Below are 134,196 nucleotides of genomic sequence, written 5' to 3' on the forward strand. Positions count from 1 at the left end.
TCGTCATATGAGTGAAATATTCTTAAGCACGACGTTAAACCCAATTTCACCTCACCTACAGTTTCAATATCATGATGCTTATGCTGCGTATCGTTTATGTATTTACAAATACATAAGAACATGTTAGCGCAGAACACCATACTTTTACCCTTACCCAGGTAAAATTTATATTTAAAAACAATTATGTCCACACACATCACTGATGATTTTTCTTGGTCATAGAATCTTTTTAAGTCGTTTCATGGACTGTAAAGTTATGTTAAATGATTCTCCAGATGCGCGTTTGTAACACACGTTTAACAATTTACTCTCCTTGCTTCCTAATATAATCAATTAATATTTACATAAATTGTATATTGTAATGTCAGAATATTAAACTGTTAACTGTATTTTCTACAAGAATATAAACCATGCCATGTCCTCCTTTGGTAAACCCGTACATTACTGTTCTGATAGGTTCATACAAAGGAGTTTTTTCCATCTTCCAGTGTATAATTATGAAGAGAAATACCCACATAATAATGAATAAGGAAAACTTAAATCCAAACAATATATTCATGTTTTGAAATAATCTTTTGTATCTACGTTAGATTCATGCAAAACAGGTGCTCGTGTTGTCCACATTAAGAGTGTTTATCTATTTGAACATTATTAAAATGATAAAATCAGTCATTTCATGTTCTGTCAAAAGAGCGTCAAATACTGACGGACGTGCCGAGATTTGTTATACTTTGCACGGAAATGTCAGGTTAGATTATATACCGTAATGCATCAGTGTCGTCTTCTCCGACGTTGCAAACTGCATTAAACAAGCCATGACGTCAACTAAAATTGTGTATATTTTTCTTCATTACATTTAAAGAAATGTCTAGTACTCTGTTAATAATCGTGCAAAATTAGTCGAAATGCATCTACACACAGAAGAGAATAAGAACTAATTTACATACTAGATGCGGCCATCCATTTGGTTATCACGTGATTTCACATGCCGTATAATTTCAACATTTCTTGCAGTTTGTGATACTACTAAAACGTATCTGATTACAATGTTGATCTGTGTATTGGCATAGTTTGGCTCATCTTGAACGAAGGATACCTCTCACATCCACAGCAAGTTCTCTCCACGTGGTCTTAGCGACAATGGCCTTGTGTAAAGCGTAGTGGGATTATGCTCCCTCGACTTTATCCGTGTGTGACCTCTCTGTCGCCGTTTGACGTCGTAGAGGAAAATCAATTTTCGCCATTTATGGCAAGCCATTTTTATGTTGAACCTATAACGTTATACATTAGCTCTCATATCCGTTTTTATACACCTGTCTCGTTCAGATATCAGAATGTAGTTTGTTCGCTCACACTTTTCTTAAAGATGCCGAATACAGTAAATCGTCGCATAGTGCTTTTATCGGTGTATGATAAGAAGCGGTGAAATTTATTGCGTTTTTTGACGCATAACATAATTTCTGGCAAATGTGTCTATTTTTCAAACCTAAGTATTTGCACTTGAATTAATACTATCGGATAGGAATTTTAATATTTCTATGTCATTTTATAGCCGTAGGTAGATCCAGGGTCGCGCGAGCGCACTTCTCACAACAACGTTCACTTTTCAGGCCTTATGGAAATGTGCGTCAGAACAAAAACCTCGGCATCGAGGGAGTTAAGGTTCGCCAAGTATCCTTCCAAGTAAGGTCGACCAAAGGTTAAGGTTACTGTCAGGTTTACCTTAGTCATTAAGTTCAACCTTGGTAAAAGTTGTTTTGTACAACGGCACCCAAGTCAACTCACCCCGACCCGTTCGAGTCAGTTGCGGGTACGTAAGTCCCAAAACATTTCAAGTAAATTTAAGTATACCAGGTGTTTTAATCGTAGTATTTTTGTCATTTTAATGTATGGTTAATTCTCGGTATAAACGCCAATGGCTGAAGGGATGGTGTAAATCCAGCTAGGGTCCATGCAGGTAGCAAAGGTACTGTAAGTCCCCATGGTCCCTAGTATGGTGATTTACCCTCAGTTGTTGGCGATCTATAGCCCAATTTTACATTGTATTGTCCACAAATAATTTTCTACTTTTAAAGATATATGTTAGCTAGTTTTAACTCAATCTGTGATAATCTAGTGGTTTTACTGTCCTTCGTTGACAGGGTTTTATATATTATATGTATGTATTACAAATTTAGAACTAGTTTTAGTCACGATATGGCTGAAATATTGCCGATGTGACTCTAAATCTTAACTCACTCACTCACTCACTCGAGTCAGTTGCAACTGATCATTGCCTTAAGTGGTCATAAAAAGGCTGAACAACCACAAGGGGAGCACTCCATCTCACAGTACCTGCACAGTCTGTTGACGTCATTGGTGGAAACACGAGTTTCAACTTGTGCGCCTTAAAACATCTGGTTCCACAATAACCAGAGATTCTCAACATCAACGTGTGTTAGCCCTGCCCGACATTGGTCTATTAGAATGTTTGGTGAAGTTAAATCCTTCTTATGGCTGACATTAAATTTTCGATATTAACATAATGTATTGAACATAAGTGTTTACCTGTTTCGTACTTCACTCCAAAAGTCGGTTATAGCTTATAGAGAGATATATCGCTAGGGCCAGTAAGCACAGCACCGAATTCCGCTTTCGAAGATTAACAGCAATCAGGGCAGGAATTTCCTCGCATTCACATATAATATTTGGGACAATATTAAAAATAGCAATAGTCCGCTTATATGGCGCTCATATCCAGGCACATTGCCTGCTGAAGGCGCTACGTACATTACATGTGGATTCTCAAAATTTTGTTTGAGTCTCAGAACAGAAAACATTATTTCAAAAAACGACGTTTCAACTTTTTGCACCACCATTTCGACACCACAGCCTCTTGGACAAAACTCTTTGACATCGCCCTTGGTACAACTTGGTCTAATCTACTTGCGGATCTGTTTCTTTACATATATGCCGAAATCAATCAGTGTGTTTCATGTTCAGATCTATGAATAAATCATCAGAGTGACAAACTGATCTGCAGAAGTCTGTATGACAAAGGGATGACGACTGTGATAAGGGCGAGCAAGCTATTTCTACCAAGATTTGCATTGTCAAATGACTCTTGCTCAAGAGTTGTTGAGCAGGCATAAAGTTACAACATTAAACGTCGCTTTAAAGTTGTAAAACGTCTTTGGGAAACCATATGGAGTACATATACTCATACCATATGGAGTACATATACTCATACCATATGGAGTACATATACTCATACCATATGGAGTACATATACTCATACAAATTAATAACGTGACACTTGTACAAACTGCATCACGCAATGGAAGTAGTGTGTCCATTATTTGAAAACAGATGTGTATCACATTGCTGTCGTCCATCGCGATATAAATAAAGACGACGAAAAGTGGTTTGTTGTATTGGGAAAGTAATGCACGGAGTCCCATAAAACCCCAGCGCCATCATCCCACTGTTTAAACTGCAGGCCTGTGACGGCAACACAACGTCTCTTCGTGGACGGTTGAAACTATTTGAACACGCTAGGAGGACGTCGCCACCATTGGTCAAAGAGTGTTTGCCCAGGGTCTGGGATTGATTCATCTGCTGTTCATCCTCCCCAACTCATCCCAACTCATCCCAAGTGTTCTCGATCGGGTTCAAGTCAACGGGACGGTCCATGACATTAACAGTAAGATTCCATTGAACGATAATCAATCGAGAGATCGACCGTTTGCACAAATGCTCCTTAAACCAATACGTTGTCGCCTCCAAATCGGTCAACTCACGTACAAAACACTGTGTAAAGTTTCTTCTCTGAGACTGTGTATTGTCTGGTGACTACAGCTCAGGGGTCGTGCAACAGCAGCAACGGATTGTCCAGCATTAAGTGAGTGGGTATGGTTTTACGCCGCTTTTAGCAATATTCCAGCAATATCACAGCGGGGAACACCTGACATGGGCTTCACACATTGTACCCATGTGGGGAATCAACCCCGGGTCTTCAGCGTGACGAGCGAACGCTCTTACCACTAGGCTACCCAACTGCCCCTCCAGCATTGAGCCTACCCATGGTTAACGTTGCTAATCTGAGATTCGCGGCAAAACTCGATTTTTTTATCATGTTTTATTCTTGCTTAGCAACGTATGAGTGCTTGCATTCCATTGCACGTGCGATTGCTTGGTGTGCACGGGATTATTGTGTTTCTAGCTTTATGACGAAACACCAACATAATATTCAAACAAGTCAATGCGGTGTGTATTTTGTATACGTTAGCACCCTCCTCAAGGGTGATATGGATTTCAACGCTCGAGCCGTTAGGCGAGAGCGTTGAATCCATATCACCCGCAGATGGGGGGTGCTAACCTACTTATACCACGTGGGCGCCGAATGGACTCGTACATCGCTTGTTGCACGTGCGTTTCCTGCACCGACCAGGTCGTTATCCACATATCAACCTCTGCACTTGCAGATAGAAGGTTGATACACAGAAAATCAACCTGCCAGAACAATGGACATAACATACCCTAGTGGTATAAGGCAGAATAAAGGAAAACGAACTATCCCCTCGCAGTTAATACCAAATAATGTGAATGTCAAGTTTCTAATGTTGGTCTGTATTTCGTATGTTCCCGTATGTCTTTTTAGGTGAACACCGAACTTGACTTTGCAAGTATTTGTGATGAGTACCACAGCTGGGGCATGATACCTTAAACACATACACCAAGCACCACGTAGGATCGGAAAGCGAGGCACTGGAGGCACAACAAAACTGCAATTCTGACCAAAAAAATCCATTACCCTTATACACACTTGCCCCAACGGATAGAAAGATAATTCCCATTGCCTCTCTCTATAAATGTCTTGAGAATATGTTAATTTTCTCCATCCTTGTAATACCGATAACAATAATACTGTTTGTGATCTCAGAAAAGCAAATGTTCAGAAGAAATGACGTTGTACATAGTGTTCTTCCTTCATTGAGTACCGCCTCCGTGGTGTAGTGGTTAGAACGTCCGCCCGGAGTGCGGAAGGTCGCGGGTTCGATCCCCGACCGCGTCATGCCAAAAGACGTTAAAATATGGTACTTGTTGGTCCCTGCCTGGCGCTCGGCTTTAATGGGCACAACAAGGACTGGTCGGCTCGGAGTCAGTATAACGTGTCTGAGTGGGGTATTCATGCTCCACTGCGGCATGGTATCTCAGTGGGCTAGCACTATAAAACCAGCTTCAGTCTGGGCTAGTACAAGCAGCTGCACATACACATACACACGCATGCACGTCGTCATATGAGCGAAATATTCTCAAGCACGACGTTAAACCCAATTCCACCACCACCACCACCTTCATTAAGTATAGCTGTTCAGTTCACACAACCTTCCAAACGAAATACGATATTAAGTTTGAAAGCAACTGACTTAAAGAAAAGATAAGCAGAACGTATATGAAAAACGTAAGTTATTGATGGCAAAAGAATTTTGACGACTTTTCACGTTGTTTGGTGCAACTATTTCTTTGGAAGTATTCTGGGTCTGATAACAAAACGGTTTTGCTTCACACACAGAGCAATTTATTGCTCTCGTTAACCTTTTCCAACAGAAGGAATCAACATCGGTCGATATCTACATGGTGCAATCACTTGCTGTTGACTCAAGTCAGTAACAGCGCCTTCCCCATCACACATATAATTAATTATGTTGTTTCAAATGAATATTATATCGAATTCACTTGTTATGTCTTCCCAATATAATACCGATTGAGCTATCGACTTAAGCGTTTTCCGTTGTAATATTGTGGACATTGTGTGGAGTGTGGCATTTCTAAAATCTAAAAGTACGATGGGCGGCTGAATGGACCTGAGCATCACATCGGCATATGTCCACATACCACTCACCCACCCTCACCTGTCTCTACAACGTCATATGTCCACACACCTTTCACCTAAATTCACCTATCTCTACACTGTCGTATCTCCACACACCACTCACCCACCCTCACCTATCTCTACACAGTCATATGTCCACACACCACTCACCCTCTTTCACATGTCTCTACACAGTCATATGTCCACACACCACTCACCCACCCTCACCTGTCTCTACACCGTCATATGTCCACACATCACTCACCCACCCTCAACGATTTCTACACTGTCATATGCCCACACACCACTCACCCACCCTCACCTGTCTCTACAAGTCATATGTCCACACACCACTCACCCACCCTCACCTGTCTCTACACAGTCATATGCCCACACACCACTCACCCACCCTCACCTGTCTCTACACAGTCATATGTCCCCACTCACCCACCCTCAACGGTCTCTATACTGTCATATGCCCACACACCACTCACCCACCCTCACCTGTCTCTACACGGTCATATGTCCACACACCACTCACTCAACCCTCACCTGTCTCTACACTGTCATATGTCCACACACCACTCACCCACCCTCACCTGTCTCTACACAGTCATATGTCCACACACCACTCACCCACCCTCACCTGTCTCTACACAGTCATATGTCCACACACCACTCACCCACCCTCACCTGTCTCTACACAGTCATATGTCCACACACCACTCACCCACCCTCACCTGTCTCTACACAGTCATATGTCCACACACCACTCACCCACCCTCACCTGTCTCTACACAGTCATATGTCCACACACCACTCACCCACCCTCACCTGTCTCTACACAGTCATATGTCCACACCACCACTCATGTCCCCACCTCACCTGTCTCTACACAGTCATATGTCCACACACCACTCACCCACCCTCACCTGTCTCTACACAGTCATATGTCCACACACCACTCACCCACCCTCACCTGTCTCTACACAGTCATATGTCCACACACCACTCACCCACCCTCACCTGTCTCTACACAGTCATATGTCCACACACCACTCACCCACCCTCACCTGTCTCTACACAGTCATATGTCCACACACCACTCACCCACCCTCACCTGTCTCTACACCGTCATATGTCCACACACCACTCACCCACCCTCACCTGTCTCTACACAGTCATATGTCCCACACCACCTCACCCACCCTCACCTGTCACTCACTCACCCACCCTCACCTGTCATATGTCCACACACCACTCCACCCACCCTCACCTGTCTCTACACAGTCATATGTCCACACACCACTCACCCACCCTCACCTGTGTCTCTACACAGTCATATGTCCACACCACCACTCACCCACCCTCACCTGTCTCTACACAGTCATATGTCCACACACCACTCACCCACCCTCACCTGTCTCTACACAGTCATATGTCCCACACACACCACTCACCCACCCTCACCTGTCTCTACACAGTCATATGTCCACACACCACTCACCCACCCTCACCTGTCTCTACACAGTCATATGTCCACACACCACTCACCCACCCTCACCTGTCTCTACACAGTCATATGTCCACACACCACTCACCCACCCTCACCTGTCTCTACACAGTCATATGTCCACACCACTCACCCACCCTCACCTGTCTCTACACAGTCATATGTCCACACACCCTCACCTGTCTATACACAGCTCACCCTCCACCTGTCTCTACACAGTCATATGTCCACACATCACTCACCCACTTTTACCTCTCACTCTGTCACACTACACAGTCATGTGTCCACACACCACTCACCCACACTCACCCTCACCTGTCTCTACACCGTCATATGTCCACACACCACTCACCCACCCTCACCTGTCTATACAGTCATATGTCCACGCACGACTCATCCCCCTCACCTGTCTATACACAGTCATATGTCCAAACACCACTCACACACCCTCACCTGTCTCTATACTGTCATATGGCCACACAGCACCCACCCTCACCCTCACCTGTCTCTACACAGTCATATGTCCACACACCACCTCACCTCCACATATCACTCTCTACACCTGTCTCTACACAGTCATGTGTCATATCATATATGTCCACATATCACTCACCCACCACTCACCTGTCTCTCTCTACACAGTCATATGTCCACACCACTCACACACCCTCACCTGTCTCTACACAGTCATATGTCCACACACCGCTCACTGACCCTCACCTGTCTCTACACTGTCATATGTCCACACACCTATCACCGACCCTCACCTGTCTCTACACCGTCATATGTCCACATACCACTCACCCACCCTCACCTGTCTATACACAGTCATGTGTCCACACACCACTCACCCACACTCACCTGTCTCTACACAGTCAAATGTCCACACACCATTCACCCACCCTCACCTGTTTCTACACAGTCAAATGTCCACACACCACTCACCTTTCTCTACACAGTAATATCTCCACACACCACTCACCTAAACTCACCTTTCTCTACACAGTCATATCTCCATGCACCACTCACCCACCCTCACCTGTCTCTACACAGTCATATGTCCATACACCACTCACCTCTCTCTACACAGTCATATGTCCACACACCACTCACCCACCCTCACCTGTCTCTACACAGTCATATGTCCACACACCACTCACCCACCCTCACCTGTCTCTACACAGTCATATCTCCATACACCACTCACCTCTCTCTACACAGTCATATGTCCACACACCACTCACCAACCCACACCTTTCTCTACACAGTCATATCTCCACACACGACTCACTTGTCTCTACACAGTCATATATATGTCCATTCACCAGTCACGTAAATGTACCTGTCTCTACACAGTCATACCTCCATACACCACTCACCCACCCTCACCTGTCTCTACACAGTCATATCTTCATACACCACTCACCTAAACTCACCTTTCTCTACACAGTCATATGTCCACACATCGCTCACCAAAGAGATGTAAAGATGTAAGTTATAATTCATGACCTATCAGCCGACTGGCCAGAAAACGTCAGCAATCTAATGACGTCAAGGACAGTCAGCAGTCAGGTCATAGGTAGGATACAACCTTTCTCAGAATCTCAGCCTTTCACTTCCTCGTTTGTCCAACAGATCCGTTAGAAATTGCCTAAATAGTCCGAATCAGACGTCTGTACTCCACAAAACATTGAACTGAACTGAGTGTGGTTTTACGCCGCTTTTAGCACTATTCCAGCAATATCACAGCGAATGGGCACACATGTGGGGAATCGAACTCGGGTCTTCGGCGTGACGAGCGGACGCTTTGACCATTAGGCTACCCCACCGCCCCTTATGACAGAATCAGTCAGAATATGATGATCTAAATCACATTGAATACGGAATGAAGAATCCTCACTTTTCCATATATACATGTATGGCCAATAATTAGATGAGTCGTTATTCCAATAAAATAGGGCGGTGGGGTAGCGAAGTGGTTAAAGCGTTGGCTCGTCACGCGGAAGACCCGGGTTCGATTCCCACATGGGCACAATATGTGAAGCCCATTTCTGGTGTCCCTCGCCGTGATATTGCTGGAATATTGCTAAAAGCGGCGTAAAACCATAATCACTCACTCACTCACTCCAATAAATTAATCCCTTGCGGATGAAAATATGAAAAAGTTATCACTTGTGATGTGAAAATCAACACAGTAATATGCTTGACTGTAATACTTTCAGTACAATTGATACAGAATGGAGGATCTACGCTGTATGAGTAAATTCTGACACGGTCAAATGACGATAGGTCATCGGCGTATTATGACCTGCTGAAATCTGGATTGACAACCCAAGTGTGTGTAGCCGATTGTTGGTTCGATTTCATATGACATGTTTACACTACGTGGTTGTCCCACTTGTTTTTCATTAGATATCTGATGTAACATCGGATCCTTTGTTTACTGATGAGGTCAGTCGATGTCATTGACCCAGATGTCTTGAGTCCAGCTTTTGGCTGGAGTATTCTCTGGGTCACCAACAAATGAAGATGCCATTTTGGCCAGCAACAAGGTGAATATTTGATTCAAAAATTTCGATTAACCGTGTATTTTCACATGAAACATTTAAATAGCCATATGACAAGAGTGAGTGAGTTCTCTTTTTACACCGCTTTTAGCAATATTCCAGCAATAACACGGAAGGGGACACCAGAAATGGGCTTCACGCTTTGTACCCATTGTACTCGATTATTACAGACCGCCGCCGAAATATTGCTAAATGCGGCGGTTTTTTTCATTTCAAACTTCAACCAATAAATCATGAGTTTTGGCTTCAATATCTTTTTACTAGGTCTTGTTGAATGGTCAGCATAGAAATAAATATCATTGTACCAAGATAATATCAATTAGTGTCATCTGCCAAAATTGATCCGTCTGTGGTTTCATGTACGTCTAAAAATATGATACTTTCTGATGATAGTATGTATCATCTGACATATTAGCAGCATCAATTTCATTATATACTCATCAAATTAAATTATAGATAAGATAATCCGATAGGTATTGCTCCCCTACTCCTATTATTCATACCGTTAATATTATATACCTTCATTGATGCATCCAGTGCGCCACCTATCGGTTATACCCGAGTTCAGGTGCCTGTCTGTTTAATACATACCGTCGGCGCAGTCGCAACTGTAGAGGAGACGTCCTGCAAACTTCAGTTGTTTTGGTATTGATCAGTTTCCTTTCTGAGGCAGCTCACAAACCCAGAATGTGGTTACTTCTGGTCGTATTATACGAATGTCTATGCCTGTCAAGAGAAAACATCTGCACCAAGATAAGTAGATTTCCTCAACTCAACAACAATTACACGGTTGACGGTCAGCCTGTAGAAACCATTGCTGTGGGAGGACTGTTGGGTTGTGTGCAGGAATGTCTGCTGAAGGCGACGTGTGAAGCCTTCACTTACAACAAGAAAACAAGGGACTGTCACATGTATGATCAGTTTGAGTTTTCGTCACCAAACAACATCAACGGCAATGATGTTCTCACCTCCATCATCAGCGACTGGAACTTCACACAGGTAGGTTCCTTCGCACATGTAGATGACATTGTTCAGAGACTGGTGAGTAAATATGAAGATAAGATGTTCACGTCAAGGATGAAACAGGTACATCCCACACAACAGAGGAAATTCAAAATGTATCATATGCTAACTGTATACCATTATGAGTGAGTGAGTGAGTTTAGTTTTATGCCGCACCGATCCCGTTAGTCGCCACCTACGACAAGCATGGGTTACTGAAGATCAATTCTAACCGGACCTTCATGGGTCGTTTACCATTATGACATAGCAACGCTGTGGTGAGGTAATTCGTAAATATATGAAAATGTCAGTTTTGACAGAGAACTACTCTAGAACATTATGATGTGAAGAAAGGCGTATTTGAAAGCAAGCATATGTGGTGCTGGTGAACTAAATTTCTGTCAGTCATTTGTACAAAGCGATGGAACGTTGGTTTACCAATGTATCAACACATTTAGATAGTAGTGTAACGATATAACAACATGTTACAGTCCTTTGTTTTCGTATCGGAATCAGACTTCTGGGTCACGTGTGAAAACACGTGGATGATAACAGAAGCCATGTAGGAACTTGTTAATGCAGAGTTACTAGTACTTCATGGTGGGCTATGAATAGCACTTGCGTATACTCTTGCATAGTATTCCCAGAAATTATTGAGAAAGTTGTTTCGGCAAATATCTAATACATGACTGTATATAAACTATAGAAGTTAAAATACTTAAATGAATATGTTGAGATATAATTCTCTTACAGTCTAATGTCTTTTCAGTACTTTGTGAGACCTCCTTGCCCTGCAATACACAAATGAATGCGCCTAGGTACACTACCGATCAAAGTTTGTAGGAAATCGTGTGACAGCGTATCCCAATATTCGTCCGCTTCTGACTTCATATCCTCAATATTTTTTTGTCTTTCTTGATTTATTCTGTCCTTCATTAGTCCCCACACATTCTCAGTAGGGTTAAGATCTGGGCTGTAGCTGGGCCAGTCCACAACTTGAACATTTTCGTCAGACAACCACTGTACACGTTTTGTGTAGCCCGCAGTGTTTTGAGTCGTTATCATGATGGAAAATCCAGCTATCTTCATTCAGTGTTCGGGCCGTTTGAGGGAAGTGACCACTTAAGATGTCAACCATATCGTTCCATCGTCATATCTCCAGTGAAAGTACACAACTGCGTCACTCAACGTAATGATATCCCACCCCACATGTGAAATGTCGGACTATTTTTTGGGCGTTGGTAGATAGGTTTCACGGTATCTTTTGTCCAAATTTTGACACATTTCGGAAAAAGCCAGACAGAACATTGATCGGAAAAGAAAACATTATCCCAATCTTGATTTTCGTGAGCCCTACACACGTTTAAACGTCTTTCTCTTTGTGCATCTGTCATCAATGGTGAGGGAATTCTGCACTTTTTCACCCAGTTAAGTCTTTGTAATTCTTGTCTAATGGTTTCATTACATACCTGAAGACTTCCACTATTAATCATCTCATTTCTAAAATTCTCAACGCATTTTAATTTTCCCCTGCTCACAATCTGACCAAGTTGCCGGCAATCCGTAGAACTGAGCTTTCTTGGCCTCCCTGTCCCTGTCTAGTGCTCAGTCCCAACTCCTGACTGAATATTCTTCAAAGTTCTGTATACTGTAGACAGAGGAATGCCATGTCTACCAGCTAACCATATTGCATTAGTCACATCCCTTCAAAATCAACTAGAACCAGCTTTCTTTTCTCGTCTGCTGTCAAATCTGTCATGTAAACAGAGCAGCCGTCTGTTACACCAGGGAGATAAATCTTGATGTAGTAAGGTTCATTCTTAAGCCGACAAGAGTTGCCTCCAATATTGAGTACCTTGCTGCATTATGTAACAGCTATTTCAAAATTATATTATCCTTATTAGGGAAAAAAGGTTTTCTCATTAATGTTTGGGAAAACTGTACAATTGTTAGAATCGCGGTACAACTTTTCGACATACATAACAGCACAACTGTTAGATTCATTTATGCAGTCCTACAGCTTCATTACTGCGCCCCAACACACACACACACACACACACACACACACACACACACACACACACACACACACACACACACACACACACACACACACACACACACACACACACACACACACACACACACACACACACACACCAACACATGAAGCCCATCACCCCTAACTCCAAAGCCCAGGAGAAAACCTGGGTGAGTGAGTAAGTGAGTTCAGTTTAACGCCGCACCCAGCAATATTCCAACTATTTGGCGGCGGTCTGTAAATAATCGAGCCTGGGCAAGACAATCCAGTGATCAACAGCATGAGCATCGATGTACGCAATTGGGATACGATGACATGTGTCAAGCAAGTCAGCGGGCCTGACCACCTAATCCAGTTAGTCGCCTTTTACGAAAATCAATTCTAACTCGGATCTTCATAAGTCTGTCTGTCTGCCTGGATTACATCGAACCAACATTGTCGTGTATAGTGTGATGGGGAAGAATATGTAGATCGATGACATATCTTCAGGGTCAATCCTTCTGTTTGAGCGTCAACACGTGTCAATCAGCCTTCTTACATCGCAACATATACTACACATCAAAAGTTGAGACTCACTTAAACCACTCACTATATGTGGTTATATCGAAGATGGATTTGTCCACTAACTTAGGGGAACCAACTGCAAACCTTATGCAGATGAATTGCACGAGGATCATGCATCAAATTGCTGAAAAGCATGTGCAAATATCGTGCATGTGAACAGCTGCGTTTTGGTGTAAAGTTTTGTTAAGAATTCGCCAATTTTCACTGAGTTTCATCATTTATTGAACTCATGACAATGATGTTTTCAACATTACGAATTTGTTTTTACAATACATCAGTAAACAGTACCTCTAAACAGTATGGAATATTTTGCAAATCTAGTTCAGAACAGTTGACTGTGGATACATTGACACTAGTGTGTCTAACTTTTGATGGGTTGTATATGTTACATTTGGGATTATACTTCCTCAGTAAAGTACCGACTCAAGAGACTTTCTTTCCTTTCGTGTGGGTTTTAATCCCGAATGGGACTCAAGCTAACAAAAGTACTAGAGTCGGTACTTTATTGAGAAAGTGTAATCCCAAGTATAGCATCTGTTACATTTGACTACTTTCTGAATGGCATTGTGTATTCATTTCTTGACAATCACTGGATTTACTGATCCAGATGTGATTTGTTTACAAACATAATCGTACAGTTTTAATGCTGCTGAAACAAATACATACCTATGATGTAGTCACAATTGTACAATCGACTCTGCTTGGAAAATGTTTTGTCACTTCTATCAGGCTGTGCAATACCCCATACAATCTGAAGGTAAATTGTATACGATCTGATCTTCAGCTACTTTGTATTCCAGAATGTGCCCCGGCTTACGAGGCCGACCTTAAACAAAGAGGACAACGTTCGAAGGAAATCAGCCCCCGTCCCAGGTTTGTGGCGCGGTAGGACTAGTCATGTCCTCTTTCCATACTAAGATCAACATTCATTTCGATCAGATACTCTAACGTGTAAGATAAGATAACATTATGTTACTAATGTTTTTAATTTTTATAACAAGGGACGTCTTAGAAATAATCAAGACATTGTACGCACGTTTTCTATACTCAAGTACGTGTACCGTCACTATTTGATATGCAGTGATATGGAGTGAGTGAGTGAGTTAGCGTGGATTTATGCCGTTTTTAGCAATGTTCCAGCAATATCCCGGCGGGGGGATGCCAGTGATGGGTGTCACACATTGTACCAATCTGGGGAATAGAATTGGGGTCTTCGGCGTGACGAGCGAACGCTTTAACCACTAGGCTACGCCACCGCCCCAGTCCCATCCGAACGTGTGCCTGAGTTTTTGCATTGTGTCATGTTGGTTACTTCAGTTGTTCAACAAGGTTGGTTGGTTGGTTGTTTAACGCCAGACTCAGCAATATTACCTCGATATGGCGGCGGTCTGTAAATGCTCGAGTCTGTACCAGACAATCCAGTGATCAACAGCATGATCATTGGGATACGATGACATGTGTCAACCAAGTCGGCGAGCCTAATCATGGTCAACACAAGGCAATCAACCTCTCAGCGTAACAAAAGTCTGGCTGCCCTGCATAATGTGTGTAGTTGTTCCCCCTGAAAGGCCTGAAATACCACACCCACAATATGTAAACATCACTACCTCAATTGTTGGATCATACAGCTTGGCATACGTCACAAGAAAAAAAGGCCACATAAAAGGCCAGTATTTTAACCAAGAAAGAAATCTGCCTTCATTTCATCTTTATTATGTAATTATCCTTGACTCTAAATCCCGAAGCCATTATAAAGCTCCATACAAAGACACTATTTATATATTGCTGGTCCAGTAAATGTACCACCAAATCACTGCTTCAAAGAGTAACCATCATCCAATACTATCAAGGAAAGCCTTTCTCTATATTCACAGAAAGTATTTGAGACCACCGGAATTAATGTCGTGTGGATTCTCCAAGCTTGAATTTGGATTTGTACAGTCTCAGAAACGAACCGTGTTCCATTCTGTCAAAACAATTGATTTTTGAACATGGTACATCATTCTCTCACATGACAAAGCGAAGGAAAAAAACCTTCTTTCCTTCATTCATGGGGCAGTTGTAAATAACAAAGACATGCTTATGTATTTCAGCATAATTTGTAGAAACCAAAGCAAATGCCATCTAAGTATAAATTTTTTTTATGGGAAATGCTGGATTTCCTCTTTGATAACATAAGTGTAAGATGTGGGGTAGAACTTTTATACATGAGACATGCATGTTGTCCTTCGTCCTTGTGGATCGGTTTCGCCATCCATATGAATAAGAATTCCTGCACCGTTTGGCAATATGAAAACAAGGTAAGTTGGCCGGGAAGTTTAACTTAAACTTCAGCATGTTGATGATCTAATATCGGTCACTAACCATCCAATAACCTATTGCCTTCACTAATTTATCCACCTGAGCTTGAAATTATGGAGACAAGTGAGACCGCTTCACGTGTTTCATGTCTTGATCGATGCAGAAATAATCAGTGTGACAACAAACTCTCCACGTCTGTATTACCAACAAACTCTCCACGTCTGTATTACCAACAAACTCTCCACGTCTGTATTACCAACAAACTCCCCACGTCTGTATTACCAACAAACTCCCACGTCTGTATTACCAACAAACTCTCCACGTCTGTATTACCAACAAACTCTCCACGTCTGTATTACCAACAAACTCTCCCACGTATTACCAACAAACTCCCCACGTCTGTATTACCAACAAACTCTCCACGTCTGTATTACCAACAAACTCTCCACGTCTGTATTACCAACAAACTCTCCACGTCTGTATTACCAACAAACTCCCCACGTCTGTATTACCAACAAACTCTCCACGTCTGTATTACCAACAAACTCTCCACGTCTGTATTACCAACAAACTCTCCACGTCTGTATTACCAACAAACTCTCCACGTCTGTATTACCAACAAACTCTCCACGTCTGTATTACCAACAAACTCTCCCACGTCTGTATTACCAACAAACTCTCCACGTCTGTATTACCAACAAACTCTCCACGTCTGTATTACCAACTCAACAAACTCTCCAACAAACTCTGTATTACCAACAAACTCTCCACGTCTGTATTACCAACAAACTCTCCACGTCTGTATTACCAACAAACTCTCCCACGTCTGTATTACCAACAAACTCCCACGTCTGTATTACCAACAAACTCTCCCACGTCTGTATTACCAACAAACTCTCCACGTCTGTATTACCAACAAACTCCACGTCTGTATTACCAACAAAACACCAACAAACTCCCCACGTCTGTATTACCAACAAACTCTCCGTCTGTATTACCAACAAACTCTCCACGTCTGTATTACCAACAAACTCCCCACGTCTGTATTACCAACAAACTCTCCACGTCTGTACCAACAAACTCCCCACGTCTGTATTACCAACAAACTCTCCACGTCTGTATTACCAACAAACTCCCCCCACGTCTGTATTACCAACAAACTCAAACTCTGTATTACCAACAAACTCTCCACGTCTGTATTACCAACAAACTCTCACGTCTGTATTACCAACAAACTCTCCACGTCTGTATTACCAACAAACTCCCACGTCTGTATTACCAACAAACTCTACCCACGTCTGTATTACCAACAAACTCCCCACGTCTGTATTACCAACAAACTCTCCACGTCTGTATTACCAACAAACTCCCCACGTCTGTATTACCAACAAACTCTCCACGTCTGTATTACAACAAACTCTCCACGTCCCACGTCTGTATTACCAACCAACAAACTCTCCACGTCTGTATTACCAACAAACTCTCCACGTCTGTATTACCAACAAACTCTCCACGTCTGTATTACCAACAAACTCCTCCACGTCTGTATTACCAACAAACTCCCCACGTCTGTATTACCAACAAACTCCCCACGTCTGTATTATTACCAACAAACTCCTCTCCACGTCTGTATTACCAACAAACTCCCACGTCTGTATTACCAACAAACTCTCCACGTCTGTATTACCAACAAACTCCCCACGTCTGTATTACCAACAAACTCTCCACGTCTGTATTACCAACAAACTCTCCACGTCTGTATTACCAACAAACTCCCCACGTCTGTATTCCCAAACTAATTGTTTCAACTCTTCAGTAGTCAACTTCCGTTTCATGTCGAGGTAAATCCCAGCAGCCCCAGCCTTAGGTGTTTACATTTCACAACTTTTGAGGTACAATCGAGGACGCTCTTTTTCCAGCATTTTACAGCCTGTTTCGTATATTCATCTGGTGTACAATCAATTATTTACGTTTTGTAATGAGAGGACTCTCAAGGAGCTCCATACGACTTTTGCTCGATTAAGGTAACAACACTCAAGGCTTCGGTAAAGCTTTCAAATTTGTGTTTGTAGATATGTGAAGGAAATATGTGACAATACGTTCCCGATTTTCTTCAACTGAACAATTGACTTGACTTTGCATGTGTTTATGACGGGTGGCATTGGTAGTGCATGATACGCTCACTTTTCGTCGAGACCTGGAATCATCACTATTTGGTAGTGATTCATAAACACATGCTCTGTCATCACATCTCATCGTGCCCATCACTGGATTGTCTGGTCCAGACGCAATTATTTTCAGACCGCCGTCATACCGCTATCATATTGCAGCACGAGGTATTAAAGAATCAAACAAATAAACACATGCTCATAATATAGTCGGATTCGAAGTACCGACTCTGCTTTTGCCAGAGACTTCTTGTGGATGTGGCCGTTTGAAACGTTCTCTAGAGGCCGAGTTTTATCCCTCCTGGCACCAAGCGATTAAACTGTTAACCAGCCTATATCAACTTTAGGAAGTCTGTACACGTGGGCGGAGAACCACAAATACACACTGCCAAATGACGCGAGAAGACGTTTGGTGGTCTAGAGTGATCGAAATTCGAATAATTTTTGTAGTTACACATAATTATCATTCCACAAACAGACGAAAGTATGTCAATCGTTCACTTAAATAGAAAGTCAGAACAAGTCAAAATAGGAGACAAATGATTTTGTCGCTGATGCTCAAATTTGAAAATGCTTTCATGGCACTTGCGTCAACAGCTTGTGACTATAACGAAATTCATCCCTGAATTGTAGCAAGGATAATAACTGGTGCAATATAATAACTGGAGCAATATAATAACTAGTGCAATATAATAACTGGTGCAATATAGTAACTAGTGCAATAGAATAACTGGTGCAATAGAATAACTGGTGCAATTTAATAACTGGTGCAATATAATAACTGGTGCAATATAATAACTGGTGCAATATAATAACTGGTGCAATTTAATAACTGGTGCAATATAACAACTGATGCAATAAAATAACCGGTGCAATATAATAACTGGTGCAATATTATAACTGGAGCAATATAATAACTGGAGCAATATAATAACTTGAGCAATATAAGAACTGGTGCAATATAAGAACTGGTGCAGTATAATAACTGGAGCAATATAAGAACTGGTGCAATATAATAACTGGTGCAATATAAGAACTGGTGCAGTATAATAACTGGAGCAATATAAGAACTGGTGCAATATAATAACTGGAGCAATATAAGAACTGGTGCAATATAATAACTGGTGCAATATAATAACTGGTGCAATATGATAACTGGTGCAATATAATAACTGGTGCAATATAATAACTGGTGCAATATAATAACTGGTGCAATATAATAACTGGTGCAATATAATAACTGCTGCAATATAATAACTGCTGCAATATAATAACTGGTGCAATATAATAACTGGTGCAATATAATAACTGGTGCAATATAATAACTGGTGCAATATAATAATGCAATATAATAACTGGTGCAATATAATAACTGGTGCAATATAATAACTGGTGCAATATAATAATAACTGGTGCAATATAATAACTGGTGCAATATAATAACTGCTGCAATATAATAACTGGTGCAATATAATAACTGGTGCAATATAATAACTGGTGCTGGTGCAATATAATAACTGGTGCAATATAATAACTGGTGCAATATAATAACTGGTGCAATATAATAACTGGTGCAATATAATAACTGGTGCAATATAATAACTGGTGCAATATAATAACTGCTGCAATATAATAACTGGTGCAATATAATAACTGGTGCAATATAATAACTGGTGCAATATAATAACTGGTGCAATATAATAACTGGTGCAATATAATAACTGGTGCAATATAATAACCGGTGCAATATAATAACCGGTGCAATATAATAACTGCTGCAATATGATAACTGCTGCAATATAATAACCGGTGCAATATAGTAACTGGTGCAATATTATAACTGGTGCAATTTAATAACCGGTGCAATATAGTAACTGGTGCAATATAGTAACTGGTGCAATATAATAACTGCAGCAACATAATAACTGTAGTAATATAATAACTGTAGTAATATAATAACTGGAGCAATATAATAACTGGAGCAATACAATAACTGGGGCAATACAATAACTGCTGCAATATAATAACTGGTGCAATATAATAACTGCAGCAACATAATAACTGTAGTAATATAATAACTGGAGCAATATAATAACTGGTGCAATATAATAACTGCAGCAACATAATAACTGTAGTAATATAATAACTGGAGCAATATAATAACCGGTGCAATATAATAACTGGTGCAATATAATAACTGGTGCAATATAATAACTGGTGCAATATAATAACTGGAGCAATATAATAACTGGAACAATACAATAACTGGGGCAATACAATAACTGCTGCAATATAATAACTGGTGCAATATAATAACTGCAGCAACATAATAACTGTAGTAATATAATAACTGGAGCAATATAATAACTGGTGCAATATAATAACTGCAGCAACATAATAACTGTAGTAATATAATTACTGGAGCAATGTAATAACTGGTGCAATATAATAACTGGTGCAATATAATAACTGGAGCAATATAATAGCTTGTGCAATATAATAAATGATGTCACTTTGTGCGGTTGTTTATGGAGCTGTGTAATCCACTTGTAACAACATGTGAGCAGGTTTGGGGGACAAGTCGAAAGGTCAACAACTTCCTTTTCACTTTTGGTCCGCTTAATGACATACTCAACAGAGACATGTAGGTGTGATGCCAAATCAGACTAACGGTGGATGGCCTTGCAGTGTTGTACTATACACAAAGTAAGTATACAGGGTTACCATGGTACCTGCCTCGAACGCTATTGTAATAACTACAAATGATGTATCTGTCAGACTACAAACCCAGCTCTGATAACACGTGATGTGGTCTAAAAGCATTCCTTCAGTGGAAACCATATTGCTAGACTCTCTCTTCGATCATAAATATTTACAAAGGTTAGACAGTCATATGATAGATAGATGGACATAAGTTCATCACACCTCTATATACACTAACGGCAAAAACATATGTGTAACAAAACACTGTTTAAAAATACTCCTCCATTTTACATTCTGGTGATGGATACGAATGTTGGATCGCTAAACATTGTACAGTTAGCTAATCAGTTCTTGTTGCCCAAATCCTGCAAAAACTTACAAATCTAAAAATCAATACATGATCATTAAATTTTCAACAATTAATCTTAGCTCAAAATGTCTGCCCATTCCCATGACTCCACAGTAAATGTTATCGCATTATGTCTCCTAGCAATATTTGCATGTGCCATTACTAAAAATATGCCAAAACACTGTGTACATATGACAGAATCTTTATCTTGTAAAACATTATACGTTTGCAAAGCGATGAATAATCTTCCAAGTAATAAACTGAAGAAAACAGATATTTAACTTGATAATGACCGTACTACTGTCGTGAAGTCTGTAATGCTCGAGTGAGTGAGTGACTTGGGTTGTACACTGCTTTTAGCAATATTCCAGGAATATCACGGCGGGGTACACCAGAAAATGGCCTTCACGCATGGTGCCCATGTGGGGAATCGAATCCGGGAGTTCGACGTGACGAGCGAACGCTTTTACCACTAGGCTACCCCATCGTCCACTGTATTGCTCTATGTTCTGGACCCTTCTACACCTGTCATATGTGTATTGCTGTATGTTCTGGACCCTTCTAGACCTGTCATATGTGTATTGCTCTATGTTCTGGACCCTTCTAGACCTGTCATATGTGTATTGCTGTATGTTCTGGACCCTTCTACACCTGTCATATGTGTATTGGGCCCTTCTATGTTCTGGACCCTTCTAGACCTGTCATATGTGTATTGCTGTATGTTCTGACCCTTCTAGACCTGTCATATGTATTGTTCTATGTTCTGGACCCTTCTAGACCTGTCATATGTGTATTGCTCTATGTTCTGGACCCTTCTAGACCTGTCATATGTGTATTGCTGTATGTTCTGGACCCTTCTAGACCTGTCATATGTGTATTGCTGTATGTTCTGGACCCTTCTAGACCTGTCATATGTGTATTGCTGTATGTTCTGGACCCTTCTAGACCTGTCATATGTGTATTGCTGTATGTTCTGGACCTTCTAGACCTGTCATATGTGTATTGCTGTATGTTCTGGACCCTTCTAGACCTGTCATATGTGTATTGCTGTATGTTCTGGGCCCTTCTAGACCTGTCATATGTGTATTGCTGTATGTTCTGGACCCTAGACCTGTCTATGTGTACTATGTTCTGGACCCTTCACCTGTCATGTGTATTGCTCTATGTTCTGGACCCTTCTAGACCTGTCATATGTATTGTATTGCTCTATGCCCTTCTGGACCTGTCATATGTGTATTGCTCTATGTTCTGGACCTTCTACACCTGTCATATGTGTATTGCTCTTATGTTCTGGGACCCTTCTCTGACCTGTCATATGTGTATTGCTGTATGTTCTGGACCCTTCTAGACCTGTCATATGTGTATTGCTGTATGTTCTGGACCCTTCTAGACCTGTCATATGTGTCTATGTTGTATGTTCTGGGCCTGTATGTTCTAGACCTGTCATATGTGTATTGCTGTATGTTCTGGACCCTTCTAGACCTGTCATATGTGTATTGCTTTATGTTCTGGACCCTTCTAGACCTGTCATATGTGTATTGCTCTATGTTCTGGACCCTTCTAGACCTGTCATATGTGTATTGCTCTATGTTCTGGACCCTTCTAGACCTGTCATATGTGTATTGCTGTATGTTCTGGACCCTTCTAGACCTGCCATATGTGTTTTTTTTTTTTGTACGGATGTCTTCGACTGGGCAGCTTCATCTGTTTGCAAACAATTGGTATCATCACATTTTGACAGTTATATGACGTGCACCTGACGTTTTGAAAGAAAGCAGAACGAGGTTGCCCCGACAAACGTGAAAACAAGCCTGGTGTGTTTTAGGTCAACACTGAAAGCCATATTTTACTTGTACACCACAAGTCATATTTTCGTTCTTCAGCGATAGTCATATTTTGCGTCATATTTAAGTTCCACCACAGTCATATTTTAGTTCTACACCACAGTCATATTTAAGTTCCACACCACAGTCATATTTTAGTTCTACTCCGCAGTCATATTTAAGTTCCACACCACAGTCATATTTAAGTTCTACTCCGCAAGTCATATTTTAGTTCTACTCCGCAAGTCATATTTAAGTTCTACACCACAGTCATACTTAAGTTCCACACCACAGTCATATTTTAGTTCTACTCCGCAAGTCATATTTTAGTTCTACTCCGCAAGTCATATTTAAGTTCCACACCACAGTCATATTTTAGTTCTACTCCGCAAGTAATATTTTAGTTCTACTCCGCAGTCATATTTAAGTTCCACACTACAGTCATATTTTAGTTCTACTCCGCAAGTCATATTTTAGTTCTACTCCGCAAGTCATATTTAAGTTCCACACCACAGTCATATTTTAGTTCTACTCCGCAGTCATTTTTAAGTTCTACTCCGCAAGTTATATTTTAGTTCTACTCCGCAAGTCATATTTAAGTTCCACATCACAGTCATATTTAAGTTCTACACCACAGTCATATTAATATATTTCTACACCGCAGGTCAAAATTATGACAGGACAGTACCAACCACTAATACGACAGCCAAATGCCCTGTAAATCACACAAGGTAGAGTGAGGATAGGTGTTGATTCCCAAATTGAAACTAAAAGCTTGTAACAGACCTCGGTGTGAAACCAACAAACAACAAAGCTATGTGATAAATTACCAGCCCCCTAATAAGTCAGGCTGAAGATAAAGTCCAACTAAATAAGTACAATCACTATTACAGTGGCAGAACAATGTAGAGTGGCAGTACAAATTCAAAGGCATATAATAAAATAAGCCGTGATTATAGCAATTAACACTAAGATGGTAACATTCACCTCGCTGCAATAATGGACAAGTCTCAAAAGAAGATCTAAGGTGAGTATCCAGGTAATGACCTCCACGCAATTGCTGTCCTCCTGTAACGTAATGTAATGTGAGATCAGAGGCAAAAATAGTTCCAAGTATACGAAAACGACGTCCGGAGATTCTCCAAACCCTGGCTTCAGAATACAAAGGGCCCAGGGTTGTAGTCCCCTGTAGTACTTTCCGGAATGACAACATAGCACACGACTGTTCTCACCCCCCTTTGAACATTCTGGCACAATGATATCCACTGCCACCTCAGAGTCTTCAAAACAGATAAATCAAAATTTATCAATTAAGTGAGTGAGTGAGTGAGTTAAAATTTTAAGTCACATCGGCAGTATTTCAGACATGTCGTGACTATATCAAGTTAAATATTTATAATAATTATAGTTAAATTATAAAATCATGTTAACGAAGGACAGTAAAACAATTAGTTTATCGCAGATATGAATTTAAAAATTAGTAATATATTTTATACCAGTTTAAGTATACAAGACGATACAATATGAAAATAGGCTATAGATTGCCAACATCTGAAAGTAGATCACCATACTAGGGACCATAGGGACAGTACATTTGCTTCCTGCATGGACCCTAGCTGGATTTACATCATCCCTTCAGCCGTTACCAAGTTTATACAATATAGCCAAAAATTAAAAAAAACATATATGCTACGATTATAAATAGGGCTGCGCAATATAACCGGTTTACCGGTATTTACCGGTTCAGACATGAAAACGATACGTATTGCGATACGCTGATCGAAAACCAGTATTTTGACTTGCATTCGGAAAACTTCGTAACACTCGGAAATCTTCGGATATGTCCTTGTTTCATTTGTGCCAAATATTATTCACATTTTTATTTTATCATGATTAATAGTTGTTATTAAAGCTTAATCAAGCCTAGTGATTTTGCTCTATAAATCAAGAATTAACTTGATTATAAGTAGTTTTTTGTTTAAAAATACTTCATGCAATATATTGCAATACACATCGCAATACATGCTTTCGCATCGCAATATATCGCAATATGAAAATTCTCTGCAACACCCACCCCTAATTATAAATAGTAGTAGGTTTAAATTAACTTGAATGTTTTGCGATTTGCGTACCCTCTCAGGAGGACAATAGTTTTACAATACTTCAATCCCCCTTTGAGGGTACAGCCACTAACAATCTGAGGTACTAATCTAAACTGCCAATCATAAAATGACATATATCCACAAAACATATCAATCAAAGTTTTTGAGTTAGCTTTTAAAAATTCAATAATAAAATGACAATTAACATTACTAAAAAGATCTTCAACGTTTTCACATCGAAATATTTTTCCCTTGTGATGGTACAATTATCAAAAAGATCGTTAACCGTATTTACACTGAACTATTTATCCCTTGTGATGGAAATATCAACACAGTCAAGCTCTACATGCTTGACCGTGATTCTGTCATCACAAAAGATACAAAACGGAGGACCGTCACCTTTCAGCAATTATTCATGAGTGTATCTAGAATGGCCAATGCGACATCGTCGCATGATGACCTCAAATCTGGACTGTAATTTGTTGATACCTACCTGAATGTCCCACTTGTTTTATCATGAATGTAACTTCTGATAACAGTTTTATAGTCACTGTGAGGTATAAGAAGTGGTGTCACAGATTTGTTGAGGGCTGCTCTAGCAACAGCGTCAGCCACTGTGTTCCCTGGCAATAATAACTTCACAGAATGTTTATGCAAGGCATAACAAACATTAAACTGTATACAATGATAATTCGATAAGAGCAATAATGATTGCAAAGTAATCCCTACCCACACAATTAACTTTCAGTCAGGAAATAGTTGTATTGTCCCGGCTCTGTGGAAGGAAGATTTTTACTGGATAACTTTGTATTCTGTAGGTCAAGACTGTTCCATACCAGGGGTGTCAAATAATGGAAACCTCATCCCCCCGACGAGACCCTTCTACAACGGAACGTTAAACGTCACCATTTCCGGCAAGGCATGTCAGAGGTGGGACGATCATACTTTTCATGAACATGTTAAAGGCACTAGTTCTTACCATTTTCACACTGGTGAGAGTATGGAGGATGTTTGCCAACTACTGCCGCATTGTTCTACCCGACCCTTATGACACACCGTGGTGTTACACAGCACTTCCCACCAGCGCTGGGAGAAATGCAATGTGAGCGAATGCATATAGGCGAAATCACCGAGTATTCTCTGACGCACCGGAAGTTGTGTCCGACGCCTGAATGGTGGCCGAGATAGTTCAACCACACGACGCAGCTGACAGAGTGAGACCGAGAATAAGACCCAGTTGTGCATATTTGCCCTGTGAACTGACGCACACATGTTCAGTTCGTAGAATAACTAGCAGAGAGATAATGCAATTTCACAACCTCCTCGGTAATGTCACGTGTTTCAACGAGACTGTTGTGCCTTGTCTCTATAAACCTTGTGCTTCGGAGATTTGGTTTCTTTTTTGAAAATATATTTCATGAAGTTTACATATACAATGCATTTAGAAGTGTTTTGCCTTTGCTTGTGACGGTTGCCACCGTCGTGGCAGGGTTATCTTCTTGGAACAACTGGAATCATTACTTTTTGACAGTTATTCATAAACTTATCCTCGTGATTCAGTTGTATTCGTACCGTGAATATCAACCGTGAACGCATGGCAATATGTAAAGGGTTTATTCTACTTATCTGTGTTTTCCTACAATGCTGACCTGCTTCCGAAGATTTGTACAACACTCCTTCACATATCCCAAACACAACAGTAAAGGTAAAGAATTTTGAACTTGCTGGTATGATCAGTTTATGATTCAGATTAGTTTATGTGGTATCCTTTGACAGCAGAAACACCATAGATAGCTCACATGTACCCAATCAACATGCATTGTTTGCCAAAGGTCTTTTTCTATCGTCAGTTGGACCGAACATATTCTTATGAGGTAATCGATTAAAAATAATGAATTGTAATACATTACCCAAATACATAAAGAATCATACCGGATACACATTAAATGTCATTACATTTACAGTGACAGTAACAGAATGATGGCCAAGGATAATTTTTAGAAAAAAACAACATGATTGCTGTGACTGATATACAGTGGAAACCTGATAATTAAAATTTCAAGGGACTCGCCAAAATTGTTTACTTATCAGGTATTTTACTTATCCTAACTTATAAAAACCTGCACATGACAACCATATGCATGTATATGTATGCATATGTAACAATGGACCACTTATCAGGGCTGGCCTCCGGTTGTCAGTGTATTGTCAACTGCGTGCTGCCAGCGAGCTGTAAGTAGGATGTTTGTTTAGCTGGTGACTGACACGTGCCCCTCATGTCGGATTATGTGGTGATCACTAATTTAGTTATCCAGTCTCTTTTGTTAAGTAACTTACTTCCAGGGACCGTGAGAAGACGATTAGTCAAGCGGTATTGTTTACTTATCCGAGTTAAGTTAACCGGACTCTAATAGTGTATGTGAAATCGGATTCGAAAACTGGAACCAAATTCTGGTTTTATCAGTGTTGGGAAGAATCACGTGACTCCCCTGGGATGCCTTGGGGATGATGTGACAGAGGTCCAACGAACTGTACGAAAGGAGTTCAATGTCGAGAATATACTTGTGGAGTTGAGGAAAACATTATCATGATTACAACCCCTAAAATTAGTAAATAATAATCATATAAAATCATATAACTTACAACCTGTCTATCAATACACATAGTCATTATATATTTGAAACGTAGACGCCTGACAACAACCAGTCTTGACTAAATAGGTCGATATCACCGGGTGTAAATGGCAAAATAGTAATTACAGGAACATGTTACTGGAAATCAGTGACCTGTCGCGGAAGGTGTAAGCAGGTACTGCACTTCCTGTAGCCCGGCATTCACACAACTTGCAGAAATATGTTCGCTGCCCCACAACAGGGCCCCTGCTCCGAGTAGTTGGAAATCCGTGGTGACACCACCCGTTGTACTCTTATTCCCCGAGACACAGAGTTTGGCTTAAGGTTAAAACAATATGGCATTAAGAACTGGTTTGATGTAGGTATTTCACTAATAGACGCCATAAAGTCAGCTTAAAGGTTGCCTCTCCAGTTAACAATGTTACACGCTGGAATACCTCAGGGATCAGTTCTTTGGCCGTAATTATTTGTGTTATAATTTTATACGTTTTTATACCCGTGAAGATCCGTCTTAGACTTTGTCTTCAGTAACCCATGCTTATTAAAAGAGGCGACTAAAGGGAACGGATGGTCAGGCTCGCTGACCTGGTTGACACATCGTCATTGTATCCCAATGGCGTAGAACGATGCTCATGATGTTGATGACTGGATCTTCATGGGTCCCAAAGCATTATTGAAATGTGGTGCACACATGCAATTAATTCTCTCTCGCACCCTCTCTGTCACACACACGCACGCACGCATGCACACACACATTCTACCTGTCGATTTTACCATGATCTATACTTATCCCAAAACACACGATACGATTGTTTTAGTCAAATAACGACATAGATTAATTGTGAGGAAGATGGCTCAGCTTTGTCTTAATTTATATGTGTGCTCTATCGTACAATGGACTTCAGTAGTAAACAACACCTAAAACGAAACAACTAGCATCATATTATAAAATGTTACGAAAATATCCAGATAAAGGAGACCAAATGTGACATGTTGGAATTGGTTACGTGAAAAATCTTTTCCAGAAATTCATGTTTTGTAACCTAACAATGTTAATTCGAAAGCAGCTTATTGAGAACGTGTTAGCAACAGAGAAACATCTAGAAGAAACATAATGCTTGGTCGCAGGCAAGGTACACGTCATACAGCATTCCGCGATTACACTGTACTGTGTCAGTGTTTCTCTCTCATTCCGAGTGTGTGTAGAGTGGACGGGTGGGGGTAGCCTATTGGTGTATCCCCAAGTGATATTGCTGAAATATTGCTAAAAGCGGCGTAAAACAATACACACTCATTCATGTTTGTGACAAGTTTTCTAACACATTAAAACGCATTAAGGGAATGTAACACTTAAATGGCAAAGGGAGTAGCACAAATATTATATCGACAACAGTTGAAAAGCATGTAATTTCTAGACAATTAATCATAAACTCGTATGTACCCACAGACGTAACACAACTATATTAGGAAAGAATGAATGAATGTTTAGAATAATATCATATAGACGCAGGCTCATTTACCCACTTGAATGCAATGTACGTTGTTTAGTTCCACTTTTCAAGCTTCACTAGTGCCTCTTATCCAGTTCCTTTACACCGTTGGAACCTGTGGAATGGGTGTGGTGGACTATTCATTGTAACACGTTTTCATTGTTTTATCAATTTCATAAAGCTGACCCACGAAGATCCGTGTTAGAATTGATCTTCAGCACCCCTTGCTTGTCGTAAGAGGCGACTAACGGGATCTGGTGGTCAGGATCGCTGACTTGGTTGACACGTGTCATCGTATAGCATTTGCGTAGATCGATGCTCATGATGATCACTGGATTGTCTTGTCGAGAATCGATAATTTACAGACCGCCGTCATATAGCTGGATATTGCTGAGTGAGGCGTTAAACAACAAACAAAGCATACAGGAAGTAAACAGGATTAATTATGTGTGCCGCCATGTGCCAAACGGTTTCCCGGGACACGTTCAGCAATTTAAAGGCAGAACGATAGACAGATGGAACTCCTAGGCCACACGTCCTTCGCATTAATACAACGCCCGACCTCACACTGAGATACTGACAATGACCTTTTTAAGGAACCACAATATCCAAGTACTGCCATGAACGTCACTCCACGTCTAAACCGTTTGGAACATTTGAACACTTCTTAATCTGTTTGGTTTCAAGTGGCGATGATGCCCCAATCCACAAAGCGGTCGTAGCGCTAAGATGATCATAACTCCCCATACTTTAACACAGACTGTCGTAGCGCTAAGATGATCATAACCCCCATACTTTAACACAGACTGTCGTAGCGCTAAGATGATCATAACCCCATACTTTAACACAGACTGTCGTAGCGCTAAGATGATCATAACCCCATACTTTAACACAGACTGTCGTAGCGCTAAGATGATCATAACCCCATACTTTAACACAGACTGTCGTAGCGCTAAGATGATCATAACCCCATACTTTAACACAGACTGTCGTAGCGCTAAGATGATCATAACCCCCATACTTTAACACAGACTGTCGTAGCGCTAAGATGATCATAACTCCCCCATACTTTAACACAGACTGTCGTAGCGCTAAGATGATCATAACTCCCCATACTTTAACACAGACTGTCGTAGCGCTAAGATGATCATAACCCCATACTTTAACACAGACTGTCGTAGCGCTAAGATGATCATAACCCCATACTTTAACACAGACTGTCGTAGCGCTAAGATGATCATAACTCCCATACTTTAACACAGACTGTCGTAGCGCTAAGATGATCATAACCCCATACTTTAACACAGACTGTCGTAGCGCTAAGATGATCATAACTCCCATACTTTAACACAGACTGTCGTAGCGCTAAGATGATCATAACCCCATACTTTAACACAGACTGTCGTAGCGCTAAGATGATCATAAACCCCATACTTTAACACAGACTGTCGTAGCGCTAAGATGATCATAACTCCCATACTTTAACACAGACTGTCGTAGCGCTAAGATGATCATAACCCCATACTTTAACACAGACTGTCGTAGCGCTAAGATGATCATAACCCCATACTTTAACACAGACTGTCGTAGCGCTAAGATGATCATAACTCCCATACTTTAACACAGACTGTCGTAGCGCTAAGATGATCATAACTCCCCATACTTTAACACAGACTGTCGTAGCGCTAAGATGATCATAACCCCATACTTTAACACAGACTGTCGTAGCGCTAAGATGATCATAACTCCCATACTTTAACACGGACTGTCGTAGCGCTAAGATGATCATAAATCCCATACTTTAACACAGACTGTCGTAGCGCTAAGATGATCATAAATCCCCATACTTTAACACAGACTGTCGTAGCGCTAAGATGATCATAACCCCATACTTTAACACACAGACTGTCGTAGCGCTAAGATGATCATAAACCCCATACTTTAACACAGACTGTCGTAGCGCTAAGATGATCATAAACCCCATACTTTAACACAGACTGTCGTAGCGCTAAGATGATCATAACCCCATACTTTAACACAGACTGTCGTAGCGCTAAGATGATCATAACTCCCATACTTTAACACAGACTGTCGTAGCGCTAAGATGATCATAACTCCCATACTTTAACACAGACTGTCGTAGCGCTAAGATGATCATAACTCCCCATACTTTAACACAGACTGTCGTAGCGCTAAGATGATCATAAATCCCATGCTTTAACACAGACTGTCGTAGCGCTAAGATGATCATAACTCCCATACTTTAACACAGACTGTCGTAGCGCTAAGATGATCATAACTCCCATACTTTAACACAGACTGTCGTAGCGCTAAGATGATCATAAAATCCCATACTTTAACACAGACTGTCGTAGCGCTAAGATGATCATAACTCCCATACTTTAACACAGACTGTCGTAGCGCTAAGATGATCATAACTCCCATACTTTAACACAGACTGTCGTAGCGCTAAGATGATCATAAACCCCATACTTTAACACAGACTGTCGTAGCGCTAAGATGATCATAACTCCCATACTTTAACACAGACTGTCGTAGCGCTAAGATGATCATAACTCCCATACTTTAACACAGACTGTCGTAGCGCTAAGATGATCATAACTCCCATACTTTAACACAGACTGTCGTAGCGCTAAGATGATCATAACTCCCATACTTTAACACAGACTGTCGTAGCGCTAAGATGATCATAATCCCATACTTTAACACAGACTGTCGTAGCGCTAAGATGATCATAACCCCCATACTTTAACACAGACTGTCGTAGCGCTAAGATGATCATAACTCCCATACTTTAACACAGACTGTCGTAGCGCTAAGATGATCATAACCCCCATACTTTAACACAGACTGTCGTAGCGCTAAGATGATCATAACTCCCCATACTTTAACACAGACTGTCGTAGCGCTAAGATGATCATAATCCCCATACTTTAACACAGACTGTCGTAGCGCTAAGATGATCATAACCCCCATACTTTAACACAGACTGTCGTAGCGCTAAGATGATCATAACTCCCATACTTTAACACAGACTGTCGTAGCGCTAAGATGATCATAACTCCCATACTTTAACACAGACTGTCGTAGCGCTAAGATGATCATAACTCCCATACTTTAACACAGACTGTCGTAGCGCTAAGATGATCATAACCCCATACTTTAACACAGACTGTCGTAGCGCTAAGATGATCATAAAGCCCATACTTTAACACAGACTGTCGTAGCGCTAAGATGATCATAACCCCATACTTTAACACAGACTGTCGTAGCGCTAAGATGATCATAACTCCCATACTTTAACACAGACTGTCGTAGCGCTAAGATGATCATAACCCCATACTTTAACACAGACTGTCGTAGCGCTAAGATGATCATAACTCCCATACTTTAACACAGACTGTCGTAGCGCTAAGATGATCATAACCCCCATACTTTAACACAGACTGTCGTAGCGCTAAGATGATCATAAACCCCATACTTTAACACAGACTGTCGTAGCGCTAAGATGATCATAACTCCCATACTTTAACACAGACTGTCGTAGCGCTAAGATGATCATAACTCCCATACTTTAACACAGACTGTCGTAGCGCTAAGATGATCATAACCCCATACTTTAACACAGACTGTCGTAGCGCTAAGATGATCATAACCCCCATACTTTAACACAGACTGTCGTAGCGCTAAGATGATCATAACCCCATACTTTAACACAGACTGTCGTAGCGCTAAGATGATCATAAACCCCATACTTTAACACAGACTGTCGTAGCGCTAAGATGATCATAAACCCCATACTTTAACACAGACTGTCGTAGCGCTAAGATGATCATAACCCCATACTTTAACACAGACTGTCGTAGCGCTAAGATGATCATAACTCCCATACTTTAACACAGACTGTCGTAGCGCTAAGATGATCATAACCCCCATACTTTAACACAGACTGTCGTAGCGCTAAGATGATCATAACTCCCATACTTTAACACAGACTGTCGTAGCGCTAAGATGATCATAACCCCATACTTTAACACAGACTGTCGTAGCGCTAAGATGATCATAACCCCATACTTTAACACAGACTGTCGTAGCGCTAAGATGATCATAACTCCCCATACTTTAACACAGACTGTCGTAGCGCTAAGATGATCATAACTCCCCATACTTTAACACAGACTGTCGTAGCGCTAAGATGATCATAAATCCCATACTTTAACACAGACTGTCGTAGCGCTAAGATGATCATAACTCCCATACTTTAACACAGACTGTCGTAGCGCTAAGATGATCATAACTCCCATACTTTAACACAGACTGTCGTAGCGCTAAGATGATCATAACTCCATACTTTAACACAGACTGTCGTAGCGCTAAGATGATCTATATCATCCCTACTACTTTAACACAGACTGTCGTAGCGCTAAGATGATCATAACCCCATACTTTAACACAGACTGTCGTAGCGCTAAGATGATCATAACTCCCATACTTTAACACAGACTGTCGTAGCGCTAAGATGATCATAACTCCCATACTTTAACACAGACTGTCGTAGCGCTAAGATGATCATAAATCCCTATGCTTTAACACAGACTGTCGTAGCGCTAAGATGATCATAACCCCATACTTTAACACAGACTGTCGTAGCGCTAAGATGATCATAACCCCATACTTTAACACAGACTGTCGTAGCGCTAAGATGATCATAACTCCCATACTTTAACACAGACTGTCGTAGCGCTAAGATGATCATAACTCCCATACTTTAACACAGACTGTCGTAGCGCTAAGATGATCATAATCCCATACTTTAACACAGACTGTCGTAGCGCTAAGATGATCATAACTCCCATACTTTAACACAGACTGTCGTAGCGCTAAGATGATCATAAATCCCATACTTTAACACAGACTGTCGTAGCGCTAAGATGATCATAAACCCCATACTTTAACACAGACTGTCGTAGCGCTAAGATGATCATAACTCCCATACTTTAACACAGACTGTCGTAGCGCTAAGATGATCATAACCCCATACTTTAACACAGACTGTCGTAGCGCTAAGATGATCATAACCCCATACTTTAACACAGACTGTCGTAGCGCTAAGATGATCATAACTCCCATACTTTAACACAGACTGTCGTAGCGCTAAGATGATCATAAATCCCCATACTTTAACACAGACTGTCGTAGCGCTAAGATGATCATAACTCCCATACTTTAACACAGACTGTCGTAGCGCTAAGATGATCATAAACCCCATACTTTAACACAGACTGTCGTAGCGCTAAGATGATCATAACTCCCATACTTTAACACAGACTGTCGTAGCGCTAAGATGATCCATAATCCCATACTTTAACACAGACTGTCGTAGCGCTAAGATGATCATAAACCCCATACTTTAACACAGACTGTCGTAGCGCTAAGATGATCATAAATCCCCATACTTTAACACAGACTGTCGTAGCGCTAAGATGATCCTAAATCCCATACTGTAACACAGACTGTCGTAGCGCTAAGATGATCCTAACTCCCATACTGTAACACAGACTGTCGTAGCGCTAAGATTATCCTAAATCCCCATACTGTAACACAGACTGTCGTAGCGCTAAGATGATCCTAAATCCCATACTGTAACACAGACTGTCGTAGCGCTAAGATGATCCTAAATCCCATACTGTAACACAGACTGTCGTAGCGCTAAGATGATCATAACTCCCATACTGTAACACAGACTGTCGTAGCGCTAAGATTATCCTAAACCCCATACTGTAACACAGACTGTCGTAGCGCTAAGATTATCCTAAATCCCATACTGTAACACAGACTGTCGTAGCGCTAAGATGATCATAACCCCATACTTTAACACAGACTGTCGTAGCGCTAAGATGATCATAAATCCCATACTTTAACACAGACTGTCGTAGCGCTAAGATGATCCTAAACCCCATACTGTAACACAGACTGTCGTAGCGCTAAGATGATCCTAAATCCCATACTGTAACACAGACTGTCGTAGCGCTAAGATGATCCTAAATCCCATACTGTAACACAGACTGTCGTAGCGCTAAGATGATCCTAAATCCCATACTGTAACACAGACTGTCGTAGCGCTAAGATGATCATAAATCCCATACTGTAACACAGACTGTCGTAGCGCTAAGATGATCATAAATCCCATACTTTAACACAGACTGTCGTAGCGCTAAGATGATCATAACTCCCATACTTTAACACAGACTGTCGTAGCGCTAAGATGATCATAACTCCCATACTTTAACACAGACTGTCGTAGCGCTAAGATGATCATAACTCCCATACTTTAACACAGACTGTCGTAGCGCTAAGATGATCATAAATCCCATACTTTAACACAGACTGTCGTAGCGCTAAGATGATCATAACCCCCATACTTTAACACAGACTGTCGTAGCGCTAAGATGATCCTAAATCCCATACTTTAACACAGACTGTCGTAGCGCTAAGATGATCCTAAATCCCATACTGTAACACAGACTGTCGTAGCGCTAAGATGATCCTAAATCCCATACTTTAACACAGACTGTCGTAGCGCTAAGATTATCCTAAATCCCCTACTTTAACACAGACTGTCGTAGCGCTAAGATGATCATAACTCCCATACTGTAACACAGACTGTCGTAGCGCTAAGATGATCCTAAATCCCATACTGTAACACAGACTGTCGTAGCGCTAAGATGATCCTAAATCCCATACTGTAACACAGACTGTCGTAGCGCTAAGATGATCCTAAATCCCATACTGTAACACAGACTGTCGTAGCGCTAAGATGATCCTAAATCCCATACTGTAACACAGACTGTCGTAGCGCTAAGATGATCATAATCCCATACTGTAACACAGACTGTCGTAGCGCTAAGATGATCATAACCCCATACTTTAACACAGACTGTCGTAGCGCTAAGATGATCCTAAATCCCATACTGTAACACAGACTGTCGTAGCGCTAAGATGATCATAACTCCCATACTGTAACACAGACTGTCGTAGCGCTAAGATGATCCTAAATCCCATACTGTAACACAGACTGTCGTAGCGCTAAGATGATCATAACCCCATACTTTAACACAGACTGTCGTAGCGCTAAGATGATCATAAATCCCATACTGTAACACAGACTGTCGTAGCGCTAAGATGATCCTAAATCCCATACTGTAACACAGACTGTCGTAGCGCTAAGATTATCTAAATCCCATACTTTAACACAGACTGTCGTAGCGCTAAGATGATCATAAATCCCATACTGTAACACAGACTGTCGTAGCGCTAAGATGATCATAACTCCCATACTTTAACACAGACTGTCGTAGCGCTAAGATGATCATAACTCCCATACTTTAACACAGACTGTCGTAGCGCTAAGATGATCATAACTCCCATACTTTAACACAGACTGTCGTAGCGCTAAGATGATCATAAACCCCATACTTTAACACAGACTGTCGTAGCGCTAAGATGATCATAACCCCATACTTTAACACAGACTGTCGTAGCGCTAAGATGATCATAACTCCCATACTGTAACACAGACTGTCGTAGCGCTAAGATGATCCTAAATCCCATACTTTAACACAGACTGTCGTAGCGCTAAGATGATCCTAAATCCCATACTTTAACACAGACTGTCGTAGCGCTAAGATGATCCTAAATCCCATACTGTAACACAGACTGTCGTAGCGCTAAGATGATCATAACCCCCATACTTTAACACAGACTGTCGTAGCGCTAAGATGATCATAACTCCCATACTTTAACACAGACTGTCGTAGCGCTAAGATGATCATAACTCCCATACTTTAACACAGACTGTCGTAGCGCTAAGATGATCATAACTCCCATGCTTTAACACAGACTGTCGTAGCGCTAAGATGATCATAAATCCCATGCTTTAACACAGACTGTCGTAGCGCTAAGATGATCATAACCCCATACTTTAACACAGACTGTCGTAGCGCTAAGATGATCATAACTCCCATACTTTAACACAGACTGTCGTAGCGCTAAGATGATCATAACTCCCATACTTTAAACACAGACTGTCGTAGCGCTAAGATGATCATAAACCCCATACTTTAACACAGACTGTCGTAGCGCTAAGATGATCATAACTCCCATACTTTAACACAGACTGTCGTAGCGCTAAGATGATCCATAACCCCATACTTTAACACAGACTGTCGTAGCGCTAAGATGATCATAAATCCCATACTTTAACACAGACTGTCGTAGCGCTAAGATGATCATAAACCCCATACTTTAACACAGACTGTCGTAGCGCTAAGATGATCATAAACCCCATACTTTAACACAGACTGTCGTAGCGCTAAGATGATCATAACTCCCATACTTTAACACAGACTGTCGTAGCGCTAAGATGATCATAAATCCCATACTTTAACACAGACTGTCGTAGCGCTAAGATGATCATAACCCCATACTTTAACACAGACTGTCGTAGCGCTAAGATGATCATAAAACCCCATACTTTTAACACAGACTGTCGTAGCGCTAAGATGATCATAACTCCCATACTTTAACACAGACTGTCGTAGCGCTAAGATGATCATAACTCCCATACTTTAACACAGACTGTCGTAGCGCTAAGATGATCATAACCCCATACTTTAACACAGACTGTCGTAGCGCTAAGATGATCATAACCCCCATACTTTAACACAGACTGTCGTAGCGCTAAGATGATCATAACTCCCATACTTTAACACAGACTGTCGTAGCGCTAAGATGATCATAACTCCCATACTTTAACACAGACTGTCGTAGCGCTAAGATGATCATAACTCCCATACTTTAACACAGACTGTCGTAGCGCTAAGATGATCATAACTCCCCATACTTTAACACAGACTGTCGTAGCGCTAAGATGATCATAAACCCCATACTGTAACACAGACTGTCGTAGCGCTAAGATGATCATAACTCCCATACTTTAACACAGACTGTCGTAGCGCTAAGATGATCCTAACTCCCATACTGTAACACAGACTGTCGTAGCGCTAAGATGATCATAAATCCCATACTGTAACACAGACTGTCGTAGCGCTAAGATGATCATAACTCCCATGCTGTAACACAGACTGTCGTAGCGCTAAGATGATCATAACTCCCATACTTTAACACAGACTGTCGTAGCGCTAAGATGATCATAACTCCCCATACTTTAACACAGACTGTCGTAGCGCTAAGATGATCATAACTCCCATACTTTAACACAGACTGTCGTAGCGCTAAGATGATCATAACTCCCATACTTTAACACAGACTGTCGTAGCGCTAAGATGATCATAACTCCCATACTTTAACACAGACTGTCGTAGCGCTAAGATGATCATAACTCCCATACTTTAACACAGACTGTCGTAGCGCTAAGATGATCATAACTCCCATACTTTAACACAGACTGTCGTAGCGCTAAGATGATCATAACTCCCATACTTTAACACAGACTGTCGTAGCGCTAAGATGATCATAACTCCCATACTTTAACACAGACTGTCGTAGCGCTAAGATGATCATAACTCCCATACTTTAACACAGACTGTCGTAGCGCTAAGATGATCATAACTCCCATACTTTAACACAGACTGTCGTAGCGCTAAGATGATCATAACTCCCATACTTTAACACAGACTGTCGTAGCGCTAAGATGATCATAACTCCCCCATACTTTAACACAGACTGTCGTAGCGCTAAGATGATCATAACTCCCATACTTTTAACACAGACTGTCGTAGCGCTAAGATGATCATAACTCCCATACTTTAACACAGACTGTCGTAGCGCTAAGATGATCATAACTCCCATACTTTAACACAGACTGTCGTAGCGCTAAGATGATCATAACTCCCATACTTTAACACAGACTGTCGTAGCGCTAAGATGATCATAACTCCCATACTTTAACACAGACTGTCGTAGCGCGCTAAGATGATCATAACTCCCATACTTTAACACAGACTGTCGTAGCGCTAAGATGATCATAACTCCCATACTTTAACACAGACTGTCGTAGCGCTAAGATGATCATAACTCCCATACTTTAACACAGACTGTCGTAGCGTTATGATCGCTTTGAGGACTGGGGCCGTGGACTGCAATGGAGATCATACAAGGTACTGAGAACACATAACCTTTCCTTGTTTCATGTATGCCATGGTAAATGAATGGCAATGACTTGTGCCAAATTTGAACAATTTATTATGTTAGTCAGGTGATTATTTATTTGTTTTTTTAAATGTAAACCACTTTTGAGGTTTTTTTTATGTTTTGTTGTTGTTGCTGTAAATGTATGATCACTTCCATCAGATTGGTATGACAACACTAAGTGATATGTGATAGATTGTTATGACAACACTAAGTGATATGTGATAGATTGTTATGACAACACTAAGTGATATGTGATAGATTGTTATGACAACACTAAGTGATATGTGATAGATTGTTATGACAACCCTAAGTGATATGTGATAGATTGTTATGACAACCCTAAGCGATATGTGATAGATTGTTATGACAACACTAAGTGATATGTGATAGATTGTTATGACAACCCTAAGCGATATGTGATAGATTGTTATGACAACACTAAGTGATATGTGATAGATTGTTATGACAACACTAAGTGATATGTGATAGATTGTTATGACAACACTAAGCGATATGTGATAGATTGTTATGATTTACTCAGCAAGGACATGCAAGTGTATCCATTAATGTCTTCTGAGAAACAGACAACATACATTGTATCTGACAGGATGCTTTTAAGCTTGTAACAGTAGAAGCAGTGTAGGTACTAGTATTTTTTGCATGCGTACGTTTTTCTAAATTGGTATAAAACGTCGGAAACCTCCATCGCTCTCACTTTCTCAGCACCTTGACGTGCCCGTAAACTGTTCAATTAGCTTAAACAAACTCACTCACTCTAATGGGCTTTCACCCACGGGTGTGTCAGAAAGAAAAATACAACGAAACTGTCAAAGGCAATCAACGATGCTACTCCACCCCATCAAGAATAATGGCTTATGATTGAAGTTCTTGAGTTACGTGCGCTTAGTAAGTATCAGCTTATGTATGCATGTTACATAGTTTGGTAGACTTGTTTTTTTATGCCTCTTTACATGATACATTAGTTATATATACTGTAAGCCATTAAAAACGCAATTGGTATTTGTTGTCCTGAAACTTACAAAAGTTCTATTGAAGATTTTCTCCTGCGATACAGAGGATGTAGGGATAAAAGGCTGTTATTCTGGCCCATTTCGAGTTCGAGTCCCGGAGCATTCCTCTCACATGAACTTTGATACTTAAAACTGAACCTTTGACATTTCTCGTAAACACAACCACATTCATGAAACATGTTGTGCACATGCATTACCTGCACCCAGGCCCTGTAAAAGCACAAGGAATTGTGGAACTCAATCACTTTGAGAAAATGCCACACTTGACACAAGACGAAAGGAATCAGGTTATCGGTATGGTCAGCCAAGGTCCTTCAGATGTGATGATTGCCAGGCACTTTAATGTGCATCCATCCACTGTAAGTCGACTCAGACAACGTTTTCGGGCTACCGGAAGTGTTGCTAATCGTCCACGACCTGGTGCACCACCTATGATAACAGCTCGACAAAACCGCAATATCCGAGTTTCAAACTTGCGAAATCGGTTCCAAACAGCTGATGATTAGGCAAGGAGGACAATTGGGACAAGTCAACGTCATTTCAGCGCCCAAAAGGTGCAAGGACGCCTTGCTGCCTTCAACATCCGGTGTCGTCACCCGTACCGCGGACCAACCTTATTGCATCGCCACAGACTTGCCAGACAGCGATGGGCAGCAAATGGGGCCAATCTTGGCAACAGGACATGGCCAGATGTCATTTTTTCAGATGAATCCAGGTTTAACTTATCCTTTTCAGATGGACGTCCACAGATTTATCGACGTAAAGGAGAAAGACTTGCGCCAAACTGTGTCCTTGAACATGATCGTTTTGGAGGGGGTGGTGTCATGATCAGACCACAGACCATCAGAGGCTGCAGACCATCCAACAGCTGTTCCTGAGAAATGTGTGTCTTTCAATGCCCCAAAGACTGCGAGCATGTCTTGCAGCGCATGGTGGACACACACGATATTGACTGCAAGTGACCCCTCCTTTGTGTGATGTCGTTGTTGCGTCACTGATGTTGTTGACTGGACATTTTCAGATGAAATTATTCACAGATGTTCACTTAAAACATATCTGCCAGTTAGGTTGATATATGTTGAAATTAGTGTGAGTAAAGAAAGTATGAATGTCAAATTGCATTTTTAATGGCTTTCAGTATATTACGGCGTGTCTGCTTAATGTTGTGCGACTTGTAGTAGGAATTAGGACAAGTCCTACGTCTTTCAACTCAGCGGCGTCTTGATGTATGCAGCTGTGTTGCATGCTACGAGTTGTTACTACAAGTCGCGCCGTGAGAACGCACCTTTAACGTTGGAAGAAAGACCGAAGCGATACAGGTCTAACCCTTGTGAAACCGCCTGATGTGGGGCTGACAAACCTTGAAACATAGTCTGGAGGATTCGAACCCACAGTCAAAAGCTTCTGGTGAGCACAGTAATGTGCCACAAGTCTTCTCGGAAGCCAGTAAGAGTAGTGTCAAGTATATAATATTTTGTTGTGTTTCCTGTTGTTGCTAACATGATGTTATCCATTCATACCAGACAATGAGGCCAGATTACGACTAACCCTAACAGACCATACATTCTGGTTCACCTAGATCATTAAGAAACTTGAAATCAACAGTTATCTCCTGTGGTTCAAGTGACCAGTCTTCCCCACACACCACATTCAAAAGCCAAACGAGAGCAATGTAAACACACACACACACACACACACACACACACACACACACACACACACACACACACACACACACACACACACACACACACACACACACACACACACACACACACACACACACACACACACACACACACACATCCTATATGATTGCTAGCACGTTTTGTTGATGCATGAATTGTGTTACATGTAATATAAATTACATCAATTTTTCCGTCCTAACACTTTCCACAGACACCAGCACCGCAAAAGTTCCATGCAGCAAATGATGTCCCCAAGCGGCACAAGATGTATCAAGAATTGGAAAACGAGCTTTCAATCATCTCAAGCTTTAGGATGTGTGAAGTGAGTATCGTTATTGGGCTCTATGTAACAAATGATATTGTCAATACTATCACAAACAATAACAATGTAATATATATAAACGCTTTATTTCAGAAGCAATATCTGAACCAAAGGTATCTTGGTTTCTTTAAACCTCAATGCAATTGGTTGTGAATTTGGAAACTAATCGAAACAGCTTATAAAAGTACTCAGATTTGTTGGTTATGTGCTCGATGTAATTTCATGAACCAACAATCATTCATCTATAGCCAATCACTTTCATTTTTGTTATCTTATCAGTCACAGGATCATAAAGGATGCCGTGAGGTCTCAACGACAACAGCTTACAAGTGAGTCATCAGTGGGTCAGTCCTGGACACGTGCTTGGCTACTGCTGAGCTAGTATTGCTGAGCTGGTATTGTTGAGCTGGTATTGTTGAGCTGGTATTGCTGAGCTGGTATTGCTGAACTGGTATTGCTGAGCTAGTATTGCTGAGCTAGTATTGCTGAGCTAGTATTGCTGAGCTGGTATTGCTAAGCTAGTATTGCTGAGCTAGTATTGCCGAGCGAGGAGAAATGACACTAGACAAATAGTGAGAAAAAATGAAGTTCACCCTATGTTGGCTTGCTGCCTGGGTACTGCTAAAGTTAGCATATTGACCACAACTACTTGCATTCAGTTACGTTGCATTTGTCCCAGCGTTGGGCAATATCTGTTGTGTAACACCACGGTATGTCAACTGTGTCAGTAAGAACAATGCGGCAGTAGTTGGCAACTTCTTCCATAGATTCTCCAGTTGCGAAATGGCCAGGGACATTGCCATTGACATCATGCTTGTGGGGTGTGTTTGAAATCCACTTCTGACATTCTCTGCCTGAAAGGGTGACATTCAACGTGCCATTGTAGAAGCGTCTTCTCTTGATAACAGTCCCGCCTGGAAGCAGCTGTTCTGTGGCCCGTATGAAACAATCTTGCCCTGAGTAAAAGTGAGACATAGTGATGCATAATATATACATACTCTCTTGACGTTCTGGATTAACTAACATGCTGCCCTAGCCATGGTTTGACGTACTTCTGTGCATGCCTTTGATGACATCTATAACCACTGCGAATGTGACCCGTATTCTGTGAAGGAAACTTTTCATTCCATATTGACTCTATAAGAATTCCTTATCGCCAAACTACATTCATTATCTTTTGACCATCTGGCTTGGGATACTGATGGGGTATTATCCGTTTGCCTGCCCTGTAATTGGCTATATGCAGATTAGGACTAATAGCCCAGTTCTTGTACAATTGTAGTCTGTTCGAGTAAGTGGAGTTCACTCACCACCACGTTCACTCCTTGACCACACTGAACACAGTGCATAATGATTAGTGAACTCAGTCATTGTAAGTAATCAAAGTTGACATGAGGCATGGGGGTTATAAAGCAACAATTTAGTTTACAAGTCATGCTACAATGGCAAAGGCACGTGTTCAATTTGTTCCCAATTCCTGTGGTGGGCAGAGTTTAGCATTCAATGGTTATGAGTTTTGAATGAAATTAAGAAGAAACAAACGGTCCAGTGGAGATGCTGTAAGAAAGATTGTGTATTAGTTGATGTTACGTGCAGAATCAGTAAAATTAAAAATGGCACCATTCTTGTCAAATGTTTAATTTTCGTGTATTTATTGTATTTGCGGGTGTGATATGCAATAAACAAAATGTGATAAACTTTACTGTTTCTCCTTATTTGCTGCATGCATTTCTACTATAGCCTTCATGCCCATTGTTGTAAGGATTAGTACGGTCCACTGACTTTCATACCTAAACAATACCTGCAGACAAAAAGATAACATCCCATATTGATATACCAGGTAAAATGTTTTTCTAGTTGACAGCAGTGTCAGAATTTAACTTCCTTGTCTAAAGAATAACAACATGTATTCATCTGTATTCCCGAAGCCAATGAAGATCCATTATTGATGGAAAATGGCTGAGTGTAGCGTTAAACAAGAAACAATCAAATGTTTTCTTCACTCACAAAAACAACAAAACACACACACACACACACACATACACTCTATCGTACACACACGCTTGCGCGCGCGCAACATCGGTGTGCTGTGAGTATCCCTTTTATCTTGGACGATGTAAATTCGACACAATCTGTGTGGTAGAATCTAGCATCGTTCCTGATTATATGCCGTGTAATGAAAGTGGTAAACGTAAGCACTTTATGACTTTCACCCGACAAACATTTACAACCGGTGATATACTGTCAAACTCTCTTACTGATATTTGAAAACATACCTGGCGTCAGTGCTTGATTCACGCGGCCTTCCGTGTAGCTCTGCATAGAGACAAGCGAATAGAAGAAAAAAATATATTTTGAAATGTGCACTATATAATCAACCAGATTAACGCTTGAGAATTTAATTGAGTGAGTGAGTTCATATCTAAATTCACATCGGCAATTGTTCAGCCATAAACATTGTTCGTGATTAAAACAAGTAAAATATGAATAATAACTAAAGATACATTATAAAAAAACAGTCAGCGAAGGACAGTGAAGACAATTAGAATATCATAGATATAAATTTAAAAACTAGTAATTAAATCTAAAAAAAATAACTATAGATGACGAGACAATAATAGAAAAACAGGCTTTAGATTATCAACAACTGATGGCAGATCACCATGCAAAGGGCCATGGGGGATGACAGTAGATTTGCTTCCTGCATGGACCCTAGCTGGCTTTTCAGATGTTAGCAGTTGTGGACGAATCTAGCCATACATTAAAAAAAAACAAATATAGTACGATTTAAAAACCCTTGATACATATAAAAATCCCTCACTTTCCATTACAAATCCCAATATTAAATGGGAATGAGAATGCTTGATCATGTTGTTTTGTCATCACAAGGGATACAAAACGAAGGATCCTGACATATTTTCAAATATTCATGTGTGTATCTGTTGTGACCAATACGGCATAGTCTTAGCGTGACAACCCAAGAACCAATATAGGGTTTTAGTGCATTTAATGTATTGATACCTGCTTGAGTGTCCCATTTCTTTTGCATTAGATCCCGGATGGTCTGTAGTCACTGTAAGGTATCAGAAATGGTGTCACAGATTTGATGAGTGCTGCTTTAGCAGCAGACTCAGCCATTGTCTTACCCGAAATTCCAACATGGCGAGGTAACCAGCAGAAGACGCTGTCATATTGGCCGGTAGGAAAATTATTTTGTTATTTAAGAATTTCGATTAAAAGTGGATGTTCATTTGACATTTCTTTAAGTGGCATATGAAATGTTTTAATTGCTTGCAGGCAATAAAGAGAGGTTGAAAATATTACGTATTATTTATATTTAAACTGGTTTTTTTTTAATATAAGAGCAGATAGAATAGCGTTTGTTTCTGCTGTAAAGATGGAGCTGTTATTTGGCAATGTGGATCCAATAACAGTGGCACTAGCAACTGCGCCACCTTGCAGTTATAACTCATAAACTCAAGTATCGTAAGTTTTCTTAATTTACGATATTGTTGGTTATTTTCAGATTTCTTAAGTTTTGTTAATGTGAAATACACCTGTGAGTTCACCAGCTGCCAAGGAGGAGAAGAAAGTAGGCGGAAAGGAGATATGTTTTCAAGGTTGATGTTAGCGGCAGAAATGACTGGCTTAATTCGTATTCCAAGAGGTTTATTAAGTATAGACGTTTCATTATATAGATCCCTATAAAGGGGATTAAATACACAGTTGTAAGCCGTATTTGTAGTTTCGTATAGTTTCGTAATATATCACAAATAGTGTTTAATGCGGCGGTATATAAGAGAAGGCTCATCTGCTTCAACGTAAAGACTGTCAATATGGGAAGTTTGAAAAGATCCAAGACAAAGTCTTAAACCTTGGTCAAGAATCAAGGAGTTTAAGGTTCCATTAGCGCGCCCCAGTACAAATGCTGGAGCCATAATCGAGTTTTAAACGGATGAGTACATTTTGAGCAGGGTCTCTTTTACTCGAGGTAGAAACAACTAATCTTGCCAATCACGTTGCTGTCAAAAGGGACAGAAAATTCAATGATATAAATACATTCACTAGCTTTATCGAAAAGAATAAGATGAGGTTTGTTGGCAGGAATTCATCTGAGGCTGTATATCACAAAGACATTTAATAGCATCCTGTTCCACGACACCCTCGACATGTTCAGGGTCGTAGCATGGAATGGCCTTAGAGTCAAAGCCACATGCATGGCGAAGACAACAATAGAAGAAACGAGCCATGCCATTATGTCTTTTAAGATATGCTGTTTGTGCCAAGAATGGGCATCCACTGACAAGGTGTTGGACAGTCATTAAATATTTTCTTAGAAAATTTAGGCTATTGCATGTGGGAAGTGAATAGTCCTGAGCAGCAAGGAGTGCACCACTCACCCACCCTCACCTGTTTCTACACTGTCATACTGTTCACCGACTTCTCACCTGTCCCACACTGTCCACACTCACCTGTCCCTCACATCTTGAACAGTCATATGTCCCTCACCTCCACCTCCTACAGAGTCTACACATGTCCACACCACTAACACACCTCACTCTGTCTCTACACAGTCATATGTCCACACTGTCTCACTCCCACCCTCACCTGTCTCTTCTACACTGTCATATGTCCACACACCACTCACCCACCCTCTCACTCTGTCTCACGGTCTCTCACCTGTCTACACAGTCATATGTCCCACCACTCACCCATTCTCACCTGTCTCTACACAGTCATATGTGTGTCACTCACCACCCTCACCTGTGTCTACACAGTCATATGTCCACACACCACTAACTCACCCTCACCTGTGTCTACACAGTCATATGTCCACACACCACTCACCCACCCTCACCTGTCTCTACACAGTCATATGTCCATCCACCCTCTTACCCACCTCACCTCACTCTCCTGTCTCCACACTGTCACCCTCACCTGTCTACACAGTCATGTGTCTCACTCACCCACTCTCACCTGTGTCTACACAGTCATATGTCCACTCACCACTCCGTCCAATATGTCTCCACCTGTGTGTCTCTACACAGTCATATGTCCACATTGTCACTCACTCCACCCTCACCTGTCTCTACACAGTCATATGTCCATCCACCACTCACCCACCCTCACCTGTGTCTCTACACAGTCATATGTCCACACAGTCATCACCTGTCTCACCTGTCTCTACACAGTCTCCACTCACCAACACCTCACCTGTCACCTCTACACAGTCATATGTCCACACCACCACCCTCACCTGTCTCTACACAGTCATATGTCCATCCCACTCTCCCACTCTGTCTCTACACAGTCATATGTTCACACACCACTCACCCACCCTCACCTGTCTCTACACAGTCATGTGTCCACACACCACTCACCCACCCTCACCTGTCTCTACACAGTCATATGTCACACACACCACTCACACACCCTCACCTGTCTCTACACAGTCAGTCATGTGTCCACACACCACTCACCCACCCTCACCTGTCTCTACACAGTCATATGTCCACACCACTCACCCACCCTCACCTGTCTCTACACAGTCATATGTCCACACACCACTCACACCCTCACCCTGTCTCTACATACAGTCATGTGTCCATACCACACCACTTCACTCCACCTCAGCTGTCTCTACACAGTCATATGTCCACACACCACTCACCCACCCTCACCTGTCTCTACACAGTCATATGTCCACACCACTCACCCACCCTCACCTGTCTCTACACAGTCATGTGTCCACACCACTCACTCACCCACCCTCACCTGTCTCTACACAGTCATGTGTCCACACCACTCATCCACCCTCACCTGTCTCTACACCTGTCTCTACACAGTCATATGTCCACACCACTCACCCACCCTCACCTGTCTCTACACAGTCATATGTCCACACACCACTCACCCACCCTCACCTGTCTCTACACAGTCATGTGTCCACACCACTCACCCACCCTCACCTGTCTCTACACAGTCATGTGTCCATATATCACTCATCCACCCTCACCTGTCTCTACACAGTCATATGTCCACACCACTCATCCACCCTCACCTGTCTCTACACAGTCATGTGTCCATACACCACTCACCCACCCTCACCTGTCTCTACACAGTCATATGTCACACCACCACACCCACCCTCACCTGTCTCTACACAGTCATATGTCCACACACCACTCACCCACCCTCACCTGTCTCTACACAGTCATATGTCCACACCACTCCATTCCTCACTGTCTCTCACAGTCCTCCACCACACCACCTACACAGTCTCACCTGTCTCACCTACACCCTCACCTGTCTCCACAGTCATATGTCCACACCACTCACCCCACCCTCACCTGTCTCTACACAGTCATATGTCCACACCACTCACCCTCCACCCTCACCTGTCTCTACACAGTCATGTGTCCACACCACTCACCTCCCACCTGCCTACACCATATGTCCACACCACTCACCCACCCTCACCTGTCTCTACACAGTCATGTGTCCACACCACTCACCCCCCCTCACCTGTCTCTACACAGTCATATGTCCACACCACTCACCCACCCTCACCTGTCTCTACACAGTCATGTGTCCACACCACTCACCCACCCTCACCTGTCTCTACACAGTCATGTGTCCACACCACCACTCACCCACCTTCACCTGTCTCTACACAGTACATATGTCCACACCCTCCACCTCACCCACCCTCACCTGTCTCTACACAGTCATATGTCCACACCACTCACCTCTCACCTGTCCACATGTCATATGTCCACACTATCCACTCACCCACCATATGTCATGTCCTCTACACAGTCATGTGTCCATCCACTCACCCCACCTTTCACCTGTCTCCACACTGTCACTCCTCACTATGTCCACCACCACCTGTCCTACTTCTCACCTGTCTCTCTCCATGTCCACACCTCACTCACTCCACACCTCCTCACCTGTCCTACAGGTCATGTGTCCACCAGTCATGTCCCATCCACCTCGCTCACCTGTCATGTCACATGTCCATCCACAGTCATCATCTCCACACCACCACCCTCACCTGTCCACAGCTCATCCATGTCCCACCCACCTGTCTCACCTGTACACAGTCATGTGTCCACACCCACTCATCCATTCCTCACCTGTCCTCCCTCCATCCATATCTCTACCCACACAGTCATATGTCCACACCATTCCTCACCACTCCTCACCTGTCTCTACACAGTCATGTGTCCACCTACCACTTCACCACTCACCTGTCTCTACACTGTGTGTCCACCACCTACCACCTCACCCTGTTCTCATATGTCATGTGTCCACACTCACTCACTCCACCTCCCTCAGTCAGCATGTCCATACCACTCACCTGTCCACACCTGTTCCCATGTGTCCATACACCACTGTCCACCTCACCTGTCTCTGCCATTAGTCATATGTCCACACCCACTCACAGTCCATCCTTCCTCACAGTCCATGTCCACATGTCCCACTCCACTCACCTGTCTCTCCACAGTCGTCATGTCCATATCCACTCTGTCCCGTCTACACTGTCGTGTGTACCCACCCACCTCACTCCATCTCACATTGTCCCTACACAGTCCATGTCCACCACCACTGTGTGTCCACCTCACCTGTCACTACACAGTCATGTGTGTCCACCCACCTCACCTGTCCCCACACAGCTCTGTCCACACACTCAGTCACCCGGTCCATACACCATTGTCCCGGTCCCTCCACCTGTCTTCTCTACACAGTCATGTCCACTACCACTCACCTCTCACCTGTCCCATGTCCACGCCTGTCACCCACACCCCCACTGTCTCTACTCAGTCATGTGTCCACACCACTCACCCACCCCTCACCTGTCTCTACACAGTCATATGTCCACACCACTCACCTGTCAACCTGTCTCACAGTCTGTCCACTGTGTCACTCCATCCCTCACCTGTCTACACAGTCCACACCACTCACTCAGCCCACCGGTCATGTGTCCTGTCTCTACACAGTCACAGTCATGTGGCCCACGCCACTCACCCCCTCCACCGGTCCACTCACCATGTCCACCTCACTCACCTCTACACAGTCATGTCCACACATACACACCCTCCACCTGTGTCTACACAGTCAAGTGTCCACACACCACTCACCAACCCTCACCTGTCTCTCCACAGTCATGCGTCCACACCACTCACCCACCCTCACCTGTCTCTACACAGTCATATGTCCACCCATCCACCTCACCTGTCCTACACAGTCATGTGTCCATATACCACTCCCTCACCCTGTCTCTACACAGGCATGTGTCCATTGTCACTCTCACCTGTCTCCACCACCTACACGCCTGTCTCTACACAGACATGTCCGTGTGTGTCATATCACTGTCTCCACCCTCCGGTCCTCCACAGTCTATGTCCACTGTCGTGTGTCCATATGTCCTCACACCACTCATCCACTCACCCTCACCTGTCGTCATCCACGGTCGTGTGTCTCCATATGTCACCACCATGTCTGTCCACGGTCATGCGTCCGTGTCCATACCACACCCATCCACCCTCACCTGTCTCTCCACTTCTGTCGGTCATGTGTGTCATGTGTCCATATCCCACCATGTGTCCATACACCTTCACTACCCACACTCAGTCTGGTCTATACACAGACATATCTCCACTGTCGCATCCGTCCATTCTCCTCCTCCACCAGTGTCTCTACACAGTCATATGTCCATGTCCACGGTCACCACTGTCCGTGTCAACCCTCGCCTATCATCCCAGATCAGTCACATGTCCATTGGTCGTATTCCACTCACCCACCTCACCTGTCTCTACACAGTCATATGTCCATACACCACTCACCCACCCACACCTGTACCTGTCTCTACACAGTCATGTGTCCACACCACACCCACCCTCACCTGTCTCTACACAGTCATGTGTCCACACCACTCACCTCACACCTCACCTGTCTCTACACAGTCCATACCACTCACCTGTCCACATACACAGTCTCCACCTGTCTCTCTACACAGTCATATGTCCATACACCACTCACCCACCCTCACCTGTCTCTACACAGTCATGTGTCTCACACCACTCACTCCCACCCTCACCTGTCTCTACACAGTCATATGTCCACGCCACTCCATCCCACCCTCACCTGTCTCTACACAGTCATATGTCCTCACCTGTCTCCATATCACCCTCACCTGTCCCTACACAGTCATGTGTCCACACTCACCACTCACCCTCCCTCACCTGTCCCTACACAGTCACAGTCATATGTCACACCACTCACCACTCACCCCTCCCTCTCCACACACCTGTCACCTACACAGTCATATGTCCACACACCACTAACTCACCCTCACCTGTCTCTGCACAGTCATGTGTCCACACCAATCACCCACCCTCACCTATCCCAGATCAGTCATATTTCTCTACGCCGGTCACCCACTCTCACCTGTCTGTAACACAGTCATATGTCCACACCACCCACTCTCACTATCCCAGATGAGTCACATGTCCACCCCCTACCCCCAACCCCTCTAACCCTCACCCACCCTCACCTGTCTCTACACAGTCATGTGTTCACACCACACACCCACCCTCACCTGTCTCTACACAGTCATGTGTCCACACCACTCACCTCACCTCACCTGTCTCTACACAGTCATATGTCCACATACCACTCACCTGTCTCTACACAGTCATATGTCCATACACCACTCACCCACCCTCACCTGTCTCTACACAGTCATGTGTTCACACCACTCACCCACCCTCACCTGTCTCTACACAGACATGTGTCCACGCCACTCATCCACCCTCACCTGTCTCTCCACAGTCATATGTCCATATATCACTCATCCACCCTCACCTGTCTACAAAGTCATGTGTCCACACCAATCACCCACCCTCACCTATCCCAGATCAGTCATATTTCTCTACGCCGGTCACCCACTCTCACCTGTCTGTAAAGAGTCATATGTCCACATACCACTCACCCACTCTCACTATCCCAGATGAGTCACATGTCCACCCCCACCCCAACCCCCTCTAACCTGTCTCTACACAGTGATATGTCTACACCACTCACCCACCGTACTATGTTGAAATAGCAGATTGTTCCGTACACAGCTGCTAGCCATGCTTCACATGCGTGTGTTTTATACATAATGTGTGATAATGGTTGTATGAGTGCAAACATGAATCTAAGAGTTGCTCTGTCATATGCCTCGAGAAGTGGTACCTCGAGTCTAACATATATACAAGTCCATATGTATGTGTGATGGTTTTACTTGCGCCTATGCGTGTCTAACATGTCTGTATGCTTAATATTTGCACAGTGCATCTGTATGTCTGATGGCTGTACTGTGAATTATTTGTGCCGGAAAATATTCTGAGGTAATGAAACACTGGTTACTGTGCTTGAAGAAAACAACCTACAAGGCTCGTGGCGGTTTTATTGTCAGAAAATGCAGTCAGCAATATTAAAGCTAATCCCGTGCAGTCAAAAATATCAATCATGAACGTTCAATCATCCAAGTCACATCGCCTGACCATCCATTCTATTTGTTCGGTGTTGACCATAGTACCAGGGGTATGTCGACGGTGTAACGATAGATATGGCGAGGCCGCAATACACTAATTTATTTCATTAGTTCATATTCTCTTCCTTCCGACAGGTGAATGTTGTATAGAGACGTACATAGAAGACAAAAGATGGTTTTGAATCCTTACAGTAAGCGTTTACAACCAACAAACACATGGCAGCTGATATTTTGATATTATGGTCGAACAAGCAAATATATTGCAGCTGATATTTTGATACACTAATCCGTGATGGATAGGGCTAATTTTCAATCCCCATATTCAGAGGTGAAACAGATGGACGCAGAGGGACACAAAAGGGACATTTCTCCACCAACACTTTGAAACGGAGCTAATGAACATTATATGAAATATGTTCATCATTCTTGTTTATCATTATATGTATTGCTGGAGGACTGATACTAGACAAATGTTAGTTGTTCAACTGTCTACAGATAAAGTGAATAGCCTGATCAGTAATTATGTTGTTTTTTTTTACTGGTAATTCCTTTCGTTAACCATATTTAACTGATTTCAATGCTTGACAAGATACATGTAACCTGATTCGCCCAATTCTTATCACCACGGGTCTCCACTTCCCCAGACAAATACTCATAACAACCCCATAAATCACTATTACCAGTCACAAGAAGCTTACACCAGTATATAATCATACTACACTGCCTCTAAAATGAACGTTCTTTTTGATAGCTGAGACGCACCGCTTTGTTAACTGTCCTTATCGGCTTAAGTGATAGGCAAGAGGTGCACCCAGGCAGGGCAACAAAATATCATCTGCTGAAACATTGAAGGAAGGAATGTAGGTAGGTAGGAATGAAGATAGGTAGGAAGGTAGGTACGTTGGTAGGTAGGTGGGTGGTTTAGGTAGGTAGGTAGGTATGTAAGTAGGTGTGTGGGTAGCAGGGTGGGCAGCAGGGTGGATAGGTGGATGAGTGGGTGGGTATGTAAGTGGGTAGGTAGGTGGGTGGGTGGGTAGGTACATGTAGAGTGAGTGAGTGAGTTCAAATTTAAAGTCACATCGGCAATATTTCAGCCATATCGTGACTAAAACTAGTTCTAAATTTATAATACATACATATAATATATAAAACCCTGTCAACGAAAGACAGTAAAACCACTAGATTATCACAAAATGAGTTAAAACTAGCTAGCATATAACTTTGGAAGTAGGTAGGTGGGTGGGTAGGTAGGTGGGTGGGTAGGTAGGTAGGAGGCCTCTGGGTAGGTAGGTAGGTGGGTAGGTAGGTAGGTGGGTGGGTAGGTAGGTAGGTAGGTAGGTAGGTAGCTGGGTAGGTAGGTAGGTAGGTCGGTGGGTAGGTAGGTAGATGGGTAGGTAGGTACGTAGGTAGGTAGGTCGGTGTGTAGGTAAGTAGGTAGGTAGGTAGGCCTCTGGGTAGGTAGGTAGGAGGCCTCTGGGTAGGTAGGTAGGTAGGTAGGTCTGGTGGGTAGGTAGGTGGGTGGGTAGGTAGGTGGGTGGGTAGGTAAAAGGGTGGGTGTAGGTGGGTGGGTAGGTAGGTAGGTAGGTGGGTGGGTAGGTGGGTGGAGTAGGTGGGTGCAGGTAGGTAGGTGGGTGGGTAGGTAGGTAGGTAGGTAGGTGGGTGGGTGGGTAGGTGGGGTAGGTAAGGTAGGTGAGGTAGGTAGGTGAGTGGGTAGGTAGGTAGGTGGTTGGGTAGGTGGGTAGGTAGGTCGGTGTAGGTAAAAGGTAGGTTGGTAGGTGGGTGGAAGGTAGGTAGGTAGGTCAGTGGAGTGAGTAGGTAGGTCGGTGGGTAGGTAGGTAGGTAGGGGTAGGTAGGTCGGTGGGTGGGTGGAGTAGGATAGTAGGTAGGTGGGTAGGTAGGAAATGGTGGGTAGGTAGGTAGGTGGAGTAGGTGGGTGGAAGGGTAGTGTAGGTAGGTAGGTAGGTATGTGGAGGTCGGGTAGGTAGGTAGGTAGCCAGGTAGGTAGGTAGGTAGGTAGGAGGTAGGTAGGTAGGTGGATGGGTAGGGTAGGTGGGTAGGTAGGTAGGTCGGTGGGTAGGTGGAGTAGGTAGGTAGGTAGGTGGGTAGTAGGTGGAGGTAGGTGTAGGTGGTGTGGAGGTGGGTGGGTAAGGTAGGTAGGTAGGTAGGTAGGTAGGTAGTTGGGTAGGTGGATGGGTAGGTAGGTAGGTAGGTATGTCGGTAGGTAGGTAGGTGGGTAATTCACGGTATGGAGGTAGGTAGGTGGGTTTCAGGTAGGTAGGTCGCGTCTTTATGGTAGTATGGTACGGACGGTTGCGCGACTAGACCCAGAGCCACGATGATCAACTCTCGTTGTTTCTGTGCTTCGGGAAGCGCGTAATACTGAGATGCGTGGTGTGTTCGAGTCGTTTGCCGGTGAGCACGTAGTATTCTCGCATGGCGTCGTGGACGTTCACGAACGTCGTCACGGCATGTTTTTTCACGCGCGAGTTGGGCGTTGATGGTACGCGTTTTGGCCAAACTCGGCTTGCGTGGCCTGCAGTTTCTCCACGGCTATAACGTGACGTTTACGTATGTGCTGCCTAGGTATGTCGATCGCTCCGTTTTTCCATCGGTTGTCGACATGTTTTATAACATAATGTGAGAGTGTTTACTTCTATAATTGACGGGCGGGTACCGCTGCCATAATGTGAGTGTTTACTTCTAATTGACGGGCGGGTACCGCTGCCCGGGGTGGTGGTGGTGATGTCTTCGCGTTGAATTTGTACAGCAATACGGAGATGACGGTGGTGATGGATGCTGCCGTCGTTATGGTGTAACAAATCCATTGACGAGTTTTTTTTCTGCTTTTTAGCTAACTGACCTTTGCGACCGGCGGCTATTTTTGGGATCCTTTTTTCTTCTGGTTACGGTATCAATCACTTTTTCCGTTGTCTGCTGTCTTTGCTCGGGGACAGCAGCATCCTTCTTCTCCTCCTCCTCCGACAACATCTTGTACACTGTTATCATTATTTTCTTCTTTAAATTGGCAATGCTTTGCCGATATGATCGCCGTGGTCAACGGAGCTAAAAACATGCCGTACCTGTGGTACAGCATGCAGCTGACAGCGCTCAAAGCGTGTTCGATGAACGGATCTTTCTTGAGATCTTCCCACAGGTAAAGTCGATGTTCCGACGGAATGGGAAGGATGTAGGAGGCTATGCCAGCGTAGATCTGCGTTAGGACCGACCCTATGGGGTTCGTCATTTCTGCGCCGAGTCTGGCTTCGTATCTCGCGTACAGCTTGTCGATTTCTTCGGCCGACATTTTGTGAATTTTATCGGGAAGGTGGTCACCCCACCAGAATATTGTTTGTCTTTCTCGCTTGTCGTTTTTATTATTGTCGTCATCAAACATTGGTTTCGTCGCACTCTATCTTAGAATGTGACAAGCAATGTTTAAGTCTAATAAAATGAAATCTGATGTACGCGAAACACATCGAGATGAAAGCCAAGTTGCACACGACGAGCGTTTCGAACATCACTTTTTTGCTGAAGCTATGCTTGGAGTTTGCTAGAATTTTGCTGAAGCTATGATTGAATTTGCTAGAATTTTGCTAGAATTTTGCTGAAGCTATGCTTGAATTTGCTAGAATTTTGCTTGAATTTTGTCAGAAGTTTGCAATAATTTCGCTAGAATTGTGCTGAAGCTATGTTTGAATTTGCTAGAATTTTGCTACAATTTTGCTGAAGCTATGCTTGAATTTGCTAGAATTTTGCTTTAATTTTGTCAGAAGTTTGCTAGAATTTTGTTAGAATTTTGCTAGAAGTTCGCTAGAAGTTTGCTGAAGTTATACTTGAATTTGCAGACTTTGTATGCCACCGGTTGGTCGGTTTTCAGCAGGAGGTTTCGTTTCGGCGAGCTGTTTCTTCAGTCGTTCTCGTTCTTGTTTGGTCTTGTTTGGATCACGTCGTTTTCTCGCAAGCAGTCCTCGAACAAATCCCTGTCCTTGCAGTGAAACAGGGCGACCCATCGCATCTGTTCCCGCAAATCTTTCAGCACCGAGTTGAATTTCTGAGTCAGCACCCAAACACTTAGCTTCGTGTGTCGGCCCGAGAAGTCCAGATACGACAGCGTGTCTCGTTTTTTAACCATCTCCTTGTTGGCGCTGCAGTCGTCCAGGATGAAGAGCGTCGATTCTCCTTTCAACTTGTTGTGATAAAAGCACAACCAGTCCTGCAGACGAGTTCCAGGATCGATTTTGTGAACGTTCGGGTCCGTCATCACCCACGCTCTCTCTGTGTACGTCTTGTTCACCCGTAATGTGGGGCAGAGAATGACGATGTGGTCGAACACGTCATGATAGTATCCTTCCAACATGTTCAGCACGAATGCCGTCTTGCCGCACCCTGTCTGACAGCACACGGTGGCGGAGAGGGAATCGCGAGGTAAATCAATAAATGGCTTGCACGAATCTTCCATTGTCTATATTTAGTTGCGCGTCCATAATCACGTACAAATATAATTTTAATTTACCGCCCGGACTTTGAGCTTCCTTGGTGATTTGGATGGTGATCCTCCCGCTGCCGTTGTTGATGCAACATCCGCTGCCGTGTAGTCTGTCATTGTCCGTGGATCGCATGTCCAGCCACAGCGCGTAATGTTTATCCAGGTATTTATGGAGCGTCACATAGGGTAAAAACCCAGGTCTTTGACGACGTCGTTGACTTCAGCCGAGTGTCGCTTGATGGTCGATAGTTTTTTTTTTATCTCGTCCCACTGCTGGTAAGCTCGCATGCCTTGACTGAACAGCTGGTTGGGAACGCCCTCGATGGTCACTTCCACTTTCCTGATCTCGGGATTCCAAGTGAGTTCGCTGTCTCTTCAGGTTCAGGTTGATGTTCCACAACATGTTGCTCTTGTCCTTGACGATCGTCCGGTGTCACAGCACGCGGTCGTACAGGATGGACAGCTTTCCCAAGTACTGGTTGCGAATCTGCTGGGCTAGTTGCGCGGTCGTGACCATGTCGAACTCTAGCGAGATGTTGTCGAAGACATAGCTGGCCTCACTGTTGTCCCGCATTAAGATAACTTTGCCGTAGTCGTTGAACATGAGTTCGTCTTCCAACCTGTAGCCCAGTGTGGCCTAGTAAAACGGTATATGCCCCTCGAGCAACTCGAAGTCGAGCGGTATGCAAAACCGAATCCCGTATGCCTCGGCGGCGGCTTTTTCTCCTTTCGTTATATTGTCAAGCTGATCTGACGTGAAAACCTTCCCCACACGTAGATCGCTCCATACGTCGTTATTCCGTCTAATTCCTTGATACGACATGTCATCGCGTTCGTTTGAGGTTCTCCAGAGGTCCCCGTAACAGAAAAACACATCGCTGTCATCAATGCTCAGCACCTCGTTCCCGCTGATTTTGATGGTGGTTTTCTTGATGATGGCGCGACCCAGGTTGTTTACGATCGTGCGTTTGTCATTCGTGGACTCCAATGTGATGTGAAAAGCCAGTTGAGTCGTGCCGGGGACGATGACATCGTTCGCGCCTAGGTTGGGGAATCGAACCAGCAGTGTTTGGTTTTGATCGATCGTGCTCGGATTGTTGGTGATGGTCACCGACTGACGCATGGCTTTGACACCGAGCGTCTCTCTCGATTTTTGGAGAGAATCTAACTTTCGTCCGTAATACGACATTTCTTCTATTGAAACTATGTATATTTTTAGTTTAATATAAAATTTTAAAAAAATGGTGGACGATATTCCCATGGACGATTTAGACGTACACCAGATGAATGACGACGATGATGTAGCAGACACCTCGTTCATGGGGGACACCGTGGGCAACAAGCTTTTACCAATATTACGATGCTTTAAAACGCGATAAAAAATACGTCGAACCATTGGGTCGCGCCTATCCGAAGTTCAAAATCGACAACGAAGGGACGCTGTGATTGAAAGCTCATCCAGAGGTCGATGTCATGAACAAACACATGAGAAAACATCTCGCCCTGTTGATGCTAGGCAGTCGCTGTGGTGGTAGTCAACTGATACGCGACGAACTAAACCTGCGAGATTACGTTGGCGCACGACCAAAACATCTTCCACCGAAGGTCGTTCACGATCTGCAAAACGTAAGGACCGAACTCGGTTGTGGTGGTGGTGCAGAAGTGCACCAGCGCGCCAAAGAGGCGTCGGACGAAATCGAAAACATATTGGTCACGTACTCGAACGAACCCTTGCCCGGTTTCGAATTTCCTCTTAGGGAACTTCGGGGTCTAGACGAAGCCTTGAAGAACGTGCGCGGAGAACTCTTGAACAACATGGGTAAACTGAACGAAATCGATGAGCACATCGCTCGCAAGAAAAGAAAACTCTGGATTGTCGTCGATGACGAAGCCACGAAAAACATCATCGAGAAAAGATTGCACGACCTGGAAGACGAGAGACGGAGCAGATTGGAAGCTGCTTCCTCCAACTGGGAAGCCCTCCGATCGCAAATCAGCCGTGTGCGCGAAACCATCGACCGAGTCTTGAATGAGGACACCACGTTGGCCGACAGGATCCGAATTCTGCTCCGGGAACAAGGGATCACCATCGCCAGCGTTCTCACGGCTTTGGGCTTCATCGTATCGACCCTGGTCGTGTCGCTGATGGGCAGCGGAGGCACACCACCACCAACCAAAGAAGGTGGCAACGTCAGAGACTGGATAAAAAAACAGTTGAAATCGCAAAGCCGCCGAAGCGCTGCCTGTTATCTTGGGCAGCATCGTGTCCTGGTTGCTAGGGCACACCACCACTAACCAAAGAAGGTGGCAACGTCAGATACTGGATAAAAAAACAGTTGAAATCGCAAAGCCGCCGCAGCGCTGCCTGTTATCTTGGGCGGCCTCGTGTCCTGGTTGCTAGGCTTCTTGTCCCAAACCGTCACGATCGCAAATCAGCCGCGTGCGCGAAACCATCGACCGAGTCTTGAATGAGGACAAAACCGTAACGTGGCTCGGTCAAAACCTGAGGGCGTTAGTCTTCGCCGTGGCGTGTCTGGTGTACGTCGCGGCTAAGGAATTTTTAACCAAATGAGACACAGTCCCGAACACAATCCCGCCGACCACCAGAGCCGTTTTGTCGCTGATTGTTTGCCTGCACATGCAGAGGCAGCTGCTGCTGCTGCTGCTGTCGTGGTGGTGGTTCTACTTCCGGTGCCGGTGCAACGATTCCCACTCGGTTCATCCTCAGTCGCATGTCACTCGGAGCCATGTACAGTTCCGCGCCGAACACGTAGTCGACTTTCGAGCGGGCGTATTCCTGTGCCTTTTCATAGCATACGATGGCACTGGGCAGATCAACCGGTCTGGCGATGGCATCCTTGATGTTGACCACGAACTGTTTCTGCACGTCGTAAGCTGTCCCTTTGCCCACGATGCCAGAACACGTTTGCGACCGCGTGCCCAACACGGCCCACACGTAGGTTCGAATCGAATCATTCAATCTGACGACACTGTACGAGTAAACCCTTTCGAAGTGTCCAGCATGTACATTTTCCAATCGTCCGCGGGTCCCTGCTCAAACCTCCAAACGTGGTAATCCGTGCTGTCGTCGAAAGCCATGTAGTCGTCGTTCCACTCGTTCGTCGTGACGTAATGATACGACTTGTAACCCCAATCTTTCACCAGCAGTTTGCTAACTTTCACGAGAGACATGGTTCGGACCCGGCAAACGCCAATCGACCGTCTTTGGATCTAGTTCGAATTCACCGCAAACGCGTTCGTACGCACGTCGATTTTACGGATTGTTTATCGCATTCGATGCCGCGTCCCGCGGAATCAGGTCGCTGATTTCTTTCAGGATACGTCTGATCTGGTAGGAAACGTGAAAATCGTTCGTCAATGACAACCGAAACCAATTAACATACGGCTACTGCAGCTTGTGCTCGCTCAACGATGAAATATTCAAACCCGTGGGAGCGGAACTCAGAATGAACGTCTCGAATGGCATGGTCGTGCTGGTCAACAACAGAGAAAACACTTTGAGACTCAGCCAGCCGTTGACTAAAACGCTCGGGTTTACGTTCAATGTAATACTACCGAAAACCACCATGACTGGTATGAAATTACCCGAACTCGTTCTGTACCTGTGAACTGTGCGTTCACCTCGATCAGCTGAGCATGACCAACAACGTTCAAGACGAACGACATTTGATGCTGCTGAGAGCCGTGCCGGTGAAAACGGAAAAGTACAATGACGAAAGAACCGAATCGTTTTCGTCGCGGCAGTGCAAGAAATTAAGGCAAGGCACCATCACGGAATTAAAAATATCGGTTTTAGACATTAAACATAATCCAGTTAATGTAGGATACCTGATCCTGACGCTGCACCTACGCAAAAGACAATGACCATAGCTTCGGGTCCGGGAATGACCTTGCGGCTGGGAAAATGTCATACCATCGCTCTCTCCGACCTCGGAGACATGCGCGGATTCGACGAGTCCAGAATCGAGGGCAACCTGTACGCATTGCAACTGAAAAACAACATTTACAAACGCGTCGAAGTGCCCGCCGACAAAGGCAGCAAAGGATCCGGCAACCGCATCAGTGCCCTAAGCGATTTTGTCAACACCGAAGGAGCAGTCAACGACCTCGTCCGCAATGAAGAAGACGAGTGGACAATATCCAGGGCCTTCGACGGCAAGCTGTTCGATCTGAACAATGTCGAGACCACGGTCGTCGCTCGAAACGTGCCTTACACTTTCATGTTCACCGACTACAACAAATGGGTCCTCGTGCCCTCTCGAATTGACTGGATCATTGACATCACGCTCGGCTCTCCCCTCATTTTTACAGAAAGCAAAATCCACTACCTAACGAAAGTCCTGAACGAGGGAATAATGCTCTTGGCTTATGTCCCCGCGCCAAGACGCAGCGTGATCCTCAACCGGCTTTCGCAAAATAAATGAGCACGCGTGCTATCGGGGAAACCCGGGACGCAAAGCTCAAGTTTGCAGATGGTGACGGGTTTCGACGAATTGATCGACATCATGGAAAATCTACCGGCCAATTCCACGCTGATCATCCAAGTCTTCCTAGGCGAAAAACCACCATCGGCATCGCGCGAAGTCGAAATCGTGAGAGGTATCAAACTCCGGTGGTCTAATAAGCAACAACATCACGTTTGCTCCGTTAATGTTGTGGTGAACGTGAACGGGTACACCAGCCTGCAGGGGAGTCACCGTCACCGTGGAAGACACGATATCACTCGCCAGAATTTTCCTACCCGACAACATACATTTCATGGGCTTGAAGTGCACGTCCGAGAAATTATCCAAAAACCAATTGAAAATTATTTCCTAACATACATATACAGTCATGAGTGCAAACGTGACTCCGCAAGCCACCATCGCGTTCTCTGATCTCGGGGACACGCGCGGTTTCGACCAACCCGGTACAGAAAATGGCTTGTATGTGTTGCACTTACAACGTGTGCAAACGACGAGAAGTTGTCTTCGAATCTCAGTTGAATTGGATTATTAACCTGGTCCTCACCTACCCCTATCTTATCACAGATGAGGATCGTAATGTCCTCGAACTGAAAAAAGGGGTTCTACTGGACAGGTTTATTCCATTCGAGGAAAATGCATATTACGCTACACCACTGCCACATCAAAAAGGTTACATGCTGGTTGCCCGTCTGGAATTAGGAAAACAATGGATGTATCTGAAAAACGTTCTCGCAGCACCAGGCTCGTGGGTATGTACGATACAAGGTTCTATGATAATTATGATGAAACTGTGTGACGAAAATGGGAAAAGAAATTGGGTGACTGATACTAGAGAGCAGTTGTACAAAACAGGTTATGGTTATGTGTGGTGTCATCACAATGTTGAGTCCCATGCAAAATGTGTCATATTATTTACACAAAGAATGAAAGATATATATTTCCAATCTTGGTCGGAATCATTACGTATCAACAAAATGTTTATATTATAATCATTGAAAATCGGATATACAGCTGGACGTTTTGAAAACTATTTAGCAAAAATCGACCTACAGAAGTTTCGTATATCTCTCTCTCTCGTTTTCTTTGCTCTTCCCATGAATTATTTATTAAAACTCAGGTATGCAGGTATACTAAGAAAAAACAGAATATGTCAATTATGTATATTAATGCATTCACATTGTACATGCTTCTCCATAAAATTCATCATCAACCCCAGGGCTATGGATTACATTCTGTTTGACTAGGATTGAAGATCCTCCAGTGGCCTTATCACCAAGGGGTGTAACAAAATGATATGCATTGGAATGACGTAGCTCAAAAGAGTCAGTTATTAATATGTCTCCTGCAGACAGAATGCTGATGGAGTAAAATCCTGGACCAATCACTCAAATTATTTCATAGGATTTATTGATTATCTGCCCCACACATGTTTGGTGGGCGACAAACTATACTGAGTCAAAAAAGAAACTTCACATTCTTTCTTCAGGGCACTTTAAAAGAACAAGAGATGGTAAGATGGTTAAATTTTTATTATTCAATTGCTGAGATCTGTGTGATGTACTCGATACACTGACAGTGCCATAATCAGTTCCATTAGGCTACACCGCCGTTCTAAAACATGGGTATACAGAATGTCAAGTCACAAGAATAAAAATTCGAAATTTCTCAGTTCAATTTTCTGTATGGCCGCCCCGCGCATTCACCACTGCCAAACACCGTCTCCTCATCGACTGCCTGATGCTTGTGAACACGTGGTTGGGGATTCTGCGCCATTGCTCTTGCAAGGCAGCGCCAAGTTCCTGCAAATTCTGAGGTTGGTTCCTAAGACCACGAAGCCTTTTCCCCATGTGCATCCCAAACATGCTCTATTGGATTAAGGTCAGGGGACCTCGATGGCCAGTCCATGACGTTGATTCCAGCGTTTTAAAGGAAATTTCGTGTCAACATCGTGGTATGCGGCCGAGCATTATCATGCTGGAACTGTAGACCTGGGCCATGAGCCGTCATGAAAGGAACGAGTTCAGGGGTGAGCACCTGGTCACGGTAAGCAGCAGCTGTGAGGTTTCCACGGATGAATGGAGAACGGTTGTTCCCACAGAAAGCACCCCACACCATACAACTTCCGCCCCCGAATCTGTCGACTTCCTGTACACAACATTGGGCATACGTTGGGCCCACAGCAGACGTTGACGTTGATGAAACGGCGTCAATATTGGCCCACGATTTGGACGTCGGGAATGGAGATTGGCAGCCCGCAACCGATTTCGAATGGTCTGTGAGGACAGTCGACCTCTAAACATCTCAGCCCTGGTTCGTGTAGCCGGCAGAAATCTGTCGCGTAGGTGACGTAGGACGATTTGACGGTCTTCTGCTCGTGACGTCACACGTGGACGGCCCGACCTTGGGCGATCAGAAGTGGTGCCAGTTTGTTGTAGACGACCTCGCAAGTCATACACAGTACGACGGCTGTATCCCATTGCTCTTGCGACGTCAATAACTGATGTTCCCGCTTGCAACATGCCAACGGCATGTTCACTTTGCACATTTGACAATCGTGGCATTTCAAGTACCGTTAGAACTTCGGTTTAAAAGTGTTTTTTTCAATTCTTGAGGCCAATGCAAACACGTGCATATGAAGAAAACTTCGATGCGAAGATCACGTGATCGACTGCACGTGCAAAACCTGATTTGGCACTAACGTCATTTGCACGACGAATGGATGGGTTTGAGTGGGTTTTACTAACGTATTTCTTGAGTCGAAAGATAGGGATCCCATTTCGGATACTTAAGAATTGAATGTCAGTTTTGTGTTTGCACTGAAAAATGAACGATGTCAAAGCGCTTTGACATCGTTCATTTTTCAGTGCAAACACACAAACTGACATTCAATTCTTATAATTTCTCACTTTGAAGTTTACACATACGTTTTCCACCCATTTGTAGATGATCATTGTTTAGTGTGTTTTAATACCTGGAAAATGTTGTAATGCCATTCGGTTCAAGAACGTACGTATTGCAGCGATGTTTGTATACACAGCGATTTTCTTTACACATGTATCCCAACCCTTGAAGAAATAGTTCTCAAAGTATCCGATCTTTAAAATATAACAACAAATTCGTTATGATGTTTGAAACTGTTTTAATAAGTATAACATCAATAACAGCATCAAACAGAAAAAAGAAGCAATAACAATAGCATTTTAACCAGCTGGCATTGTACCTTTTCACTTGTAAATAGCTTGTTTGACCGCGTAATAATACAATGACCGACTTCGAAGTTGTGCGGCGTGGCGAATAGGAAGCTGATCTTGTTGTATTCTATTTATTTGTGATTGTTTATTGTGAAATTTATTGAGCAGTTGTTAAACAGACCTCGGGCAGAAAACCGCCAGATGAACCCGCAAACTGCGAAACATTAAACTCCTGTGAAAAGGAACAATGTTCGGCAATCCGTTTGGTAGTGACATTGCCAAACTTGGTGTGACTTGAAACAGGTTCGTTCGCGAAATTGGCATCACCAATTATTGGGGGTCCTTGAAACCGAAGCGAAAAACGTTCACACACGTATGAACGGTGTTTACACAATTATGAACGATTAGAGGGGTTCAAGAGTAATGAACCTTGAAATTTAGATCACATGACCGCTCTCTCAACCAACCAACGTTTGGGAATCTGTGTAAACTTGAAAGCACGAAATTATATAGATGTATCATCAGAGAAAAATTATTCATTATTTTTCAAATTACATTTTGGGAAGGTTTTTTTTTGACTCAGTATATGTGCCCAAGAATGTGCCCAAGAACACCTCCATGTTCTCAAGGGCACTTTTGGGGATTCGCTAGTTTGGGTTTTTGTTAAGAATGAGGATTAGGATTAGTTTTGTGATGACTTCGATACTTTAGGGATTGTCTCAGACGCTTTTTGTTGTTGTAGCATAAGTTCCCTGTAGTTCATATCTTTCGACAATTTTTTGGGCATCGGAAAAACTCATGTTCTGGGTAAATTTGACACTCTCTGGAGAACGATGAATGGTCGCCTGAGCAGCCAGTGCATTTTTTAAAAATCACTGTCACAATCTTCTGTTGAATGTGTCTTCTCAACACAGTGAGCGCACACAACAGACAATGTGCAAGTATTAACACCATGAACATACTTTTGGCATTTAAAGCACTTGAGAAGATTGGGAATTTAGGTGTCGACATGGATGTCACAGTAACCTGCCTTCAGTGATTTGGGAGCATTTGATACAAAGAAAACATATACCTATTTGTTTAATAGTATCATCGTTTTTCATCTCAAGTTCCGACAATCGATCGCGGTCCCCCACAGTGAAAGGAATGCCTAATGTTCTTAACATCTCGAGCAATGCCTTGTATACCCTTAGTTAGAGCAAGAAGGTTGAAAACTCGAACGTAGTTTTGTCAACAGACCCAATCGCAAGGAAACGTGGCTAGAAATCGATTAAGTTGGACAATTTGTGGTCAGTATCAATAGGATCATTGTCAAGTGGACGTTGTTTAAGGAGGGGGGGGGGGGGTTTGTTACTGGCAGGTCGTATGGCACATGCTCAAAACAAGCACGTCTCCGTCTTGCAGCACCCTGATACTCGAATGACTCGAATGATACTCCAGGAGGAAATCTAAATGATTATATTTTCCCACAGACTGGGCCAAGAGCTAACGCCTTCTGGGCATACGACTCTTGGGAAAAACATGAATTCAGTGGTGCATTTGAAATTGCACATGTCACATAGTTGTAGCCCGGGGATTGACAGACCCGGGCCCATCCTACTTTAAGTGGTTTGTTGGTGCACTTAACCACACCAATCCCGTCCTCTACCGACCGACACGGGCTCAGTCCAAGGCTAACAGGCTGCCCAGTTTGGTCGTCCCTTGCTGCTAGCGTTACCAACACTGACGTCAACACGACTCTCTGATACTTCTACCTCGGCAGTGGGAGTAAACATTATTATGAAAAGAATTGTGTATTATAATGCAGTCGTCCCTTGCTACTAACGTTACCAACACTGACGTCAACACAACTGTCTGATAAGTTTACCTCGGCAATGGGAGTAAACATTATCAGGAAAACAATTGTGTATTATAATGCAGTCGTCCCTTGCTACTAACGTTACCAACACTGACGTCAACACAACTGTCTGATAAGTTTACCTCGGCAATGGGAGTAAACATTATCAGGAAAACAATTGTGTAAACATTATTATAATGCAGTCGTCCCTTGCTACTAACGTTACCAACACTGACGTCAACACAACTGTCTGATAAGTTTACCTCGGCAATGAGTAAACATTATCATGAAAACAATTGTGTATTATAATGCAGTCGTCGTGCCCTTGCTACTAACGTTACCAACACTGACGTCAACACAACTGTCTGATAAGTTTACCTCGGCAATGGGAGTAAACATTATCATGAAAACAATTGTGTATTATAATGCAGTCGTCCCTTGCTACTAACGTTACCAACACTGACGTCAACACAACTGTCTGATAAGTTTACCTCGGCAATGGGAGTAAACATTATCAGGAAAACAATTGTGTATTATAATGCAGTCGTCCCTTGCTCTGATACTAACGTTACCAACACTGACGTCAACACAACTGTCTGATAAGTTTACCTCGGCAATGGGAGTAAACATTATCATGAAAACAATTGTGTATTATAATGCAGTCGTCCCTTGCTACTAACGTTACCAACACTGACGTCAACACAACTGTCTGATAAGTTTACCTCGGCAATGGGAGTAAACATTATCATGAAAACAATTGTGTATTATAATGCAGTCGCAGTCGTCCCTTGCTACTAACGTTACCAACACTGACGTCAACACAACTGTCTGATAAGTTTACCTCGGCAATGGGAGTAAAACATTATCATGAAAACAATTGTGTATTATAATGCAGTCGTCCCTTGCTACTAACGTTACCAACACTGACGTCAACACAACTGTCTGATAAGTTTACCTCGGCAATGGGAGTAAACATTATCATGAAAACAATTGTGTATTATAATGCAGTCGTCCCTTGCTACTAACGTTACCAACACTGACGTCAACACAACTGTCTGATAAGTTTACCTCGGCAATGGGAGTAAACATTATCAGGAAAACAATTGTGTATTATAATGCAGTCGTCCCTTGCTACTAACGTTACCAACACTGACGTCAACACAACTGTCTGATAAGTTTACCTCGGCAATGGGAGTAAACATTATCAGGAAAACAATTGTGTATTATAATGCAGTCGTCCCTTGCTACTAACGTTACCAACACTGACGTCAACACAACTGTCTGATAAGTTTACCTCGGCAATGGGAGTAAACATTATCAGGAAAACAATTGTGTATTATAATGCAGTCGTCCCTTGCTACTAACGTTACCAACACTGACGTCAACACAACTGTCTGATAAGTTTACCTCGGCAATGGGAGTAAACATTATCAGGAAAACAATTGTGTATTATAATGCAGTCGTCCAGGTAACAATACGGACGACGAACAGTGGATTACCAGTGTAAGTTAATGCTTTATAATACTTGACGTTCCATGAACCCCCACTGCGACTAAAACTGAAACAGTTGAGACACAAGAAGTCAATAACGAGTGTGACCTACAGCGGCGGTTGCGGAAACACAACACATCCTTATGAATAGGATAACCTGTCGAAACACTATGACCGGAAGTCGTCGACAATGGCCAACGAGTGCTTGCCTAAGTGCTTGCAAAGTGTGGTGGTAATTCAGTTGCTGCCACACACGTCTTCCCAGATTATTAGGGAGTGAGTTGGGTTTTACGCCGCCGGGACACCAGAAATGGGCTTCACACATTGTATACATGTGGGGAATCGAACCCGGGTCTTCAGCGTGACGAGCGAACGCCTTAACGTCTAAGCTACCCCACCGCCCCAAATTTATATTAAAGAACTGGAGTGAATAAAAACGTTATTGGCAAAGCGTATGCAAGAACTAGAATTTGTACTTTACATCGGAAGTGTAATACCAAACATATTTGTTATATTTAGCCAAAAGGCTTTGGGCATTTCAAATTCCTCAGCTGTTTCGTTTTGGGGTTACACCCCGCCAGCTGACTGTCCGTTGTATCATTCTGACTATGTTACCTCAATCCACTATGTTGAAATACAATCGAAATGTCCAACATGAATATAGGTTTAGTAAATGGGTGTATTACAACGACACATCAGCTGTATATCTACATTTGGAGAATGAGCAAGGCGACGAAATGAATAAACCTGCCACAAAAGTCACAATCCGGTAACAGAAATTAACAATTTAAAGTCTGTGTTGGGAAAGGAAGTGTTCAAACGAACTATCTTTTTTCTTTCAATACACAAACATCAATACCGTCAAATGGTCACTTTCTGAGACTTAAATCATCATTTCTATTTCAGGGTAAGCTTGAGAAATACGGCAACTTCCGACAGTTTCTTTTCTAAATGTCAAACATGTGATATAGCATCAATATCTAGGGCCATCTCAACCAAACGTACCTGTTCACTGTTCCAGTCGCTGATGATGGAGGTGAGAACATTACTGCCGCTGATGTTGTTTGGTGACGAAAACTCAAACTGATCATACATATTACAGTCCCTCGTTTTCTTGTTGTAAGTGAAGGCTTCACACGTCGCCTTCAGCTGACATTTGTGCACACAACCCAACAGTCCCCACAGCAATGGTCTCTACAGGCTGACCGTCAACCGTGTAATTGTTGTTGAGTTGAGGAAATCTACTTATCTTGGTGCAAATGTTTCCTCTTGACAGGCATAGACATTCGTATAATACGACCAGAAGTAGCCACATTCTGCTCGTAAACAGAGTCAGTCAGAAAGGAGAAACCTTACAAAACAGTCTCCAGAGAACTGCTAAGATGAAAACACGAAAACAATCGATGCGCGTCAGTGTGTTACTGACTATATACCTGGCACATATTCAAGACTTGCATAGGCTGTATTGTGCGTATTTGTTTCAGGGTCTTTACGACAGACTACTTTGTTTGGGCCAGTGACGACTGTTTACAGGGTGACATACACTGACACACTACTAGTACATACCTCGGCACATCTTTAACTCATGCCTTAGCTGTTTTTCGTTTTAAATTATTTCAATGTGTATCTATGTACCCATCACCCACATCAATTAACCAATATATCTTTTACTTTTATGATCTGTGAGTTTTCTTGAATTTATCCTTTTTGAATTTTTTTTATCTCAATTTACAGAGTGAACTGCAATTACCACCCGTGAATCCACTGTGTCGTGACATTAGAATTCCGACTGTCAACAATGCACAAATAGCAATGTTCTATATTGCATAACTTGTGAAGATCCGGGTTGGATCGACCGACCCTAATTTAAAGAAATAAATTGTAATAAGAATTCCAATACATGAGAATCACGTACATTATTAAGATAACTTTGTCTTTATTAAGTTTGTTTTTTGTTTGTTTGTTTTTTTCCCCGACCGACCGACCGACCGACATGTTCAGAATTTGGTGGCTACGTGAAAAACATAAAAAAGACTGATGCCCTAACTGGATCGGGTGGTCACTCTCGCTGACTTGCTTAACAGATGTCATCGTATCCCAATTGCGTAGATCTATGCGCATGATGTTGATCACTGGATTGTCTGGTCCAGACTCGATTATTTATAGATTGCTGCCATATAGCCAAATATCAACGAAGGACTGTAAAATAACTAGATTACCACATATAGAGAATTAAAACTAGCACGTAACTGTAAAATTATACAAACTTTTATGGACAATACAAAACAATAAAACGAGCTGGAGATCACCAGCAACTGAAGGTACGTCACCGGTGTGCGGAAAAAGAGTCATCGGAAAAAAGTACTGGAAAAAAGTCTTAAATTTGCCTAGGAAAAAAAGCCCTCCGGAAAAAAGTCCTAGTTTGCAAAAGGAAGTTTTGACAAAAGAATAAAAAGTATTTTTTAGTTTTTCATAGTTTTTCACAGCGTTTGTTGACTTTCATGTAGTTTATATTCATACAACAAATGTAAAATAGACAGATCCTGTATACATTACAGAGGTTTTCAGCTTTATTCCTTCTACAGAGTATTTTTTATAAGTGTCATTAAGAAGATAAAAGATCAATTTATCTATTTAATGACCCATGTGTGTGAGTTATCAATGTTTTTTCTAAAATATTTGACACCAAAGTAGATGAATAAATAGGTTTTTATTACAATAGGACTTTTTTTCCGAGGTACTTTTTTTCCGGTACATTTTTTACCGATGGCTTTTTTTCAGCGGACTTTTTTCCTACAATCAGGTCACCATACTAGGGACGAATCTAACTAAAGATTGAGATGAGCTTGTAAATGTAAACATCGCAATGTCAGAGGACTCATTTGCTCCGCTGGTAATATTTTATGTAAATGTGTTGTTTTCACAGCCATGTACTACTTACAGTTTCTCCTCCCGAAAAATACCTTTATCAAATTATATTTTGTATCAAGCCTACAGTAATGGTTTATGCTGTTGAACAAAATGTTTTGATGAGAGATTTTCTTATCATGAGCTGTGAGTGATGATTATGATTTCGAGTCGGCGGTGTTGGAGTCGGCGGTGTTGGAATGAAAAAACACACGTCTTTGGTGGGGGTCGGCAAGATATTTAGAAGGGTCCATCAGGCGATGAGAAACGGAAAATACAAATGCTGCTCTTATTGTTAAAGAGGACATACAACATTTATGTTAAAGCTATTCATCGATACATCAGTAGTTCAAAGTACACTTTATAGTTTGTGGAGCAAACGATATCTATACAACGATAAGCTCCTTACACTATCTCACAATGGATAAATATCGGGCTACTTTTCCAATATCTTGACACTGTATTTAAAAAATCAGTTTTCAAAATGGTTCAGTTCTTTTTTTAAGTAAATGGCATTAGGTTTGAGATAAATCCAATTTATTTATATCTTTGTGTTTAACATGTTGAGATTATATGTTTTTCATTATTTATTGTTCTTATTCTGAATTATTAATTTTATTAAGAGATTCCAACCAACCGAAACCGGGATTTCATAAGGCCAAAAGCTTTTTCCACTGCGTTCCACGTTTTACACAACGCTCTGCTGAACCTCTCCACTCCGGGAGGTTGCCCAGGGGGTGTGGTCCATGGTGTGCAGGCAATGATTGTGACACCTTAAACGGCCCTATTCACGTTACAGAAACTAAAAATAGAACATCAATTTCATTGGTTTGTTTTACTCCATTTACTGAAATGTTTCGTAAGCAAACTATTTTGTTTTGGTTTAGATGGTTATGAGTGCTTTGGTACTAACCATAGATCTCCGTTGAATATGGCTTGGATGTTGCTCGCATGCCTGAGGACGGGCGATTGCAACTGGGGTGCCGTCGATGAAGCCAACCACACTCGGAAAGCCAGCATGTGACCACCTGCTTGACTTTCCTCTGTGAGGCTGCATCTTCAGGAAAACTTATAACATCGAGTTTCAGTGACATGATGTCTACAGTGGTCCCAATGGCTCGGGAGACACTGGGATGGCAAACACTGTGCAGATCAGCCAACTCGGACTGGAACCTACCCTCCACTAGGTATCAAAGATATATGGGTTTAGGGCTTTTGATGATGTTTGATGATGATGATGATGATGATGATGATGATGATGATGATGATGATGATGATGATGATAATGATGATGCTGATAGGATATTTATATAGCCCACATATTTACGCAACTAGTAAATGCTCAAGGCGCTTGAGTGTTCCCCTTGATGAACGGATGTCTTTTTTTCTGGCATTCTTTTAACCAACTCAACTCCCTGGGGAGTATTCAACTCAAGTAGCCTCTTAGGCGCAGCGAATTATCACACAGCCACGTCTTCACAAGATACCTATTTGCAGCTGAGTGAACTGGGACACATAGTCACAGCATTTTGTCCAGTGTAACTGCACGTTACTATACCCGCAACTAAATGTCTACACGTGTTCGTGTGTCACCTACCGTCGGATGAGTGGGTTATTTTAACTGCACAGGGTTGTGTACAGCACACTAGGGGTTGTGTCAACACTGAAAGAGCATGCAAGCAATGTTAGCTCCAAGGTTTTTACACCCGGTCACAAGTGGGGATCGATGCAGGCACCTTTCGCTTACCTGCGCAAATCCTTAGACAGCTCATCCACCATGCCCCACATGGTGAACGCTTTTGAACGCTGTGTGTCCCTCTCTAGATCGACCGACACCTCCTGAATCGCTCGCCGTGAGAGGCGGGGTCGATTCACTGAACAAGTCCTGTTATAATATACGCTTTCGGCATTCTTCCTATCCTTAACCCCAAACACCACATGAAGAAATCAGTACAACGCCATGTTGTTTTCGTCTAGGATTTATTTAGGAGAAGTCAACACCTACCTTAGTATTTGTCCTACGTTAGGATATAGAAGCCCTAGGGTACTGTTCGGCAATAAGGTAGGACACCACCTTAGTATTTGTCCTACGTTAGGATATAGAAGCCCTAGGGTACTGTTCGGCAATAAGGTAGGACACCACCTTAGTATTTGTCCTACGTTAGGATATAGAAGCCCTAGGGTACTGTTCGACAATAAGGTAGGACACCACCTTAGTATTTGTCCTACGTTAGGATATAGAAGCCCTAGGGTAATGTTCGGCAATAAGGTAGGTCACCACCTTAGTATTTGTCCTACGTTAGGATATAGAAGCCCTAGGGTACTGTTCGACAATAAGGTAGGACACCACCTTAGTATTTGTCCTACGTTAGGATATAGAAGCCCTAAGATATTGTTCGGCAATAAGGTAGGAGACCACCTTAGTATTTGTCCTACGTTAGGATATAGAAGCCGTAGGGTACTGTTCGGCAATAAGGTAGGACACCACCTTAGTATTTGTCCTACGTTAGGATATAGAAGCCCTAAGATATTGTTCGGCAATAAGGTAGGTCACCACCTTAGTATTTGTCCTACGTTAGGATATAGAAGCCCTAGGGTATTGTTCGGCAATAAGGTAGGAGACCACCTTAGTATTTGTCCTACGTTAGGATATAGAAGCCCTAGGGTACTGTTCGGCAATAAGGTAGGACACCACCTTAGTATTTGTCCTACGTTAGGATATAGAAGCCCTAGGGTACTGTTCGACAATAAGGTAGGACACCCATCCTACACCCAAGGATCAAAGTTAGGATATCCTAGGGCTATGATCCCTAGGGGTAGCATAGTGGTTGAGGTTGAAACTTTGTTCCTCGCGCAAAAGACATGGGGTCGTTTCCCTACATGGGTACAATGTGTTTATTGATAAACAGTTTTAAAAACTTTGTAACATACCCACTCACTTAAACAACTCGAAATCAGTCGTGATGAAATACTTTGACCTTAACGATCATCAACATGAACTCCTCTGTGTCTGGAGACGCCAGCGACAATATGTTTTACCTGATGGTGAGTTTTCACACTTTAAGGCATCCCGTAATGTTGTAGACAACGCATTACCAAACAGCATTATGATAAAATATGACTGAAGTATCAAGAGCTCATACCAATGTGTCCAGTTGAAGTGTCTTGACTGTATGGGAGAGGGAGTGGTCAGGGATTTACCACGACTCACAAACATAGGGATGTCGGCTACCTTGAGCTCCTGTGAAGTGACAGTGTAGAAAATGGTATGTTTTGATCATTTCTGTAGAGCCTGGAAGGAATCATTGATCATGTGGACTGATGAAAGAAACAACCACATACAAAGTCATAGATGTGTTGTGGGTACAATGAATAACATTGTTCGTCCCTCGGGGCACAGTGAATTGTTTTTCTGCGTCCATCCTCTACGTAAAACCCTGTAGAAGATTCTCTTTCCTAAACGATTCAGTCTTTGGCAGTCAGTATTAATGCAGATCTTCCTTGTAATGACTGATCACAACATTAATATTTCATTATCCCATATTGTTACAAACAGTGTAATATATTTGACACATGATCACATTACGAACTTAGGAAAAATGTAATGGATTACATCGATCTACTTAGCAAGGACATTTAAGTTTACCCGTTCGCGTAGTCTGGAGAAATAACAAGCCATGCATCATTCTATATGATGGGGTGCTTTTAGAAAATGACAAGTGGCATACAAATTACGCTAGTGTTTCAGTTTTATCAAATAAAATGAATTGAGGAAATAAAAATAAGTAACCCTACCCTCTGTGAATATATATTGCTGCAAATCATCTGAAAGAGTTAGTGAGTGAGTGAATATTGCTTAACGCTGCATCAGTGTCTGAAAGACACTGACACATGCCTACCTAATGAATAATAGATATGTTTCTGGTATCAGTATGTTATTAATCAACTAGGGACAATAGTATGCGTGCTCGGACATGTAAGCGTAGCCAGGACTATTGCACGACATAAAGGAAGATTTGACAAATGAAGTAAAATGTAGAAGTTCATCCTTATTCTTTTAGGTTGAGGTTTCAGCCTCTCTCAGGTTTTGTCGTTTTTTTCATTTTCTAATTGCTATTTGTATATCGAGATGTGGGTTTTCATATTGTTTTGTTCAAGCATGTCCTGCTTGACTGTATTGATTTTCCCATCACAAGAGATAAGTATTTCAATGTAAAAACTGTTAACGATCTTTTTAGTACTGTTAATTTATATTTAATTATTGAATATTCAAAAGAAATAGAATTATTAGATAAATTTTGATGAATAGTTTGTTCATTGATATATATTGTATTATTGGTAGTTTGGATTAGTAACTGAGATTATTAGTGGCTGTACCCTCAAAAGGGGTTGAAGTATTGTAAAATCCAGAAGTTGCCCCCTCTCTGACACGATTACATGAACGTCCGTGAGTCAGGTTGTGTAACACGGTGCAGCCATGGAACCTTGGAAACTGGAGGCACCTATGATTCATTGATAAATCGCGGTAGCACCTCAAGCAACGTGACGGAAGACAACGTGTCTACAGACCATGCAATGAAGGTTTTGCATCCAACTGCATCAGGCAAGTGGACAGATTTAGTGGAGATGGTGTGATGATGTGGGGAGCCATCTCATACACCTGCAGATCGGAGTTGGTGCTCGTCCAAGGCAATCTTACAGCCGCGAGATATACCAAATAGATTCTCTGTCCTCACTTGCATCGTCTTGTCGACCGCCAAAGGGAGCTGTACCACCAGGACAACACCAGACCTCACACAGCATGTGCTACAGTGGACTACCTGGACAACATCAATGTCCTCCCCTGGCCCTCCAGATCCCCAGATCTGAAACCAATTGATTACATGTGGGATCAGATAGATGATTCGCCATTTAGGCTTTAACAGTAACTGTTGTTCAACATGCTGCAGGAGGAATGGAGAAGGATTCCACAACGAAACATCCAACAACTAAATCAATCAGTGTCAAGGAGGTGTCGTGCAGTTCTAGCACAGTATGAGGTGGCCATACAAGGCAGTAACGTCAACGTCACCTCGTGGACAGCAGTAATGACCATGATGACTGTCATTCTTGTGAAATGTGCACGAGATACCAATGTATTGCTCTACATAATTTCAATGCTGTACAGTTTATTTTCGTTGATTTACATAAATGAATATGACCAAATTTTTCAATGATATTTTGCTTTTGCGTTTTCGTTCTTTGAAGAGTGTACTTTTTCAACATCTAATTGATTTGTTCTGGGGACACACACACACACACACACACACACACACACACACACACACACACACACAAACAAAAAACAAACAAAAACAAAACAAAGACACAAAACACACACACACAAAACACAAAACACACACACAAAACACACACAAAAACACACACACACAAACAAAAAAACAAAACAAATAAAACAGGGTTGAATGCATACCCTCTGCAACAAACCTTTGGTTTTGGCAGAAGCACTTATGATCATAGTGATTATTATGCATACATATATTATTGAGATTCATGATATAATGGTAGCTGTAAAACACACATCACAGCATACATTTTGACATACTACATGCCTATGTTGTGATAGGTTTATAAACGTATGTTTTTCTCACATTGGTGTTGCTGCTCGATTATGGGTACCGATGTTCAGTTACCCCAGAATGACTCTTATAGTCATCAGAAAAAAATGGAACCATGTTTTTTCTGAATCCATATGCAATACTGATCACAATTATCAGTGGTTCCAAAGATTAACATGCACTTCCCACGGGAAGCATTTTTGTTACATAAGCCCCTGCACTATATGGGAGAGTACTTGAATTCAGTAGTCTGGGCAATATGGGTTCTGGATCGTCTGCCAGTATTAAGACTTAATGTTTTATAGTCTGAAATAAATTAATCATATTAAATATTGAAAGCTTTGTAATGAACCTTCTGGGAATAAACTTTTTTCTTATTTCGTTAAAATATTGACAGCTGGCACTCATCTCCTGTTACATTTAATGTGTCACAATTTTCAGTTTCTACAGACCCGTGAAGATCCGGGCTAGAATTGATCTTCAGTAATCCATGCTTGTCGTAAGAGGCGACTAACGGGATCGGGTGATCAGGCTCGCTGACTTGGTTGACACATGTCATCGGTTCCCCATTGCGCAGATCGATGCTAATGCTGTTGATCACTAGATTGTCTGGTCCAGACTCGATTATTTACAGACCGACGCCATATAGCTGGACTATTGCTGAGTGCGACGTAAAACTAAACTCACTCACTCACTTGCTCATTTTCTATAATTATAATCAATATTGAACCATCTTCCAGTTTCAACGGGAAGACGTTGATTTGACAATTTATAATGTAAGTTGAATTATGTATTTTTCAGGTAGGTGTTACAAATAAAAATCAACATCTGCCTGGATCAGCTGGTGGACTTCAGCATGCATTATTACCCATTCTCTTAACGTTTTTAGTTGGGAACACTAATAAGTGTGAAATAAATCTTCGAATGGCGAAATATCGAGAATACATGCTGCCTTATCGCAACCCATTTAGCCACAGATTACACACAGTGTGTCTGTCTCATGAAATTAATAGATTGTTACCACGAATCTTCCAAATTTTATTACATTGTGCGTCCATATTCACATACAAAAAAAGAATAAATTTGCCAGCATCTTTAGACTTATTCATTATCTGTAGGCTGACACCGTCAGTAGCAATTTCTATTCTCAGACCGCTAACGGGTAAAGGAAAACCAAGTTCTCTGGATAGTCAACTTCTTTATTGCAATGAGTACGACGTTTTGGTGTAGGTACAAACGCCGTTATCAAGCAAGTGATGGTGTAAATTAAATAAAGAAGCTGACTATCCATAGAACTTGGTTTTCCTTCATCTATACAACTTCTAAAATGCTTCTCAAAGACGCTGGCGGGTAGTTGGTCATCATCTGTGGAACGCACGTCGAGAAATAACGGATAATTGTTGTAAAAACTTCACCCAGAAACACACTGGCAAGATCTAGTTCTTTTGCAACTGCATTAACTTACGACAACGCTTTACAGAAGGAAGTCGCTTATGTACCCGCATAACCTGACTGTGTAGCAGCTGACTAGGCATACCCTCGATAGTCATTCAACTTTCGTAAGCCAAGCGTTGGAGAATGCCTTGCTATCTCTTGAAAATGGATCCGAGTCTTCTTTCAATGAGGCCATTGTTTGATGTAGCACCGTGTCACTTTTGTCCTTGTGATCTTGTGATGGCGAATGATCACAATATGACTGAATTCCCAGTATACTAATTGTGGATTTGCCTTGCAAATTCAGGGTCTGTTGCCGTGTCATCCTCCAGTGAGATATTGTCAATGGAATAGATGGTTGCTGTGTCATCGTTGTGATTACAATGCTGTTGAATGTCATTGAACACTTTCTAACTTATCATCATCTGGTACTGGACCCGTGAAGATCCGGGCTAGAATTGATCTTCAGTAATCCATGCTTGTCGTAAGAGTCGACTAACGGGATCGGGTGGCCAGGCTCGCTGACTAGGTTAACACATGTCATCGTATCCCAGTTGCGTAGATTGATGTCCATGCTGCTGATCCCTGCCATATAGCTGGAATATTGTGCGGCGTAAAACTAAACTCACTCAAGTGGTGCCGCTAGGTAGAAGGGCCTGTGAATATCTAATAGCTCGAAGTGAAGTGGAAAACAGAATCGGTTACTGCTGGCAGCGGCTATAGTATCAGCTGTGGCGCCCATTTCTGCGTGATCTTCAAGAACAGTACTCAAATGAAATGTTGTTACTGCACTATTTGGATGCGTTTACAATTTCCTTTTAATAACCTACCACTTTCCCAATCATAAGTTGCATGTAACTTGGGGCCATGTACAAACATATTCCGTAAACTAGACTCGATTATTTACAGACCCTCGCCATATAGCTGGAAAATAGCTGAGTGCACTGTCAAACAATCAACAAACAAAACAAGTAGTCGCTATTGATTATGTTGTATAACACACACGAAATATAGACCTCCCCATGAATCTGGAGCAACACTTCACATAAATCCACCTGACATATCTTAACATCGGTGTTGTTTCAACAACAAGCGGACGAAATGAATTTCATATCTTATTTAAGGCCCCGGGGACGCTGTCTTTACCAGTGACAATAGAGGATGACGTCTTTGTCTAGCGTAGCACATACACACGATCTCTGTACCTGGATCTCAGAACCTCTATTGTTCTCCAGAGGCAGTCGACTTGAAAACCCTTGCATTCTCCACTGATTTGTTGTTTTAAACCCGGGAATGAACCGTAGTCAGTACCGTAGGCAATGGTGCAATCAGCGTTTGCGTGCTTTCAGAGGATACGCTTCTGAAGATGGCTCTCTAGGGGCTATGTCTTCTATTATGACACACGTCTGTCTGTGTTTGCATATTTACGTGCTGTATTCACCGGGTCCCAAGTCCACTCCGTCCCAAGGTAATCATCATTTCAGCATTATTTATCAACACCTCAGTGTCACACAGTCTGTGACTATTGTGTGTTTTGTAGCCCAGCACCATATGTTTGCTATAGTTACGTTTATTCCAGTAGGAGATTTGTATGCATCTACTCTAGCCTGTGTGCATGTGCTCAGTTGAACCTGAGCTTGAAATTAAACAGACACGTGAGACCGACTGTTTCATATTTAGATCTATGCATAAAGATTCAGAGTGCCAAATTCTCTCCACAAGGCTGTATGACAAAGGGGTGATTTCAACTTTCCAATAGTCAACTTCCCTTTCATGTCGAGCAATATTCCAACAGCTCCAGCCTTTTGTGTTTACATTCACAACTTTGAGGTACAATCGAGTGTGCCCTTTTTATCAGTATTTCAAAGAGCGTCATACCACTTTTGCTCAGAAGTTATTTGATCATGGTTACAACATTCAAAAATGTCGGTAAAGCTTTTTAAGAAGTGTTATGGTAGACATGTGGAAGGAATTTCCAAATTCGATGCATCAGTGACAAAACTGATACCGATGCCATTCCCCATACGTTCCCAAATTATTTCAGGTGAACCAATGACTTGACTTAACTATAACATCATTTTATGATTTTTATGTTTATAACGGGTGCCACCGTAGGGGCAGGATACGCTCACCTTTTCGTGAACACCTGGTATCATCACTATTTTATTGTGCTTTATAAACACATGCCCTGTCATCGTATGACATGGTGACAATCACTGGATTGTCTGGTTGAGACCTGGATCACACATCTGTAATACTGCGAAACAAATATCTGTTCATGGTATAGTCACCAGTCTACAATCGACTCAGAATTTTGTCAGAAATTTCTTATTAACGTGGGAAGGGTTTTGACACTTCTATCTCATTAAATTTAGAAAGCTGGCTAACCTTCTAACATGTCCCCAGGAGTTATTGGATGGTTAGGTTTTGGTTTTGGTTTAAACACATTTTATTCATGAAACAAAACAAAGTTCTCCAAATTTGGAAAGCTCTTTCCCAGTAGTTACTTGCAGAATAAACAGACAGAATGTCAGCAACAGCAAAAGGGCAAAGAGTAAAAAAAAAAAACAAAACTTTACCATTACTTTACAATCAGAAATATATTTACATGTAGTTCTGCTTTACCATCACTTTACAATCAGAAGTATATTTACATGTGTTTCTGCTTTACCATCACGTTATAATCAGAAGTATATTTACATGTGTTTCTGCTTATGCATATTATATCTGAAAACGTTTTGATTCTCATTAATGGAGAGACAAGCATTGTCGTGTAAAATGAGATATACCTCTAAAATTATTCTGTTGTGTCAAATGCTCTTCTAACCATTGTGTATGTTCCTTTTAATGCATTGACGATTCAAAGGAACTCTAATGTTCTCAATAAACATATATTTTTGAAGTTTATCAATATGATGATACCAACTCCAATAAGAATTAAATGCAAGCCCCAAATGTTTATGTACAGTGTCTATCTTACAAGCGTAAATGTAAAGTTGGATTTGTTTTTCATGTTTTTTGAGACTACATACCGTAACTTCCGTTATTCAGGATTCTATTTTATCAACCATTGCTCAGCCCCACCACTCACTAATGTCAGGTTTCATCCATCGTATTTCTATTGAATGTTTCTCTTAAGACAAGGAACCTATTGAGAGAAAGTCTTGGTATATCTATTTGCTATTCAATAACATAAACAGTGAATAGGATGGGTTAAAGTGTGATCCCTGTGGGACGCCTGCCTCAACATGTTCGGCTTGCCATTAACTAGCACAGACTGGCTGCGATTACCAACGTAACTAGAAAACCAGTCAAGCATGATTCCCTTTATGTCATACATTTCTAACTTAAAGTCCTCTGTGCCACGCTCTATCAGAAGCTTTAAAGAAATACCATACAATAGTGTTCCTTGTCATCAAGAATGATAGTTGACAAAAAAAGCTGTACAAATGTTTAAAGGCAAACCTTTCAAACACATTTACAAAGATGATCCAATGATACGGCCCTGTAATTAGGAACAATAGAATGATCTCTTTCTTGTATCCCGACATAATGATCTCGAGTTCCCATGTCTATGGACATACTTGATCTAAGAGACACATTAACAACATAAATGCACTGTTATTATTGTACACATGTACTATTGGCCTCAGGGCCACATATACAAATAAATATGTCTGCCTGTCTGTCTGTCTCATTAACAACATTCTTTCTTTTGAGCAGTACGAAGACTTGTTAACAGCAGAAAGTTAAAAACTAACTTCATCAAGGTTGGCACGGAAAAGTCTTTTTGCGAAGCATTTCATGTAATTATTTTTACGCTGTTTTTAATATCTAAGCAAATCAATCTCTTCTTTCTTCAGATATTTTGGCTCTTGTTTTCAGTTTGATCCTTGTCCTGCATTCACGTCTGATATTAGAGTTAGCCATGGTTTGTCATGATGTCCAATAGCCACAGTGTTAGATAGTTTACACTGATTTATATACCAACAGAAAATGGGTATCCGGTGGGATAAGTCACGTGACTATTGCCTTCTAGCACCTCACAGGCAGCTTTGGTTATCCGGGGTAATAATGTGATGTGCTTTGACTGTTAGCGCTATGAGCAATCACCTAGTGAATGGAGCTTAGCGCAATTTCAATGCACTTATGTTAACATATTTAGATGAAAATGCAGCAGAGGTGGTTTGGGTGATCCTAGCACAGTCAGGCTGGTAAGTCTTATCATCAGCTCAGGGTCCTTGCCCCCTCTACACGCAGTCCAGACAGCGAATGGGACTTCTCCCAGGAAACACTGCCAAGACGAACCCACCAAGAACTTTCCGGAGAATATGTAGACTCCCCAATACTGCAGCCTTCTGCATTACCCAGAGTGTCAGAAGGGCTGTGCTTCCGGTGGAGAACCCGGGCAGTTTCCTCATGTGAGCCAAGAGATGAGGAGGTACCAAACCAAGGGCACCGAAAACAATGTGGAGCCTCTCGACAGTGAAATTGGGATGCAAGCGAGACATTTCATTTTGCGAGGTCTACGTGTTCAAGGAGTTTACCTTTATTGTTAGTGTGGACACTTACCCAACGCGGGTTGTGTCCGTTCAGATCTCTTATGATGACACATGGCTTTGGAAGCATATCATACAGATTTTGAAGTTCCGAAGATTGAAGATGTCGAAGAATATACAGTGTCAGCGCAATGTGCAGAGACAGACGAACAGCACCAGTTTGAAAGTGTCTGCAGTTTTTAAATACGTTTCTTAGAGACATACTGCTTATGGCTGAAAGTCCTGCATGGGTAATTGTATCTCACTGAAGTTAATTTGCAAGGGAGGAGGATAACCTACTCCGTCTGTCCTGTGACGACAAGGTACCCTCCATGTCCAGAAGCCTAAGTGGGTTTGTTGTGGCACGGCAGGTATTTGTGTCCTCTTTAGTGTATTTCTTTTCTTTTTGTCGGTTGTTGGTGAGACGTTTGGGCTGATGTGTCAGGCTGTCTGACATGCAACAGATCATGTTGCTACAGAGCGAGTGACTGCAGCAGAGTCTGTCAGATATACTGGAGTTGAGACTTCATTTGCAAATATACCACTGGTTTTAAACGTAGAATATTTGTCATTTTAATTTTGGCTACAGTTCCCCCGATATTGCCAGCGACTGAAGGGATGATGTAAATCCAGCTAGGCCCCATGCAGGTAGCCAAGGTTTTGTAAGTCACCATGGTCCCTAATATGGTGATCTACCTTCAGGTGCTGGTGATCTAGTCTGTTTTTATATTGTAATGACCTAAATAGTATATACTTTGAAGTCACATGCTAGTCATATGGCGTCAAATTTTAATCTCATTATCTTTATTCCTTTTGCTGCAAACGGAAGGATTTAGATGAGCACCATGTGGTGCATGACAGTTCACTCCCTGTCATAGTCTGTGTTGTCATAGTTCTCACCATGTCGATGACATATCACGGAGTCACGACAAGTGTTTGACACATGACTGATATCTTTAGCATTTGGAACACCGGAATGGACTGGGGACATACACGTCTACTCCGATGTTAAAATATCCTTTAATTGACTGCGGCAGAGAAGCACGAGCAAACGTCAAGAATTAAGTGTCTGTTTTCACAATGATACACTGGTTCTTGACGGTGAAACGTTTTAATGATGTTACATCCTAATAACGAAGGTCTGCAGCAATTTCCTCCTCGGTCATGTCAAACAGACAACGAGCTCTGTCGCGAATGATACCTCGACAGGAATTTAACGTTCTGTGCACAGACACTGCGACCTCAATATTGGCAAATGCTTCTTATCGATAACAAACTGAGAGATTGTGACTCCGTGATCATTCCATCAGAGGTGAACCACTACGGAGACGGGCGACGTTCTTAACATCCCCACAAATCCCAGAAGCAGCAATCGGAATAGCGAAACCATTCAGTGCTATAGGTTGTAAATCAGTTGCCTCACTCACCAGAACACGAGCCCATGACTCGGCATTGGAGAGGAAACAATTCTTAAAGATTCTTCGACATTTTCGATACGCATAAGTTCAGCAGTATTGTTTTGAAGGTTTGTTTCAATACAAAACATGTCTTGATTGATATGTTTTATCTGCAGAATAATCCCCATCCTACCGAAGACTTTACGTTCATCGAAACGTGTTGTACAAGTTTGCTCATTGGAATCAAATGATCACAAAACTACTGGCCAGTCATAATTGAATTATTCTACATTACGTACCGCCTCCGTGTTAGTGGTTAGAACGTCAGCCCAGAGAGAGGAAGGTCGCGGGTTCGATCCCCGACCGCGTCATACCAAAAGACGTTAAAATATGGTACTTGTCGGTCCCTGCCTGGCGCTCGACATTAATGGGTACAACAAGGACTGGTCGGCTCGGAGTCAGTATAATGTGTCTGAGTGGGGTGTTCATGCTTAACTGCAGCATGGAATCTCAGTGAGCTAGCACTATAAAACCAGCTTATGTCTGGTCTAGCACAAGCAGTCACAGATACACAAGTATGCACGTCGTCCTATGAGGGAAATATTCTTAAGTACGACGTTAAACCCCATTTCGCCTCACCTGTTCTACGTTACTGATCTTCAATATTGTACAAATATATATTAAACTGCATACGAGATAAAATGTGACTTTCTGCTGAACAGGTTTCCTCGTCACGCCGTTTGATGAGATTAGTACATATAATGCACAATTTGTATTATTTGTCTCTTCCATCTAAGTGCCTGACAGTGATAAGTGTTTTACGGACTCGTATGACGTCAATCAATATTCAGTGATGTTTTGACATCTTAAATGACGTTATACCTTTTCCCAAGTTGAGGACAGAAAAAAAAATCTGCATTTGCAATATGATTAACGTTGATTTTGAATTGTACTAAGTGGTTGGCAAATGTCATGTGTAACCAAAGGCCAAAACACATGTCGGTTTACCAAAGGTCAGGGCCATCCAGCACCGTGTCTACATATACAAATGTCAACAGGCGGAACTGTAATCGAGAGCTGTCCACGTTTTTTACCATTTTTACTATTTGACAGTTCGTGAAATAACGTCCATTTAACATCCGTGGATGAGCAAACAGAACTGTGTTTGACTCTTATCCACGTCCTCAGCCTTGAATCAGTAGGTTCAGCAAACAGAACTATATTTGACTGTTATCCACGCCTTCAGTATTTGATCAGTAGGGTCACCAAACAGAACTATATTTGACTGTTATCCACATGTTCAGCCTTGAATCAGTAGGGTCACCAAAACAGAACTATATTTGACTGTTATCCACGTGTTCAGCCTTGAATCAGTAGGGTCACCAAACAGAACTATAGCTGACAGTTGTCTTCTACCCGTTCTTGTCTGGAAATAGACACCATAACGGTTTCAAAAACATGACAAGGAGCTTGCAGTTTTTCATTCAATTTGGGCTGGCAGGTGGAGAAAGGAATCCTTATTACCTTATGTAGATGTCGTTACAGATCTAATGTGCATAATTATCACTAAATGTTATTATCATTGTCATTAAACATGTTGTGCAACATACACACTAGACTGGCTTACCTTGTCTTTTTCTTGCAGCAGGTGAAAAAGCATACAGTAGAAAGTACTCCAATCAACAAAGCTATAACAGCCGCCATGCAGACCAGTATAATGCCCAAGGTTACCCTGGGCAGTTCACTGACACCCGGTGTTGTTGTTGGTTGTGGAGAAGCTGAATTAGAAAATAAAACATCATGATACATGGGAGAAGCGTAGATAGGTCGACTGGGATGGGATTGGATTACCCTCAAAGGCAGCTCGGCCTCACATGTCGCCACACCCTAGATAAGGGATATATCCAGATAACGATATATGGAACAAAGCAAATAGTATTTATTAATGTACCTATAATTTTCTTGTTATATCATGTTCATTTTTAAACAAGAATGAAATTTCGTGTTTTTTCGCATCTTATCTAAAATAAAACATCTCTTAATAAGATATACTTGAAATGATGGGAAAATTTCGAGAACATATTCGAAGTAAAAGAAAGGTACTCACACACACACACACACACACACACACACACACACACACACTTTACAGTAATTTTCTACATTGTAGTCTGTATATCACCAAGTAAACACTCTACTCACGGGAACTGTTACATGGTCCTTCAACCCTTGAAAAACACTTATGTAGTTCCTGTAATCTGCGGAAAGACGATTATACTAAAAAGATGACCAATGCATAATATTTGTAACGATATCACATGTTACATTTTTACAGGTGAATAAAAGGGTATTCCTATTATTTAATTATACAAAGCTGGTCTACAAATGTGTTTCAACTACAAGTAATCCTTTCTGTCATCAAATGAATACGTAATTCACATTGTAAGATTCTGATCACATCGTAAGCATGTGTTTCATGTATGAGCGACAAGGGGAACGTCAACTGCCTTACCAGTGTTATCTGTCACAAACACATGCAAATGCACGTTAATTGTTCCCATGAACAATGTCAAATCCACATATCCACATCTTGTTCGTCACAACCAACGACATCTGTCATCCTGTTTTGATATTCAATATTGGAATTTATAGTAGCTTAAGTAGCATGTGCCCCGGGAGGTCCCCTGTGGGGAAGCTGGTGCTGCTGCGGTTATATGTACTTACTGCTGATCTTGTAATTCACTTATGTCGGTAATATTGAAACTTAAAACTCTTTCCAGGCATACACGGAAGTGCTTGGGTACAACCTTGGTCACAGCGGGTATCCTACAAAGTTAAAAACACACATGTACAAGACTGGTTGTGAGATTGGTGTAACCAAGGAACATATAGTATCTTCCATTGTCGGACTTAATTTACTTCAGTAATACTAAATGTTGAAACTGTAGTAAATATATTTGTTTGTTTGTTGTTTAACGCCACACACTAAGCAAACTTCCAGTTAAATGGCAGCGGTCTGTAAATAATCGAGTCTGGACCAGACAATCCAGTGATCAACATCATGAGCATCAATCTATGCAATTGGAATACGATGACATGTGTCAACCAAGTCAGCGAGCCTGACCACCCGATCTCGTTAGTCGCCTCGTTCGACCAGCATGGGTTACTGAAGACCAGTTCTAACCCGGATCTTCACGGGTCAAATATATTTGTAGTACTTATCTGTGACATCACATGATTGAACTATCACTAACTAGTGTTATGTGCTGGAAGCAGAGAGTGAAACTTATTCTTAGTTTCGCCTGTTAATTTGAACCCGACTTAATCGTTGGGGCAGTTTCCGTATGGAGCATGTATACTGAACAAAACTGAAAACTGGGCACTCGGTATTTTTGGACCAGGTTTTTAACATTATATCAGACACCTTTATCTGTCTGTCGCTTCGTTGACTATGTATTGGTCGTTTACTGACTTTACGATTTAGTTCCGGATGAAGGGATTTCCGGGATCGTCTTAGTATATCTAGTAGGCCATCTGGTTACGGAAACCGGGGGTTTGTCCGGAAACTGAATGAACTGTGCTGATACTCCCACGGTAGTACACAAAACAATGCCGTATTGTAGAAGGACTGACAGTGCCTCGATAAATGTGATGTTTGTTTATAACAATGTATACTAACTATCCCCAATACACACAACCGTGATATCCTGCCTGTGTCTACTTAGTGAACGTGCGCTCCGGGTATGTGTTCATGAGAATGTGTCCCCGTACCGAAAACTTCTATGTGTCTTAATCTCTGTGTTTAGTTATATGCCTGTTGAGCATGTGTACTTGCAGATGTGTCTGTCTGCCAGTGAGACCCGTGTGTTTCTGGCCAACTGTTCACATGCCTTCATGGCATGACTCGTGTACCACAGTGGAACGTCGGGCAAACTATAATTGTGTGATTGGCAGGTGTCCCCTTTCAGCGGACACGTTGTCTCATCACATAGTTTCAGTGATCCAGTCGTATAATATGCAACTGTGCATTCCAATACATCTGTTTCGACGGATAATGGGGACTGGTTAATCACTGGCCTTGACGTTTTTCAGTATGCGGAATGGTGTCTGCGTTCCTTTGACTGCAAATATGTGTGTTATTACGTGTGTCTAAAAGTCCTTTCTCTGTCGTGAAAGAAGTTCATCTGGCATGTGACGTGGTATTCCTTAAAATAGTTGACATGCAAGACATCCTGTGGTAGGTGGTCATCAACTGATAGATACTTATGTACTGATTTGTAGCAGAGTGTTTTAACAAGCATGACATAATAGAAACAACCAGATCATCACTCACTGGTCGTGGCGGTGATCCCCGCATACACCGAGCACCAGTGACATGAGATAAACTGCAACATTAAAAAGAAAAACCAATTTAGTATTCGTATACTAGTACCCATATTTGCGGAGATTCTGAGGTAGAAAATGTCCCAGTACATGCTTGAGACCCCAGGGTGATATAGCTTCTGCTGTGTCTAAGTGTTGATATAGTACCTGGTGTATCCTACGGTTGTTATAATCCCAGTACATGCTTGAGACCCCAGGGTGATATAGCTTCTGCTGTGTCTAAGTGTTGATATAGTACCTGGTGTATCCTACGGTTGTTATAATCCCAGTACATGCTTGAGACCCCAGTAGATGCTTGAGACCCCAGGTGATATAGCTTCTGCTGTGTCTAAGTGTTGATATAGTACCTGGTGTATCCTACGGTTGTTATAATCCCAGTACATGCTTGAGACCCCAGTACAGCTTGACGGTTGACCCCAGGGTGATATAGCTTCTGCTGTGTCTAAGTGTTGATATAGTACCTGGTGTATCCTACGGTTGTTATAATTCCAGTACATGCTTGAAACCCCAGGTAGATATAGCTTCTGCTGTGTCTAAGTGTTGATATAGTACCTGGTGTATCCTACGGTTGTTATAATTCCAGTACAGCTTGAGCCCCAGGGTGATATAGCTTCTGCTGTGCCTAAGTGTTGCTGTATCCTACGGTTGTTATAATCCCAGTACATGCTTGAATGATATAGCTTTTGAATGATTTTACACGTTTCTTCAAACAAAGAAATCTGAATTTGACAAGGCAGTATATAACAGCTGGATGTTGTGACTTCAATAATACTGACATTTTACCGGATGAATGATTTCACAGAAATATCAGGTTATGATAAACATTTTACAATTTCATAAAATTGACATTAAAACATAAAATGATATTCATTTTCCTTATAATTTCATAATATAGACATTAAAACATAAAATGATATTCATTTTCCTGTCGTGGGAACAACCATTCTTAGGCTGTAATGTTTTGCTTTCAACCTATTAAAATCATTAATGCATGATAGCTACATCTAAATTTACACAAAGCTTTCCTATAAACTTCAGACTTTATTAGGGATACAATTAATTAATAACAAAAGCAATTTGATGGTACGATACCATTTCAGCTTGAAATATGTTTATAATTTGTCCATGACCATCAATATCAATACATTCCTGTTCAATACATCCGAAAGCACTGTAGGAATTGATTCAACACCTTGTTCTATCCAAACATCCCATAGCTATACTGACGTAGTACATTCTTTTATTCAACGTTGTATTGATAACAACATGATTAAGTAATTGATGATGATGGTGATGATTATTATTTATTAATATAAAGCTTTACAATGTTTTCGCCTCTGACATTCTGGATATAAGTGTAAGGAAATATTCGTATCAACATCCGCGTGCACTACAACGTCCTGCTCGACAGTGTTCATCATACCAGTTGTCTCCCCTTGCGTGTAAACATAATTTGATTTTCTAGTTAAAAGTACTTTCAGGAGTAGTAATAATGTTACTAAATTGCCCGTACTTCGTACTAACATTACAAATGTGTCTACCGTTACAAAACAGTTCAGTATGAGGACCATTGTTTTACACATAATGAAGTTCAATGTTCCACACAAGAGTCATTGTTTTGCATACGAGGATGAGGCTACCTTATATTACAATAAGGATCAATGTTTCACATTTTTTAAAATGAGACCTTAACTCCGTTATCAAACAAATGATGGTAACGGAGTCATCATCTACACCGAAACGTCGCATATTTGTGAATAAAAGAGTGGTATGTTCACAGAACTATCTCCTCAATTCCCCACACTAGCTTTTAGCTGACACTCAAAGACGTCTCATCGTCGTTTCAGGTTTTTATATAATAAACAGGGTGCTGTTTATGTTACGAATCTGTAAGCAGAAAGACATAGCTCACCTAGATAGATTAAGTCCACCCTCATGGCTGGTATCCTCGTGTCGTGTCGCGTGTTGGGCTGACTGACACACTGCACAGGGCTCAGCTTCCCGTTACGCTGTAATTAGTTGGTGAACAATGCGGAAGTAAACTGGACGGTGGAGTTTAGCCACCTCGTTGTGTGGGAAGTAAACTGGGAACACGCACACGTTGGGGGAAGGAGACTGGTGAGACAACGTGAACACGTCACAGAGCGGGATGGGTTGCGTTGACAAAAGGTGACAAAAAACACCAACGTGTCCATCCCACAGATGGGTGCGTGGGCAGAAAGTAAGAAAAGTGGCTACATGTAGATGATGTGTATATGTATTTATTCATGAAGTTTTAAAGGCCACAGGCCCGATAAACATACTATTCATAGATCATATAATGACTGCAAGACTAACGTGATATATATATACGGCGGGGGACACCAGAAATGGACTTCACACATTGTACCCATGTGGGGAATCGAGCCCGCGCCTTCTAAGCGACGAGCGAACGCTTTAACCACACAGGCTACCCCACCGCCCCGGTGGTGGAAAGAAGCCCAGCGAACAATTTCACGTTGTCAGAACGTCATGCTTTCGTTGTTACAACGTGACATACTGTGGACTCCAATTTACGTTGTCACAACCTTGTGGCCTGACGTTGCATAGGTCATTCTGTACGTCGCCACAAGGTAAGTTACTTGATGTTAACGTACTGTATGTTGTCTTACGTTCTATTTAACGTTAATTGTTGAATAGTTTTTCCAGTAGTGCATGAGCTTCACTGAGTTACAGGTGTTTGAGTGAGTAGACAGACGATTTACAATGAGCTACACTGATGGGCAGATTATGCCCGACGTCGTAGTCTTATCCCACGATTAACAGAACGTTGCATTATTGCAAGGCGTAGTTCATGTCGATGCGCCCAAGTTATATTTTCAGATAAATCAATGTTTACTTTGGACTTCCGTGACAGGTACAGACGCAGCGTTTTCCATGCCCTTGGCCGACATACATAAAGGACATGTGTGGGATATCCGTGCGTGTGTATGTCACCATCAACCACCACCGACGAACCTGGCGCTGCCCTGAAGGAAGAATAGAATAGCATGAACCAAGTTTGACATAGGACGTTTCATTAGGAGTGTGCCACGTCGAATACGGGATTGCTTGAGAATAGAGGCGGATTAATTGTTAAGAGGATGTCTTTTTGTTGGTTAAAATGTCACATTAATTAACTTCTAAGTAGTTATGGGTAAACAAAGTTTAAAGCGCTGAGTTTGGATTTGAACTCACACCTTGAATTTAGGCTATGTAATCTCACCTGTTAAGAGAGTAAGCTAAGGTGGTAGAGTTACCTCCACTTTGTTGTTGTTGTTGCTTCCGGCGTCCGCATTCATTCCAGTGATCTTTATAAAGTCGCATTGTGATCTTAATGGTCGTAGTGAGACGTGGCTACTGCTAGCCCCTCGAGAACTGTATAAAAGTAATATAAGGGATGGTTGTTGAGATGTATGAGGAGACTACTACAACAACATTGGATTTACGCTCATCTGTCTGTTAACATCAGTGTTTCAAGACCAACCGTTCAATTGACCTCGTCAACAGTTGTCACCGCCCCGTGGTGTAGTGGTTAGAGCGTCCGCTCGGAGAGCGGAAGGTCGCGGGTTCGGTCCCCGACCGTGTCATACCAAAAGACGTTACAATATGGTACTTGTTGGTCCCTGCCTTGCGCGCGGCATTAATGGGCACAACAAGGACTGGTCGGCTCGGAGTCAGTATAATGTGTCTGAGTGGGGTATTCATGCTTCACTGCGGCATGGTATCTCAGTTGGATAGCACCATAAAACCAGCTTAAGTCTGGGCTAGATCAAGCAGCCGCACATACACATACACACGCATGCACGTCGTCATATTCGTTGGTTTCACATTAATGTGCGCATGCGTAGAGCATGTAAAAATATCCACTGGCCAACTTCCGGTTTGGTCGTATGCTTTACCGAGTGTAACACACACCCTAAAGAAAACAAAAATCAAAACAAATATATAGTTTTATGTCGAATGCAATTGACCCCAACTGACCCCAATTGAGTTATGAAACAAAGGCTTGGATTAGTTAAATAGGTCTTAGTTAAATCAAGTCTTTTGAGTTAAGATCTTAGATTTGTGACTCAATTGTATTGTTTTGGAAATCTGTCATGTCATTCATTGTAACCGTGTTATTGTTCAATATAATAACTGAATATTCTAGACTTTTCTATGTTCTATTTTGCTGGTTTTTGAGAGGATCTGACAAGACTTTCGTCACGACATTTTCTAATCCGCAAACATAATGAGTTTGACTTTTCAAGGTAAATCATGTGATGGACAGTGGGGCGCTTTTACAATCACCGGACAAAATCTATGAGTAGTGTTATGTGTGCTGCTAGCCGGACATTTTCCTATGGAGATTTAACATAGGATTTACTACCTCGCCAAAAGTTACTACTTCGCCAAATGGAGCCGGTGACCCCAACCTTTTTTTGACCTTCACCCCACCACCTGCCTATAACCAGGCAACCGTGGAAGACACCCAAGCACGCCAAACCCCGGTTCCCCAAACAACAACCCCCACCCCACAAAAGGAACAGTTGTGGTGTATTGTAATTCGAGACCTCGTAGGCAGTGTGTCGCCGATCGAATAATAAAAAGCAAGAAACATTGCACGCGAGTTACACTAGCACTGAGTATATTGTCACAGTCAGCAGCTTCAAAGGCTCGTTGTATATACAAAGCAATCAACAACCACCGCGTGTGCGGCTCCTCGAACTCTCCACGTGTCGTTAGGTAAGGGAGTATATTCTCAGCGCTTGTATAATTCGTATGCAATATGTTTCTTACCTTTGTTGTTCGGTCGTTGTTGTATGGTGGATGTTCGCTCGGGCACTATTGTCTATAGGGTCTTCGAATTACAATGCACGCCGTGACTGTCCCTTCCCCTTGTACATGAATAATATCTGTATAGCTTACTGTGTGTATGAGAATATACCCCCTTAGCTAAGGTATTACTATTAGTCACAAACCCGCGCGCGCGCGTGCGTGCGTGCGTGCGTGCGTGCGTGCGTTCGTGCGTACGTGTGTGTTTATATATAAAACCATTTCCGTGGAAGAGGGGTTTGTTGGGGTGCGGGGTGCGGGGTGGGTCTCGTTTTGGTCTTTATTCACATATTGGGTTGAGTTGTATAGTCATCTTTACGTATCCTTTCTTCGGTCTGGGAACAGCGAACGGTTTCATTGTTGTAGCGTTCGTGGAGATGTTTGTGGTGTACAAAATATCGGAGTTCGTAACACGCAAAGTCACTACCACTACAGTGATAAACAGTTTTCATCTCAGTTGAACTGTCCACGACCCGACATTGCACCCTTCGATCCTCAACCAACCGATCGAAAACAGCAAACCAAGGTCGGTTTAAATCATCTTCATCATCACTATCGCTGGAAGGAGCACCTGACGTATTATATATTATATATATTATAGACACACATAAGTGTGTGTGTGTGTGTGTGTGTGTGTGTGTGTGTGTGTGTGTGTGTGTGTGTGTGCGCGTGCGTGTGTGTGTGCTTTTCTCACTATTTTGTATCGGTTTCTGTTTACTACTACCACAGTCTCTCATCGTCATCACCAGCAAGACCCCTCATCCTCGTCTGCCTCGTCGCACCACACGGACCGGAAGGCAACCACCGACACCACCACACCCCACAACAACGAGACCACGGTTATCACCACCCCAGAGTTCGCGAAAGGTAAATGCAACCAATAATGCGCGTTATATATGTATGCGTTAATCGAGGCAGTGACTGATAGAACAACAATGCACGTGTATGTGGTCATACGCGGTTATTTATATGTATTTTTCCAGCCACAACCGACCCTGCACCGTCTTCCACTCCTCCTGATGTAACTACTACTACTACTACTACTACTACTACTACTACTACTACTACTACTACTACTACTACTACTACTACTACTACTACACCGGGTAGTACCGCTGGGAACACCCACCTACCCAAAGCAGCGGATACACCAACAACCACTGCTAACCCAAACACCTATAAACATCTACCTAACGACAGCTCTGTACGACCACATCAAAGACGAAACACCGCACTCGTATAATGTATCAGGTATACCGACAACTCTGTCAAGAAGCGGAAACAAAGTAAATATATATAATTTGATTATTGACTGTATTATATTCGTGACGTTGTCTGCTGTTGTGGGTTTGGGTTTCTGTATTATTTATCACATGAGAAGTAAGATGAGATATATTCAAATGAGACAACTATTACCAACCGCGCGCGAATTACAACCTATGTTTAGTGCGTCCACGTCCCATCACCCAATCGCGTTCGATGAGGTGGAATGGGATGATACCGAGTTTAACACATCCTCATCCATATACGAGGAAGTTGGTAATGAACAATACCAACCGATCTCAAGAACCTGAATGCGATACTTATTTATATATCTATTATATCTTACAGACTCCAAAATGGTGGTGGTCGCTTTTTGCTGTTGGTCTATTTATGATTGTAATCACCATTACCACGGGTATATATTGCCGAAGCAAATCAGCAGCTATGCGGATGTGTTATGCGCGTGTAACTAAATCGAGGTCACATCATCACAAGTTGAAATCTCACATGGAAATGGATGATGTTATTACTACTGATTCAGTTATGTGAGGTAAGACAACCGACGCGCCCCGCACCCCTGCAAAAAAACACACAAAAACGATGAGTTAATATCTTTACCGGGTTTATATAAATAATAAAATAGTTCATCTAATGTAAAATTATCTTTACAGAAATCGACGCGTGGGTTCCGGCGGTGATAAGCGTTCTGGGTGTTGGATGGGTCATCATAGGCATCGTGTGTTTGTACCACTGCAAACAATGCAAACGCTGTCGTAGCAACCAACACAGGGGATGGTGTTGTCAAACCACCAACACATCTCAACACCACGATATTGAAATTGACATCTTTGACATTTCGGGACAAGTAGAACCTTCATCAGAGGAGGCTGCGGTAATCAGACATCATCATGTGGAGTAGATGATGTAACGTTGTGTCGTAAGTGAATGCGTGGAGGTGATGTTAGTACTGTTTTTTTTAATTCCTATTTAAATTACAGGGTTCGCAAACTATATCGTGGAGGTCCTTCTCTGGTTCGTTTCCGGCTTCACTTTATTAATGAGGAAACGAATAATAAGCCGACTCATTAGATACGTACAACGGTTTTATCTACAACAACAACAACAACAACAACAACAGCAACCTCCGCCTACTCATCACCAACCTCGAGATCCGCTCCAGCAACAACAGCAGCCTCCACCTATCAATCCCCATCATCGAGATCCTCCTCAACAGCAACAGCAGCAGCAACCTCCTCTCCCCAGGCGATCAACGCGTCGCAGAAGAGCCCCGATTAGGTTCACATACTGAATCGCTTGTGACTTTGGTTGTTTTTCTTAGTTAGAGTTGCCGCGTGCGACGATATGTAATGTATTATGTACTTGTTGCCTTATGTATTATTAATGTACCTCTGCGTGTGTGTGTGTGTGTGCGTGCGTGCGTGCGTGCGTGCGTTGTACTTGTTGCCTTATGTATTATTAATGAACCTCTGCGTGTGTGTGTGTGTGTGCGTGCGTTGTACTTGTTGCCTTATGTATTATTAATGAACCTCTGCGTGTGTGTGTGCCGCGCGTGCGTGCGTGCGTGCGTGTGTGTGTGTGTGTGTGTGTGGGCGTGTGTTTCTTTACCCTATGTAAAAAATCAGTAAAGCCTCAGGCTATGTCGAAATAAATCGTGTTTTTATATTCTACACGTTTTGATTTGCTTTTTTTCTGCCTGTTTCTTTCTTTCTTTTGATCCATAGTATGACAACGAGGCTGCTCAGAAAACAATTATATGAAATTCGAATCACCACGTGCGAAGCCTCGCTGTCATACGTCCCACAATATGGAGAAGGAACGCACGGAGACGAAGAGTTATTCAAAGGGTAAACATCGAACAAAATACAACTTACACAAAACATCCAACACACCGCGTTATAATAATTACTGAGTATTTATTATCTGAAGTAACCCGTACACACAAAGGGGATCCATACAGAGGTCTTCAGTTTCCGCACCCGGGTTGGTATACCGAGACACTAGATTTTGAAAGAAACAACGAAACAAAGTATACATCCCTGGATTCAAAGAAACAAAAAAGAAACAAAGTATACATCACTAAATATACTGAACATAACATTTGTTGAACGACACAAACATCAACTGTAAAGAAGTCCTCCATTATCGACAACACCCGCACATGCACAGGACTTCGAAGTGTAGATCATAGCTCAGATTGAACGGGAAACACATTTAACTATAAAGAAATCCTCCATTATCGGCAACAACACCCGTACTGTTTAATACTACACGAGGACTCCGAAGTGTTCCAAAGTCGCGACACCACAGTAGCGAAAGCCTTACAGAGCAACCGCGTAGTACTTTACCCAGGGGAGTCTATATTATTCTGGTATTATATCCACGCACACCATCTCGTTCCCTTACAACCTCCCGTTTCAATCGCCGGTGAAGTCGTTGCACTATCTTGAGACTCCTCGGCATGTTAATCAGTTTTTGAACAAATCGTCGTTCCAGATCGAGACCCTTTCCCTGACCAACTGATAGAGGTGCTGATGATACTCCGGGACTCTTTCCCGCAATGTTTGCAGGTCTAACCACTTTCAAACCGAGCGCGTTCATGAAACGTATCTTTTCAGAAGACACATCCATATCCTTGACCACAACCGTTGTGAACCAGTTAAGGAATTCATCACACATTCGGTCTTTGACCAGCTCGCGACACACGTCGACTGATCGAGGACCATTAGCGCTGCGGAACTTTTCCAAGAACGAGTAATAATGTTTCTGCAACAATGCTTGATAGGCCGGAAGTAATACCTTCTTCCCCTTCTCTACCTTGAGAGATTTTACGTAACGTGCATAAAGGTATGGGAGTATCTATAAAAAATATATATCCACAGCTCCACTTCTCCCAAGTCTGCACGCACTTAGACAACCGAGTCAATAGGTAAGCCATGGAAAAATCTGTCAAGTTTCCCACATCGTGGTTGGTGTTTATGAAAACCTCGCACGAGTGCATCCCCCTATCCATTAGAACAGAGCTGTATTCATCTAGACAAACTCTCGAGAACTGTTCCTCAAACGAGTCCATAACATGTACCTGGAAAGCGACCATGTTTGATTTCTGATCGTCGTAGAATTCCAGTAGCGGATTCCAAAGTTTTCCCCGGGTGTCCAAAAGGGAGGTAAATTTATCTACGGGTTCGCTTAGACAGAGCGTATTCATTAAGACCTCATTACCGATGTTATGATCCAAGAAACTCTGCAAAAGCGTGGACTTTCCACTCCCAATTTACCCATAACGTGTCTTCACGCATACACCGACATCTTTCGTATTGATTTTTAAGTCGGCTACAAGTACTTAGTAGTTAACGTATAAAAGGGAGACCGCACGCGGGTCATTGAATAGTACAAAACCACCCTCGCAACTAACCATTGAGAGAACTCCCGTCGCAACTAACCATTGAGAGAACTCCCCTCACGTAGTGTAAGGACTACCCACCTCTCATAAGTAATTGACTACTATGCGTAACAGCTCGCTGCAAACGTGGGACTAATGAAGGAACAACTAACAACAATGAAACAAAAGTACAAGAAACGGCGCAGAGCTGGTATGACACCCGGGTTTGTGTTGCCAGAACGCCCGTGTTACAGAATATCGTACTCAAAATTGAACAATTTTTGGTACATTGATGTGAGGAGAGTTAACCACAAGGTCAGAGATGGGAAAGCATTCGGTAGGAGAAGTAACGGAGTTTGTTTACCTGTTGACGACGCCATACAGGTCATATCTTACATCAACGCGGCACGCACCGCCAGAGAAACAACCGAGAGAGAGAAATAGACATTACCCAAGATGGTGAGAGAAAAAGATAGGATTAAACCTCTTAGTTTAATTAGATGTAAACGCTGTAGTAGATGGATAAAAGGAGGACGCAGCAAGTATGAGAAACATTATAAACTTTGTGTTTTAAGGCGTAGATTAGAATGTTTGAAGTGTCATGTAACCTTTTACGATAATACACACTTTCTTGAACACGTGAACAGCAACGAGTGTGCTCCTGTCGCGACCACCTCCTCAGCAGGTAACAACAATAACAACTACAACAATAATAACAACAACAACAAGGATCTTCACGCTTGTCCGCATTGTGGGAGATGGTTCGCTCGAAAACGAGGGGTTGATGTTCAGTCCCGACTATGTAAGCACGCTTCCCAACAAACCACCGTTGACATGTCGAATCTGCTTCAAACCATTTCCCGACAGGAGGACGATGTGGAACCACCACCGTGAAGATCACTATCATAACAATCAAGAGGGTGGGCAACATGAAAACAATGACGACGACAGCGACGGCGAACGTGGTCGCTTACAGCCAGAGCCGTGGACAACAAATGATCAGCAGAGACCATGGACAAACGAGAGCGGTGAGACTGTAGACCCAGCATTACTGAGGAACTACAACACCCACAGGGATATAATACTGCGCCCTCACCAGACCCAAGGCAATGTTCACCATACTTACAACTTCCCACTGAACGGAGACAACGTTGATTCCATTGATTTTTCTTCTCACCTCGCGTACATATATCAAAATGAACAACAATCGTTCAAGGTGAACGTTGCTTTCGGCATCATTTTATTGCACATTGAAACTGGTGAATATAGATATTTCATAGCATATCGAAATAACCAGTTATTCAACAGACCACGCTTTGTCACCGGCACGAGATCTATGCGACGAGTTGTATCCACTATACGGCGGAAGAGCATAGATGATCATATATTAACACAAAGACCCAACACCAAGTGGATGCCTATATTCGTTACCAACGTGGTATATTCCGTGTATCTGACCAATTACGTCCTGGGGAGAGGAAGGTGTGGTCATATAGTTCCGTCTTGGATGAGAAGAAAAAAGTGTCTGTTATTGACTAAAAACCCTGACACGAGGACTCTCTGTGCACCTTTCGTTGCCTAGCGACTCACCTGACGTTGTGTCAAAGGCGGAAAGCGGGGAAGATGGGGAAAACAACCGGTTCACCTCAACCGGGATTTTGTGGAAGCGAAAACACCACACTCAAACTGTTCCGTAAATGGACACGAACTGTGAAAAAGCACAAAACTAATAAGTGTAAAAAGTCATTTCCCGGTTTAAGGGTTCCAGAAGACGTACCAACGTTTGAAAAGCTATTTAATGTGAGAGTGAACATATTCGCCTTACAGGACAGGGGGTATTCCTGTATTCCCATGTATCTATCACCTATTGACACACCCAGCGCAGTTGGTCTTGCTGACTTAAATATGAACTGTTACGAGGGTCACCTGTCTTACATCACGAATCTCGGCTCTTATGCGCGACGTTTTAAGTGTAGACATTGCGACAGATGCTTCGCAAGGCCCTACTCGGTTCGATGACATGAAAAACGGGGGTTGTAACAGAACTAGGTTCGTATTACCTGGTGGGTATATGAAAACACAGCAAACCATTTTTGAACAGTTGCAAGATATGTGCGAGGTTAATATTCCTGATGAAAACAGGTGTTACGATTTCTTTATCGTGTTTGATATGGAGGCGCTACTGATGATCCCTGATGAGGAAAAAGCGAACGGAATGGGTAACACAAGGTGGGTGCAAAAACATCATCCTATATCAGTCAGTGTCTGTAGCAATGTTCCCGGTTACACAAAGCCTGAGTGTATAGTATCTCCGGATACTCCTGTATTGCTGGACAGTATGGTGAGATACATGCGTCATATAGCTGACGAGGCTAGGAAACGATCGGAACATAAGCTCGAGGAAGCACTCCAAACACTTACGCAGCAAATAGAGTTTCTCACAAGTCGACGCGAACAAAGTGGAACGCCCACGACGTCGTTCACCAACCCAGCTAACCAGACCGATGTCTCTTCTTCCACCACCGGGTATAATTATTGTGAAGATGAAGATATTGATGATGGTGATGATGATGACGAGGGAGAACACCCCTCGAAAGCTATGGTAAACAGGCTTGCGAAACCAAACGTGTACCACACGCTACTGAAGAAAGTTGTTGAAACTAACGTGATCAGTCCTAAATACAACGATTGGGATGAAATAACCGATGCTGATGTGGAGACATTACCGGGTGACAATGAAGCAGCGATTCAAGGAGATGGATGGACGCCAACACACGCGTTACATCTAAAAAAAAACTGCTTCGCTTAAGGGAACGCACGTTGCTCTATTGCCGACAGGTTCCTGTTCTAGGATTTAACTCATCTAGGTATGACTTAAACCTCGTCAAAACACATTTGGCTCGTGCGCTCTCGTTGGTTGACTCTGGTCAAGAAAACTTCATCGTCAAGCGCAACAACCAGTACATTTGCATTATCACCGACCTATTTCGTATACTGGACCTTTCCCAATATCTGCCTCCTGGTACTAGTTATGCCAGTTTTTTGAGAACAATGAAAGTAGACCAGGGGAAGGGATTCTTCCCTTACGACTTCTTAGACGATGCTAAACGTTTGGATGAGTCAGGTATTCCACCCATTGAATCCTTCTGGTCTGACCTCAAAAAAGTGAATACATTATCGGATCCCAACGAAGAAATGTAAAGCAAACGCGGTCGTGGGGAGTCTGTAGCGGAAACACTGTGTGCACTGAGGCTCGAACGTGTCCCCAACTCCATTGAAGAAAACTACGCCTATCTGCAGAGGGTGTGGAAGGGAAATAGCATGAAAACGTTAAGGGATCTGTTGATTTGGTACAACAACTTCGACGTTGAACCCGGGGTGATGGGAATATCTCGTCCGAAAGACTTCTATTGGAAGGAAATAAAAGTAGACATCTTCAAGGAGGCTTTTTCTATACCTGGTGTTGCACGAAACTATTGTTTAAGACAGCCAAGTATTCCGGGGTCGGGTTCTCTTTATTCGATAAAAAGGACAGCGACTTATACGAGACTGTGAAGGATGGGATATGTGGTGGACCTTCGTTGTTGTTTAAGCGCTTCCACCAAACAGGGAAGAGCTACCTGCGAGGCAACGCGTACAAGCTGTGTGGGAATATTATCGGGTTGGACAGTAACGCGTTGTACCTTTATTGCCTAGGTCGAGACTTGCCCTTATCACATTACATTCGGTTGTTACCAACGGTAGATGGAAGGAACTTTACCGCCGTAAAGTCGTGCGAAAAATATACAGCCCACCATGACTGGTTAGATTGGTTGGCTCACACTGAGCATATACAATTATCGCACAAGATGAATACCGGATGGGAAAAGCGTGTCGGTCCATATCTAATTCATGGTTACGATTCGCAGACAAACACCTGGTACGAGTTTAACGGGTGCTACTGGCACGGATGCTCGATACCGGGGTGTCGTGTGGCTGATAGGATACGAACAACAGCATCGTCGCTGAAGCAAGCCGAGGCACGTCTTCAAAGAACGCTGACAAAGGAGGAATACATAAAGAAGACTGGGTACAATCTTGTCTCTATTTGGGAGTGTGAATTTTCCCACATGAAAAAACACAATAGAGAACGCAAACAGCACCAGTTTTACGTTGAGTTTGCAAACAAACGTTCTGTCACAGGGACATGCCTACTGGCGGGCGTGCGCAAAGACAGTTTCTTTGGGTTAATGGAAGTAGACATCCACGTCCCCGATCATTTGTACGAACACTTTTCAGAGATGTCACCCTTGTTCCTCACGTGTAAGGTACCACATTCCTCTATAGGAACCCACATGCAAGAATACGTTTCCAAGCAATCACTGAGCACGAAGGACAGGGTTCTGCTCGTGGGTGGAATGGCAGCACAGAGAGTGTTGTTGGCAACACCGTTGCTAAAGTGGTACATGGAGCACGGGTTAGTGATAACCAAAGTTCACCAGGCGGTTGAGTACGGGAGAAAAGACAGCTTTAAACCTTTTATGGATAAAGTCACTCATGCACGGAGAATGGGAGATGCTGATGCTGACCTGAGCTTGCTAGGTGAGTGTTTTAAACTCATAGGTAATTCTGGTTATGGTGGTGTTCTCTTGGACAAATCGAAGCACAGGAATTGTCGCTATGTCTACGGCGATGACAAGGCCAAAACAGCAATAAATGATCCCCTATTCATCTCCTTGTGTCAATTAAACAACACCGAAGACTTCGAGGTTATCGCGGACAAAAAACGCATCACGCTGGATCTCCCCATAGTCTTAGGATTTTGTATTCTGCAATATGCCAAGCAACGCATGTTGGAGTTCTATTACGATTTCCTTGATGTTTTCGTTGATAGAGCTAATTTTGAACTTTTACAAATGGATACAGATTCTCTGTATTTCGCTGTCCATGGTCAGTGCCTTGGTGATGTTATCAAACCAGAAAAAGGGGTGAATATTATACCATGTTGAACGAATTCTGTGATCGAGATGATGTGTCAGCAGATGCCGACACTCACTTTCTCCCTAGGACGTGTTGCGAGAGGCATGCACAACGCGACAAGAGAACGCCGGGGTTGTTCAAATTGGAATCACAAGGATGCCAAATGATATGCCTGAATTCAAAAACGTACGTTCTACAACAGGACGTCCTCGGAGAACAACTCAAAATAAGTTCAAAAGGACTGAGCCAACGACGTATACAGGATCCCTTGGAAAAGTACAAGTCTGTTCTTACAGATCAGCAGAACCGAGGTTCTGAAAATGTGGGTTTCAGAGCGAGACATAACACCGTGTTCACGTACAGACAACGACGAATGGGGTTATCCTATCTGTATTGTAAGCGAGAGGTGCAGGACAATGGAATATCAACACGACCTCTAAAAATGGTGTTAAAACCAACCCATCGTAGGTGACCTGGTGAACCCCCCGTTCCTCGCGTCGCAAACAACACACGTTTGTTACACTACCTCGCTGGGTCGAGCGGAATAATCGACTTCTCTACAACCACAGTCAGTTGTTAGGAGATTGTTATTGTACTCAAGACGGGGAGGAGGTTTTTTTTGTTATTGGATTATAATATGGTTATAAATCCCCCACCTCAATCAATGGCTTATGTATGCGACTCAATAGATAGTGGTGTTGATGTGTTGTGTATTGTCAGTCACGGTTATTTATGTACCCTATAATACAATATCATATTCGTGTATCAATGTCTCCTGTTTGTGACTCGGCAGTCTCGTTTGTGTTGTCCGCGGTAAGCCCTCAGTCGTGTATGTTATGTTTCCTGCTTGTGTAGAATATAATCATAGTTGAAAAAGAATGGGAATGTATACTACTGTATTTTTTTTGCCGTCTTGTAAATGTTGATGTGTTGTTGTCTATAACCGTATAAAAATGGGAATGTAATATTCAACAATATGTATAATAATACTTCGTGTTTTGTGTAACAATCACAGTTGAACAAATCGGAGGTATACTCACACTTTAATGCTGCCTGTGTGATAACCATAGTTGATTGAGCCACTATATATATATTATAGAATACATTGGAATGTAACCACTATATATTATAGAATAAATTGCAATGTTGATCAGCGGTTTCTCAACTTTTTGTCTGTAAGTGTATACGTGTGAGCAAGCGTGTAAGCAAGCAAGCAGTGTACATCTCATTAGAGGTGGACTGAGCAACACCCATGCGTGTGCGTGTGTATGTGGGGTGTGTGTGAAGCAGTACATACTTCACATTTTCATTAGGACGGACGGAGCAAACACAACGGGATCCTTGTACCACATGAAGGATGACACGCACACACCAATTGAGAGGAAACACATACTGTTTACTACTTCATTCTTCACGGTGATATACTACAACTCAACAGCAACGATATATACATATATATACACACAATACAATTTATATACAGGAAAACATAAAAAGAAAATACAACATCACCTTGTGTACAGGAGTATAACCTCCTTTACAAATTCATTAAAAAAAGAAACTAGATAACGGGCAAATGCATATAAGTATGATAATAAGGTTAAACATAACACAATGTGGACGACATTCGACACAACAACAACATCAAAGTTCACAGAAGCAACGTCTGATTTCAATAACGAATCCACCGACTCTTGAGGACGATGATGATCTTGTTCTCGGATCCCTCTTCTTTTTATTCTTCTTCTTCCTCCACCGACCCGGCATCAGCCGCGATTGGGTGTCGAGTGGAAGTATACCATCAACACGACTATCATCATCACCACCACCATCATCATCATCATCATCATCATCATCATCATCATCATCATCATCATCATCATCATCATCATCATCATCATCATCATCATCATCATCATCATCATCATCATCATCATCATCATCATCATCATCATCATCATCATCATCATCATCATCATCATCATCATCATCATCATCATCATCATCATCATCATCATCATCATCATCATCATCATCATCATCCAGACGTCTCAGTTTGTCGAGTTCTTCGTCTGGTTGCATGTGGGAGTGAATATTATCCCGCCTGTTAACTGACCGGTAGTATGTATGAGGTTCAGTATGTTGGTTTTTTAATAACAGTTCGTATTTCCTCTTTGGGACGAGTACCAGTTCTTGGGCTTTGGTCGGTGTTGTGGTGTTCATAATACCGCTTTAAACGCCTCTGTGTTTTCGCCGCCTCCCTCACTAGGTAGGTAGTATTCGTCTTCTTCTTCTTCACTTGTGCTTCCTCCCCCTTCCTCTGCTACGGCCGGAGAGCGACTTTCTCGCCCCAACAAAGAAATGATACACGGTAACTCCTTTCTGATCCCTACCAATAATTTCCTAGTGTTCGCTCTGCTCACCGATCAGTCCGCTATGAGCCGTAACTGATTCTTCTTCTTCCGGATTCTCGTTTTATGTTCATCGGATAAAGGGATATTTCCTCGTAATACATTCAAACAAATCTCGCACAATCCATCCATTTGCTGACTGGTCATAGTATGCAGTAATACCTTCCGCTGTGCGTCAGACTGAGTGTGTGCAAGGATTTGTAGGAAGGCTGAGGATTCTCTGGGGAAGGGACGTATATGCTTACTCATTGTGCTGGTGTGTACACAGTCAACAGTTCACCAGGGAATATGTTGGTCCTGAACTGATATGACTTGCTTCCTTTCGGTGAGAGATCAATCAACAAATAACCATATGGGTTATGTTCTGTTGCCTTTTCATAAGCATCGAGAAAGAATGGCCCCTTCCCAGGGAGAATCTGTCTACCAATGGTTGCCACCTGCGACGCGTCTCTTCTGTTCTTAAAGAGAATAATAAAGTGTGAGTTCAGTGAAATGGTTCTGGCATACTTTCCATAGGCCGTTGACGGGAACAGGTTTTGGCTAATAACACAGACTGAAATGGTTAAGTGGTGACTCATTGTTGTGAATAGTTTACACATGCTCGGACTGTGACACACTTCCTCAATAAGGTCGTCTATGACCAAAAGTTTGTGTTCATGTTCCCGGCTGCTCCATTCTATGATGTCTTCTTCCTTAGGCAAACCCTTATGAAAATCAACCTTCACTCCCTCATCACCAGGCGTGCCGAAAGATGATGATTCGATTGTGTCATACAACCGCTGCCACATAGAATAACAATACATTATCTTCGTTAGCCTAGCGTCGAACATAACATTTGCGTGCTCTATAAGCTTCTTCGTGAACAAGCTTTTACCAGACTGAGTTGCACCGCTTATGAAGATGGTAGACGGTGTTGGAAATGGAAGCGTAATGCTTCCCCCTTCCATGTTGCGAGTGTAGTGATTAGGTCACCACGATATTAGTGGTGGTTGCGAACTGACACAAAATGGATACCTCCTTGCTATATATTCATAAACATAACAATCGTTTCCCATATAATTGTTTCTGGAAAAATGTTCAAGTACTATGTCTCTCAAACACCACCCTCTTAGTCGAAATAGGAGATAATACACAACGTATTGTCCACACGTTTTCCCCCACAAACTCTGGACTCGGGTGTGGTTCCAAACTAATGCTCTTTTGGTTTAGCGACGACGACGAGGACGATGACGTTGGTTATTGTTATTTATATTCTCCACAAAGTCTTGTACCTCTTTTAGTCTGTGGACTATCCCGTGATCGAATCCGAGGCTGTCAAAAATGTCAATGTTGTTGACGTTTACGTAGACAGCAAACCAGTGTTGACCCCGTTCGTGAGCTCGTTCCGTATTAACTATAATAGCAGATGGTTGCACGGGTCCCTCTCTCATACGGTTCGCCAGATCTTTTGTTAAATGATTCAGAGCGTACACTCCCGAAACGTTTTGTCTAAGTACAGGGTCACACTGTATAACGCATTCTAGCTGGTAAGTGTTCATAACTTCGTTCACAGGTACCTCTCCCTTTTTTATTTTATTTTTTATACGACAACGTTTCTGCTTTTCTCTATTTGGAAAATGTATTCCAATCCGTTTTGACCACTGATGTGGAACTCGATGGGTGCGGATGCGGTTAAATGTGATACCGGGCGGTAGTCTTGTAGATAGGTCCGTTCAACAGCTGTTTGCGTTGGTGGTAGTTCGAATAAGGATAGTTCTGGTGGTTGCATTTCGGAAAAAAACTTGGGGTCGTTTGTTAGTGCCGTCATGTCCGATCTCTCTCTATTATTTTAGTTAATAACCGAAAATGTCCTCAATAGTTCTCTTCCGCCTTTGCGTGCGTGATGTCGAATTCCTCTTCTTCTTCTTCTTCTTACCACTACTTGTGTTCTTCCTCTTCTTCTTCTTCGTGAGTCGAGTGGTTGTTCGCTTAGTGAGGTGGTTTATTCTCCTTCTTCTACTTCTCCCTTTTCCCGTGAGTGACCGTGGTGCACTGTCGCCTTCACGCACACGTCTGCTTTTTTTATTGATAAAACCCATGGCGCTTGTGGAGACCAAATCGAGGTGTCGTCTGATCTCCGCCCTCACTTGATCTATGATCTGTTCACTCGGGCTTACTATTCTTATGTCCTTTTGTGGAATGACGTCATCATTGACTGTTGTTGTTTTGATAGAAGAAGAGGTTGTCGGTGGTGGAGGCAATAGGTCGCGGATGTTGAGGTTCGATCCAGTGTGATCATACTAGATGACGGTTTGAAATTAATGGTACCGACTAGCTCTCGATGTTGTGGGTGTGTTGTGTCACCGTTCCTCTTCTTTCTTTCGGCGACGTCGCCATAGTATTTTCGCCACATAGATATATTTGGTATGTATAGACCATCGTCGCTTTCATCTTTTCCTGTGTATGGGTGGTGTTCTATTAAAATATCCGACATTGTTCCTTGGCTTTCCTTGTCGTGGAGTGTATTTTTGTCCTCTTCTCCGTTTTATTATTAAAACGTATATCTAAACCAGAAAAGGGTATCGTCTCAATTGAAGCGTTAGTGATGACACATCCGTTAAGAATGTGGCTGGACTGCCTGTCACATCTGTTATGTATATATCGATCTGTTGAATAGTGTCGTTGATGAGACGAATGCCGATGTCATACGGTTCATCTATTTTTATGTTCCACGACTGTCTGGTTGTTGATGTTGTTGATTTTACACGGTGTAGAAGAGGTTGACGTTCACCGTCGACAATGATGGGTTCGCATATGGAGCAGTAGATGTAGAGCATGTCATCTGTTACTTTTGTCTTTCTCCCTCCCTTTGTTCGTTTAGCATAGAATTCCCTCAAAGCGATGGTTCAGTGCCCATCCAATCGTAACGGTTGTTGTAGATACAAGGAAAACTTGTGGGGTTGGTTGTCTGGGAAGTATGGAGCGCTGTTATCACTGTGGGCAACTATCCATTCATCCTTCATGGTAACGCGTATCCTGTTTTTGGGTTGTTGTTTTTACACGATCTCCTTCGCGTCAACCCACGAATTGAATTTCGCTGGAAAACCGACCCATTTAACAAATGCTTGCTTGGTGCCTCTCTTATTACCACTGTGCTTCACTGTTCTGCGCTTTAAAATAGTCTCTATACGCCAAAGTGTTTCCTCGGTTTTTGTTATGAAATTTGTTTAATTCAGATTGATAAAATGTGCCTTGAATGGGGTCTGATTCCAGGTCCTCTACGCTGTAGATAGGAATGCCGTCTCGGCGCTCTCTCCTCACGACTCTAAAGACCTCTTGAGTCCACTTCTCCTGGTAGTCTTTTTCGAAGGTTCTCTTGCTAAGGGATAGTCGTATTAGGTTCCCTATCTTAAACGCGTATCTCGGGGGATGATGATACGATGGTTGTGGTTTCTTCGGCTTTACCTCTTTCACGTTGGGTGGTGGTCTTTTGTTGGATGTTGATTTCTTACTCTCATACATATCCAACCATATACCGGCTTCGTTCGTGTGATTAACGTCAGCGGGAGACCTCCCGTTCGGCAGTGATCTGTGTGGGCGGTGGTTATAGTTGTAAGCAATGTCCTGTATAATGTTCGTGTAGCGATAGGTCCTCTTATAAGTGAAATATCTGTATAGCATACTTCTCAGCGTTCGAATAAAACGTTCAGCGTAGTTGGCTTTAATATCATCGTTTTGTGTAACAAAGTGTTTGATATGATACTGTCTATAAACTTGTTTTACGGCTTTATTCCGGAACTCCATGCCTTTATCCGTTCTCAGCGTGAACGGAGCCTTTGTGTGCATATTTGTGAATAGGGATTTCATAGCCAGAGCTACGTTTTCCGATTTTTTTGTTTTTCAGGGACTTGATCCATACGAATCTGGAAAAACAGTCAATGATAATAAGCAGGTATCTTACACCATCGTTGCTGTCTGCGATATTTGACACGTCGCATAAATCAGCGTCTGCTTGTACCCCTGACTCCGCTGACTATAACTCTATTTCTTTTGAATCTTCTACGCGGTGCTTTGTGTAGGGCATACGCATCTTGCTCGTTAAGCCACTTTCTCACTCGGGTCGAGTTAATGTCGGGATCGTCTCTTTTCAAAGTGTGTAGAAACTTTTGAAAGCAGGCGAACGCGCCTTGTTCTCGGGGTTGATAATACCTTTGGGGTAATATCTGCGCCATGCGGTGTTCTCCCTTTACCTCGGGTGTGATCTTTTCGCTGTCAATACACGTTGATATAGCTCTTCTTCCCAGTAGTCTGTTTTGAAACCTGTTTCGCGATAATCCCTGCATTCATATTTTAAATAATACAACGGTGATATGGCAACCATGCTGGGAATAGTTCTTATGTACTCTCTCCATTTAACAATAACAGTTTCTTCGTTTATAGAAGCTAGTGCCTGCTGGAATGTGTCGCGTTTCGTTGATTTCAAGTCTTGGGAAATGACGTCGACGTATGCCAACATAAGTAGGCGATGTAGTGTTCGTGTAATAAATACCGATTCCATTTCATCGTTGTATTGTATCATCATACTTCGTGTAGGAGTAAGCGGTGAGTGTGGTGTCCTTCTCTTATGATGATGGGTTCTCCCCACGAATCAGGGGTGTCGATATCTGATTCATTTAATGCGCGAGTGACATCTTCTACGCAGTCAAGTCTTGTTGGGAATGTGGTTCTTGATGTTATAATTTCGACTTCTTCGCCGTATCGTGGTCTGTGCTTAGGCGGTGGTATACATACCACACTCCACGAATATTCAGACATCTGTTGTAACTAAGAAAATAAGAAACCAAAACATTCGGTGGTACTTGTATCACGTGTCAATACAATTTCTCAGATTATGTACATATATTTTATAGGTTCTGTGTAACCCCACTGGCTTGCGGTCTTATTTTATAGGGTGGTTAGTGTAACTCCGCACAATACTTTATTCAGAGATTTGTGTGTACGTATGACAAATATATATTTATAGCGCTTGTGCAATTTCATACAATACCCTTTCAGGTTGAAGGTGAACAAAAGAGGTTGGGCACATCAAGTGGTGCGACAATAAACACCTCATTCAGAGATTTGTGTGTATGACAAAATATTTATAGCACTTGTGCAATTTCGCGCAATACCCTTTCGAGGTCATCGCGTGGCACCCGGGGTCGGGTCGTTCCACTCCATTTGGCGAGGTAGTAACTTTTGGCGGCGAGGTAGTAAATCCTATGTTAAATCTCCATAGGAAAATGTCCGGCTAGCAGCACACATAACACTACTTCTATGGTCATTTGACTTTCAACGACTTATGCAAATCTCAGCTATTTTTCCTGTTACACTACACTTTTCTTTCATTAAAGATATAAAATGTCAAAAGCTGAATATTTCCTACTTTTGTCATGGAGTCCATACGAGCATGCCATAATATTATGGACTGCCCTGCTTAGGTATGCAGAATGTCGTGTCGTGCAGAATGTCGTGTACACCACTCAGGTAAACAATGTCGTATTTATTCCTTCCAACAATATCATTTATTGAGTAAATCTGAGTACTTCTATCGTGGGTTGTGTTTACAGGCGACACCTGGTGTCCTCACTGATGTTCAACAGATCATTCATATAATGTTCACACCATGACCCGCCGTCATGTTGCGGGAATATTGCTAACAGCGGCGTAAACCTAAACTCACTCACTCACTCACACCATGACCAGCAATTCTCTTGCGTTGACGCTACCAACAGAGCTGTCAGAGTAATTAGGGCCATGACAAAAGTTGTAATGACTGACTGAATGAACCAATTATAGGTGTATGTCTTATCTTAGCGCACCAAAGTGTCCTATGTGTGTATGCATGCACGTAGCTAGTCTTTTCCTTAATTAAAAAAACAAAAAAATGATTTAAGTGTTTATACAGGCAATGTATTATGCTCACTGTGCATGGTCGTGCTTGCTGGGTGTATTTACTAACACATCCTATTTAAACTGAACACAAAAAGAAACATTTGCCAAGGTAAGCCAACACACGAAAACTGCCCTTCCTTTGTCACCAGTATGTAGTAATTCCTGTCAGACGGCCTGCGTACGGCTTCTGTTGACTACGTGTACCTATTCCTGTTGTGATCTGCAGGGAGCAATGGCGTGCGGGCGATGGAGGGCGTACCTGGTGGTTTTGGGAGGTCTGATGGTTCATCTCACCCTTGGCACCGTGTTTTCCTTCGGTGAGTTGACAAATCTTTTGTTTTTACTACACATTATATAGGTCGCATGGCGTTCACCATTATAAATTGCCAGTCATTGTATAACTGATATCATAGTTTGCTGTGTGTGGACAGTGTATTTCATGTAACTATACTTCACTACTACCATCGTACATCATGTGTCAGTGCTATAGTCAAGGTGTTCTTGTGATAACAGATATATATTGTGATGTCGAGGCAAAAGCGAATGTGACCCACTTAAAACACGGATATTGTAAGGGTAGCAGTTGGGCAGCGCATGTAGACTCCTGAGCGGTGGAGCTATGCACCCGCCAGTGTAATCATGTAACCGGAATGTCACGATAACCCAGTTACGTGTCCTGTGTATGCCGTATCAAAGTTCACGAGTAATTTACTTCATAGCGTTTTGTGGAGAATTCAATACCTGAACGAATCTGACAATTCCATTTGATTCACATCACACATAACCGGCCTTTCAGGCTGCATGTTCACCAGGAATTCCACTTCCGTTACAGAAGTAATATATTTGTTATATTATTTCTGAATGCATCGTAATCAGCCCCCAAAGACGATATGATTTAACACCTTTTTATATTTTCTTATTTAACTGACGGGCCGATCATCCAAGTGGGCTTCTATTGTTTTTCTTTATTGCATATCATATTATAACATGTGGTTTTGATTCTACATGTAACATAACGTTGACTTTGTTCAAGCTTTCACAGTAACATGGTGCTGAGTTTGTCTAAGTTTACACAACAACATGACCTTGTGTAGTGTTTTCGTACTTATCATATGGAAAAGTAGGTTGAGCTTCATATAAATCCATGTGTATAAATCTGACCATAACAAGAGATTGTGATTCTATAGGTAACTTGACACCGTACATGACGTCATACTTACGTAACAACACAACCAGCCTCGACATCGACTACGGCGACAGTGTGTGGATCTACGCCTGCTGCCTGATGGGACAAGGAACAGCCATCTTTCTTGGAGGAATCATCAGCCGAACCCTGGGCTTGAAACTCACCGTGCTGTTGGGGTCCTGGTTCATGAGGTGGATTGATACTTGCACACACACTGAACACTCTTCTTAATAGACCAACAGGACATGTATACACTTACATACAACTTGTTGTGTCTTTTAGAAGTATGGAGTTGAAAGCGATAGACGAGATTAGACAAAAATTAGAAATAGGTGGTCTTTTCAGAAACGCTCTGAGTCCCTTGGATATATTAAATATGACATTTTAAAGTAGTCATATTGTGATTTTTTTCAGTGATTTATTGCAATGACGAACTGCATCGTCCCGCCACTATGGAGTGGACAGTGGTTTTAAGCTTGACTCGTCAGACCTCAGTCCCGGTTTTGATGCACGACATTTCCATTAATGAGGTTTGGGTAAAACCGTTAATCCCAAATAATGACAGTGTCTTTGTCATAACCCTGCTGGTAATGCTTCCATTGGACACTTACTGTTGCAAACTGTATGCATCATGTGCTACCCTGTATGTGGAGGCCGGTGCTTACTTAGTCAACTCAGGAACTTCTTCCAATGTTTGGTTTCAGTGTTGGCGTCATCCTCACGTACTTCACGGTGCAACATTCCTACATCGCCGTCATCTTCACGTACGGCGTCATGAACGGACTTGGATGCGGAATTGCCTATTCGCTGCCAATGGGATGTGCCATGAAGGTGAAAATAATTTCATGTCTTTGAAACTGAATTTCTGAAAGTTTGGATTATAACAACAAAATGCATCCGGAAACGTGTGATTCCATTTTTTTGCCCTTAATGATCGTAGGCTTGTCAGGACAATGCTTCTGTATGTGTTAAACCAAACCCGTTGATTAATGTGTGTACCTGTATGATTGTCAGTGGATGCCGGAACGGAAGGGTCTAGCTGGGGGTCTGGTGGTGGCAGGGTTTGGGGGAGGAGCGTTCATCTTTAACCTGATCCAGACAGCCTTCATCAACCCAGACAATCTGTCACCGGATGTCAAGGTCAACGGCGAACAGTGAGTTTTTCAGCCACCAACAGAAACTGATATCATTTACGTGCAACACTTAAGATGTACATTATCTTTTCCCCTGTCAAAAGTTTCAACACGAGTCTGTAGAAGTTAAACTCCGAGGAATGCTGATGGTGGGATTCATTTACCACCAAACATGAATCCTCCCTCCCTTACAGTTTCTCGCAGTATACGCAGGGTCTGTATATACAGCTGAACTGGAAGAGGGATTAGTGATGTCATTTGAAGCTGACGTCACAAAAGTCTGCATTTCGGATACAATTTCATTATACCGATCTTCCCGACGAGATATCGATTGATCTCATCCAAGCGATCGCGTCCATTTCCTGCGAATATTTGGGTGACAAAAACTGCTGAACCTTTACTGGCTTGAGTCGATAAAGTCCTTGTAGTATGGGAATGTAAGAATAACTATACTATGTCTTGTGGTTTAGGTGCCTGGTAAATAATAGAGTACTAGGCGTTTTGTGTTGATTCGAAAACGTTAACAACGATAACGTCAATCAGTCCGTGAAACCCACAAACAGCGAAGCAATGTATTACAATGAACACTCGTATTCTAAGATTGCTATGTTTACATATTAATACAAATCGATACAGAGGTATCACAATGGCAGTACAAAACATGGCGGCAGTCCTTACGTACTGATTCAATAATTAATTAAATACTTAATTAGCTTGGGGATCAGTCCGTACAGAACGTAATAAACAATTGTATTCTGAAATTAAGTAAGTTCTTAAATCAGGGTACTCTGAATCATTATGGCAATACGAAAGTGTGTGTCAGTACAATTCATAGGTAACAGAATACAAGAGCGGTGACTTAAGCAATGAAGACAGCGATGGTAAAATTCACGTCTCCGCAACCCTTACCCAACTTACAACTTGTTTTGGCTTTATGTGAGATAAGAGGCAAGAGTTAACCTTTTTTTGTGCAAATGCTGCTCGAATAAGGTGTTCCTGATCAATCAAGTGACTGACAGCATGAGCATCTGTCTATGCAGTTGAAAACACATGCCCCGACCGAGTCAGCGAGGCTGATCACCCAATCCTGTAAGTTATGTGTTACGACCAGGGTGGGATGCTGGAGACCTATATTAACTCGTCTCTCTTGTCTTGTGTTCAGCTACTTCAGTCAGCCGGAGCTGCTACAGAGGGTACCCTGGGTGTTCGTGCTGACAGGGGGAATATACGCCACCATGCAGCTGGTGGGCGTCCTCCTCATCGCTGACCCCCCGTCACAGGAGGTAGGCAAGGGGTTACACCATCACCGTGCTCATCAATGCACCATACCCTTTACACCCCCATCACCATTAAACAGTCGTTAATAATCGTTGTCACTGTCACTTCGTCCTCACGTACACTGCCAAGTGTCATTAAGCAGACAGTGGTCATCTTTTCCTTGAAGAATTCATAGAAGCAAGAAGTATGTCCGAGTCGGGTTGCACGCGGTTCATAACAGCATGGAAATGGGCTTTACACTATTTCCCTATATGAAGAATTTAGATCGTATTTAGATCGTTCGCTCGGCACGCCGAAGACCCGGGTTAGATTCCCTAAATGGGTATAATGTGTGAAGCCCATTTCGTGTGTCCACCGCCGTGATATTGCTGGAATATTGCTAAAATCATGCCCACTCATTCGCTCCTTAGTAGGGAGGGGTGAAACATAACGTATGTGCTGGTTTTGTGCTCCACTACTGGCTGAAGTCACTTTATGTAGGTATGTATTGCAGAACATGTGACGATATAACTGTGTTTGCTCTTTCTACATTCCTAATATCATTCATATGCGTGTTGTAGGGAGTCAAAACTTTGTCTGATTCTGGACTCGACAACAGCAACAACGTCGCCATGAGCGACATCACATCCAACAACGGCAACAATGATGACAGAGATGTCACGACTGTGAATAACAAAGAAGGAAGTAGGTAGGCATTTCTGCATTATCTGCATTAAATTATCAAGCATACAGATGTTGTCCTTTTATATCACGTCCAATGAAGGAAAGGGCAACAGTGTTTCATATGAAGTTCAATACACAGGTTGTCTGGACAAGTTGTACGAATTTGGATGTTTGTGTGTTTGTTGGGAGTATGGTGCTGATGGGCGTTGCTCATGAACAGAAACATCACTTCATGATTTTCTGGCAATCATGATGAGTTGTGCATAAAAACATGTTTGTTCCAACTGTAAATATCGTTCATACAATGCCACGGTTTGCTGAAAATGGATATGCTGAGGTTTTGAAAATGTTCATCAAAACAATTTCATTGCTGTAGAGGCCACGAGCCGGTCACCCACGTGAGATATCACGTCAGCATGACAAATACATTCACAAAATCTGCCCCGATGTACATCAGTACGCCCATTGTGCGTGCGATCACCGCCAGGTACGCTTAACTTGGTGTCATCAGCACTCGAGGTTCCGAAAGCAAGACCAGAATGGTAAACTATTTGCAGACGTTTCCTCTGGGCAATTCTGATGGTCGTGCACGGTCAACAGGCGTCCATTGGAACGTTGCTTCAGCCGAGGTCGTCAGTTGTTTTAAATGGCATATGCTCCAAAGACAACATCGTTCGGGATCACGTTCGGCCTTTTGTGCAAATGTATGGATGTAACTTCACATTGCTGACGGATAACCCCCTTCCGCAATCTGCACGTGTTGTAACAGCCCAGGACCGCTCACCCACAGAATACACTAAGGGTGTTTACACTTTGAATTACAGACCACATGTCATCTGGTGTTAACAATTCTCCACCGCTACTTCGTCTACTTCAACGCAAATGGTGCTCACACCCGTTTTAACAATGTTAGTGTTGTTTAACTAACCCTTACCTTGGGCGTGTCTCTCTGCCTCCTGGTACCAGGCTTTGTCGGTGAGGGTTTGTTATGATTAAATATTGATCAGACGAATGACAGATAATTATAAAAATAATTTATAAAAATATCAGCGCCTTGAGCATGCACTACGTGCCTGGATTGTGCGCTGTATAAATATCCTATAAAACAATTATTTAAATAATTATGTCGTGATTTTCACATCACTACACATGAAGCTCATTTATTATTTCCCCCTTGTATATATGTTGCTTCAGTTCCATCACTCGGGAAACTATTGATTGATAGTTTGTGTAAGACTGTTATCTGTGATTATAAGAATTAAACATGGTTTATTGGCAGTGTCGATGACAGTCTGAGTCCCCTGCAGGTCTTGAAGACTCGGGCGTTCTACACTCTGTGGACGTGTTTCCTGCTCAACGGTCAGGGTGTGGTATTCCTGTCGTCACTCTATAAGGTATGGAAAACAGATTCAAAAATATTTTGTCCGTCCATATGAGAGTTGTAATTGCTCAGTGGCAGTGTTCTAGGTCTTATTGTGGTGTTGAGGAACGGAATTCGTTGGCTTTTTAATTCCTATATGTATGTCAGGCAGAAACCTAAACGTAATGCACCAGCCTTCTACAGAATATTACATGGTTGTTCCTTCAACAAATACACATGTCCATATTTATAGCACCTGCAAATTTACTCCAAGGTTATTTTGTAAATACAGCCGACAACAAATAAGAACAAGAGAAATATATTCGTTCAGATTTTTTCTATTTTCACTTTTCATCACTTTGTAGAATGGGTATTGACAAAACATGATTTAGTTGAGTAAAGCTAGTTATATGCAACACGTGGAGATTAAATTTTGGAACATCCGTGTATTATATAGATTCTGTTGTGAACCAGTCAGTAAGATAAGTCATTAATCTCCTGTAGTATTTATACCTGTATACCATTCTGAGATCATAGTGAGATGATGTCGTTTACACAAGGATTATTTGATTTTAGACATCAATGCTATTAATGAACATCAATAAAATGGATCTACGATATGACGCCATTTATTTCCAATGACGCTTCAAACATATAAGATTTGATGGAAAAGTCTTATCCAAAACTTGTCTTTGACATCATACACTGCTTGTTTGAACTTTGATAACGGAACATCTGTCCATGGTCCAATGTCCGACAATCAGCACTTCCATATACCTCGTTGGTTGATATTTGAGCTTCTGTTTCCCAGGCTTACGGCCAAACATTCATCGAAAATGATGTGTTCCTGGCAGTGTCTGGAGCCTTCGCGGCGGTCTTCAACTTCTCAGGACGGATGTTCTGGGGCTTCATTGCAGACCGGTATTCTTTCAAGGTTAGTTTGGCATAGGTGGATGTGCGACGTCACATTGTATCAATCCACTCTAAGACACATGGCGTTTATTATATGGATTAACAACTACAATGGTTAACATTAGATCACTGTTAAAGAACGAGGTGGTTTTCGCTACCTCTTTTGGTGTCATCTTGATTGTTCAAAATGACCCCATTACTGATTGATTATATTAGAATGTTGGAAAGATGATTTGAATATAGAAATATTTGTAATATACATGACTGTCTGTACTAAACACTAATGACAATCAGTCCCATATTATAAATTACAAGGCGCTAAGAGTACAACACATTTTGATTTCTTAAAAGATTTTTTCGAATCATTAATCAATACATAGTAGTCTTTGGCAACTGTATGTGTTAATCTCTTAAATTATAGAGACAATTAACAACTGTCTTCTGTCATTGTATTCAAGTATTCTTAGAAACCCAGCTCCCTGAGTTCTCTGAAAAACTCCGCCATCGTCAGTTTTATATAGGTTTTGTGTCTGTACAGACTTTTTGTAGGCTCCTTCACAAAACTAAAACATGTCTCCATGAAATACATCAGTTACATTATCCGCTTTTGTAGCGTTGTTTATCTCTTTAATGTTAAACAAAACTTCCTCAGATTGCCATGATGTGTTTGTGCACGTCATTCTTATGCCTGATCATCACATTCAACTCCACCCGTCTGGGAAAGGAGCCCATGTACTTCATCTACGTGTGTCTCCTTTTCGGGACATTGGCGGGGAACTACTCCCTCTTTTCGGTCGCTGCGGCCAGATCGTTCGGGGAGAAGCACTACCCCATCAACTTTGGACTCATCTTCACATCTCAGGTAAGACGGGACTTAAGGTTCCTTAAAATAGCACGTGCCAGCATGTGAGATTTCCAAGATTGTGTATATTGATTTTTACAGGCCGGTTGAGCTGGGATATTGCTGACAATTGAATAATTAAACAGAACAATCATCATCACAAATCATTTAGATTCGGGTGTTACATTTGGGATATGGAAGATTATAGATTGTTAGATTGGTTAATAAATAGATAAATGCTGAGGATGGGTTAGCTCCGCTACGTATAATGTAGTACGCGTCCTGTTGGTGTAATGCCTGTGTCTTCCTATGAACTAATTTTAACAAGCTGATTCCACATTACACTGCAGACCATCACAGCACCACTGGGGGCAGTCTTGGCGTCTCAGCTCAAGGCACAGATTGGCTGGTTTGGAATGTTTAGCTTGATTGCAGCCTTTTCCTTCTTGAGTAAGTGAGAATGTTCACCTAGCCTCAACAGTGACCACACCAATCCTAGGCTGGGTATCCAGGGTGGAAGGTGATCTTAACACGGCCTTTGGTCTTGACGTAATGCTAGATCCAGGGAAAGGGCATTGTGTATTCATTACCCACCACTGCTTCACGGGTAAACAACATTTGAACACTGACATACAGCTTCATAAGATTTGTCACAACGTGCGTTCCCTTCATCTTGCACTATGACTAGCTTGTAATAACTTTACTTCGTACTGTATACAATGTTCTAAACTTACATTACTCCTGTATTTAATTTTTGCCTCACTTATCTTATTTTATTTGTAGTTACTTTATTTGTATTGACAGGTTTGCTTCTCATCTCAACCTTCAATGTCAAGAACAGTAAAGTCCAACAGATAGTCACCTGCTCAACGATGTAACTCTGGAACAATATTACTACGCGCCCATCATATACTTGGATCTGTGTCAGCATGGACACGTGCACGTGCTGAGCCTGGTCTGTTTCTGTCATGTACCACCTGGATGGAAAGATGGACAATCTAACAGTCTCATAAATCAAGATGTTTGGTGCACGGCTATGACTATGACATTATTTTTTTATGATTTATGAGATTTATAAAAATAGTTTGCCTTGTCGATATGTTGAACTGTTTATTTTTTGTTGGAGTATATGTAGAAACAATCCTAAATGCATTGGCAAGAACGTTAGACACTTGTGCATATTCTCATTAATGTATAAAGGTTGAATATAATCTCATGGAGGAGTCACGTGTTGTAGGATGTATGTTTTGTGAAAGCTGAATGCTCGACTTACAGGTTTTGCATGGACGTAGGAAAGTCAGATATGAATGGAACATTTTTGGCCCTTCCTAGACCCCATATATAGTACTCCGTACTCTAGCGGCGGTGGTAGACAAACTGGACCACAAATCCTGCCTAGCACATTTACCAATTTCGTATGAAACTAAAATCGATACATATTTCAAACATTATATTTTCAGGTCTCTTCTACTGATAGTAGAGTGATATTGTACAAGACGATTTAATTCCCTTACGAGTGTGGCAAAAACCTTCGACATAAGCATCGTGAACTGATAGCTCTCTCAACAACCATTTTAATAGTCAAAAGGAATATCTTTCTGAACCTTTTTCCCGACAGTTCAACTGATTTTTGTGGCCTGAACTCCACAGTAATCGGGAAAGGCGTTTATTGTTCCTTGTGTCATGAACTATACAATCGGACGTTAATCTAACACACGGGGCATACAACAGGAGATGTATACACTGCTTCTCCTCCACTGCCACAGATGGGCCTCATGTATGGCACGTGTCTGTTGTGTTGGCACATATGTGTCATATATCAAGTCGTTTCGTCAAATATGAATACATAATTCCAGTGTACAAGTATATTAATCCATTCATGCCGAAAAACACCTGATGTACAAAATTTGTAACTCGTGTATACTGGTGAGGGAAGAACAAGCCCTAGAGAATCATGAAATACAAACGAAACACGTAGCCCACAATGATGTATATAAGTACAAACATACGTAATAAAGACAAATACCCTATGCAGGAATCGTTGTGTCTGTAAAACATAACACCAAACAAAACCCATATAGTCTGGACGTGCCGAATCCACTAGCACCACACACATGTTTAGGGTGCCTTTATTGGCATCTCCATGGAACGTCGATTGATCTCTGTAGTAGTTATGTTCATCAATGATATTGATTCTGCTGATAATACAGTTGCGATTTCCTTAATCTTAATCAGTTTGCAGTGGTCATTGTGTTTCGTGTTTCAATTTGTGTTCAGCAGAGACACGGACAGGTACCAACAAAACCAAGATGTTTGTGCTCGACTCCGTTACCATGTCACTTGATCGAAAGTCCAGCTCTACGAAATCGAACTCATATTGTTGCAAAACTTGCATGAGGTAACTCGAGTACAATTGATTCGCAATCGTCAACATGCAGATCAACTAGGGTAATGGTCCTTCAGGGCAACGCCTGTCTCCAAAACATAGATTTTCAAAATGTGTTCCTCTATTTTCAAATCAAGATTTGAATTTCCAGTCGTGTCAGTCAGGTGACCAGAAAGGAGGTGTGTTTACATGGTAACAAGTCTGCTCGTGGAGGAAAGGTTTCACTCAGGGTTTCTTATTTTACTTTTTCCCAAGGCGTTCAGTGAAAATAACCCCATCTCCATTACAGAGACACCTGTTGTGCAGGTTCAGAGTGTTACACTTAGATTATACTGACATCTTCTCTTATTCTTCCTTGAGGGGTGATATTTGTTTAGTATTTTTGTTATCATTATTAACACTTTAACCAGTTAGATATAGTTCGTCAAAATATTTAGCGAAGGGGTTGTTGGACAATTACAATAAGGCACATATTTCTTCTTGTAGTAAATTCCAACCTTAACCTTTGACATCGCCAGGCAACCGTAGCCGTTACAGAAAAATCTGCACTGCTGAGGAGTAGCCAGTGGGAGACTAATTGGAAACTCGTGGATTTTTTAAAAGTTTGCACTTCGGTCTTTTTAAGGTTTTCTTTGGACCTGGTAGGTGCCGGCGGAATGAGCGGTTCCATGCCTTAGTCTTGGGAATAGAGGTGAATTCACATGACATCAATTAACAGGTATGCATTTGGATGACAAATGACATGATGGCGTCTTGGCCAATCATTAGCAAAATCTGTAGTTATCTGACGTTCAGCGACTAATACAAATCTCAGTGAGGTGTTTCAATTGTACTGTCAAACTGTTGTACTGTTAAACTATATATCTCATGATAGATATATATATATATATATATACTGTCATTTTTATAGAATGTCCCCGACTGTGTTAAATAGGATATACAGGAACCCCTCCCGCTGTTCACCATCACGCCATCATACCCTGTATATCATATTCTGGTGTCGTCATTGAGTTTTAATAGTTCATTCATACAATTATCCCGTGTTGACATCTTACATTCACCAAGTCTATATCACATCTCGTTGACTACTGCAACTCATTTCTCTTTCGCCGCCAAAGTCATTTGTTGAACTCATGTTAAATGCAAGGGTTTACACACAGCTTGTGTACCAAGATATGTCATACTGTTGTACAGTTTTCATGTTCATGTATTCAACAGCAAATAAAGCAAATTGAAAACAATATATAAAAATGCAAGGGTTGTAAGTAAACCGGGACACTACAACGACACTGGACGAGTGGAGGAACTGTAAATATTCTCGCCAGCTGGATGTATGTAATAAGAAATCTGATCTAAACTGACTAAAAATATACCTTGGCCAGGTAAAGCCAACACACTATAAACGCCCTTTCCTTTGACACTAGTATGCAGTAGTGTGGTATGTTGTAATCCCGGTCACACGGTCCCTGTAAGGCTGCTGTGATATTACATATTTAACGATATACCCCTTGTCTCCTGATCTGCAGGGAGCAATGGCGTGCGGGCGATGGAGGGCGTACCTGGTGGTGTTGGGAGGTCTCATGGTTCATCTCACCCTGGGCACCGTGTATTCCTTCGGTGAGTTGCGCAAGCCTCTTTGGTCTGTACTGCTTTTTATAGGTCACATGGCGTACAAGATAAATCCTACTCAATCACCTTCGTGATATGCCACTGTACATCTGATGTCCTATTTTGTTGTGTGTACACAGTCAATGTTATACAACTATGCTTCACTACTATCTATCTATCTATCTATCTATCTATCTATCTATCTATCTATGGAAAAACGTATTAAGGGGTATATCCAGAATACATTACTCTGCAGCGCTTGAGACTCTGACTGAAAGTTAGTTGTTGTATGCTTCACAGAAGTAGTGTCTTCAGCTGTGATTTGAATGAGTCCAGGTCGTGGTTAGATCTCAGATGTTGTGGGACTTGATTCCACAATGTTGGTCCGGCAATTTGAAAATAGCTTATCGTGTTCTTTACATACGTTTTTGACGACATGTTATTGTTAGATGAAGGCAAATACGCATGTGACCCACTTAAAACGGATATTGCAAGGGCGGGTTGACGACTGTACCCTCGCGAACGACGAGCTCCTGAGTAATGGAGATATGCAAGTACCTGTGTTACCGGCGGATCATGATAACCCCTGTACATATCATGTAAGTCAGGGCGGTGGGGTAGCCTAATGGTTAAAGCGTTGGCTCGTCACGCCGAAGACCCAGGTTCGAATCCCCACATGGGCACAATATGTGAAGCCCATTTCTGGTGTCCCCCGCCGTGATGTTGCTGGAATATTGCTAAAAGCGGCGTAAAACCAAACTCAGTCAGTCAGTCGTGTAAGTCATAAAATCTACCACCTAGTTACTGTTTACCTCTATTGCATACACATAAGAATTACTTAAGCACAGCCTGGATTCTAGGCGGTTTATAGAAATCTGGCATAAACATGGAATCACACACGGAAAACACATGCTCTACACACAATGTCGTGCAAGCTGCTGAGAGCATGTTTCACGTGATGCAAAGAGGCCAAGCACATCGGGGTATAAATTTACTAGTTGCACAATGTAGACTACAGTTTTCTGAACATATTTCAAAGACAACAGAACCAAATATTCCCTTAGCAAGACAAAGACTTTCAGGAAATATTCGATGTCAAGTTATTGGCATGCATGACGCAGAGATGTCGTGTCCAAAAGTCGGTACCAACTTGAATATTATATTAACCAAGCGCTTATTAGCAAAATGTCGGTGAAGTATAGGATCGTCCAAGGCCGGGAAGATCGAAGAAGACTAACGACCGTGATGACGGAAGGTCCAGAAAGACCCAATCCTATTACCCTTGCTGAAGACCTGTATCAGCAATTGAGTCTGACTCTCCAACCAGATACTGATGATCCGATTAGACATTCCCGCCTCACAGACAGGCACAGACAAGAACGTGTGGTGCAGGTCTTCAACTAGGAAGACGTGTCGCTAGCTGCATTGGTGAGATGGAAGTTGCTAACTTCTGTTTTCGTTGTCGCGTATGCTGACGTCGTGGCGAACCATATCACCAGAAGACAATCCGTGCAGCTGAACCCTTTGGTGGTGGCTCAGTGATGGTGTGGGGTTGCGTTTCACATGACCACAACTTGGATTTGACTACTTTATCTGTGACAGTTAATGGGCAACAGGAAGAACTGGAAACAACCGTCTTGTCTCAATTTCATGACCATCCCTTGCCGTCGTCCGATGTTCATGATTGACACTGCTAGACTTCACAATTCTGGAGTCACCATTGTCTATATGCTCAACAAAGCTATCGAAACATTACCATGGCCACAAGGAGCCCCGATACGAACTCCATCAAATATCTTTTGGACTATCTTGGACTCCAAGTTCGAGCTGGAGATCCTCGAGGTCAAAGTTTGCAGGATCTGACGCAGGCACTCCACGAAGTATTCCAATGCCGATAATTTATATGTTGATGTATCTCCTCCCAATACTGGCAACGCTTGGTTGTGGGGAGACGTACAGATGTTACCTGTTACCTGTTACCTACATCACGTAATACTGTGGTCAGAAACAATCATTATTTGAGACCTGTGTAAGAATCAGATAGATGGCATAGTCATGGTTATCATACTTTCCGTCATTATTGATATTTAAAGTTCAACTTAGTTTCCGTAACTTGACTCCGTACTTCATGTTATTGATATTCGTTACAGAAGTAATAGATTTGTATTATTTCTGAATGCAGCGCAACCAGGGATTTAACACAATATTTTCTTATTAAACTGACGAGCCGATCATAGCTTCTATTGTTATTCTTTATTCATATCATATTCCCATGGTTTGATTCTACATGTTCAAGCTTGCACAGCAACATGGTGCTGAGTATGTCTAAGTTTACACAACAACATGACCTTCTGTAGTGTGTTTGTACTTATCATATGGAAAAGTTGGTTGAGCTTCATATAAATTCATCTGTATAAATCAGACCATAACAAGAGATTGTGATTGTATAGGTAACTTGACACCGTACTTGACGTCATACTTACGTAACAACACATCCAACCTCGACTATGGGACTACGGCGACAGTGTGTGGATCTACGCCTGCTGCCTGATGGGACAAGGAGCAGCCATCTTTCTTGGAGGAATCATCAGCCGAACCCTGGGCTTGAAACTCACAGTGCTGTTGGGGTCCTGGTTCATGAGGTAGCCTTGTAAAACATCTGATACTTCCTCACCACTATGACATTTATAAACATAAACACACATGGAGTGTCTTATAGAGGTATGGAGAAGATGATACCCATCCTTCGTGATTAAGAAATTTCGAGATTAGACAGGCGGTTGTTTGAGAAATTTAATCGAAAGAACTATTTTTTCTCTTCATGTCTATACGTCCACCTGCTCTGTTGTCTGTGAAGTATTGAAGGGATCTGATGGTGATGTTTTCTTAGAGAGTCAACTGAATGACAACAAACAGCATCCTCCTAGACTCTATTCGTACGTTGTTTACAATTAACATTATGAAGGAGATGTGATGTAGTAAAGTTATAACGTTCGCTCGTCAGGTTGTGAGCCCGGGTTCGAACCACAGCTTGGGTAAATGCGTAAAGCCCGTTCCTGATGTGTACCGCCATTTTGAATTTGATGTAACCCTTAACCCTAAAATATCTACACCACTTGGTATGTGAGTTACCCTGAGAGTTGAGGCTTTGGCTTACTGAGGCAACGCGGGAACAAGCTTCGCCAATGTTTTTCTTTCAGTGCTGGCGTGATATTGACGTACTTTACGGTGCAACATTCCTACATCGCAATCATTTTCACGTACGGCGTCATGAACGGAATTGGATGCGGTGTCGCCTATTCGCTACCAGTGGGATGTGCCATGAAGGTGATAATTTTGACTTTGGGATCAAATGGCCCCATAATACGCTGCCATAAACTTCATTCCGAAGGCACTCTTTCGATTCCAATCTCGCCCTTATTGGTTATATATTTTTTCACAGAATGACTCTGGGAATTTACAGGTTTGGTTCAGAATTTTAAACTTGATATGTGACAACTTAATCACTGGTCGGTGTTAGATCAAACTCAGTCACTAATGTGTGTACCTGTATGGTTGTCAGTGGATGCCAGAACGGAAGGGTCTAGCTGGGGGTCTGGTGGTGGCAGGATTCGGAGGAGGAGCCTTCATCTTTAACCTGATCCAGACAGCCTTCATCAACCCAGACAATCTGTCACCGGATGTCACCGTCAACGGCGAACAGTGAGTTTTTTTCAGCCACCAACATCCTCCCCCTCTGCAGTTTTCGCAGTATAAACAGGCTCTTCAGAAATACAGCTGAATTGGAAGAGAGATTAGTCATGTCATTTGAGGCTGAAGTCACAATTTTTTTATGTGTTGCGATTGCACTGCAGCAATATCTACTTCAAACTATTGTCTGATCTCATTTAGAGGTATTTCGTGTGGAAGCAATGTTTCGTAAAATAAAAAAGCGTTATGCATGAATGAATGTAGGAGAATGTAAGATCTCGTGGATAACAAGCTTGTTTACCAGAATCAAACTAAGACGACACGAAAGAGTAACTATACCAGGGTGACTTGGGTCGAAAATACTTCCAGGCAGTCAAGTGACTTCATTACGAAATTGAAATGAAATGCATCCACCAGGCCTAGTCCGATTAGTTACAAATATCAGTTTTACGACAAGCATGGGTTGGTTTAGATCAATGCCCTTGTGGTTCTCCCTCCTCGTCTTGTGTTCAGCTACTTCAGTCAGCCGGAGCTGCTACAGAGGGTACCCTGGGTGTTCGTGCTGACAGGGGGAATATACGCCACCATGCAGCTGGTGGGCGTCCTCCTCATCGCTGACCCCCCGACACAGGAGGTAGGCCACGGGTATACACATCATCCTGTTCATCATTACCACGGCGCCACGTCCATCGTCGGCACAGCCATTAACATCATCGTGTACATCGCCATTATCATCACCTGCAAACTGCAGTTTTCTTTTGCGTGTAGAATACATCTCGGGAAGCCGGTGTTGTTAAAGGTGTGACTGAAGTACGTTGTAGGTGGGTCATAGCAGTATGTAAATTAGCTTCTCATCATTTAACGATGTGATGTGTGGAACACAGGGTTGCCGGAATTTAAACACCATCCAGTGTACTCAGCAGTCAGGAGCTTCCTCGTCCTCGTCCTTAAAGCGTTCGATCGTCACAGAGAAAACCCAGGTTCGATTCCTGGCATGGGTACAGAGTGTAAAGCCCATGTCTGATGACATTCCTGGAATACCACTAACGCGGCTTAAAACTCACTCACTCACTCCTTAACAGTGAGGGGACAATACAAAATATGCTGGTTTTGTCCTCTGTTCCTAGCTAAAGCCAAAATATGAATGGGTTTGTCATGTCAATGTTGCAAAACATGTGTTTTTTTTTTTTTTCTTTAACGGGCGTCCCAAAACATTCTAAGTAAATCAAAACTTTCCACGTTTTTAATCGTAGAATATGTGTTTTGATGTATGGCTAACTGTGTCTAAATTGCTAACAGCTGAAGAGATGTTGGAAATGCAGCTAGGGAATCATGCAGGACGCAAATGTACTGTAAGTCCCCATGGTCCCTAGTAGGGTGATCTACCTTCAGTTGTTGGCGATCTATAGCCTGTTTTACATTGTCTTGTCATTTCTAGTTAAACTGTTTTAGATTTAATTACTAGTTTTAAATGGATATCTGTGATACACTAGTAGTTTTACTGTTCTTCGTCAACAGGGTTTTCATTTCTAATTTTATTGATCTATAATATAATGATTAATTGTTCTCGTCACGATATGGCTGTAATATTGCCGATGTGACTATAAATATTAACTCACGCACTCATTCCTTATTGGGCACGTGTGGGCCACTAGGCAAGTCTCATACGGAAATACTCTTAAAACTGCTGCTAATGCTCTATTGCTCGAGATTCATTTCCTCTTTCAATGCCACCATTCATGTGTCTGATTTGTCTGATGTGCGTGTTCTAGGAAGTCAAGACTATATCTGAACCTGAACTCTCCAACAGCAAAGCCATCGACAGGAGCGACACCACAGCCAACAACAACAGCGATGATGGAGACGTCACGTGTGTGGACCCAAAAGAAGGAAGTGGGTAGGCATTCTGCATTATCTGCTTGACGATCACATATACAGATGTGTCAAACTATCCATATATACTGAGTCAAAAAAGAAACTTCACAAATGTAATTTGAAAAATAATGAATAATTTTTCTCTGATGATACATCTATGTATCCGAAATGGGATCCCTATCTTTCGACTCTAGAAACACATTAGCAAAACACACTCAGACCCATCCATTCCTCGTGCAAATGACGTTAGTGCCAAATCAGGTTTTCAGATCTTCGCATCGAAGTTTTCTTCATATGCACGTGTTTGCACTGGCCTCAAGAATTGAAAAAACACTTTTAAACCACAGTTCTAACGGTACCTGAAATGCCACGATTGTCAAATGTGCAACGTGAACGTGCCGTTGGCATGTTGCAAGCGGGAAGATCAGTTATTGACGTCGCAAGAGCAATGGGATGCAGCCGTCGTACTGTGTATGACTTGCGAGGTCGTCTACAACAAACTGGGACCACTTCTGATCGCCCAAGGTCGGGTCGTCCACGTGTGACGTCACGAGCAGAAGACAGTCAAATCGTCCTACGTCACCTACGTGACAGATTTCTGCCGGCTACACGAACCAGGGCTGAGATGTTTAGAGGTCGACTGTCCTCACAGACCTTTCGAAATCGGTTGCGGGCTGCCAATCTCCATTCTCGACGTCCAAATCGTGGGCCAATATTAATAATATAGATCATTTGTAATGCGCTTGACTCCACAACACTAGGCCATGCTCTAAGCGCAAACACAAGACAGTCAGTAGCGAAGAAAAAGAAATGTCTTTAGATGAGATTTGAAACTTGAGAGAGTTGGAGCAGATTTGATGTCTGTAGGGAGAGAGTTCGACAGGCAAGCAGCTGAATGTTTGAAGGATTTGATGTCTGTAGGCAGAGAGGACGTAGGGTGAGACAGGCTTGGAGAAGAGTGGAGCAGTTCCATTTAGTGCTTGGTAAGTTAGAGCTCGACCATGACTTTTGAAGGATCTATGTCCGTGAAAGTTTTGAGTTTGCAGTCTGTATGGTCAGGTAATACCACAACATTGCAAGTGATTGATCGGCAGATCTGAGAATGTTCCTGAGGTGGTGGTGGCGCCGTTTCATCAACATCCTCTGCTGTGGGCACAACGTCACCTCCGATGAGGACGAAGGGTGAGATGAACAGGTTTACCCTCAGAGGGCTTGGGAGATGAACGGTATGCCCAAGTGGAGCAGTTCCATTTAGTGCTTGGTAAGTTAGAGTTAAACAGTTCATGATAAACTCTACCGCGATGTTCTTTCCCTGGCACTGTCAGTGTATCGATTACATCACGCAGATCTCAGCAATGAAATAATGACAATTTAACCTTCTAACCATCTCTTGTTCTTTTATAGTGCCCTGAAGAAAGAATGTGAAGTTTCTTTTTTGACTCAGTATATATTACTCATAGTACACTACAGGACATAGTAGCATCATATTAAGCTAAATACCAGTAATTCAGCATTTATTTGTCTCCTGAATGTCCATTAGGATACTAGTCGAGTTTCACTGGTTGCACGAGTATGGTATGCGTGTGTGTGTGTTTGTTCGGGCACCATACTCACTGGCGTAGTTCATGCACATGGAGAACACATAATCATTTTCTAGCATTCATGATCAGGTGTTTATAAACACAATTTTGTTTCAACTGTAAATAAGGGTCAGGCAATGCCAGGGCTAATAGTCAACGACTACGTCCAGCGGGTAGGATGAAGTTGCCTCGCTTTCAAATGTTTATCTTAACATATTATTGTCGTTGCGGAGGCCACGGGATGGTCACCCGCGTGATACCTCACGCCCGCAGGACAGCTACATTGGCAGCATTCACCCTCCACGTAAATTGATCTGCCCAATGGACCGTCAGGTACGCCTAACTATCACCTGTAATTAACTGATTTAAACATGCTTTATTGGCAGTGTCGATGACAGTATGAGTCCCTTGCAGATGTTAAAGACTCGGTCGTTCTACACACTATGGGTGTGTTTCCTGCTGAACGGTCAGGGTGTGGTCTTCTTGGCGGGACTCTACAAGGTAACCTGGCGACTGGTGGAAAATTCAGAAATATGTTGTTCGTCCATTGAGAGAGTAAATTGTTCACTGTTCTTCTTTTAGATGTGTTTGTCCGGGAGACATTTAAGCAGAGTCGACCAGCCTCCCGCAGATAGGTACATGGTCGTTCCCTCAAGAAATACACGACCATGTTTCCATGTTTATAACACATAAACGTAAAACCAAGCTGGTCTCTGAATAAAAGCGGCCGCGGTTCAAAACAAAGACCAATTTTACGTTGACACGGGATAACTGCATCAGATGCAAGTGTTTTCACAGATGGGCCACAACAGGAAATGTTATTCTTACATCTGCCATAATACTTACATCTGCCATATACAGGGACCCAGTCATACAATTTGCTAGCAACTGTCGCTTGGCGCTAGCTGGAAACATAGAGCATGCTTGATTGTACCTATAATTTTTTTGCAATATTAGATTAGATGCCAGTGTAGGTAGTAGCTGCTCGAATATTCGTAGACGCAAAGCAAAATAACATTTCAATTGAGTGTAGAAAGATCGATGGTGAACACATTCGCACATATTGCGTATAAGTGGTTTGTTTTCTTTGCTGGATTGTCTATTTTTGAATCATACAATGTACAATGATGTCACAAATACCAAAATCAAAGAGAAAGTCTTCCAAATACCACGTTCGTTTTTATTTAAGTATCTGGTTGTCTTCTTTCCAGGATTACGGGCAAACATTCATCCAAAATGATGTGTTCCTGGCAGTGTCTGGAGCCTTCGCGGCTGTCTTCAACTTCTCAGGACGGATGTTCTGGGGATTCCTTGCAGACCGGTATTCATTCAAGGTTAGTTTGGCATAGGTGGATGTGCGACTTACATTGTCTGAATCAATCCATTATGCATGTAGATTCTTGCTCTTGGAAAGGTTACATTTGTTGTTGTGAAACGCCACTCACAGAAAGATTGAAGCTCTATGTTTTTTTTATTTGGACAAAGGAAACTACATTTGGGATTAGAATTTATTCAGAGAGGTTTATAATTGCATCTCTGATTAGGAAAGAGGTAATTTGCACGACTTGTTTTGGCACTATCTTGAATTTTCAAAATGTTCTCTGTAAAACTCCGTCATAAACAGCTTATACAGGTACTGTGTTTCTACACCCTTTCTGTAGGCCATATGGGCGTGTCTCGCTAGATCCTACCCTATTACTATCTAAAACGGTCTTTCGAAGCGAGACACGCTCCTATGTTCAATGTTAGATATATATTCCCCAGACAGCCATGATGTGTTTGTGCACGTCATTCTCCTGCCTGATCATCACATTCAACGCCACTCGTCTGGGCAAGGAGCCTCTGTACTTCATCTATGTGTGTCTCCTGTTCGGCACCCTGTCGGGGAACTATGCGCTCTTCTCCGTCGCTGCGGCCAGATCGTTCGGGGAGAAGCATTACCCCATCAATTATGGTCTGTTGTTCACATCTCAGGTAAGACTAAATATGGCTAATATAGGCAATTTAAAACAGCATGTATCACTATTTTATTTCCAAGGTGTAATAGATTTATTCAGTCTTTCGTGATGGAGCTGGAACGTTACTGTAGAATAATGACACAGGACAATCTTTCTTCTTTACAACTCATTGAACCTCGGTTGTTACATTTGTGACGCGGAAGACATAAATTGTGGACATGATACCAACAGCAGTTAGTTAACTGAAAAATCCCGACGATGGATGAGCTCCGCAACCTTTGCAAAAGATTGTCTGTCATGTTGGTGTAATGCCTGTGTCTTCCTGTGAACTGACAAGCTGATTCCACATTACACTGCAGACCATCACAGCACCACTGGGGGCAGTCTTGGCGTCTCAGCTCAAGACACAGATTGGCTGGTTTGGAATGTTTAGCATGATTGCAGGCTTTTCCTTCTTGAGTAAGTGAGAATGTTCACCTAGCCGCCAGCTTCCTAGATAGTCCCAGGCAAAACTATCCAGGGTAAAACTATGATCGTCACGTTTTTCTCGACGTAATGCGTAATCCAATTACAGCAACTTTCCCCACCACTCTTTGAAAAGCAAACTCTTACGTAAAGTACAGAACAGATTCTACCACTTTGGGGTGGGGTGGAGGGTGTTGGGGTGGGTGTGTGGGTGTGTGGGTGTGATTATGTTTCTGGAAACGAACCCACACTCTGTTTTGTTACGAGCCTCTTTTGAATCTTTATAAAATCACTGTATGTAACGCAATAGCGACACTGTGTTAACATATGCTACACCGCCATATGTCATCTTCATAAAGCAATGTCACAAGCGTGTGGTCCCTTCATCTCGCATGATGACTGGCTTGTGATAACTACTGTATAAAAATGTTATAACTTATATTGTACTTGTGTTTACTTTTTACCTCACTTACCTTCTTGTATTGATGTATTGTATTTGTATTGACAGGTTTGCTCCTCATAACAACGTTCAGTGTGAAGAACAGTAAAGACCAACAGACCTAGTGACCTGCTGGACATTACATAACACTCGGACAACGTTACTAGTTGGAATTAGCCCGTTTCCTCGGATCCCGTATATTCGGAAACCCCACCTTCCGGGCGATTTTTAGGTGAAACGAAACTTGCCGTCAGTAATTGTACTCGCTTAGCCGCGCTTCCGGACCCGGACGGGGAGTTTTCAAACCATTCCCACAGATTTCCGTTGAAAACTGATCCTGTTATCCGGACGGATTCATTTTCCATCTCTCTCGGCAGGCGTTTGATGTGAATTGATTAATTACCCATCAAAATGCTATGGACGCGTGTCACTTCAGTCGTTAATTAGGATTTGGCAGGTGTGAGAACATCTCATCAGTTACGAAAACACATGTTAATTAGGATTAGGATTAACTACATTGTAATTGTATCATACATGAATAAATTTTCAATATACATCTTCAATACATTTTGCTTGTTTGATCCAGTTAACCGGGCGTTATCCGGGCGATTTCCGAGTGTATCCAAAATGTCCGGATAAACGGGGTTCGGCTCTATATCTTCTCCTACCCTTGGCAATGCGTCAGTCGAGACATGTGATCAGCGTGATGTCTGTCCGTCGAGTACCATCTGACTGAGTACCTTGGTAGTAAGATAGACAATATGATCCTTTTGATAAATCGAGATGTGTGATATTCTGCATTTACTACGACATTATATGATGAATTATGAGGTGTATTAAAGTTGATTTTCTTGTCAATAGGGTGGAATCTTCATATGTGGTATGTATAGGAACAATCCTTGATGTTGTCAGAGAAGAGTCACGTGTTGCATGACATGTCTTTAGTGAATACTGAATGCAACACATACAAATGTTCCCCATGGACCTTGTAACATGGAACCTGTAGAGTATCATTCGAAGATATATATTCCCTGGACCCCGTAAAAACAGTTCTATAACAAATTATATTTTTCTGCTGGTCACGAATTACGATAAACAGTGTATGTGACACGTCTAGACGTCTTCTGTTAACAATGAGGTTTTTCTCTGATCAGAGGAACTCAGGAGGAATGTGTCTGGTTTTAACAATGTTTGTTATTTGCATTGAGTGACATATTCAGTAGATGTTTTGGACAAGTACGACTGTTCAATCATGTTATGCTGTAAGAATTGTTAAAGAGAATATACCGTCCCGGTACAGATTCCATCGTAAGAGCCAAAAACTGCAGTGTACGTTATAAGGTT

The 134,196-nt window shown here is 42.3% G+C and overlaps 4 protein-coding genes and 1 long non-coding RNA gene across 6 annotated transcripts; 2 read left to right on the forward strand and 3 right to left on the reverse strand.

The window, feature by feature from the left end:
- Positions 1–42,454: 42,454 nt before the first annotated feature.
- On the reverse strand, positions 42,455–69,607 carry LOC124257465 (hepatocyte growth factor-like protein). Its single transcript, XM_046691529.1, has 3 exons — positions 69,425–69,607; positions 44,661–44,700; positions 42,455–43,340 (listed from the first exon to the last, which is right to left on the reverse strand). The coding sequence occupies exons 1-3, from the start codon at positions 69,512–69,514 to the stop codon at positions 43,030–43,032; spliced, it is 441 nt and encodes a 146-aa protein (XP_046547485.1). The 5' UTR covers positions 69,515–69,607; the 3' UTR covers positions 42,455–43,029.
- Positions 69,608–69,833: 226 nt separating this feature from the next.
- On the reverse strand, positions 69,834–85,038 carry LOC124257466. The gene is made up of 3 exons (XR_006893281.1): positions 84,609–85,038; positions 70,958–70,962; positions 69,834–69,844 (listed from the first exon to the last, which is right to left on the reverse strand). It is a non-coding gene; the product is annotated as an uncharacterized LOC124257466 (long non-coding RNA).
- A 37-nt stretch (positions 85,039–85,075) lies between these two features.
- Positions 85,076–90,681, reverse strand: LOC124257461. Its single transcript, XM_046691524.1, has 6 exons — positions 90,609–90,681; positions 88,647–88,698; positions 87,038–87,139; positions 86,516–86,571; positions 85,941–86,091; positions 85,076–85,739 (listed from the first exon to the last, which is right to left on the reverse strand). The coding sequence occupies exons 1-6, from the start codon at positions 90,631–90,633 to the stop codon at positions 85,706–85,708; spliced, it is 420 nt and encodes a 139-aa protein (XP_046547480.1). The 5' UTR covers positions 90,634–90,681; the 3' UTR covers positions 85,076–85,705.
- A 20,807-nt stretch (positions 90,682–111,488) lies between these two features.
- On the forward strand, positions 111,489–119,948 carry LOC124257468 (uncharacterized MFS-type transporter YhjX-like). 2 transcript variants are annotated; one of them, XM_046691536.1, is made up of 12 exons: positions 111,489–111,587; positions 111,705–111,795; positions 112,666–112,855; positions 113,369–113,495; positions 113,679–113,818; positions 114,960–115,080; positions 115,636–115,763; positions 117,018–117,132; positions 117,910–118,032; positions 118,663–118,872; positions 119,202–119,301; positions 119,656–119,948. In XM_046691536.1, the coding sequence occupies exons 2-12, from the start codon at positions 111,711–111,713 to the stop codon at positions 119,727–119,729; spliced, it is 1,413 nt and encodes a 470-aa protein (XP_046547492.1). In that variant the 5' UTR covers positions 111,489–111,587; positions 111,705–111,710; the 3' UTR covers positions 119,730–119,948. The 2 variants fall into 2 exon arrangements, with proteins under 2 accessions (XP_046547492.1, XP_046547491.1); XM_046691535.1 differs by lacking the exon at positions 111,489–111,587 and having other exon boundaries at positions 111,609–111,795.
- Positions 119,949–122,663: 2,715 nt separating this feature from the next.
- LOC124257469 (oxalate:formate antiporter-like) lies at positions 122,664–133,667 on the forward strand. The gene is made up of 11 exons (XM_046691537.1): positions 122,664–122,854; positions 125,296–125,487; positions 126,046–126,172; positions 126,408–126,547; positions 127,049–127,169; positions 128,308–128,432; positions 130,377–130,491; positions 131,202–131,324; positions 131,755–131,964; positions 132,308–132,407; positions 132,922–133,667. The coding sequence occupies exons 2-11, from the start codon at positions 125,396–125,398 to the stop codon at positions 132,975–132,977; spliced, it is 1,209 nt and encodes a 402-aa protein (XP_046547493.1). The 5' UTR covers positions 122,664–122,854; positions 125,296–125,395; the 3' UTR covers positions 132,978–133,667.
- Positions 133,668–134,196: the final 529 nt, after the last annotated feature.

The sequence above is a fragment of the Haliotis rubra genome, unplaced genomic scaffold (genome assembly GCF_003918875.1).
Source record: "Haliotis rubra isolate DU_JTF1 unplaced genomic scaffold, ASM391887v1 Scf660, whole genome shotgun sequence".
NCBI lineage: Eukaryota > Metazoa > Mollusca > Gastropoda > Lepetellida > Haliotidae > Haliotis > Haliotis rubra.

What these genes read in the sequence shown, in the direction of transcription:
- LOC124257465 (XM_046691529.1), bottom strand. Translation starts at nt 69,514, where the DNA reads ATGTATGATCAGTTTGAGTTTTCGTCACCAAACAACATCAGCGGCAGT. An exon ending in GCGACTGGAACAGTGAACAG is followed by an intron (nt 44,701 to 69,424) that starts GTACGTTTGGTT and finishes GTCTCTATGCAG; the next exon opens with AGCTACACGGAAGGCCGCGT. An exon ending in GAATCAAGCACTGACGCCAG is followed by an intron (nt 43,341 to 44,660) that starts GTATGTTTTCAA and finishes ACTTTTACTCAG; the next exon opens with GGCAAGATTGTTTCATACGG.
- LOC124257461 (XM_046691524.1), bottom strand. Translation starts at nt 90,633, where the DNA reads ATGAGGGTGGACTTAATCTATCTAG. An exon ending in AGGACCATGTAACAGTTCCC is followed by an intron (nt 86,092 to 86,515) that starts GTGAGTAGAGTG and finishes TTTCTAATTCAG; the next exon opens with CTTCTCCACAACCAACAACA. An exon ending in TGCTGCAAGAAAAAGACAAG is followed by an intron (nt 85,740 to 85,940) that starts GTAAGCCAGTCT and finishes GTCTATTTCCAG; the next exon opens with ACAAGAACGGGTAGAAGACA.
- LOC124257468 (XM_046691536.1), top strand. Translation starts at nt 111,711, where the DNA reads ATGGCGTGCGGGCGATGGAGGGCGTACCTGGTGGTTTTGGGAGGTCTG. An exon ending in GTCAAGGTCAACGGCGAACA is followed by an intron (nt 113,819 to 114,959) that starts GTGAGTTTTTCA and finishes TCTTGTGTTCAG; the next exon opens with CTACTTCAGTCAGCCGGAGC. An exon ending in CTGACCCCCCGTCACAGGAG is followed by an intron (nt 115,081 to 115,635) that starts GTAGGCAAGGGG and finishes TGCGTGTTGTAG; the next exon opens with GGAGTCAAAACTTTGTCTGA.
- LOC124257469 (XM_046691537.1), top strand. Translation starts at nt 125,396, where the DNA reads ATGGGACAAGGAGCAGCCATCTTTCTTGGAGGAATCATCAGCCGAACC. An exon ending in GACCCAAAAGAAGGAAGTGG is followed by an intron (nt 128,433 to 130,376) that starts GTAGGCATTCTG and finishes CTTTATTGGCAG; the next exon opens with TGTCGATGACAGTATGAGTC. An exon ending in TGCAGGCTTTTCCTTCTTGA is followed by an intron (nt 132,408 to 132,921) that starts GTAAGTGAGAAT and finishes TTGTATTGACAG; the next exon opens with GTTTGCTCCTCATAACAACG.